General features: G+C 45.5%; 1 protein-coding gene across 2 annotated transcripts; it reads left to right on the top strand.

Moving 5' to 3' along the window:
• The first annotated feature begins 36,719 nt into the window (after positions 1-36,719).
• Positions 36,720-132,955, top strand: LOC122113891 (semaphorin-4D). 2 transcript variants are annotated; one of them, XM_042687048.1, is made up of 17 exons: positions 36,720-36,881; positions 68,855-68,927; positions 99,417-99,467; positions 107,394-107,707; positions 109,345-109,490; positions 112,525-112,587; positions 113,989-114,087; positions 116,675-116,768; positions 117,721-117,834; positions 118,647-118,798; positions 121,795-121,970; positions 122,053-122,209; positions 123,170-123,392; positions 124,618-124,733; positions 129,214-129,386; positions 129,458-129,501; positions 130,647-132,955. In XM_042687048.1, exons 4-17 carry the CDS (start codon positions 107,608-107,610, stop codon positions 131,567-131,569), a joined length of 2,580 nt encoding a protein of 859 aa, XP_042542982.1. In that variant the 5' UTR covers positions 36,720-36,881; positions 68,855-68,927; positions 99,417-99,467; positions 107,394-107,607; the 3' UTR covers positions 131,570-132,955. The 2 variants fall into 2 exon arrangements, with proteins under 2 accessions (XP_042542982.1, XP_042542983.1); XM_042687049.1 differs by lacking the exons at positions 36,720-36,881; positions 68,855-68,927 and adding an exon at positions 99,242-99,301.
• Positions 132,956-144,179: the final 11,224 nt, after the last annotated feature.

Here is a 144,179-nt window from a genome sequence, read left to right as displayed (position 1 = left end):
GGGGGCTGATAACAGAAGGATCGTAGTTCCAAGTCAGCCCTGATAAAAGTTCACAAGACACCACCTGAACAATAAAAAAAAAAAAAAAAAGTTAGATGTGGTGGTGGATGCCAATTATCCTAGTTCTAGCAAAAAGCATCAAATGGGAGGATTATGGTCCAGGCCAGTTTGGGCAAAAAGTGAGACTCTATCTCAAAACAAAACAAAAAAATAGAGCAGAAAGGGCTAGAGGCATGGCTCAAGCAATATAGCACCTACCTAGCTACTATAGAAGGCTCTGAGTTCAGACCTTAGTATCACCTTGACCACCACACATGTGCACGTGTGCTATAATTTACAATAACACTATCATTTTTAATAACACTATGATTATAATTTAAAACATCTCCCAGAACTATAACTTGGATTTCTTTTAGGCACTTAAACTCAGAGCTTTGTACTAGCCAGGCACAAGACCTATGTTTGCAGACATGACTCAAGCCCCAACCTCTGGATCTTGATGTTCCTCAAAGTCCCATGAGTTAAAAGCATAATCATCAACCTGCGGTGGTATGTACTAAAGATGGAGGAAACTTTAAGATAGAGACTAGTAGAAGGAACTTAAGTCATTAAGAGTATGCCCTTCAAGGGGATATTGGAATTTTGGCCCCATTCTTTCCCCCCCCCCCTTTATTTCCTGGCCATCATAAGTGAACTTTCTCACCAATATGTACTTGCTACCAGCCCCAAAGCATAGAACCAACTGACCAAAAGCTGACTGAAATCTCTAAAATCCTGAGCCAAAATAAATCTCTCCTTCTTTCTTTCTTTCTTTCTTTCTATCTTTCTTCCTTCCTTCCTTCCTTTCTTTCTTTCTTTCTTTCTTTCTTTCTTTCTTTCTTTCTTTCTTTCTTTCTTTCTTTCTTTCTTTCTTTCTTTCTTTCTTTCTTTTCTTCTTTCTTTTTTTCCTGTCATGAGGCTTGAACTCAGGGCCTGTCCCTGATCTTTTGTGCTCAAGACTAGCACTTTGCTACTTGAGCCACAGCTCTACTTCTGTTTTTTTGTTGGTTGATTAGAGAAAAGACGCTCACAGATTTTCCTGCTCAGCCTGGCTTCAAACCACAATCCTCAGATCTTAGCTTCCTGAGCAGCTAGGATTATAGGTGTGAGCCACTGATGCCAGGCAACCTTTCCTCATTTTAAATTTATTAAGTATTTGTTATAGCAATGAAAAACTGACTTACGCAGCTAGAGGTAATAAAGGTATTAACTTTTTTTTTCCAAGAAAAGAAGACGAAGTTCTGCATGACTTATAAAAGCCTTTCTACAAATTCCCAAGCCTATCCACAGGAACTCTGGGCATAGAGCACATATATCTCTCTAATCAGCCAACTGTCCTCAGGAAAATTAACTCTAATATCTGTAGTTACAACCTTCCTGTCTGCTATGTCTGCCTGCCTGAGAAATGGCTGCTCCAGAAACAGTGACTGAAGACAGTCACCTAATGAAAGGAACTCTTTATGCTCATGTCTGATCTTCCAGTCAGGTGAAAAAATAATCTATGGAGGAGGATTGGCACAGGATGAACAATTCAGTTCTACACAATGGAAAAACACAGTGTTTTCAAGGACACTGCAGCCAAGTAAGCTTATGGAGCTGAGCAGAAGCCGAGAAGCACATGAGAACTGTAAATGACTGGACTTGTGGGCCTGTCAGACATTCTGTGTCTCCGCATGGAGAGCAGGCTCTGGCTCCCGGTGAGAGACTGGCTGTTGGAGACAGCCAGATGCCTCCAGAGTGAGGCACTCACTCAACTTCTAAAGCGAAGGTAAAGGTCACAAAGAAATGTACTCAAAAAGCAAAAACATAACTGTAACCCCTCTGGACATCACCTTTATAATAACAATTTTAAAAATCAAGGAAAAAGAAAAAGAAGAAGAATTCCATAAACAATTAACATGGAGAAAAGCCTTGCTCAGTTCATATCCAAAATTACATAGTGAGCTTTAAGAGTCAGCAGAGTGTTCTGCATCATCATCATCTCCAAAACCCAAACAAATGAGTAACCACAAGACACAAAGGATAAAACCGGAATTCACTTGGCTCTGAGTTCAATTTACCTTTCAGGCACTGGACAGGAAATGGAAAAACCAATCATTGAATTGTCCTTTATGTTTTGTGGGAAATATATTTTCATGGAAATGACTAAAATAAGAGATAAGAACACATTAAGAAAGGAAGAAGATGATTAGATTTCCCTTGCTCAAAAAGGAATTGAAATCATGGTTACTTTTAAACTATAATCCTAAGATGAACTGGCATCTCTACAATTTAAAATATTAAAACAGAAACAGCTGCAATTGAAAAAAAGTTACAAAAAGCAATTGTTGGTAAGGACGAAGAGCAATTAGAACTCTCATGCATCAAGATGGCTATAAAAAGCAGATTTTTTAAAAGTTAAATACAAACTTACTATATGAACCATGATTTTCTTCTAGGAATCTACCCCAGAGACAAAAGCATATTCATCCATGCAAAGATATGTATGTGAATGTTCAGAGCAGCAATGTTTATAATATTAGTCTTCATAGTGAAACAGTAGAAATGTCTACCAATAGTAGAATAAAGAAATCTGTTAGATTCGTACAATGGGATGTTATTCAACAATGATAAAGGAACAAAACAATCTGAAGATTACAAAGCAGATGAACCTCAAACATTAAAATAAGAGAAAAGCGCTAGGTATAAAAAAAAATCATACATATGGTGAATGCACTGATAGAAAGGGCAGGTCCATAGTAGTGACAGACCAGTGTTTCTCTGAAATGTTGCTATAGGGGTTGGGGCAGGGCAAGTATCAAGGTTTTATAGCAAATGTGCATAGAGTATGATACAAAAAATAGAAATGTTCTAAAACTAGATTGTGATGATGACTGCATAATCTCTGTTGGCTAAAATTTCCTGAATGTGACACTTAAATTGGGTCAATTTTATGGTGTGTGAATTATAACTTAAAAAAATGCTGTCTTTACCAAAAAAGAGAAGCAGAATATACAAATAAAGAAGGAATCAATATTTCAGCAAATAGTGTTGGGGATATTCACTACATATTTAGGAGAAAGAAAGCTGTCTGCTTAAATTCAGACTTATTTTACAGACACCAAAATAAAACTAATTTTATATTTAGCCAAACCCTACAACTATCAGATGAGGGGGGAAAATAGTTAATAGGTAACTAAGTCTAATATAGGGGAAGGTTAAGTGTAAAAGCCAATAGGTGGGAAAAAATGAAGAAAAAGATTTTGGGAAAACATTTTTATTTATCTGTTTACAAAAATATCAAATAAAGACGAAAGATAAGCCAACAATCTGTACTTGCTACAAATATGACAGGGTTCATTTCTTTCATGTTTAAATATAGGATTGAAGAAAAATATAAACATTGGCAATTCTCAGAAGAAAGTGCCCCAGCGCAGACTAAGTTAAAACCACAAGGGAAGTTCACATCCTCAGCCCAGCATCTCACTTCTTATGGGGGGGGTCTGCTTTTGTTTATATATGCTTCCTATGCAAACATTCAGTCAAAGTGAATATGCACATCTTGGTTTCTCAGGGTCCCTGTCCACAATGATGCTGGGATGGGAATCAGCTGGCAATTCTGGCCCCCCCTCTCTTTGAAGAGCTCTCTTCCTGGAGGAATGGCTAACTCACAAATGTACAGAAACCACTTCTTGTATATATGTATCATATATACATAACACACATCAACCTACACACACCCACACCACACCAAATCAAATGCACCATACAATTCCATAGAAATACGTACTGCATAAAAGTGACCGCTGGCTTAAGTAGTCCCTGTTTTCCTCCATGCAAAAGATGGCAAGCAATCATAAAGATGGTGTTTCACTTGAAGTAAGAGTGAGGGAAAGTCAGAGGGAAGGAATCAAAATCTGTGTCTGATCGGCTCCTGGGCTGATACTGCTTTGTCTAGTATAGGATTGCCATCTTGGAGCCATCTTCTACTCCTAAGCAGTGTTGGCTTAGCTCATCCCAGACTATAGAAGGAAAGGCCAGAAGAGAATGAAGCAGTTGGTCCAAAGACCAGAGGAGAACAAAGCAGTTACTTCATTATGTTTTGTACACTGAGAAAAATGTCTAAGCTGGATGCTTTATTTTTTTTTTTGGGTCTGGTCGTGGGGCCTGAACTCGGGGCCTGGATGCTGTCCCTCAGCTCTTCAGCTCAAGGCTAGCGCACTATCACTTGAGCCACAGCGCCACTTCCGGCTTTTTTCTTTTTGCTTATGTGGTGCTGAGGAATCGAACCCAGGGCCTCGAGCATGCAAGGCAAGCGCTCTACCACTGAGCCACCTTCCCAGCCCTGGATGCTTTATTTTTAATATATATTTTTATTGTAAAGATACTGTACAGAGGGGTTACAGTTCCATGAGTAAGGTAATGAGTACATTTCCTATCATGCATTTTTACCTCCTCCTTTGTTTTTCCCCTACCATCCCTTCCTTCCCACCTCTTCACTTCCTCTCCCCCACCAAGTTGTAAAGTTCATTTTCAACATAGTGTATTGTACATCTCATTGTTACAATAGGTCAACCTCTATCCTTATTTCAGCATTTTGTTATTTCCCTTCCCCTCCCCGTATACATTAGAAAAATGCATATATGAGATGTAGGATACTGGAATCTACTACAGTGAAAACAGGGGTTATACCATAGAAGAACATACAAAAGAAACAAAAAAATCACATAGTACATTATAAGTACATTAAGAACAACAGCAACAAAGATTAAACCTCTTGTGTCCCTATCTTGGGGTTCATTTCACTTAGCATCATCTTATATGGTCATATGTACATAGCTTTTGACTTTTTCAGCTTGTCCTAGACATATACTAGTTATTGCAGATAAGGGAAACCATGGGACCTATGTTTCTTTGGGCCTGGCTTCCTTCACTTAATACAATTTTTTCCAAGTCTTTCCATTTCCTAACCAATGGGGCAGTGTCATTCTTTCTGATGGAGGAAATAAGAATGGCCAATAGACATATGAAGAAATGCAACTTCTCTAGCCATAAAAGAAATGCAAATCAAAACAACATTGAGATTCTACCTCACCCCAGTTAGAATGGCTATGATCAAGAATTCTAAAAACAGCAGATGCTGGAGGGGATGTGGCCAAAGGAAATCCTATTGCATTGTTGGTGGTAATATAAACTTGTTCAACCACTTTGGAAAGCAGTATGGAGGTTCCTCAAAAGACTATACCTAGAGCTCCCCTATGACCCAGCAATCCCACTTTTGGGCACTTACCCAAACTATCACAAACAAGGCCATACTAAAGCTGCCAGCTCATCTATGTTTATCACAGTATTATTCACCATAGCTAAGATATGGAACCAACCCAGATGCCCCTCAGTAGATGAATGGATCAAGAAAATGTTTTAAATAGGGATACAGGTGGACCCACTGCAACAATGAGATGTATAAGTCATTATGTCAAAAAAGGAACTTTACAACTTTGGGAACTTTACAACTTTGGTGGGGGGGGGGGGGAACAAAGGAGGAGGCAACAATGCTTGATAAGAAATGTATTCATTATCTTGCCCATGTAATTGTAACCCTCTGTATGGTATTTTCACAATAAAAAAAATAAGAAGTAAACTATTGTTTATTGTAATAAAAAGAGATGGTGCAAACAATGTAAAAAAAAGAAAATGTGATACACACACACACACACACACAATGAAATTCTTTGGACGCTTTATCTAATATCCAATTTACCCATTCTCTAACCCCAGCTTCCTTGAAAATTTTGCTCCACTCCCACTCTACTCAGGGTGACTCAGTAGTCAGGGAAACCTAAGAAGGTTCATTTCCCCACAGAGACCCTCACCTTGGGGGTCTATGGGGGAGACTTCTGTGACTGATCTGGTAACCCTACAGAAAGTGGCTCCAAGTCCCTAAAATAGGATACATAACTCAAGACATAACTCAAAACACTTCTAAACATCTCATTTAAATGACAAAAGTGATCTATCAGATGATCTTGAATGTTTTAAATACTTTAAACAGCAGGTAAAACCCTTATGGGATAGCATTATAATGAGGATATAATGAGGACAGCTACCATAAACACATGTAAATATTTACAGAAATGTGAACACCTGGGGTCCTAATTGGCTTTTCTGGATCTCTTTCAGTGTGTGTGTGTGTGTGTGTGTGTGTGTGTGTGAGAGAGAGAGAGAGAGAGAGAGAGAGAGAGAGAGAGAGAGAGAGACAGAGAGAGAGAGAGAGAGAGAGAGAGAGAGTAAGCACTGGGGTTTGAACTCAGGGCTTTGTGCGTGTTAGGTAGGTGCTCTGTCCCTTGAGCCACACTCCCAGTTGTTTTTGCTTTAATTTTTCAGATAGTGTCTTGCACTTTCACCTGAGCTAGCCGGGTTCATACTTTCCATCAGATGGTATGTGCCATCACATCTGTTATTCTCTATTTCAACTTTTAAAACTTAGTCTTACTTCTCCCAGAGGTAGTGTTGTACTTCCATGACTACTGATGCACAGCTGCAGGAGTTGCAGTCACTGCCTACAGTTCAGTAATCCAGACAGGTGGCACACCCCTTGGCCCATGTTTTTGAGTTGCCAGATTGACAGCACCTTTTTATAACTGAACTAGTATGTTGCAGCAGAATCCATCCGATCTGTAAATATTGAACCATTAAGTTGTTGTAGAATCACAATTTTTCTCCTGCTATGTTTTTTGAGCATCTTGTTTCACAACACACTAAAGCTAGACTCATACTGGGTTATAAAATTGAATTCTTAGGATTCTTAGGAATCTCACAGTTGATTATTAAACACAAGCATTATTAAAAATTAAATCATGTTAACTTAGAACTAAGTAACATACAAATAGTAAATGTAGAGCCAGGCACAGTGGCTAGTCAAAAGGCAGACATGGGAGAGGATTGTGGTTCAAGGCCAGCCTGAGCAAAAAGTTAGCAAGGCTTCCAACTCACTCAATAAATTGGGTGGGATGGTATGTAAAATGTCATCCATGCCATACTGGAAATGTTAATAGTAGCATTGCAGCCTAGGCTGGCTTGAGCGTAAATGAAAGACTCTGAAACATAAAGTAAAATGGGCTGTGAGTATGGTTTAAATGGTAGATCACTGCCTAGCAAAGACAAGACTTTGAGTTCACTCATCAGTATCACAAAAGAAAGAAAGAAAAAGAAAGAGAGAGAGAGGAGAAAGAAAGAAAGAGAGAGAGAGAGAGAAAGCTTTTTAAAGAAAGAGGAAGAGAGGAAGAAAGAGAGGAAGGAAGAAAAGAAAGGAAGGAAGGAAGGAAGGAAGGAAGGAAGGAAGGAAGGAAGGAAGGAAGGAAGGAAGGAAGGACGCATAATGGTCCATGCCTATTGTACCAGCACTCTAGAGGCTGAGGCTGGAAGATCATGAGTCACAAGGCCCAACTGAGACTGGCAAAACCCTGTCTTAAAAATAAGCAAAACCACAAAAGTACAAAGGCAATAATGTTCATAATTCAATGCTGCCTAGCTTCCTATTTATTTACTAACATCTATGCTCTTCATAATGTTTATTTTTATTTCTTTTATATCTGTATGGTAGAAATGCAATATGTTGGTGAGCTCTTGTGCCTATTTTTCTAACTCCAGCAGTGTTCAGTGGCATTATGTTATATAACGTTGAAATCTGACACCATGGTTTTAAACTCTTCATAGATGAAGAGTTTATAAACTGCTTCATAGATGAATTCTCCTACCAGGCAATTATGAGACCATTGCCAGTATAACAATCATCCTTGCTCCACAAAAGAATGTGGTGATAAGTCTGCTTTCTTTTTCTGCTTCTTTTATTCTTTTAAATAAATCTACTTTAAAATTTCATGTCCTGCAAGATGTACTAATCCCAAAGAAAAAATACTCCAAGAAAGAAACTTTTGATTGATGGGCCATCATCAAACAATACTTATGGTTTCAAAGTCAGCGTATAAAATCTACAGGAGGCAAATGCTTTTCAGGAGAAATAAGATCTTATCCTAATCATTGTGGAGTTATATCTTTGAACTAGAGGAGACTTGAAACCAGAAACTGAGTTTAACTAAATCTGTGATCTGTTCTATTGTATCTAATCTAAGGATCCAAAGTCTAGTAACAACTGAAATCACAGCGTCACAGTGAGAGATAAAGATAAGACAGTGACTAGCCTTGATAGCTGATATTAGACTCTGCTGTTTATCAGATCTGGAATTACAGGATTAGAGGTTGCCTGCAAAATTGGTGGAGTCTAGTGGACTTTGCTAATAAGAAGGTACTCTTCCAAGAAATTACAATTATAATAAAGAGGTCTTAGCTTATAGAAAGCAACAACTGGCAACAAGACCTCTGGGAGTCTTTGTTAAAAATGTGGACCAGTACCTGGCTCTGAATGGGCACTGAGCTTGTTGTAGGAAGACCCATTAGAGTTAAAGCATGGCATTTCATGAAATTCGAACTTTTCTTCCTCATCAACCATAAAGGCCAAAAGACAGACAAAGGTCATATGACCTAGCTCCCTGTTCCACCCACTTCTACTGCCAAGCAGCAGGATCTCTTTATATGTTCAACCTGAACATTACTATTAGTTTTGTTTTTGGTACTGGAATTTGAACTCAGGGTGCTATGTTTGCTCTGCATGCTTGCTTCACTGGTACTCTACCACTTGAGGCATGCCTCCAGCACAGCTTTTTGCTGATTATTTAGAGATGAAGTCTCACTGACTTTTCTGCTTGAGCTGGCTTCAAACCTTGATCCTCTAGAGCTCAGCCTCCTGAGTAGCTAGGATTATAGGCATAAATCATGGGTGCCTACACAATTTGAACATTGTTACCTGTAATGTTAAAGTTATGCTTATCTCCCACTTTGCCTGGAAAATCCAATGAGAAAAGGAATGTGAAAATTGTAAAACAAACTAAAGTAATTATTAGCATTTAAAATCTATGTTTCAGCAAGGATATGGATAGCAAAGAGGAACACACCCATTGATTCAAACTGGAATGATGTTAAAGTTAGAGACACCTTGTAAACACAGACAGCAAAATCATACTCAGGAATCCTGAGATCAGACTGACAAAGTCAAGTAGGAAATGTGCTAGAGAAAAATTAATGCAGATAAACAGCAACATTTCAGGAAATAAATAACCTGGAAGCTATAAATCTTAGCTGAAATTTACTAAGAAGGAAGAAGAAGAAAACAGACTAACATAGTAGGAAGAAGGCAGGAAGGAGAAAAAATAATAGAAAAGGAAGGCTTACAAAGAGAAATAAATGAAAAGGTGAGGGGAAAAAAGAAAAGAAACTTAGCAAGGTTTGTGGTAGCTGAGCAGCAGTGGTTCACATCTACAATCCTAGCTACTCCCCCCCCCCACCCCCCGAGGGGGCTGGGAAGGTGGCTCAGTGGTAGAGTGCTTGGCCAGCATGCATGAAGCCCTGGGTTCGATTCCTCAGTACCACATAAACAGAAAAAGCCAGACATAGTGCTGTGGCTCAAGTGCTAGCCTTGAGCAAAAGGAGCACAGGGACAGTATCCAGGCCCTGAGTTCAAGCCCCAGGACTGGCAAAATAAAATAATAAGCAAAAAAATAAAACCTGGAAGATTGTAATCCAAAGCCAGCCCAGACAGAAAAGTCCAAAGGACTTTATCTCTAACCAATGAACAAAACCTGGGCTGGAGGTAGGACTCAAATGGTAGAGTAACAGCTGTGAGCCAACAAGCTAGCTGGCATGTAAACTCAAAAGCCCCTGAGTTCAAGACCCAGCACCCATAAAAAAAAAAGGGAAAAAATGTTGCAGAAAAATATGGTTGCAGTCGCACAAAAGACATAGGGAAATATTTAAGGAAGCATGGTACGCTCTGTTTATGCTGTCCTTCTAGACTACTTTGTATGTACCAAATACCTGGCTAAAGTCAAGGAAGTGTGTTTGGTCTGCATAATCCTTGCAGATGATAGGACCAGGACTACGGGCATAGAGGGGTCCTTCCACTTCTCAGGATGAACCTTTTACAGTTCTTTGCTATGCCTCTGCCTCTGATCTGGGTGCTGTCAGGGCTGAGGGAATCTCAAAGGCCTGGAGAACAAATAGATTCCTAACCTTACTTGAATTTCGTGGGTTTCTCTTCTGAAAGTAACCTTCTTCTGACATTTGCCTACTTCTGCAGCAGCCCACCAACTCTCTGATGCCTTAGAGTTTTGCATTTTGTCAGTGTTTCTAGTTCTCCTCTCTGTGACAGTTACAGTTAACATAAACAACCCCATCTACCACTACAGAGCCAAAGGCTAATGTGTTTTAATGAAATATTTTCAAGCAATACAACATGAACATTGTCCCCTAAGCTCTCTATCAACTTACTTCTCCAGGTAAAGGCTGTGGAAAGTGGTGTGTAGGATTTCTGGACCTGGCTACGCACACACACACACACACACACACACACACACACTAAAGAGCTGAGGTCTGCCCTCTAATTTGTGCAACAGTAGCTATCCTGACCGGAAGTTGCCTGTCCCTGATGACCACATGCACTTCAAGTGGCCTCTTACAGGAATGTACTTTGTGTTTCCCCATTCCCACTTCTCTGCAGTACCTTTGCTCTGAGTCACTTGCCTAGAAATGTGTTGTCATCTGACCTTGGAAGGGGACAGAACAGGCTGGTCCCTGGTGCACCCATGCCCTCTTCTGTTTCTCATTTTTGTTACTAAAATCATGCTGCCCTTTCAACAACTTAGTGCAGTGAAGGTGAAGGGAAGCCCCCTTGCTTGGTTGAAGAACACACCTTTTCTAGTAGAAGTGTTTTCCGGTGTGCTTGAGCTTGAGCAAGAACTGCCAGAAGGGCCAGCCTCTTCTGCACTGGGCATCTTGCCTCTTATATGTCTCCATTTTAATAAGCACACATGTTAGCAGCTTGGCCCACTGAGCCAGAGCAGTGTGGCCTGCCTACCACCTTGGCTTAGCAGTTGTGATACAGAATGGGAGCTTGGTGGAGTACAGTTTAGCAATTAGAACCCCCAAAGCAAGGTTCACAACAGCAATAGAATTGTCTTTTCATTTGGATGGCTTTGTCCATTTCTCTCCTGATCCTCAAACAGGCTGAAGCATCTACAGCATACGGGGCCAATCACGTCTTCCATCCATCCTAATTATAGAAAAAGCTTAAACTGTTTAATTCTGCACAGTAACATATACACACTTTCATACACATAGTGGGGATGCAATGGTCCTAGGTAGCTATAATTCCAGAAGATACAAAACACAAACCAAAGAAGGGTTCTGGTGGCTCACACCTGTAATCCTAGCTACTTGTGAAGCTGAGATCTCAGGATCACAGTGTAAAAGTCCATGAGACTCTAATATCCAAATAACCAGCAAAAGGCCAGAAGTGGAGCTGTGAATGAAGTGATAGAGCACCAATTCTAAGCGAAAAAGCCCAGGGACAGCACTCACTCCTGAGTTCAAGCCCCAGTACCCACTAATATAAAACAAACAAACCCAGGGAGTGTACCATATTGTTTCACAATTAATCACATGCCTTCCATATTTTGTAAACTACCTTAAACCCTTCCTGGAATGAAGAAATGTCTCAGTTCTGGTTCCTCCCAAAGCAGAACTGCTTCATTCCTTGTGAAGTGAGACAGGGAAACCTGAGAGATGCTTCTGAGGATCATGCAGAAGGAAAAATGAAGGTCTTAAGAAGCTACTACATACCCGCGCCATAGCCCAAGGCCTGGCTGAGAATTTTCCCTTCCTGTGATCATGACCTAACACATGTGCAGCACAGGCAGGTGCTGCTCCTGTCCAGGTCTCTGTGACTATTTGCATAAGGATACATTCAAGAACTCATATTTTACTGAATGATCCAAGAAAGGCTTAACTGTGTTCCAAATGGCCCCATTCTGTGTGTGTGTGTGTGTGTGTGTGTGTGTGTGTGTCCTGGACATTGTCCCTGAGCTTCTTTTACTCAAGGCTACTGCAATACCACTTAAGCTATTGAGCCATTTCCAGCTTTTTCTGAGTAATTTGTTAGAGAGAAAAGTCTCATGGCCTTTTCTGTCCAGGCTGGTTTCAAACTGCAACCTCAGATCTCAGCCTCCTGAGTACCTAGGATTACAGGTGTGAGCCACCAGCACCCAGCTTTTTAATGTCCACTCTGAGGGCTGTTAACTATGGTATTTATGATTCCAGGGTAAAAATAAGCATCTGTGGAATGCCCTAAGCAGAGGATCCTGAGCCCATTCTCATCATGGAAATGGCCCACTACTGTGTTAAGTACTAAGTAAAAATATAGCCTAAATTCTCTTTCCTCCCATAGATTATAAATGATATTGGGTCATAGAAACAAACATATTTGTGTGAATTTGTTTGTTTGGTGCCTGTTGTAGGGCTTGAACTCAGGGCCCTGGTTTTTTTTCTTCTCAAGGCTGATACTTTATCACCTGAATTGCATCTTCACTTCTGGCTTTTTGCTGGTTAATTAACAGTAAGAGTCTCATGGTCTTAACAGTAAGAGTCTCATGGTCTTTCTTCCTCTTCCTTTCTTCCTTTCTTCCTTTCTTCCTTTCTTCCTTTCTTCCTTTCTTTCTTTCTTTCTTTCTTTCTTTCTTTCTTTCTTTCTTTCTTTCTTTCTTTCTTTCTTTTTCTTTCTTTCTTTCTTTCTCTCTCTTCCTTCCTTCCTTCCTTGCTTCCTTCCTTGCTTCCTTCTTTTCTTTCTTTCCTTATTTCTTTTTCTTTCTTTCTTTTTTTGTTGGATGTGGGGCTTGAACTCAAGGCCTGAGCTCTTTGGCTGACTGCTAACATTCTACCACTTTGATCCAGTGACACTTCCAGTTTTTGAGTGGCTAATTGGAGACGAGAGTCTCATGAGGACTTTTCTGCCCAGGCTGGCTTCAAACCTCGATCCTCAGATCTCAGCCTCCTGAGTAGCTAAGATTAGAGGTGTGAGCCACTGGCACCTGGCTCTCATGGTCTTTTCTACCTGGGCTAGCTTTGAATTGCTTAGCCTCCTGAGTAGCTAGCATTACAACAGTGAGCCACCAGTACCTGCCAACTTGTGTGCTTTTAGAAAGAGCCAGCACTACTTTTTCCCCCTCTTCTTGTGATGAATGCCATTACAAATTAAATCCAGCCCAGAGTAACTGCCCAGAGGAATATGTATCTCTTTGGTCTTGATCACACATGTTATAAATTTTTTTTAAAAAATGTGAGCTTTTCTTTTGTTGTGAGGACAGGAAGCAAAGGTCTAGTTCTAGCCCTACACTCTGCAGAGTGGGCATTGCTTTCTGCAAGGCCATATCCTGAGTTTGTTCCTGATTGGGGACAACACACATAACAGTCCCCAGACATGCCTTATGGAAGAAGGCTGACAGTCAGGACCAACCAATGCCTGCAGCTAACCCTCTCAAGTGGCATCATGCCAGTCACAGCTGGGTTTCTCTACAGCTGAAGCTTACTGGGGAAGCACAGCCTGCAGGGTGCTGGGATTCCTCCTTATCCAAGTCTTGAGCAGACCTAGGGCTCAGAAATGACCATGGGCTGAGATGTTCCAAGGACATCGAACATATTCTGCTTTCATAGTGGGGGGGTGGGCATCAAGAGCAGTGTAAGGAGGCATACCAGGACAGGATGGCTGCTGCTTTCCAGCCCACTGTGTTGATACACTGTTCACTGAAAAGAATGGGTACCAATATTCCTAAAAGCTGTTGTGTAAATGAAACAAGATGGCAGGTAGGACCTCAGGAGTGTGTCCCTCTCTGCCAGGATGCAGGAGACATTGCTCCAACTTCACTTAAATTCCTTTCCTTATTCCAAACCTATGTATACAGCTATATAGGTGGTTATGCACATACGTATTCATTGCGAAATCAAAAGATATAGCTAAGGAAGAAGGCTGTTGCTGTTGTTATTTGTTTGCTTGAAGTGCTCATAGTTCAGCTCACGGCTTTGTACTTGCTAGGCAAGTGCCATATCACTTGAACAACCCCCCCCCCCAATCCTCTTTGATTTAGTTATTTTTTGGAATAGGGTCTCATGCTTATGCCAAACTGGCCTGGACTTTGATCCTCCTATTTTTATTTCCTGTATAACTAGGATGACAGGTACATACCATCACACTCAGCTTTTAATTGGTTGGGATAGTCTCATTAACTTTTTGCCCAAGCAGGAATTTTACACACAATCTTTCTGATCTTTACCTCTCAAGTAGTTGGAATTACACCTGTGAGCTACCACACCCAGCTCAAATGAGCAAACATTTTTGTTTTTTTATTTATTTTTTATTTTTATTTTTGCCAGTCATGGGGTCTGAACTCTGGGCCTGGGTGCTGTCCCTCAGCTCTTCAGCTCAAGGCTAGCGCTCTACCACTTGTGCCACAGTGCCACTTCCGGCTTTTTTCTTTTTGCTTATGTGGTGCTGAGGAATTGAACCCAGGGCCTCATGCATGCAAGGCAAGCACTCTACCACTGAGCCACCTTCCCAGCCCCTGAGGAAACATTTTTAAAAGAGAAAGTAAAGAAAGCCAGTGTGTTCTCACATTTAATCATCTCTTACCAATGTCATTTCTTCTTGTCTTCTCTCCAAGAATGACTTTCTTTTCTTCTCTTTTTTTCAATGCTTTATTTTTATTATCTTTAGTTTACAAAGGAGTTTCAAAATTAAATATGTCAGATTATGAGTACAATTTATCTTGAACAATGTCATTTACCCCTCCCATCATTCTCCCCCATATCTCTGGGGTAAGGTGAATTTCACCTCCTGAAATTTCACATAATATTGAGCCTTGGGGATCTCTTAAGGACACTGTGTTTCATTTTCCAATGTCGTTTGAAATGCCTCTGTAGCTCCACTTGATATGGTCAAACTGTGATTTATGAGCTAATTTCTAATTCTGGAATCTGTCTTCTTGTCTCAAGGTCATTCTGAGAACCATATGGTAAAGCCATCTTCTGATGACATCTCTGTGACCACACAGATTCACCCAAATAACTGAGTTGTTAGCTTTGTTTTGCTCCTTTTTGTTCTTTTTTTTTTTTTTTTTTTATAGTAGTAACATTACAATAGAAAAAATGATAGAGCCTTGAAGTCTTCATTTCTCCATCAGCTGAGATCCTCCTCTGTACCTCACCCCCACTGAAGGCCTTCCTGGCATCTCTCAGTATCCCTTCCCATCAACCCTCTCAGCTCGCTTCAGGTCTCAATATTTCCTAGAAGCTGGCATTTATCAATCAGCTCTTTGAAGTCAACCCCCTATGACACCCTCTGCCCCAGGAGCTCACAATGCCCTTTAAAAGATTTTCTCTCTCATATGCAGAGGAACAACTGGTGTTTTCTCTGACCTTTTGGCTCTTCCCACTTGCAGGTGATTTGAAGGTTCCTTGGCAAAGGGACGTGGGGTTTCTGAAGGGCCAGAAGAGCACAGGACCTCTGGGAACCACTTGCTGCAGCCCAGGTGTGAGCTCCTCACTGCCAAGGGGAATTAAGAACATTTCTTCTACCCACAAGCTTCACTCAGAGTGGGACAGAGACAGAACTCCCACTCAACTCCCCAAAACAAATATGTGCTGTCAACAACACAGCACATCCAATAGAAGTTGAGACATTTATCACATTCCCATCTGCAAAGGAAAATTAAAACTTTCATTATCTTCAATAAGTGTTCTGCACTTGTATCTATGATTTCAACCAGTTCAGACACACAGAGGATACTATGCACAAATACTCACACAGCACTTTACTCACATATAAATAAAATCCTAAATACAGAAACTATCAACATTATACACTGAACATTCATACACAAGCATGCCCATTACACAGATGTACACACTGCCTTACATATAAATGTATAGACTCACAATCACATCTCATATGTATATATATATATATATATATATATATATATATACACCCACACATACATACATTCATACAGTCAGCCCTGCACTATTTAGACACATACACTCCTGCTCACACATAGCTCCACATAGTAACCTATCTGTTCCTAGGCCATGTGGAAAATATATGCAATGTCTGGGTAACAGTTGTTCAGGTACTTTATTTTGGAAGTAGCCACAATACTCAGGAACTCAGTGCTCCTGTGGCCAAACATCAGACATCACTCCAATGCCTTGATACCTGGACTTTTGGAGATGATAGAGTTGGCCCAGCATTCCTGGAAGTGAGGGCTAGGAGGGGAAGATAAAATCACTTATCATTACTCAGAAGACAGAACTGGGAGCTGAACCACACAGGAGTCCACCCTAGATAGGGTAGAGCTAGGGCCAACCTGGAAAACACAGGCTCAATACAACAGGGACCCCAAGCATCATCTTCATGCCATGATGAAGGACATAGTCACCTCCTTGTGTTGATAAAGGAGCTCTGGTTCAACAATAACATTGACTAAATGGCATCCACAGGGAGAAAACATGGCCCTAGAGATAAGCTCTGATAAACTGCCTGTCCATAGTTATAGAATTATGTCTCCATGTCCTTGAGAGATTGATTCCAGAACTCCACGAACTGAAAAATCTGCAGGTGCTCAATCATTGTATCTAACTTACACACATACTCTTGTATGCTGTAAACTATCTACATGACTAGCAATGCTAACTACAATGCACGTGCCATGTAAATAGTAGTCATACCATACAGTTTATCTTGACAAGAGAGTGTGTACATCTTCAGTAAGGATGCCTAACTTCATGAGACTCTATCCTCAATATTTAAAATTGCAGATGTGCAGCCCATTCATGTTAAGGACTGTCTACCTATTTTTGCCTTTCAAGCCCTGGCAATAGAAGCAGCCTGGACTCCTGGGAGAACAATGGCTCCCAGCCAGCATCAGAGACCTGTGCTGGAGCTCCTGCATCTACTTCTGGGATTCCTGGCCCAGCTCCATTCCCTGCAGGGGAAAGTTTTTAAGAGCTGGTTATTACAGGACATTGTACATAGTTCTCCTTGCCAATGAAGAATCTCCATTCCACAAAGAAACCAAGTAAAGAGAAGAAAAGAACAAAATTAAGTTTTCACCAGGCACCAGTGGCTCCTACCGGTAATCTTTGCTACTCAAGAGGATGAGATCTGAGGAACAAGATTCAAAGCCAGCCTGGACAGAAAAGTCCATGAGACCTTTAGCTTCAATTAATCAGCAAAAGGATGGAAGTGATGCTGTGGCTCAAGTGGCAGAACACCAGCCTTGAACAAAAAGCTAAGGGATAGCACCCAGGCTGTGAGTTCAAGCCCCAGTATTGGATCTCTAGGTCAACCTAGCCAACATGTGATCTGTAGAGATCATAGAGTTTTCCTGGACAATTATTCATCTGGATGCTGGATACTGCACAGTATAATTACCTCAATAAAGCATTTTAAATGAACCTCTATTGTGAAAGACTTTTAGCATACATTTATTTCTGCGTGTGTATAAACATACTTCACATTTTCTTTAAAAAATTTTGGTGCCAGTACTGGGGCTTAAATTCAGTGCCCAGGTACTGTTCCTTATTTAGCTTGTGCTCTACCACTTGAGCACAGCTCCACTTCTGGCTTTTTTGGTGTTGTAATTGGAGATAACTGTCTCACAGACTTTCCTGCCAAGGCTGGCTTTGATCTTCAGTCCTCAGACCTGAGCCTTCTAAGTAGCTAGGATTATAGGCATGAGCACCTGGCTATTTTGGATCTTATAATTGGGTTATAGTCCCATGAAAACATTGTAAATTGAAAATGAATTTATTGATGTGTTATAATGATGCAGAAGTGACATTGATAAAGATACATCATACTTATAAACTTATTTACTGAATTGCAACCCCTTTGTACAGCTAAAGATAATTTTAAAAATTAAAAAAAAGAAAATGAATTCATTACACCCATCCTAATGCACATAATAGCATAGATAGCAGCACACTCAGGACATTTACATTAAGCTACACTGGGGCAAAATTACCACACAAAATCATCTACTGGGCTGGGAAGGTGGCTCAGTGGTAGACCGCTTGCTTTGCATGCATGAGGCCCTGGGTTCGATTCCTCAGCACCACATAAGCAAAAAGAAAAAAGCCAGAAGTGGTGCTGTGGCTCAAGTGGTAGAGCGCTAGCCTTGAGCTGAAGAGCTGAGGGACAGCGCCCAGGCCCAGAGTTCAGGCCCCATGACCTGAACCAAAAAACAAAAACCATCTACTATATAATAAGTTAATGACTATCTTATGTAATTTATTGACTATTGAATATGACATAATGATTGTATGAGTATACCTTTGCATTATAAAGAAAAATCATGGCATTGCACTTTAGTAAGCCAAGGACTGCCTGCATTCTATATAGTTAACCACTGGATTTATCTAACATATATATATTAGGAAACACAGGAAAATTCTCAAAGGATGAGATAAAGCTGAAAAGAATATTGTTAAATCTGCTAACCATGCTGACTTCCACCACCCTAGTTCGTACAAAACAGACAGGGTGTACATAGGGCAAGGTTCATACTAGTGGTCCTCTTTCGAAGTTTTCTTGCTCCTGACATTTGCAGAGTTCCTATGAGATCCAGTCAACGGTAGCTATTTCATCCTGTCAGCTCTGCTGCCTTCTGCTTGCCTGAGAAATGGCTAATATAAGCCTTATTCTACTGTGTCTTGGTTCAAAGTCCTGTTAAGCCATCTGTCCTAGATTGGAGAGTGAGTATAGTTAGAGTAAGACACTAAAGGATATGGGAAGCAAAAGGAGTTGCTCAAGAGTAAGCACACACAGCATTAGCACAGGAGAAGTTTTGAATTTTCAGAAGAAAAATGCGAATACTGATGCATTCTCCCATTACCTCCTTTACCAGGCGTGAGCTCTCTGCTTTGAGAATCCTTGGACAAACAGTTGAAGTCTGAGAGATGACTACCCTATAACAAGGGTAAAAGTCAAAAGAGGGGGCATCTCTTTTTTTCCCCTCATTTCCTATCACACTTAACACAGAGAAACCCAGTCCCACCACAGACATGCTACTAGTTGATTTCCGGCTCCTTTGAGAAGCAGAGATGATCAATCCATGAATCCCTCAGTGGTTGTGTGTTTGTTCTGTGCATCTCTGCGCAGCTACAGTCTTCACTGAGCAACCATGAAGCTTACCCTATTGCTCCATCTACTGAATGTCCCTCTGCAGTATGTCTTCCTGTCCCTTTATGGTTTCTTGTCCCATTAGGACTCCATTGTACCAAAGTCCACATCACTGCTCCATCCAGGGCAGCCAAGAATCTTCTTTTGCTTTGTGTGTTCATTTGGTCATCAATTTTCTTCAAGCCTCTTCTACTTCCAGGCCTCACTTTGAGACTGTTACCAGAGTATTTCCCAATGCTTCCCTTCTCATGGGAACCTAGCACTAGAGTTTGGATCTTGAATGCCCCCCAAGGTCTATATGCTAAAGGCTTGTTCATCAGCATGTGGCTGATGGTAGTGAAGGAGCCTATAAGATATGTAGCCACATGGAAAGAAGTTAGATAATATTGGGGGTGTAACCTTGAAGCATATATTGGGGCTCTGCTCCTTTGATACCATGAGGTAAGCTCCTTCCTTTGCCACATACTCTTGCCACACACTCTTGTGTGAAACTATTTTTTTTTTTTTTGGTTGTGGGGCCTGAACTCTGGGCCTAGGAACTGTCCCTGAGCTCCTCAGCTCAAGGTTAGTGCTATACCACTTGAGCCACAGCACCACTTCTGGCTTTTTCTGCTTATGTGGTGCTGAGGAATTGAACCCAGTGCCTCATGCATGCAAGGCAAGTGCTCTACCACTGAGCTACCTTCCCAGCCCAGAAACTTTTTATCTCTAATTAACCAGCAAAATACCAGAAGCAGAGCTGTGGTTCAAGTGGTAAAGCACCAACACAAACAAACAAAATAAAATCTAAGGGACAGTATCCAGGCCCTGAGTTTAAGCCCCTATACCATCACAAAATTAATTAATTCATTCATTAATAGCCTGTGATGTAACTTGGTACTCTCTATGGAGAGATGATCTGGGTGGATGAAAATAAGATAAAATCATTGTGTGGGAATGTATATGAAATTCATGTAGTACATCCACAAAAGGACCCAAGGAATTTTGCAGAAGAACAAAATGCCAGGTTTTCTTCTTGGTTAAATAGTCCAGATAATATAAAAGTGAAGTCATCCATGTTGGAGTTGAGGATTTGAAAGCTCATGGCAAGCAAAATGGAAGCCAGACTCTCGCCATTCGGGTGGGCTGCAGTGAAGAGCTGTTTTGTCCCCTGCCCATGTTAGGCTCAGCCTCCCTTACCCTGTTGGGCCCTCCAGCTCCACTGATCACAGCACTGCTTTCACTACCCCACTGTGTTTGCTTCCTCTCCTTTGAGAAATGTCCTTAGGAACACCTCTGTCTTCCAGTGGCCTGGAGAGCACAGCCGATGAGTTACTAAGGAATGTCAATTGGTCCATAAACCCATGGGGGACCTTGAATGAAATAAACAGCTAAGGAACTTTCCAGAGACCATGTTCACACTTCAGTTTCAGAGTTAGCATTCATGGGACAAATGGGAAAACAGAACTCTGAACAACCTATGGTCAGATTTCAGGGGTGTTTGTAGTACAGGCCAATCCAGGTCTTCTAAGGATGAAATCACAGAAGGGGCCATTTTCTAAAGGCATAGAAGTAACCAAATGTGCCTCCAGTAGCCTCCTCTCTTTCACATCTCTGTATCTCTCATCTCTTCTCTCTGCTTTTCCTTCCTTCTGTCCTTGACCTTCTCATGTCTCCCTAAGCTAGGTGAATTTATTCCTGGCAGTGCAGAACTCAGGACACTAGTCACATCTGCGAGCCCTGGGGTAGGGGAAGGAGGAATAATGCATCCCCATCAGTGAAAAGAGTCTACTCATCTCCATCAGGCAAGAGTCAGCTTCCTGGATGCACCTGGCCTCTTTTTGCTGATGTTAATCAGCTGCTTAACTGCATTAGGATATTAGGAGCTTGTACAGAAGCTTCAGACATGTGAGGTACCCGTGGTTACACAAATGCCACTATATGTGCATGGCTTCCATGGTTCCTGGAGTTTCTCCCCATCCTCTCACCTAAACTGACCACAAATACCAGAAAATCCAACTGGTCAGAGATCCAGAGGGGTGCAGAGTTCTGCCTTTCCTAGAATGGAGACCCACTTCCCCAGGTTTCTGCTTGTAAGGCAGGACCAAGATGGACTGAGCCATGCCATCATATGAATCCATATCTATGGTGCTGGAGTGAGTCCCAGGGAGATTGTCATAGCCACGTGGTACCCAGGCTCAAAGGTGTACAGAGAAATGTTCAAGAATTTGCAGGCATATTTTAAAACCACCATGACTCACCACCTTAAACTGGGGTCCCTAGAGCTCATGCTGCTGATAATGAGCTAAAGATCTTCCTCTAGGCACTACCTCTTAAAGGCTTCATCACTATTCACATCTGTTGAGAATCAAATTTACAACACATGAACCCTTGAGTGACAAACCACATGTTAATATAGCAGCTTCTGAAGACCAATGCTTTGGATCCGGAAGGCACAGCCACTTCTCCGTTCTCCTAGTATGACAGGCAGGTGGCTATAGGTCTTTCTCTCACAGAAGCCATGTCTTTCCTTCCCCTTCAGCATTACCCTGCCCAGGGCTTTAGGGTTTTAGTTTTGTTGTTGTTGTTTTAGGGATTTGCTGGCAGGCTGGTATGATTCATAGCCTTTGATAAACTTCAGCATACCTTTAGCATGTCTCTTTAGACTGTCTCTTACCATGGTGATGTGTCTGCATCCACACAGGGAAGAGGTATGCAAACAAAGGCATGGTTGCCAGATCCCTTCCAGCCATCAGTGCATGGAGAATACACATACAATCTTGTTTGAAGGGGGAAAAAAGACTAGTTGAGAAAGAGATGAAAATATACCCCAGATAGCAAGCATGTTAAGTAGTGTCATCTGGGTGGCACAATTCCATGCAATGACAACAAGGCTTTAGCTTTCTAGTGCTAGGAGATCCTCCTAAATGGGGAGAGAATTCAGATGAAGAGCCATGGCTGCTACCCAGCTGGCTCTGAGCTCTTTCTCTCAAGAAGCATTGCTATACCACAACAACCTTGCCTTCCACTGTCATCCCAGAAATTGTCAAAGACTCTTAACAGTTTTAGTCCAGAGGAGCTGAAAGCAGCCAGACATCTGGGATAAAGGTCAAGCTGAAATCCAAAGCTGAGTGGTGAGTCTAACTGCTTCCTGTATTCCTCATGGGTTCTCATATAGCTAAGAAGAGATGACTTGACCATTAGAAGCTGGGAGCCTCAAGGCTTCACATCCTTCATGTCCAGACATCCTCTTTTCTTAGGGCCCCTATAATAGGCTATTATCTCTACCCTTGCTATAGCTGGATCTCAAATGTCCCGAAAACCCCATCAGTTAAAGGCTTATGCTAGGGCCTTCTAAGTGGTCCTTAGGTCACTGGCATATGCCTTTGTGGAAAACTCTGGGACCTCGATATCTCTCTCCCCATCCCCATCTTCCTCTACCACATGTTCCCACCACAATGCACTGTTTCACCCACTGCCCCCAAAACAATGGAACCATGGAATCAAATAACGAAACTTTCAAACCTGGAAACCAAAATAACCCTTTTTCTTGTGTTAAGTGGATTATCTCTCATATTTTGTTGCACTAGTGGAAGACTGACTAATGGTCTTCCTTGACTTCCTTTTCAGCTTTGGTCACCATCTATATCCAAGGACAGAGAGATGTCATTGTGCATCCTTAATCTGAAAATCCCAAATTGAAAGTACCCCAGAACTCAAAACTTTTTGAGGGCAACAAGATGCCACAGATGGAAGGTTATATCCTATGAAACAGTTTCATGCACAAAATTGTTCAAAATGTTGACTACAATTACCTTCAAGTATAGGAGGTATATGAAGCATAAATGAATTTTTAGGTTTAGACTTGAGCCTGCCCCATCCCCAAGTTATCTCATGTGTATGCTGATAGTTCAAAACCCTGCCCTCAAATCCAAAATCCAAATCTGGTCCTAGACCTTTTGGATTAGGGATCATTAGTGAGCTTGAAGTGCAAGCCTTCTTCCAAGTGTCAACAGTATTTAGTCTGAACCCAAAAGAAATGAGTTTCTCATGTTGAGTGTCAGGCTCTACAGAAAGAGGAGGTTTTCTTGGCATTCCTGAAATTGCTGCAACCCTACTATTGACACAGATGGCTTCTTTGTGGGCCCCGTGAACCCCAAACTATCTGGGGAAAACATCCATTGGCAGATGTTTGTCAAGATTTTTCAGTGTTGATAGAAGGAAGGGATGAAGGGGTAATTTTTTTTTCAGAGAAAAGATTTGGGATGCAATATGAACAACTTAAGTCTATCAGCAACAAACTATTCAAGAGAGAGTTCTGTTTTGTATCAGCATGGGGGTCTATGTCAGTCAGCTTACTGTTACTGTGACAAATACCTAGAATAATCAACTTAAAGGAAGGAAGTATAATTTGGCTCTTGGTTTCAGCCCAGGGCTGTGTGGCCCCGTTGCTTTTAGCCCTATGATGAGACATAATATCACAGTGGGAGCCTGGTGGTAAAGGCGAAGCTGTAGAAGCCAGGAAGTAAAGAGAGACAGAAAGAGGTGGGGCCCTAATGTTCCCTTCAAGGTCATGCCCCATAATACCTAACTTCCTTCCACTAGGTCCCAGCCTCCTAAAGCTTCCATCACTTCACAACAGTGCCACAAGCTGGAGCCAAGCTTTTGATATGTGGGCATATCAAAAGGCATTCAAGAGATAAGCCATAAGAGATCCTTCAGTCATTTAGTCATTTTATGAACAGTACATGTCCTTGGATATCTACAGGGAAAAGAATAGAAAGGAAAGAGAGATGTAATCCTAATTTGGGCTAGCAGCAGTTTCACACAACTAAATGTAATACTTGCATAATGAAAATAAAAATGAAAAACATCTGAATAAGTTAGCCCCCAGAATGCTACTTTGAAAAAATCACCAATGAGGCTGGGCACCGGTGGCTCACGCCTGTAATCCTAGCTGTTCAGGAGGCTGAGATCTAGGATTGCAGTTCAGAGCCAGCCGGGGCAGGAAAGTCCATGAGACTTTTATCTCCAATAAACCACTAGAAAACCAGAAATGGCACTATGGCTCAAGAGGTAGAGCACTCGCCTTGAGCTGAAGAGCGCAGGGACAGCGCCCAGGCCCAGAGTTCAAGCCCCACAACCGACCAAAACAACAACAACAAAAAAACCCAATGAATCTGTCTTCAACTCGGAAGGTTAAAGCAATAAATTACTTCAAGTGGCCTTACAATGGGAGGCCAATCTTCTTGGCCTCCAGATGACGGGAGTGGGGTGAGTGGGGATGGGCCATCGTCCGGATAGGAGCAGTAGGCGCGCCAGGCCACAATGGAGGCCCTCCCTCTGTCTTTCCTGGAAAAAGCATTTAGACCAAGAGCTTCTGTCTGCTCCCTCAGCTGGATTTGTCCCAGAACAGCCTTTTACTACATTCAGCTTCTGCCATAGTGATCAGAGATGCGATCATATCCACAGTAAAATCTACCAGTTAGATATGTTCTGGAATTCTATTACACAGGAGGGTGACCCTAACCAACAATAATGCATTATACATTTCTAAATAGAAGAGAGGATTCTTGAGTGATCCAAGTATAATGAAAGCATACTTGTGAAGTGATGAATAGATGAATCACTGATCAAATATTGTACCCCGTAAAATTATGTGTCCATCAAAAGCAAATAAACAAAATAAAGCAAAGTAAAAAGATAAATTTTTTTTTAATGAGCTTTATCAGGATTTCCTTTCTCCAGAATTTACTCCACTTTCCTGGCCTCCTGCTAAGCAGCTCCTTGGCTGGCAGCTTCTCAGCCTTGAAGCCATTAGTATGACATTGGGCTTTGCAAACCACTTTGCCTAATGAAGAAGGAACCACAGCTTTCTGCATAATGGTTGTAGCTCAGCAAGAAGCATGCTTGCTCTGTCCACATGAAATGCCTTCAAGATAAAACCTTTTTCTTCAAATTCAAGTGTGTGGTATTTACAGCTTTTGAAAATTAATATAAATGTTGGACTTCCATTTTCCCTCTGACCTAAGATGAAAGGAAATACAAAAAAAGAAGAAGAAAATAATATCAGGAATTGGCAACATGTTTGGGGGAGGGGGCACATAGAGAGGGGGAGGGGAGGCACATGAAAGGAGGGAAGAAGGATGAGCAAATGCAGTCATTATTTTCAATGTATTTTATGTAAAAATTGAACTATGTAACTTAAGGGTAGAGATGGGAGAGAGAATGGAGGAGAATGATGGAAGAGGTGGCATTGGTCAAGATGAATTGTACACATAACCTGATTAATCTAACTACTTAATAAATTAAAAAAAGAAAAGCCTGGGGTGGAGACCTTTTCTAGTAAATATAGTTATGCTACAGAGAAAGAATATTTGGAGGATGTCAGAATTTCACCCTACGTGTCTCTCAGCATTACTTTTCTGGTATTCATGATGGGCTCTGAGATAAATAGCAATTTTTCTTCACTTGACATTCTATAAGAACAGTCCCAAAGCAGAATTGCAGATCAAAACCCTGCTTTTATTGAGTCTGGCTAAAGCACATTCATTCCTGCCTTTGGACGATACAATTTCCTGCAAGCTCTCTGAATGTGATGGATTGAACAGATTGTGGCAACAGATGGGGAAAAATAACCATCTGATTTTGACATAATGCTGAGAAATATATGATGAACAATAATTAGAAGAAGCCATACACAGGCAGAGAGGACAATAATCAGAACAGCCCACATTGCTGTAGGTCAGAAGAGGTTCAACACAGAATGGGGGTGGGGAAAAGATACACTCCTGTGAAAGGGTAGAAAATGAATTGGAAATTGAAAGGACACCTATTTTTAAAGGCTGTGCTGCCTGTCAGGGAAGTATGCTCCTTTGAAACCTTGAGCCACCAGAGAATCTATGAGTTGGACATATCAGCCAAGCCTGTTACATTTAAGACCTAAAAAATACTGCAGGAGAGTGGCTCAGGTACACATATGTGTAGATAAAGTGACATTAAGATGTGTGGACCAATAAATTTCCTGATGTGTATTGTCATTATGGAGATGGGTGGAAGCTAGAGCAGCAGAAGCTATATAGCAAATCTCTTGCCCTTCAGAGGGTATTTGCTGTATTAAAATTTAAGTATCTAAGCCAGGCACTGGTGGCTCAGACCTGTAATCCTAGCTACTCAGGAGGCTGAGAGCTAAGGACTGCAGTTTGAAACCTAGCCCAGATAGAAAACTCTATAGGACTCTTATCTCCAATTAACCATCAAAAAGAAGCTAGAAGGAGAGCTGTGGTTCAAGTGGTAAAGCACTGGAGTTAAATGAAAAAAAGCTAAGGGACACCACCCAAGCTCTGAGTTCAAACCCCAGACTGGTATGAAAATAAAAATAAATAAATAAGATTTAAATACAATGTTTGACCTGGAACATGGGCATCATAATTGCTCTGTGGTCATCATAAAGTGGCTTCAGGAAGGTAGTTACCATGGTAATCTATAAATGAGTGGATACATGGAGCCTCCTGCTACTGGAGTATTCCCTAAAGAATATGTGTTGAAGATTTATTCTCTAGTCTCCTACAGGAGGTAGTGAAAACTTTAGGGGGCGGAGACTAGTGGGAGGAAGTTAGGTCATTAGGGGTATGCCCTGGTAGCCTTGGCTTGTCTCTGCTTCCTGGCCATCATGAAGTAAGCAGACTCCTCAGTTATACCTGCCCTCCATGATGTACTATGCTGGCATAGTACACCAAAGCAACAGGGCCAAGCAGCTATGGACTGAAATTCTGAAACTAGGAGCGAAAATTAGCCTTTCCTCCTTATCAGTTGATTGTCTTAAGTGTTTTGTCCCAATCACAGAAAGCTAACACGCACCTCCCAAACTCTCAAAGATCCTAGGAAAACCTTGTGTGGAGATTCTTGTGGTTCAGGATGTTAGACTGAGCCTGGATGTAGACAGGAGGAGGAAGGAGCTGTACACACCCACCTAGCTGTGACAGAGCAAGGGAGGAACGTGAAACCAACAGGGGGTGCCTCTCTTGACCTGTGTAAGCTTAGAGACTCAGACTCACCCTTTTAAATCATGATGGAGGCTTACAACTGAATAAACAGATCTCTGGTTTCACTTGGCAGTAAATACCTTGAGTCATTAAATAGCATTAGTGCATTTAGTTTAATTATAAACAAAACACGAATAAGACCATCTTCCATCTAAAGAAGCACACATAGAAACCAAGAAAATAAGCAGAAGCAGCTCTACTAGGAAAACTCTGACCCTTCAGAAGTCCAGCTGCCTCAGTGGGTCCCATCAGGAACACAGAGCCGTTTGTGTAGTGTCCTCCATGGTTTCTAGCTGACCATATACCTGGAAGCCTGGTCACTGGCTCACTCCAACCATGCTCTCTTGTAAAATCATCTCCCATGAGAAAAATAGACCTACTAGCTCAAAGGCAGAGGTAGGTAGGTTGTCTTAGTATATTTGTGCTACTGCAGCAAAATACCTACAACTGGGCAATTCATAAATAATAAAAAGCTATCATATAGCTCTGGAGGCAGCTTTGGTATCTGGTAAAGTTTTCCTGTTTCCAAGGTGGTACCTTCCACTTTGTCTCCACATGGCAGAACAAATAGAAAGTTTGAGTCCACACTCTCAAGCTTTAATCCCATTCACAAAAGTTCTGCTCCCAGGATTTCACCACCCACTCAGAATCCTCTTAATGCTTTCATCACATGGGCTACGATATGGAAATATACAAATTTGAAGAACACATTCAAGCTATGGCATAGGCCAAGCCAGCTACCTAGATCAGCTAAGTAAAGATGATCACTCCTCCTTAAAAATGAACAATGAAGGATCACTGGACACTTGGGAAAACTCACAATGAAAGATGAACCAGATGAGTGACAGGACAGCTGACCATAGAACAAACTTCTTTGGCTCCAAAAACAGAAAAAAATATCACAGCTAGGTGCTGGTGGCTCACGCCTGTAATCCTAGCTACTCAGGAGGCTGAGATCTGAGGATCACAGTTCAAAGCCAGCCCGGGCAGGAAAGTCCAGTAAATACCAGAAAACTGGAAAAGGGGCTGTGGCTCAAATGGTAGAGTACTCACCTTGAACTGAAGAGCTCAGGGACAGCGCCCAGGCCCAGAGTTCAAGCCCCATGATCAAAAAAAAAAAAAGAATGTCAAGAAATTTTCAACTATTTTTCTTAGACATTGGACAAAGCATTAAAATCTTTCAAATTACTATTTTGAAAAGTAACTGACTATTTATGGGACATGTAATGATGTCTGTGATTCAGAGCATTTTTTAAAGAAATGAATTAAATTATGGATGCTTGATTATCCAGATAGAGTGAGGTATGGTAATACAGTTATGGTAGAATTAGTGATAGGTAGCCACAGGTTTATTATACAATTCTCCCATTTCCATATAGCTCACAATTTCCACAACAAAATGTTGTAGGAGTGGGTATTAGCAAACAGTAAACTGAAAGAGAGCAGTTGAAAGAGGTCCACATAGTCAGGAAGTTAGTGAATTTGTGCCTTATGATACTTAGATAATGGTCCAGTGTAAACACACCTTTCTTTCCCCTAGTACCAGAGGTTTTATCAGAGGACCTCTTGTTAAGCTGGTTATCTACCAATTGAGACATGCCTCTAGCCAGAATTTGTGCTGGCTAATTGGGGATAGATTTTCTGGTATATTGCTACTTCGAACTTTGATCCTTTAAGTCTCATCCTCCAGATTATGCCACTGATACCTGAAGTGAAATACATGTGTGTGTGTGTGTGTGTGTGTGTCTGTCTGTCTGTCTGTGTTGGCCTGGGGCTTGAACTCAGGGCTTGGATGCTGTTCCTGAGCTTTTGTGATCAAGCCTAGTACTCTAGCACTTGAATCACAGCTCCACTTCTGGCTTTTTGGTGTTTCTTTGGAGATAAAAGGCTCACAGTCTTTTCTGCTTGGTCTGGCTTCTAACTGTGATCCTTAGATCTCAGCCTCCTGAATAGCTAAGATTACAGGTATAAGCCCCCAGTGCCCAGCATGAACATGCTTTTTAATCTCTGCTACTAACCTCAGTTCTTAGAGAAGAATCTTTTACTAGGATAGTTTTTCAAAACTTGATCTTAACCAAGCAGGAGCTATTGTCACTTGTGGGTATATGTTTAACTCAAATCCTCTACCCCCATCAGGAAACTAGGCAGAAGTTGGTTTTTTTTGTTGTTGTTTTTCCTCTTCCTCACTTCCTTCCTTCTCACCTCTTACCAGTACTGGGGGTTGAACTCAGGCCTTGGGTTTACTTAGCTTGCTTGCTCTGCTGGTACTCTACCACTTAAACTATACCTCCACCCTGGTATTTTGCTGGGTCATTGGAAATGGAGTCTTAAAAAGTTTTCTGCTCAGCATTAAGCCAATCCTCCAGATCTGTCTCTGGACTAGCTAGGATTATAGGTATGAGAAGCTGGTGCCAATATAAGCACTTTCTTCACTGAAGGAAAGGTGGGTGCAGAGGTTGGCTGGGACAGAAAGTCAAGGCTGGAGATTTGATGAGAGGAAGGCTGATTGCCAAGCACCTGCATGAATCACAGAGAGAAGAGATGATCACGAGGCACTCTACCCATTCTCTTCAAAGAATATAATATTTTAATGTCCAGTGATGACATCATCAATGAGCAGATAGAATACTTGAGTTTCCTGTCCCCAGGTCCCAAACATCTTTCTTGCCAGCAAGCCCACAGGTGGCCAAGTTCACCTGACTAGGGGGCCATCTTGTGTTCAGAGAAAGTCCCTACCCTGCTGTGCTTAGTATTGTTGCCAGAATCTGTGCAGAAGCTTCTGTGCATACACACTCTGTGTCAGTTGTAGCCTGATATATATGCTGGAAGTTATGAGAAACATTAAAATGGAAATAAAATGGCAAATTCAAATGTTGGAGTCCAAGCAGTGATGAGTAAGTCTCAAAGACTTGTCAATCAAGGCAACACAATCTGCTCTACACAATGCAAGGGACTGCAAGACTTAGTGTTGTCAGGGGCAGATATCAGCTTGCAAGCAGCATCTACCCATCAGGAATGTGTCAGTAGGATTTTTGATATATTTGCTGTAATATATCAAAATATGGAGTAGGTATAACCCAGAACATGGCCTCATATCATTTAAAATTATATATATTTACCTTTCCTCCCTTTCGTGTGTGTGTGTGTGTGTGTGTGTGTGTGTGTGTGTGTGTGTGTGTGTGTGTGTGTGTAGGTGTAACTTACAAGCACTAAAGTGCAGAGCTCAATGCGTTTTTGAAATGCGTAGGCATTTAGGAAATGATGACTCAGATCAAGATAACTCCTCATGTACCTCCTCTTCATCAGGACCTACCAAGAGTAAATGCTATTTTGACATCAATCCCTTGGTTATATTTGCCTGTTCCAGAACTTTATATAAATATATATATATATATCATTATATGATATATATACATCATTTCTACTCCTATAGCAATATATGATATTCCTACTTGCTCCATGTTCTCTAACACTAGATATTTCCAATTTTAGATATTCCAACAGGAGGGTAGTTTTTTATTTCCATTTATAATATCACCAAATGTATTACAGTGTGTTTGGCAACCTCCTAATTGCCCACCGACATCCATTTTTCCTTCCAACATAAAATAGATTTTTAGTTGGCTACATATTCACCCAGCTAGTAACTGTACCAGCCATCTTCCTTAAGCTAAATGTAAGTACATGAGTAGGTTCTAGTCAACGATACATAACTGAAGTGATGTATGTCACTTTCCTGGTACTGCTCTTTAATCCATTGATCACATTTCTCCCAATCTATTGAACCTATGGAGCACATTGTTTCTGGTCTATCAAATCTACTGAGTAAAACCTTCTTGTAATATAAAACCTATTGCCCATGTCCTTCATAGTCTAAGAGATGCATGACAGTCTTCCTAGTCTATAGGATTCACAGCTCACAGTCTTCCTGGCCTGTTGGATCTACTGCTCATTTTTCCTAATCTTTGGGACCCACTGCTCATAGTCTTCCTAGTCTAGAAATCTACTATTTACAATCTTCCTGGTCTACAAGATCTATTGTTCATAACTTTCCTTGTCTATGGCATCTACTGTTTGTAGCCTTCCTGGTCTATGGGATCGACTGTTCATGGCCTTCTTGGTTTATGGGATCTATTGCTCTTGCCTTTCTAATCTATAGGATCTATACATTACATTGTTCTTCTTTCTCACTTTGTAGATGGGAGTATCTAGATGAAGAACAACAAAATTTCCTCTCAGTCCTGGTCTACCAGTGTGCCTCTGGCAATGTTGTACAAGAATTCATGTCTACATTGGTCAACTCACTGTATTTCAGGTTATTAAATTAGAGCAGGGAATTCCATGCTGCCATTCCTCCTTTTCCTTCAGCACACTGTCCTGGGCATGTGTTTGGGCTGCTCAGCCCTCACCTACCCTCTATGAACCAGCTCTGTGGTTCTCTGGGCTCTGTACCACACATTGATACAGGCATAGGCTTGTGTCCCAGCTGCTCCTCAGAGCCATGGGTCCATAGAATAAGCAGAGATTCAACAGAGCCAAAGTCGTTTTTTTGTAGGACTTGGAACATGGAGAGAGTCTTTGTCACCATCATTTTATAAGTGGGCTGCCAGTGGCTTGTGACAGAAAAGAATGAAGTGGACATCTTAGCAGAACCACATCTAACTAGAGAGAAAGAAGGAGGAAGCGAATCTGAGAGAAGAAGGAAGAGAAGAACCTAGCAAGGTTCTTAGCCTTGCATCTAACTGTACCTGTGATACTTTTTGATGCCAGTGAGCTTACAATCTGGCCAAAATTCTGTCGGGTGTGACAAAATGCTACCTCTTTTGTGAGCTTAGTAAAAATGTCTGAGGGCAATTGTCCACAGTGTTGTTTGAGAGACTCTGGATAAAGGTGCCTATCTCTTAAAGAAGGTAATTCTTAAGGCTGGAGATATAACTTGGTGGCAAAGTAGCTGGGTAGAGAGCATAATGCCCTGGTTTAATCCTCAAGTATTTAATGTATTTTGTGCCAGTGTTGGAGCCTGAACTCAGGACCTGGACATTGTCCCTCAGCTTCTTTGCTCAAAGCTGGTGCTCTACCACTTGAACTATACTTTGACTTCTGGCTTTTTTTTTTTTTTTTTTTTTTTTTTTTTTTGAGGGGGGTGGTGTGTGGTTAATTTGGAGAAAGGAAGTCTCACAGACTTTCCTGCCTGGGCTGGCTTGAAACCTTGATCCTCGGATCTTAGCCTCCTGCATATGTAGGTTTATTCCCATGGGAAGGATGAGAAATTTTTTTCCCCCACTGACCTTTAACTAAGATGAGTATTTCCTTCAAATATCCACACAGACAACACAATGTAGTCACACTTGCAGTCCAGTCACTCTGGCTCTCAGTTGAAATCACAGCAATTTCCATAACATATGTCAATTATCACAGAGCTTTAAAATACCAGTAGTTTAGCTCTCCCTGAAAACTATTTGTTGTTAGGCCTTCTCAAGAGCATATTATTCAATGTGCAAATAAAAGAGCAAATGGGTCACATTTTAAAGCATTTTGATAATGGGATTTCAGAATAATTGGCTTCCTCCCTAATCCTGAATTTGACTTTATACCATTAAAAAGCATCATTAGGATGGAAGGTCTTGCAGAGTTCACCAGACTTAGAACATAAAATTTTAAAACCCAAAATAGTACATCAGAGAAGAAAGAAAAACACCTAGAGGCAATTTGAGTGGAAGCTAGTGCAGGCTCCAGCTGTGGATGAGAGGTATGCGAGAAGGTAACATCACTGTCACTGGGTGGAGTGAGGACACAGAGCTCTGCTGGGGGTGGGTGGGCAGGTGGTGGAGGGTGGTGATGCTGGTACCTGACAGTAGGCGTGGGGGGGGGGGACACCCATGGTTCAGGAAGCTAGTAGCAGCTGGAGGTCAAGGGGAAAAGGGTCAGACAACAGTGAGACACTGCCACAGCTTTCAATTCTCGCCTGGCTGGGTAGAGCAATGTTCAGTCTCTTCAGAATATTTACACACATCAGCTTGACAGATGATGGCTCCCTAACCCAAGCAGTGTACTTAGGGATGTGGGAAGGGCTGTGCTCGAAGAGTACTGAAGGCTAGATTATAGCCTTAACCAGATTTAGTTAGTACTCCCTGCTTTGACAGCTCAGCACAAAGAACAGGAAACAAGGGGAACATTTCAGCAGCCAAGCAGGCTCTCATTTATATCTTACTGCCAGTGTGGCACCCAGTTTCCCAGGGTAGGTTTTAGGAAAAGTCTTCTAAAGCCTGTGAGGTTCGTGGCAATAATGAGGACACAGGAGAAGTCTAGGATTTCCCGAATGCTGGGGAATCAGCATTTCCAGGATTCTGGAAATCAGTTTCCCTGTTCCTTCCTCTGAGAGAGCCTGGGGATCATGGGTCAGGACTCCTCATTTTGGAGAAGCTGTCCAAGAAAGGTTTATTCTGGGTAAGGGAGGAGACAGGGACAAGATGGGTATTAATTGCAGTACCAGAAGCTGCTGTGTGGGTAACAGGCAGTACTGTCCCATGCTATAGAATATAGTCAAGCCACTGCTGGTGGCTCTTTCCTGTAATCCTAGCTATTCAGGAGGCTGAGATCTGAGGATGCTGGTTTGAAGCCAGTCTGGATAGGAAATGCTATGAGACTCTTATCTCCAACAAACTACAGAAAACCTGAAGTGGCACTGTGGCTCAAGTGGTAGAAGCACTAGTCTTGAGCTAAAGAAGGTCAAGGACAGTACTCAGACCCCTGAGTTCAAGTCCCAGGACTAGAATATCAACAAAAGATATTTCTCAGACTTTCTGAGACATCAAATTCTTCAGGAGGCCCTATTTTTTTTGCTTACTGTACGATCAATCCCAGAAACCGCAGATGAATGCAACCAGCCAGTTCTACCAGCTTGGAAGTACTCCCCACTACATGGCCCAGCCTTGACTCCCAGACAGCCAGGTGTACCTGAAGTTACACACTGCAAAGAATCACAGAACGTCTCTTGCACAACTACTGAAATGATGCTTGAAGCCAAGTAACATTATTTGTGCCATTTAACCTACCACACCTGAATTTCTTTCTCATATGGGATTTAAATATTATCTCTTCGGTTTTCTTACTCATCTTCAGTTTCTTGCTCATCTATCTGTATATGTGAGGTCCATGTTCTGACAGGGACATGTAGGAAAACTTTATAAAATGTAAATATCCAAACTCAGAATTTCTGGGGAAACTCAATGAAAAATTGGCTACTATGTCTTTGATGTGCTTGAAATTAATATTGGAGGGAAAGGTAAATTAGTCAGAGGAGAAGAGAGGTTTGGGCTCATTTTGTTATCTTATGTGTCTGAAATGAGCTGTGACAAAATGTTAAATAATAACAAACACATGGACTGGGATGTTCTGGGGAGCCTGGGCCACTATCCTTGAGTGAAGGGAACAAGGAAGGCAGCCTTCACATTGGTAAGATATGCTGGAGAGATGCTTGGATGTTTCTTTTCTTTTATTTTTTTCTCCCATCCCTCAGGAAACAGGCTGGATTTAAGATTCCCCATGTTTACAAGGCCAGAAATGTGAGCTCCAGGACCATCTGAACAATGGCTCTTCTCTGAACTGGGCTGCCCTTTATCAGGGATAGAGTTGGTAACCTATAAACCAGGAAGTGGTTTCTGTGGTTATTGAGAAGCTGCTCCAACACATTCCCAGGTGGTGGCAGACCTGTCTAGACGCTGCCCCTGGAGGGTCGGCTCATGCAGAGGCAGCTGGCTCCTCTGGCAGAGAGATCTGTCAGAAAACACTCACAGTGAGCAGAAACTCACTTTCTCATCTAATTACCTATCTGTCCTCATTCTGCCCTTCATAACCCTACAGGGCACTCTTCTCTGAACAATTTGTGAATTGATGTCTTGTACTCCATTATGAATTTTCCAGGTGGAAGCTCCTATGTGTCACCTACTTCCTCTCAGCATGCCAGTGGCTGTCTAGACACCACGAGAGACACAGTGTTCTAGATGTGCCCCAACCTATGAAGAATAAAGGAGTCTCTCCTTCCATCTTGGCTGCACTTGCATTGACTTAATGCTAAGTGTGTGTCCATCCCTTCCTGGGCATGGGTACTGTTTAATCAGCCCTGGTATAATTCATTCCTGTTAGATTGTAATCCAAAGAGAATGGACATCTGGATTCATGAACTTCTACAGTTGGAAGAAAGCTTGGAAAAAAATATCCCTCTACTTCCCCACAGTGGTCTCCGGCACTGAACCTGGGGCACATAATATTATAGACTTACCATTTTCTGCTTGTGTTCCTACAACCTCCTCTACCCTCCACCCCTGACTGCCACCCTATTCTTAAGCTGGGCAGGACAGAGAGCTGAGGTCCAAGGTTACCTTGGAAGTAATGAAGCCAAAAGTTGAGAACTGTGAGATTCAGAGGGGAGGGTCATGACCGTTCCGGGGCAAAAAAGGGTAAGCTCCTACCAATTCCCCTAATTCTGCCATCTTAACCTTTGCTAGGATTGATTGATCCTACTCTTTCAGCCTGGGCACAGAAAGGCAGGTTTGGGAATGGAGGTTTTCTGGTACTTGGTTTGTGAACATCTAGGAACTACTTAGTTCTGCTCTGAGCATTTTGTGATCTGAGCAACTTTAGTCCTATCTTCTGGTCCCTAAAAACCATGGTAAACTAGGGTGTTATAGCTGGGACTTATGAGCAGCCCCCTGACCCCACTCATTCAGAGAAACCTGTCCAGTTCACTTGAGAATTAGGTTCTCTTTTCAGGAGGACTGTGTCTTGGGGCAGCAAGGGCCACTCTGGTTACTTCTCCCTCTGGGGCAGAAAGGATGATTACCTGTCATGGTACTAACTTTTGAGGGTTTTGTGGGATAGTTACAAACCTGTTTCATCCGGGCTATAAGGAGGAAACCTTTGCTCCATGCCATGAGGAACATTTAGTCAACCAAGAGCTCAGGAGGGCCTGCCCACCTCATACTAGGAAATAGGAAGGGCCTGGCTTGGAAAGTTCAACAAAAGCCCAGCAGGTCAGGTCTTTGGCCTTGCATTCTAGAAAATGAGATGCAGGAATATCTGGAGATTGGGAGAACCTTAAAGGGTCAGTCCCAGTTCCCAGAGTTAGTCCTTACAGACATGGTGAGAAAGGAGGTGAAAAAGAGCCCCTCTTCTTGGTAAGCTGGGTCTTACCTAGCAAAGATCAAGCCAAGGAAGGAGGCTAGCCTTGGGCCTAGCCCCGGGGCCTGGCGTGGGGAAGCTGGAGGAAAGGGGAGATGAGCAGGAGTGGGGGGGGAGGAGAGGCGTGTAGGGAAGGTGAAGTAGGGGAAGGGAGGCCAAGCGAAGTTGGGGGAGAGAGGGGGAGGGAGGAGGAGGGGGGAAGGGGAGGGATCAGAGGAGGGAAGGCGGGAGGGGGAAAAGGGAGGAGGCGGGAGGGGGAAGGGGAGGAAGCGGGAAGGGAGGGGAGCGGGGGAGGGGCCTGCGCGCCCGCCCCGCGCCCTCGGTCCCCCCGCGCCGGCCTCCGCGCCCTCGCGCCGCAGCATCCCCGCGTCGCCGGGCCTCCTCGCCGCCCCCTCCCGGAGCTAGTTCGCTTTGGCTGTCGCCGCCGCCGCCGCCGCCGCCGCCGCCGCCACCACCACCGCCGCCGCCGCCGCCATTCTTGGCGCGGAGCTCGCCGAGCCGGGCCCTGCATGGAGCGCGCCGGACGCGCGCCCCAGGTGAGCGGTGGGGCGGGCGCGGGGGAGGGCGCGCGCGCTGGGCAGGTGTGCGGAGCCCCCTGGCTGCACCCCGGGACCCGCTCTGGGGACCCCTCCAGCAGCCCCCTTCCCGGATCTCTCCCGTTCCCCTCCCCCGCAGATTCCCCACGTCCCTCTCCCAACGCCTCTCGGAACGCCACCTGAACCTCCCACCCAGCGCCTTCCCGGGACCCCCCCGGAGTCGTCCCTCACCTCTCCCCGCCCCTCCCCGCCCCTCTCCTCCCCGCTTCGGGCCGGGCACCCGCGGGCAGGTGGCTCCAGGCGCGCGGGGCCGCGGAGCGCGTCGCCGATCGAGACTGGGGAGGGGGGCGGCGCGCTGGGCCAGGCCCCGCAGCCACCGGCGGGGTCGGGTCCCTGGGGTCGCGCCTGCTGGACCGGGCTCCGCCGCAGCCCAGAGGGCTCCCGGGCCCCCGCGGGCTTCTATTTCGGTCCTGGAGGCCGAGGCCTCCCTGCACCGGATGCGGCGCCGCGCACTCAGACAGGTGGGGCAGGTCGGGCCTCCGCGGTTAGGTCGCTGGCGTGGTGGCCAAGTGGGCGCTGCAGGCCTCAGCCTCCTCTGGGCTTTGGCTGAACCACGAAGCCTGAGAGCCATTGAGCCTTTGGCTCAGGCTGCACCTGTTGCAGCAGCCCGGTGAGCTGCTAGGTGCTGGGGCTTAAAATGGGTTTTTCTAGTTAAAAAAAAAAAGAAAAAGAAAAAAAGTACAGACGGAGAAAGGAGGGCTGAGCATCCATGGGCGTTTTAATTTTAATTTTGATGTTGTCTTTGGGGAGGGTGAGTCAGGTTGCTTCGAATGAGGCCTGCTGGAGGTGGGGAGAGGAGGGGAGGAGGGTGGCGTCCCTACCTTCCTGGAGTGTTTACCACATGAACTTGCTTCTGCTTTTGTTTTGAAACTCTCACTCTGTTGGCACATCCCAAGCGCTTGGGTGGCCAGGCCCTCCCTGGACCTGAGGCCTGCTGGACCTAGGGCCTCCTGCCAAGCATCTGACCCTGCTGTTCTGAGTATTTTCAAGTCCACCAGGCGCCACCAAAAGGAAGTATCCCTTTCCAAGGGGGTGTAGTGACACCACTGGTCTGTCTCTTCGTATGTGCCCCAGGCCTAAGGCTTGCCTTCTGGCTGCTCAAGCAAGCCTATTTGGGAATGTTTACTGTGTTCCAGAAACAAGCAGCCTTTGCCAGCAGCCATGGAAGATCGTACTAGAGACCATAATGCCCCAATTGTCACTTTGGCCGTTAGTATCTGTGTACATCATGCTTGGGTAGACATCAGTTGAGAAGAAGAAAGCAGGCCTGCCTCCAGGACCCCACTACAGGGGAGAGGGTGGTAAGGGGATGATTCTGTGGGTAAGGACTGTCTTTTCTGAAGGCCAGATGTTCAGACTGGTACCAGTGTCAATGACCTATGTGGCAAGTAAAACTAGCAAAGAAATACATTGCTGGTACCAAAGTGGCTATTCCCAGGGTCTAGACCTGTAGCTGGCATGGGATTGGGGAGTCTGCCTTCCAGTGATGGTTTGTCTGTTTGCATTCTGAAATAGAGCCAGTGAACAGACTCTGAAGTCTACTCCTGACTGGCACACAGGGTGTTGAAAACATTTTGCAGAGACCTCTCTTTGAGGTGGCTCTCCCTCAATGGGTTCTAGGGGTCCATGGCATGGACTATGCTTCCTTATCTGGCTGGTGGGGCTTGGGCCCAAGAGATGTATTTGATGACATCATACACTTGTGGACAGTCGCCTGTGGATGCTGTGGATTGTCTTGGGTGGATGTTACTCAGAGCTGCCTGGTGGGTTCCTCGCCAGTGCTGGGGAATGCATGCTAATGGCTGGCTGAGGAAGGAAGGGAGGAAACGTCCATTTTGCCAGCAGCAGCAGCATAATCAATAATGCATTGCAAAGATCAATAAATTTTTTTCTCCATCCCTCCTCTGTGCTTCTGGAGGGAGTCTACTCAGGAAGGGTTGGGCTAAGAGCCAACCCCTTGTGGGGTGGACCTGGATTCTGAACTCCTGGGTCCTAGTGGAGACCATGGACTCCTTTTAGAGAATTCCTATTGCTCCTGGGTTAGCCTTGCCCTGGAAGAGAATTTACTGTCTGTTTTGTATTTTTTGCAGCCTTTCCCTTTGCATTAAGAATTCCTTGTAAAACTAACAAGGAAACGTTACTCTAAGTCTCCCTGCTCAGGTTTCTTCTGTTCCAAGTCCCTCATCTCCTGCAGTTTTCCCTGATTGACACTGTGCAGACAGATGACTGTCCAGGACAATCACTGTGAGCAAGACTACAGTTCCTAGCTAGGGTCAGTTCTCTCTGCCTCTGCCTCTGTCTCTCTGTCCCTCTCATTCTCTTCCCTTTCTCTGTTGTTTTGAGATAGTCTTGATGTGTAGCCCAGGCTGGCTTTGAACTCAGGATGCTCCTGATTCAGCCTCCCAAGTGCTAGGATTAAGGGCATCATGCCTGGCTAATTTTCATGTATGGCAACAATTTCAGGAAGGAAGATAAGAAGGAAGAAGGAGACAGAAGCACTGGGGGAGGAGAGACCTCTTTCCCCCTTGGCCTTGGTCCACCCTGAGTTTGTCAGGTTCCATTTGGGCAGCTCTACCCACGTAGCTTGTGGTTGGTCCTGACTGTCACTACATTACTTGGGGTTCTGTCCCTGGATTACTTAGGGTGCCACGCAAGAGGGAGCTGGTCAGGTAAGCTCTTCTGCACGTGGCAAGAGATGTTGTTTGGGGCCTCTTTGCCATTCAGCTGTCAAGAGATGACCCAGGAAAATGTGGAGATTTATTAATAGGCGTATCTGCTGACTTCCCTGACTCTTGAGAGGTGTGTCTCCCTTGAAGCTGGGGTGGTACCCTCTGCCATGCCAATTAAGGTGATCTTCCAGAGGATCAGATTGGCTGCTTTGCTGAGATGGCTCAGTTTGCATGTCCCTCCCTGAGTACATTTATATGCCGTGGGAGTGCTACATGACAGGGACTGCTTCCTGCTGACCCGCTGTTGACCCTGGGTCTGGACAGCACCCCACAATCACTTTTACATAAGACTCATTTGAGCTTTGAAGGACCAGGGTCCTGTCCTTCCTTAGATGCTGCCTATGAGAGTCACTCCATCCTTCCCTAGGTTGCTTCTAAGCAGCATCTTTGGAAGAGTCTGACCTAGAGCTCCCAGTCAGATCCACATTTGGTTCCAAGAGTCTCTGTTTATGACACAGTTGGACATTGGTTGAGTGAATGTTGGCTTTTAGGAATTCCTCACTGACTGCTGCCTGGCTAAGGTAAAATGATCATTCTCTTAGAATTTTATAAAGTGTTTGGGATCAGCCCCAGGTCAGTAGGCAGGAAGGGATGGGGTTGTCTGCTGCGGACAACTTGGATTTAATGTTTTGCCACTTGAATGCACTATGGAGACACTCGATATTTAAAAGTATTTAATAGCCAGGCACCAGTGGTTCATTCCTGTAATCCTAGCTACTCATGAGGCTGAGATCTGAGGATTGAGGTTTGTAGCCAGCCAGGGCAGGAAAGTCCATAAGACTCTTATTTCCAAAAATAAACCAGAAGTGGAGGTGTGGCAAAAGTGGTAGAAAAAGCCAAGCAAGAGCCTGAGGCCCTGAGTTCAAACTCCAGTACTAGCACACAAAATAATGGAAAAGTATATTTAATAATAATTTAGGAACCCCAGTCCCTCCCTCCCAAATATAGCATTGGCTTCTTTACTTACAGAAGCGTTTAAGGGTTTACATTAAACATCACTCATTGGTTTAAAACCTACTGAGTGGTGCCATTTGTATGCACACACGTAGGGACTCAGGCATGGTAGCTCTTACTGAATACCATGGCACATGCATGTGGTGAAGCAGCTTCTTGGCCACTGCCAAGCTAAGTCACTTCCCCAGCCAGGGACACAACCAGGAGCAGAGGCAGCCAGGCTCCACAAGCAGGGAGAGCATAGTGTGTGCAGACATATGCGCAGACACATGCATGCAACTATGCAATTGTGCCTGTAGTAAAAGTGTGTGAATATGCATATAGCATTGACAAAATAAGCACATACAAGTGTGTGAGTGTGCATAGGAGGACGAACAGGTAGGAGAATATAAATTCAAGAGTGTGGTTATGGGACTGTAATTGAGTGTGTATATGCATGTGTGAAGAGAGGAGAGTGTGAACATGTGTGTGAAGTGTGCGAGTGCCTGTGAGAATGTGTGGGCATGTGTAACTTAGTAAAGGTTGATAATAGCAATTTCTGTCCTCCCTAAGCTCATAATGAGAATTTGTCTTACACCAAAGTGGTCAGCAGCCAGTGATGATTGGCCCTCACACCGAAGTGGTCAGCAGCTGGTGATTATTGGCCCTCTCAGCATGGGCATTGTGGGCCCCATAAAGGTAGTAGCTGCTATGTATACTCAGCAGCAGGGAGCTGAGACAGAGACCCTGAAGGCTAGCAAGTGTCACCTAAAATGGGAACAGTGACCTTGAGGTGGCAGAGTCTGGTCTGAACCTGGTCTGTGCCCCTGCCTGGGCCCTCCACACCTGGGTCAGGTTCCTCCCTAGTTGTTATTCTTTCTTCCTCCTTCTTTTCTTCTTTGTGTGCAGGCCCTGGGTGCTGTCCTTTAGCCTTTTCACCCAAGGCTAGTGCTCTACCATACAGCTGTACTTTTAGCATTTTGGTAGTTAATTGGAGATAAGAGTCTCACAGCCTTTTCTGCCTGGCCTGGTTTTGAACTGAGATCTTCAGATCTCAGCTTCCCGAGTAGCTAGGATTACTGATGTGAGCCAGTAGTGCCTGGCCTAATTTTTAGTGGGAGCCTGTGCTTTCTTCTTCCATTGATCCTTCATGGATCTGCCAAGTTACCCAAGCTAGGACTACAAAGAGAGCATAAACTGATACATCCAATGTGGATGTCTACAAAATAAAAAAATACAAGGTTGCCTCAAAATCTAATTTTTTTAGTTTTTAAATTCTTCTGTCCTTTTGCAAGTAATTGATGTTGCCTGGACAGCCACAATATGATTTGCTGTGATCTAGAATCTGGGCCTTTGATTGGGGTTTCTGTTTTGATTTTGATGGGAAGTATGGGAAGTTCCTGGTTAGGTCTGCATTTGGCTGAGTATTATTCTGGCTATGTGTTTGGGAGCTTTTGATGTTGTCTTTGTCGTTGTCATTATTGTTGACCTATGCTTTATAGAGTCCTGGGAGAACCCAACAGGGTGCTACAGTGACATGGATGGCCTGGAGCTTGGTCAGTTCTGCAAGGCTTGAGTTTATCAAGTGTCTGTATGGCCACTGTGTGACACCTGCCTCTCCACTTAGCTTGGCATCTTTTTGTACCATTCATAACCTTCTACACATGTCCCTGCTTCCTCAAGGCCTCAGGGATCTTGATCACAGGACCTAGCATCTTAGGCCATAGTAGGTAACATTTACATCTTGAGGATGTTTTTTGTTTGTTTGTTTTGGTATGTGCAGGTACTGGGGCTTGAACTCAAGGTCTAGTGCTCTTACTTAGCTTTTTCACTCAAACCTGGTATACTTGAGCCTTTGATGCACTTCAGTCTTTTTGCTTTTTACTGGTTCGTTAGAGATAAGAGTCTCAGGGACTTTCCTGCCTGGTTAGCTTTGAACCTCAGATCTCAGTCTCCTGAGTAGTCAAGATTATAGATGTGAGCATCCATTGTTATCTTGTTATTGTTGTTGTTTTTTAAATTGTTATTATAACGATCATGTACAGAGGGGTTACAGTTACATAAGTCATATAATGAGTACGTTTCTTTGTGAACAATATCTCCCCTTCCTTTCCTTTCTCCCAATTTCCCTCCTGTCCCTACCCACAAGTTGGATAGTTAATTTTCAATACAATATCCAGTGAATACCACTGCTGTATTTGTTCATCCTTTGTCCCTCCATTTCTGTGACCTTCCCCTTACCCACCAAAGACAGAAAATGAACAAACAAGACAAAAAGAAAAAAGAAAACAAAATCAACAACAAAGGGAAAAACTCCTGTTTTCATTTCCTGGAATTTTTTTTGATGAATATTACTTTATATTGGGTTTTTGATGGGAAAAACCTAAGAACTTTGTGGTGGAATACCCTCTGAGACCCCCATGGATTCCTGACACCCGATAGTACTGAGCTCTGTGTGTATTGTGTGTTTCCCATGCCTAGCAATCTGTGGTAGGATTTGACTTAGAAATTAGGTCCAGCAAGAGATGAACAACAATGACTAACAATAAGACAGAACCATCGTAACCATGTATTATGATTATATAAAGCATCTGAATTCTTCATGGAGTTTTCCTTTTTTTTTTTTTAAATTTTAACCATGGTTGACTGGGAGTAACTGAAACAGTGGTTAAAGGGGCCTGCTTACCTTAAAGGGCCCTTCCCGTCTCAGGGTCCACTTCCTCCAGTTGGTGATTGTTTGGAGCCAGTGACAGGAGCTAGGAGACAGAGGGCCCTACCCTTGACCTCACAGCCAGGTAGAGGGAGGTGAAAAATCTGTGAGGAGAGGAAACACAGGACATTCCATCTTGAACTGGGGGAGAGAGTAATGAGGTTCAGTGGCCAGAGATGTTTGCAACTTGTAATCAGATGGCTGTGTGCTCTCTGGTGGGGGAGTCCAGGAGTGAGGCTGGAGATTCCAGATACACAGGATGTGGGGGGAGGAGCTCTGGCATCCCAGGGTTAGGAGGTACGATGGGGTCAGCCTATGTGCAAATGGTGTTGAGTTAGTTGGGTAGATGGGCCTGGATTTTGGTTAAGTTGAGTGAGAGGCAGTGTTTAGTCCTGAAGTTATCAGTGAGGTAGGGTGAGAAGAAAAGGGAGCAGATACGATGATTGAGCTGGGGTCAAGGAAGCAGGAAGGAAAAAAGTCATGGGGTGGAGTGATGATAAAATGTACATCAGGAGGACATAGGCAGACAAGGCTGAGATGATCTTGGGCTTAGTAGCATGGAGGTCACAGAGCAGGTAGTCTGAGAGTGGAGGCTGAAGTATTAGGGTGAGTTTAGGAGGAGGGGAGGAGCACACTTGGGGACAATCAGAATTGATAACTTCTTTGAGAACTTTGTTCCTTTGAAGGAAAGGGTGCTGAGAAATGAGAAGGTTGAGAGCCGGTTTGGTTTTACAGTTTGTAAGGAGGGACAAAGAGGTGGAATGGAAGAGGAATCCATAGAAAAAATATGACACTGAAAGTGATGTGCATTTGCTTTCTTTCTCTCCTTTTCCCACCCCTCCCCTCTCTGATACTTACTGTACCTAATTAGCAACCTCAGCATGTAACTTTTCATCTTAACTCTAGGATTCTTAACTTTTTAATGAAGGAAGCATTTTAGATTTCTCCTTGGCAGCATTCTTATTCTTGCACTTATGGGCCATTATTAAATAAAATAAGGGCTATTCAAGTACAAGCAAGCCCTGTGAGATTGTGAGTCCATCTAAGAACGGTCCTGGCTCCCAGGAGACTTAAAGGCAGAGACAATTAATGCTGTCCAGGTGAGACAGAGTGTGATGTCTGAGATTTCATCATGACGGTCATAATCTTGAGCAATTTAAATTTTACTGATTGTTAATTTCTGGAATTTTCCATTTACCGTGTCTGAGCCATAATTGATTGTGGGTAATTGAAACTTCTGTAGGAAAACTACAGGAGGGGTAAGAGGGACTATAGGCGGTATCTTTGATACTTCTTGATGTCTATCTTCTTTCACTGTACATGATGTTTTTGAGATTCTTTTTTTGTTGTAGCAATATTGATAAGATTCTCAATGGCTTTGTGCATATCAGTACTAAATGTCTTTATTGCTGAATAGTATGTCATCATATTGTTGTAGTAGTACAGTTTATTTGTTCACCTGCTTGTGGGAGTGTGGGTTGCTTCCTTTTGAAAGGTTATAAGGTAGGATCTCACAAGAAAAGGCGAATAATCAGCAAAGCATGTATCAACACAGAAGCAGAGAAGATAGTCATGAAGCATGAAAACATGCTCAACATCATTAGTCACTAGGAAGATGCAAATCAGGTTCATATGAGAGGAAATATCCCATTCACACCCCATTAGAATGGCTTTGATTAAAAAAGACAGGGGTGGGGGGAGTCGGGGGGCGGAGAGATCCTAGTCACTTGGGAGGGTAATGGTTCAAGGCCAGCCCAGGCATCCATGCATGATCCCCTTCTCATCCAATAGATGAGTACAGTGATTTTCATCTATCATCCTAGCTGTGTGAGAGGCTTTGATTAGTCAAATTGAAGTTCTAGGCCAGGTTGGGCAGAAAAACTAGAGGCTCTGTCTCAACAGGAAGCTCAGTGTGGTGATGTACTTCTCATCTCAGCTATGATGAGAAAATGAGAAGCCTAAAAGGTCCAGACAGGAAGTGGGATCTTAAAAATAACCTTTGCAAAAAGGGGCTGGAGGTATAGCACAGTTGTAGAATGTTTGCCTAACAATCATGAGGCTCTGTGTTCAAACCTCAGTACTGCCCCAGACAAACAAATACATAAAATAGATGAACAAAAGGGGAATAATGTATTGGTGAAGATATAGAGAAGATTGTTAGTGGGAATGTAAAATAGTGAGATAGTTTGGAAGACCCCATTTTTGTGTGTGCTGGTACTAGGGCTTGAACTCAGGGACTCATGCTCTTACTTGGCTTTTTTCACTTAAGGCTGGCACTCTACCCCTTGAGCCACACTTACGCTTCTGACTTCCTGCTGGCTAAGTGGAGTCTTATGGACTTTTTGCTTTGAATCTTGATTCTCAGATCTCAGCCTCCTGTGTAGCCATGTTTACAGGTATGAACTACCAGTGAGTGCCCTGCTTGAGAACCCTCCTTTTTTTTTTTAGTTTTTTAAAAATATAAATAAAATATGGTTATTATTAAGGTGTTATACAGAGTGGTTATCATTTCATAGGTCAGATAATGAGTACATTTCTTTTTGTTGGACAATGTCATTTCATTTCCCTCTGTTTCCCCTTCTCAGACCTGTCCACAAATTGCATAGGTCATTTTTTTACATAGAATATACTGAATAGCATGATTACATTTGTTCACCCTTAATCTCTTCCTTTCTGTGCCTCCTCTATGCCCCTCTCAGAAACGGAAAAAAAAAAATCCCAAAGCAAAAACAAAATAACCACTACCATCACCAAAACTCATAGTTCTGTTTCCTGGAATTTGTTTTGATAAATAGTATTTTAAATGTTTTAAATTTTGGGTATTCTCCTCTAGTCTGTGTGAATTGCTGGAGACTTATATAGGTTATCATGTTTTAGATCTAGATTCCACCTATGAGGGAAAACACTTTTGAAGCCCCTGAAAAAGCTACACATAGAATTACTCCATTAGCTCAGCAATTCCATTTTTACAGAGGTTGTGGTAATGACTATAGAGTATTGTGAAGGACCTGAATGCATTGTGGACTTCAAAATGTTAAATTCTACCTTATGTGTAGCTTACCACAGCAAAAAGTGATAGATAAATATACTATGAATCTTACTGCAGACTGTGTATTTATTTCTCCTGGGGTAGCTGCCTAGGAATGGAATTGCAAGGTTTTGAGGTGTGTGTTTAACTTTGCAGAACCCGGCAAAGTGTTTTCCAGGGCAGTCCGTTGTTGTACATTCCATCTCTTAAGCAGGAGAGTTGCAGAGGATTCACATTGGCTCACCTCCTTGCCAGCATTTGTGGTTGTCAGTCTTTTGACTTTATCTGTCCTGGCGGGAATGTTGGAATGCAGTATTCTGGACATTTCAGTGTACAACTCTTATGTACTTAACTAACTCTTGAACATAATTTTGGGGACATTAAGTATCTGTTCAGATATGTTGCTTACTTCTTAATTGGGTTGTTTATCTTACATTGGAGTTGTAAGAGTTCTTTTATGTGTTTTGAATTCAAATCTGTCAAATAGTTGTGCTGCAGATAATTTCAACCTGTATCTTGCCCTCTTGTTTTTATTAATAACATCTTTGAAAGGGAAGATTTTAGTATTTAGTTTAATGTTTTATATTTTTTATGCTGTATCTATGCCAGATCCCTTGTCATATTTTCTTCCATATTTTACCCCAAAAATGTTGTATTTTTTTTTAGCTTATTTATAATGTTGGTACTGGGGCTTGAACTTAGAGCCTCTCATTCTTGCTTAGCCTTTTCTGTTTAAGGCTGGTACTCTACCATTTGTGCCATACCTTCCCTTCTGACTTTTTTGCTGGTTAATTGAAGATAAGAACCTCATAGACTTTTTCTACCTGGGCTTACTTCAAACCTTGATCCTCAAATTTCAGCCTCCTTAGTGGTTTCAAATTAGATGTTTACTATAAAGAGTTTAGGGTTGAGCTCTTTTTTTTTTTTTCTTTTCTGTTTTTCCTTTTTATTTTCCATGCTGGGGATGGAATCCAGAATTTCATGCATGCTAGGCAAACAACATACCACTGAGCTATACTCCTAGACTGAGGCTTATTTTGTTCACAGATATCCCATAGTTCCAGAACAGTTGGTTAAAATAAATATATACTTTCCCTGTTGAGTTAGCTTAGCATCACGATTGGTGAGTAGCTGGCTGTATCTCCTGTCTTGGCTGATTCCTATGGGCCCCAGTACAGGGCTCTCTAGTGGCTTCTACTAGTGTGATGGTCTTACTTCATTTTCAGCCAACTCTAAATCCTTTTCACCCTATCTACTTGAAAGCAGTTTGCCAGTTTCTGCAAAAGTCCTTCTTGCATCTTGGCTGTGATTGCTTTAACTCCTTAGGTCCACTTGGAGAAAAATGACCTTGCAGTAATTTCAGGTTTCTTGATCAGTGATCATGGAATGTCTGGTGTGCTCCCTTAGTTTCTTTTACATGGGTTTGCAAGTTGTATGTCTTAAGCATGTCTTATCACATATACTCATAAACACTTCATGCTTTTGAGTGTTATAAATGATAACTGGATGTGTAATTTTTTCATTTGTTCATTGCTAGTGTTATATGAATATACTAACTGTTTACCCTGTGGTCTTTCTAAATTTACTTGTGTAGCCTTTTAGTATTTCCTTAAAATATATCCACCACACCACACACAGATATTGCCACACACATCTAGAACTGTAACACATGTACACATAGTAGACTACATATATGCACACTGTGTACAACATACAGTGTGCATAGGTAAAATCCACATATGCACAGAAATACACATATTCTCACATATACCAAAATAAACAATATACACATATGTATACGTATACCCAGACAGAGCACATATACACATATGGATTGTATATTCCATGAACTACTACAGCATGTGCACACACATACACACACACACTGTGTTTTGACATCCCTGCCATGCTTTCGCTCCACTTGTCATGCATGCCTGTTCACAGAGCAAGAGGCATCTCTCATGTGCTGTCCTTTTAAATGCACTGAGCCAGCTATCCACCCTGGCCTCTTCCCCACGCAGTGAGGCAGTAGAGCAGAGTATGTGGTTGTAGGGTGTCATGAAGATGAGAGGAGGTAGCTGCAGGATGTGGGTGGCTGTGGGAAGCCCCTTGTGTGTTCTGGACTCTTGGTGGAGGGGTGAGGCCTGGGACTGGCAAGTGGTTCCTGGGAAGATGGGGGAGGCAGGAAGGAGATGAAAGATGTGACTCCTTCTGTTGTATCCCCTGGCACAGTTGGAGCTGGGATGCGCATGGAAATGAGTGTCATATCTGAAACCAAACCTTATAACCATGAGAAGGCCAGCTGTGCAGGTAGCTTGCACCTGGCAGCTTTTGGATTCTATTGGATTCTATTGTCCAGGAATGTCTTCCATTGTGAAGCATTGCCTTGTAAAGCACCCACACACCTACGCAATCAGCTCACACCACTAAACCAGTTGTGCTTGACTGTTTAGACGTAGGATGTACTAAGGCCTTTTTTTTTTTTTTTTTTTAAAAAAAAGCAAACTCCATTTAATTTATGTATCATGCATTCATTTGTGTATATGTGTGTGTGTGTGTGTGTGTGTGTGTGTGTGTGTGCGTGCATGTGTGCTGGTACTGGGGCTTGATCTCAGCCCAGGTAACGGTCCCTTAGCTTCTTTGCACAAGGCTGTTACTCTACCACTTGAGTCACAGCTCCACTTCTGTTTGCTGATTAATTAGAGAAAAGAATTTCATGGACTTTTCTACCCAGGCTGGCTTCTAACTGTGATCCTCAGATCTCAGCCTTGTAAGTAGTGAAGATGATAGGCATGTGCCACCAGTGCCAGGCTTCAATTGCATTTTATTTTAAAAGTGCGTTTGTACTCCCCACATTGAAAATTCTGATCCCCACATGGCATCTGGTGTCCTGTGAGTGACTGTGGACATTTTAACAGCATTGGGTCAGTGTGTGCAGGCTGGGTATGGTTCTCTTGTTTCTATGCTGGCTCTCTTTTCACCCTTTGGTTCTCTCCACATCCGGCTCATCCTCTGGATTTCTGGGCAGAGCATACGCTGTGCTGCCCAGGCTGCAGGCCTGGAGTTGACCACACACTCAGGAACACTGGGCAGGGAAACTAGGTCAAAGCAAAGCTCTTGAGCAGGCGGAATTAGATATCTGATTTGTGTTTGAAACCTGAGGGCAGCCAGTGGCTTGGGTTTCAAGTGTGGAATCCTGAGAGACTGCCAGCTTCCTCTGGGTGCCTGTGTCAACAGCAGGCATCTCCTGTTAGAGTTGGTGAGGAGGGGGTATCTGGGTGGGGACCCACATCTTTATGTTGCATCCACAAGAACTCTCTGGCTACAGCTTGTTTTTCACCAGTTCTGCAAAACCAGAGAAGCAGAGGGAATTTGGTGTTTAAAAGAGATACCAATTGCAGAAAGACCTGGAAGACAAGCCTTTGGGGAGCTATTGATCCTCATTTATTTACAAGCAACCACTCTGTGACTTGTGAGCTGGCAGGCACAGGTTTTTGTTCAGCCGGACGAGACTGGTATAATGACTACAACCATCACTGCAGGGAGAATGGGCAGCTCAGGGCAGGCATCTTGCTGTGAAGATGGACAGAGCTCAGCCTTCTCCCTCCCCCTCTCTCATCTCTGAGGAAACCCATCAAGCCTGCATCATTCCCTAGAACAACTGCTGATGCTACTGGGCCATTTGTGTCTCATGTTTTTGTGTCAGGACTATTTTGAGGCATTTTTCTAGCACTTACATCATTGCAGTCACTAACGATGGAAAGGGATGCTTCCCAAACACAGCCCCATTCATTCACCACAAGGCCATCAGTCCATCTTCACTGTTCTCACCCGGTAGGCTGGGGACCTCTGTTGTTCCAGGAAGCAGAGCAGGGCCCCTGCTTCACAGAGGGTGTTTTCTGCAAAGCGATTTCTGCAAGCTTGGCAAGGGAATTAGCGGCACAGGACTGAGGACAGTATGGATACCTCCATGTGGAATCAAAGCCGTTGGAGTGACCTCTGTTTTTCTCTGCATTTTGATACATCAGAGGGCCTTCCTGGTCAGCTGACATGAAGGGCAGGCTCCATGGTTGTCAAGCCCCCTGGCAGGGTGACCAGGTATGGTCACTCTTTGGCTTCTCTCTTACTGTTCACTTACTCTGTGTGTCTGTTGTACAAGGGCCTCGGAGACCGGGCACAGCCCCAGACAGTAGCATCTGCAGTGCTGTGCCCAAGTGAACTTGTGGGAGCCTGGGTTCCAGACCTAGAGAGGCGGCACAATGGCTTCTTGCTGCCTGTCTTGCATGCAGCATAGGCTTGTTACTCTTTCCACAGACTTCCATGGCTTTGCAGTATCTCTTCTCAACCTGCTGGTGGGTGGTCCCTCTCCTAGCTTCCTGTGACATCTTGGAGTCCAGGAAAGATCGTTCACTGAGACATTGAACTCTCTTGCTAGTACTTTCAGCCTCCACTTTCTTCTTCCCAATTCCTCCTTCCTCTCACAGGGAGGGGATGTAGAATTTACCCTGGAATTGCACAAATGAGTGTAGTCCAATGTGGGATTGACTTGAGTCTTGGTGAGCACTGCCAGCCTTTGTGTCCTGGTCCCCTGGTCACTGCCCCCCTTAACTCTGGCTGTTGTCACTGGGTACCTCAGCTGAAATGTTTTGTCACTTGGCATCTGTATGTCATTTGGCTCAGCTCTCGAAGGTCTTTTTCTTACCTTGGTTGAATATTCCTAATCCAAAACTTTGAAATACTCCCCAAGTCTGAAACTTTTTAAGTACCAGCCTGATACCACGAGTGGAAAATTCCACACCATGCAACTTTATCTATACCATACAAGATTATCTAAGGTATTGTCTGAAATGGCCTTCAGGCTGTGTGTGTACAAGGTGCCTGTGAAACCTGAATGAGTTTCGTGTTCAGACTTGGGTCTCAGTCCCAAGAGGAAGTCCCACTCCCAAATTAGGGGAAGTTCACAATTTGAAGCACTTCTGGCCCTAACATTTAGGGACAGAATCCTCACCTTTGAACGTCCCCATAGTTTACGCTCATTTATACCTACAACATGTAAACACATACATACGTAAGCATATACATACACAAGCATGCACGTATGCAGTAGGCTGCTTGCTGCTGAATGAGGCCTTTGCACTTACTGTACATTGACTATGTTAGACCATCATCTTCCCTTTGGGACACCAGGGACTCTTGAGATTTGATGGCTTATCTTATGTGGGCCACTACTTGCTGTCATCAGTAGTGATGGCTCCTGTGACTTAGGTCTTGCCTCTGGACTTGGCACCTGCACTGTCTCCAGCTCCTCTGAGCAGGGGCCTCTGAAATGATTCCTTGCTGCCTGTGGACCCCACCCACTGGGCCCTTGCATCTCCCCAGATGCACCCTCTGTCCTCCTTCACCCAGGAAAGCAGAAGGCATGTCCCTGTCATTCCTGTGTGCTTCTCTGCCTCACTGTCCTGTCTCTGCACATGCTCATTGGTTGGCCAGTTGTTGACTCTTCCTTAGCAGCATGCATGTGTGGCTCTGGGTCCATAGAAGCCACAGCCCCGGGGGAGAGCAGACAGGGTATGCCTGTCTGGTGGGAGAAGGTACAGGGGCGCTGCTAGGTAATGTGGGGGCCTGGGTACAACCTTGAGGTTGAGGACCATCCACAAGGATGGGATGGGGTGTTGAAATCAGTAATGCCAGGTGTCAATGCAGAACTCCTGGTAGAACCAGCTGGTAGCTGAGTGGGGAGAAAGCAATGGTGTTCTAAAAATTTGGCAGCAGCTGAAGGCCAATGGTACATGCCTATAGTCCCTATTACTTAGGAGACTAAGATCTAAGGATCACAATTCAAAGCCTAACCTGGCAGGAAAGTTCATCAGACTCCAGTTAATCACCAGAAAGCCCAAAGTGGAGGTTGTGGCTCAAGTGGTATAGCACCAGCCTTGAAGGAAAGCTTAGGTACAGCATTCAGGCCGAGTTCAGGTCCCTGTTCCAGCGCACGCACATATACAAACATATATACAGGAAACAAACTTGGTGTCAAATGTGTTGCCATGGCTCTGGGTGGATGTATGTGTCCTCTCCTCCCCATAATGGGGTCTGCTTGTCCCCTGACTGGACCAGCAGAATGTAGACCTGAGGCTAAGTAAGCTCCAGCATGGTTTCTCTATTCTTTACTAGAGGCTAGGAGGTAGTCTGTAGTAGCCCTGCAATGGATAGCTCAGCTTCATGGAGGCCTAAGAAGATCTAGGGGCAGTCCTGTGGTGAGATCTAGGGACAGTCCTGGGGTGTGGTTCTCTGCTAAGAACCCCTGTGAGAGGTCAGATCTTCCCAGTGACTGCAGCTTGCATTCACCAGGCTCTTACCTTATGTGTTCTTGGATTTTGGAACAGAGATGAGTGACCCTGGCTGTGGCCATTTGACGCTCTTCACTCAGACTCAAATCTAGAACTAGTAGATTGCTGGGAACAGAGCAGTATGGCACACAGAAGCAGAGCCCCAGGAGAGAGAAGGGGCTTGGGTTAAGTGGCATCCCCATAGGACAAAATTATAGGTGGGAGGGTGACATCTACATCTTGTACATTTTTCTTGGTCTATATTTCGATGGACTTCCTTACACGCTAACCTCCAAGTAGTATTCTCTCTTTGCATAGAATCTTGAGGACATCTGTTGGCACCATCTGTGGCTGCCACAAACTGGGGATCCAATGATTTCCCGTTTCGGATGCAGAAATCAAAGTCAAGCTACAGCAGGGCTGCATCTCACAGAGGCCCCAGGGAGGGTTCTAGAAGCGCCAGGCATTCCTTGGCTTGTGGTCGCAGCACTCCAGTAGTCACTTACCATGTCTTCTGTGTCTCTGTCTTTGAGTTTATGTATCTCTTAGATACACTGGACACGGTATTGTTTTCAAGACTATTTTGTATGGTCCATTTGGAGATCCTTTGGTGAAGAACATTTATGAAGACCTTTTTAGGTCATATCTACTGGTTGCAGCAGTCCTGCCCCTTAGGCCTCATAGAGCATGGGAAATGCTGTTGAAACACTTGCTGGGGCTGGACCCCAGGCTGGTACCTGGTGGGTTGGGACCGGTCTGGCATAGGGGCTGTCAGGCAGTCACCTCCCTGGGATGAATTCCAGTGAATTTATCAGCAGGGAAATGGAAAGCATGGCTCACCTCCCCACATGGCAAGCTGTAGAACTGAAGGGCAGAGGAAACCTTCTGCTTTGTTAATAGATGCCGCTGACTCGCTGACTGGGGAGACAGGAAAAGGGCCTTCTATCTACTCAGGCCAGCTCTCCTGTCGGTGGGGCCTGGACTTTTAACTTGTGTCTCTGTAAAGGTACTTGTGGAACCTTCCCATGTGGGCAGGAAGTGAGATGTGCTGACTCACTTTTTCTTTGTTTTCAAGGCATTTTTATTGTTCAAAAAATGGAGAGAGAAAGCATGGAGCTTCCTCCTTGTGCTGGGTCAGTGCCATTTAACAGTTTGCCTTTCTGAAGCTACCCCCCACCCCTGGTTTCAGAGACACACACACACACACACACACACACACACTCTCTCTCTCTCTCTCTCTCTCTCTCTCTCTCTCTCTCTCTCTCTCTCTCTCCTACAAGTACATACAACATGGCAGACTGTGGAAAGGTTACATCTTGCTCTATTTATTTACCTTTGTACTCTAGATTTGAATGTTGTGTATTATGTGAGAGGCTATGCTTGGCCCTCGGACACCATGTGCCCTGTGGTATGGGTCCTATGTCCTTTTTCTCCACTGTGAGAGTCTCTCAATTTTGTCCCAGTCCTTGTTTTTTTTTTTTTTTTTGGGTGTGTTATGCTCTTCTTAAGCAGTAGTCATTTTGGCAATATCAAGCATAACAGAGAGATAGAGATAGAATGACCTTTGTGAGGAGTAGAACCTGACAAACGAAATAGATGGCTTTGCCATGCTGCTGTCTCACGGCTGTAATCCTAGCCCCTCACGAAGCCGAGATCTGAGAATCACCATTTGAAACCAGCCTACGCAGGAAAGTTTGTGAGACTCTCATCTCCAATTAGCCAGCAAAAGCCAGAAGTGGAGGTGTGACTGAAGTGGTAGAACCCCGACCTTGCATTAAAAAAACAACAACAACAACAACAAAACCAACCAAATAAAACAAAATACAAATGAGAATATGAGGCCCTGAGTTCAAGCCCCAGTATTAGCACACACAAAAAGAGACAACAACAAGAAAACCCTGCTGACTTCTGGGGTAGGCAGGTCAGGCCAGGCATGTATATGCTTGTATTCGAGTGTCTGTGTGTGCATATTTTCACGTGAATGTTCATACCATTGAGGGCTTGCAAGTTAAAATGTAAATGTATGTACACACATGTACGCACATGAGTGCCTGCCTGCACATGAGGTTTAGAATAGCAGGGCATAGATAGTTAAAGATCTGCATTCTGGAGACTTTTCTAGACTTGGGAGGTTATGCTCATTGGGAGGCCAACCAGACTTTTTTTTTCCAGAAGTCTTTGTTTTTCTAGCCAAAAGGTAAAGCCTTCCATGCTCATTTCTCATGCCTGTAGCTTGTTTAGAGTGATAGCTAGTGGAGGAGAGTTGAACATAGTGCTGTAGATTGAGTGCTGTGTTTTGTGGGAGTTATCTATATTTAGCTTTCCTGCCCCTGGTCAACTGTGCCAAGTGTCCCAACCAGAGGCTGTGTATGTGGCCAGGTCATTCATAATGGTGGCCTTCTGTGGGGTGCTGTGTGCTCACTGATCACAGGGACTTCCCTGTAAGGGTTCTGCTCTAATGTGGGACAGGGAGGTAGGCATGGGCCTCTTGGAGTCTTAAGGAGCCTGGGAAGTGGGGGAGGGGGGCTTTGCCATGTCCCTGACAAATTGTACTAGTTAGTACCCGCCAGAGAAACAAACAAATTGTGTGTGTGTGTGTGTGTGTGTGTGTGTGTGTGTGTGTACAAAGACAGAGTTTATTACAGGGAACTGGCTCAGGATGTGGAGGAATAAGCTCAAATCTGCAGGCCAAGCCAGCAAGCTGGTGACTCAGAGAAGTCCAAAGTAGTTGAGGCAGAATTTCTCTTCTCAGTGGAAGTCATTCTTTTAGTATTCAGGTCTTCAACTTTTTAGATAAGGCCCACCCACATTGTGGAGGGCTATCTGCTCTGTGGTTTAATCTCATTAAAAAAAAAAATACTGTCCTAGAAGCATGCAGAATAATGTTTGACCAAATATTTTTGTACTAAAATCTGGCTAAGTTGACATTAGCTGTCATACTGGTCAGTACTTCCAAGAGAGGACCAGCTGTGTTTCATTAATAAGTTTGAGCTGCAGGTAATGTAGAGTGGTTGCACAGAGTGTTTAATAAGGAAAAAGGGGAGCAAGTAGGGTTTGGTGTTTGTCTCCAGAAGTCACCAAGCCAGCATTAGCACAGATAAAGTTGATTTGTTATTTATTATTATTATTATTTTAATGGAGTCAGTAGTGTGGCTTGAATTGAGGGACTGGGAGCTGTCCCTTAGCTTTTTCACTCAAGGCTAGCTCTCTGCCCCTTGAGCCTCATCTCCACTTCCAGCTTTTTGGTGGTTACTTGGAGATGAGAGTCTCAGACTTTTCTGCCCAGGCTGGTGGACTGTTATCCTCAAATCTCAGTTTCCTGAGTAGCTGGATCACAAGTGTGAGCCACTGACTAAAGACTGACATTTCTTGCTCTCTGGTGTGGGGTTCCTGCAAGTTGGGCCTCACATTTCAGCTGGCCTTTAGCTTAATTGAGGCTTTTGCTTCTTGTCTGTCACTCTGGCCCTAGGTTTATGCACAGATAACTCCGTTGGTATCTCTGGATGTGATTTGTGTCACTCTCCACTGGAAATGGCTTTGTCTTCCTGACTGATGTGACATGTTAAAGGTACTTATTAGCAGAAGGCTGTGGAGTGCTGCCTCCCCTCTCCTGATATTTCCCTTTTCTGGAAAAATATTTATGCTACTTACAATCTTACTATCATTTTCCTTCCTTTGTGAGCTTCTGAATTTGGCCTCCTTTTATCTGGAGTGCTCTTATTTGACTTCTGTGAGATTGTTAATTTGACAATAAGTCATTCCCTTACACAAGAGAAATCTGGCCTAGCATTCTGGGGCGTTCTAGGTTTGAAAAGGAGCTGGTGGGTAAATAGACAGGCAAGGTCCCCAGGATGGCTGGAGGTGAGTGAGTATGTGATGGGTGAGTGAGTAAGGAAGTGGTGCTAGGCACAGGGTGTAGTAAGCTGTGTGGTTGCATATATGTGTGTGTGTGTGTGTGTCTGTGTGTCGTGTCTGTCTGTGTCTGTGTCGGCAATGTAGGAGGGCCTACACTGGAGCTCTGACCCATGTTAAAGCAGGCACATTAAAGCCAAACTTCTGCTAGTGATCTGATAGTTAGTGCGTGCCACATGCTCTGCCTAAGGTGCAGAGAGGCAACATGATGTGGACCTGGAGGTTCTTGGGAGGCCTGACCTTACCCCAGACGAGTGTGGGCACAGGCCGCATCACTGCCCACTCTCTGGTCTCTGGGGCTTCCTGCCATGCCTCTGTCAGTTGGTTTCTCAGAAAGCCAAGTCTTTCTTGGTAGCCCAGGACCTGCTTGGGTTTATGGGTAGCCTGTTGTCTGGCTTCAAGTTCTTCTGTGGTACTGGCAGGGCTGCTGGGGATGACCTAACCCCAACTCAAGAGCTGGTTCAGGGAGCTGCCCAGGAACAGCATACTATCGGTGGGGCAGCTTTGCCTGCAGTGAGGGCTACTGTTCTTAGAAGTGTTGGCTGGTACTTTCCAAGTCAGACCTGTGACTGAACCTGGAAGTTCCCATCTGCGCCCAGCCCTGTGCTCTCTGCAGGAGGATTTGGTGGCAAGGTGAAGGTCCTGTCTGGCCTGTCTTTCTTCTTTGAGGAGAGGCCTGGAGAGTTGGCTTGACACTTTGCCATGCTTCAGCTTTTGCCCTCAGGGTACTTATGTATCATGAGATTTGAAAAAGCTATTGAACTGAACCATTTAAAAGATGATTCATAGGTTCTGATGCTTGCTGGGTTTGCTGCTTCTAACTGTAGAGGAAGGAAAAAAAAAAGTACATTTTATGGAGACTGTTTCTTGGGTTCTTTCATTTGTATATACACAGGAAGATGGCTAGAAATCAGGAGCATGGAGACATGTGGATCTGTTTATATTTATTTGTCCAGTATAATCTCTGGGATGCTCTTATTTGGATTAAAATGCTAGTGATTTCATAACTCAACCTCAGACATGCAACTCAAGCAAAGGCTAATCTCTGCTGACATGCCTGTTCTGCAGAGAGCCGTCAGTATGTTGATCCTCAGGGTTTATTGTTACCAGGTGTCTAGAAGCTGTAATTTGTGCCTGGGCATCACTGGAGTGTGATTTCTTGGCAACATTGGGGCTGGCAAGAGACTTGTGCATGGAACCAGGGTACCCATCTGTCTGTAGAGTGACTGGGAATGGGGAGGGGGCCGTACCCCAACCCTGTAGAAACCAAGTATTCTCTGTGCCTCACTTCTGTTATGGATCCCCAGGGCAGACTTGAGGAAGAAGGTCCCAGCTTTTATAACTCAATTAGCCATGAGTCTCTGTAGCTCTCTTTTCAGCATTCACTTCTTTTAAGGTGGCGGTTACCCCTAAAGACCAGTCCCCACTGTGCTGTCTCTCTCTGAACTGTAGATCTTAGCAAAGTCTTTTTTTCTTTCCTTAAGTCTAGAATTTTCACTTATAACACTATATATGGCTTCTCAAATTGCCAAAATTACTATTTGTAGGCACGGTGGTGCTGCAGTAGCCCATCTGATAGCCTAGAGGTGACTAAATGACTGACAAAAGAGTAGTTTATACACTATAGATACATCTAGTTACCAAGAGACTGACTGAGGGTAGGATATACCTTGAGGATACATTGAACAAAAGGGTGCCTCTCATTGTCTCAGGATGGAGCAGGATGGAGTAAGATCTCATCATAATACTAAGAATGGAGCACAACTTAAAATTTATGAATTGTTTATTCTGGAATATTTTTGGAGCATGAGTATAGGTAACTAAGTGGAGAAAGTGAAGCTTCAGATGATTAAAAATGCACACTTGCTTGAGCAAGCCTGGGATCCATTTTTATTATTTGTTGGTCATCTCTGTCTCTGTGGAAAGCAAAAGACGATTGATTCTTTCAAGCATAATGGGAAAAAATTGTCTTGAGGTCTATTTCTTGTGTCATTAACAGAGTAATAGCCTCTTGTCTTTGTAAGGCATATTAAATAGGTAGGTTTCATTAGGTAGCCGATGAAGAGAACACCACACTATATTCAGGCAGGAAAAGAAGTTTATTTACCAAACTACTGCCCACACCATGCATGGTGGAGAGGCGTGGCTGAAAAGGAAGGGGTGACCCACTCCTGGGTCAGGACTTACCTAGGCCAGGGATAGGAAGAGGTGTGGCCAGGGAGGGGAAAGGTGTGGCCACACTGGATCCAGATGTGACCTCAGGGTCTGGGACCCTCCTAAGGTCAGATGGGAGGCATGTGACCAAAGGTGGCCCAGCATGTGACCTAGCAGGAGGGGAAAGGTGACTGCTTCCAGGTCAAGGGTTACCTAGGTAACAGATACTGGGTGGAAACTTAGCCAAGAGGTAGGGAGGTGTCCCTGTGAAGACCTTACAGTCTTGAGTATACCTGAGCCGCGTGCACAGAACAAAGTTTGGATGGATGAACACAAGTATCTGGTCTTGAGATCTGGAAGAGGGCAAAGGGGATGGGCCTTCGCTTTTTTCTTTTCTTTTCTTTTTTTGTCAGTTGTGGGGCTTGAACTCTGGGCTTGGGTGCTATCCCTGCACTCTTCAGCTCAAGGCGAGTGCTCTACAGCTTGAGCTAGAGCGCCACTTCCGGTTTCTAGTGGTTTATTAGAGATAAGAATCTCACAGACTTTCCTGCCCGCGCTGGCTTTGAACTGTGATCTTGAGTAGCTAGGATTACAGGCGTGAGCCAACAGCTCCCGGCTAGCTTTTTTCTTTCTAGTAGGTGGTAGTGGGGATTGAATTCAGGGCCTCATACTTGCTAGGCAGGTGTGCTCTAGCATTTCAGCTACTCCTCCAGCCCCTTGGTTATTTCCAACATAGGGTCTTGATTTATGCCCAGGCCAGCCTGGACTGTAATCTTCCTACTTGTGTTTGCTTTGTTGTTGATATTGACAGGTACATACTATCGCACACTGTCCTTGCTTGAATGGCTATTCATAAGCTTTTTTTTGTTGTTGTTTTTATTGATTTATTTTATTTTATTTTTTTATTGTGAAAATACTGGATTCATGAGCTTTCGTGTTCCAGTTGGCCTTGAAATCATGATCCCTCAATGTCTACCTGAGAAGTAGCTAGGATTATAGGCAGGCTTGAGCCACTGCACCCCCATAGGCTTTAGCTTTTTGAACTTCTTTTATTTCTTTATTTTCATGCATATACAACATTGTAAATTAATTTTCTGATGAAGAAATATGCTCTTTTTTGTTTTCTCATTCTCTTTGTCTATCTTTTTCTTTTTTGCTTCTGAACTCTCAAGCTTGTGATTCTTGCTTCAGGCTTCCAAATGCTGGGTTCAAGATGTTTACCACTCATGTCCAGCTCTTAGGTTGTGTTGTTATTTGCAGTAAAATAGATACACGGCAAAATTTACTATACTAATTGAATGTAAGTATGCAGTTCCGTGGCACTAAATATGTTCATGAATCTGTGACCATCACTACTGTTCATCTCCAGAGCTTTTAAAACTTTTACTTTAGACCTAGTGTAGCACCACTTGCCAAATTTCCTGCAATGCTTTACTGTTCTTTGGGGAGTAGCAGAAGAGACGGCTTAGGAGGAGCACTGAGGCTCCAAAGCCTCAGTACGTATGGTACAGGACTGGTGGATTTAACACTACTTACCCCTCAGTGGCCTGCATGCCTTCAGTGTCTCTAGAAGGACCAGTTGCTGCCTGGGAGCAGTCACACTCAGGGAAAGTCCGTCTGGCTTTATCCCAGTGTGAGAAGAAACCGGAAGCCTCTCCCTGGCAGGTAGATGAGATTTTTACCTCTTGATTCTGGTGTTCATTCAAGCTGTTTGTTCTGAGTGGTTTGTTACTAGGTACAGATTTATTTATGTCTGTTTCCAATAAAAAGCCCCATATTAGCCTGTTTGGAAAACCCAGGTAAACAAGGCCAGGTGGAGGAGCGTGTTGGAGTGGATACTTAGGCAGAGATTTCTCTGTCGATTTTTATTTGATGGGTTGAGATGGCTGACAATAAGTTCTTCTATGTGATGTGTTTTCTTTGTTCTTAAGGTGTAAAGCAGAAACTATTTGAATGACTGACAGAGGCTGCTGATTTTAAGATCCTGACTGTAGCCTCTTTCCATGTGAGAGGAAAGGTCACCGTTCTTGAGTAATTCTTCTAGAAAGATTAATTTTAGTCACTTTAATTAAGTATCTGTGACATCCTGTGCTTTAAATAGGAGAGTGATTTATGAACAATGAGGAAAATGTTCATTTTTTTTTTTTTTTTAACGCAGAGGGTTTGGCAATCCTGGTTACAAAGGAAGTAGGGTCAGTTGGGGACCCTGAGCTATGGTGAATAGGCTGTGAGTTGCATTGACAGAGGTTGTAGCCAAGCAGGCTGGACCAGGTGACCTTCCTGCAAATGGTCCTTGATGGCTGTTGTCCTACTCTGTTCTGTCTTGGGCAATGCTTGATCTTCTAATGCTCATGTGTAGCAGATGTGCATCCTGAAAGGTGAGTTCCAGATGATAAGAGCTTCAGCTCTGACCACAAGTGCTTCCATAGCTCTTGACACCTGGGAAGGAACATGCAAGAAGCTATCCTCCTGCCACTTTTCTTACAGACCCGGGCAATTGGGCTCCAGTGGCTCACACCTGTAAGCCTAGATACTCAGGAGGCTGAGATCTGAGGATCCTAGTTTGAAGACAGCCTAGACAGGAAAGTCTCTGAGACTCTTATTTCCATTGAACCAGTGAAGAGCCAGAAGTGGAGCTGTGGCTCAAGTGGTAGAGTGCCAGCCATGAGCAAAATAGCTAAGGGACAGTGCCAGACCCTGAGTTTAAACCCCAGTACCAACACACACGCGTGTGCGGGCACGAGCACACACACACACACACACACACACATACACAGAGTAAGGTTTTTTTCCCTTGGTGTGATTTTCCCCTTTATTATAAAAATAAGCTATGTTTACTGTAGGAAGTACAAGTAAGCCACAGGATAAAAATTAAAATCTGCTTATCCACCAAGAGGGCTGCATGGGTGAGTGTACCTTGTTCTTCTATATCTTCAAGGATATTGATTTAGGACCCTGCAGACACCAAATCCACAGTTGCCCAAGTCCTATAAATCATTGCTAAATTACCTACAGTACCTAAGGCTATGTACATGCCATATAAACATTTTACATTCTGAATTCTTTAGGGAATGAGGACAAGAAAATAGTCTATGTTTTTAGCACAGATACAGATTTTCTTTCTTTCTGAATATTTTGACCATAGATATAGAATAAAACCCTTGTGTTCAGAGGTCTGGCTTTATGTCCTGTTAGAACTCCCAGTCTAGGTCTTCATGGGTCTTCTGGGGACAGAGTGGCTGGGACCACTGACGGTGCTGGGGGTTTCTGGTAGGTATAAGACATGAATGTTTTTTCTTCTCCAACTTTGTGATGAGCTCACTGGCTTGTCCTGGTGCTGAAGTATGAGAAGACATACACAGGATGAGGTGAGTGAGACTAGGTTCTTGTGTTCATGCATGGCTGCCAGGAAGGGGGCAGGTGCAACAAGCAAGTTGGAGCTGTGGTGGAAGGGGACTGCTCATGGAAACTCCACAGCCTCAACAACAAGGCGAAACCAGTTAATCTTCACATGGAGGCTTGTGAGTTCTGAAGATTATGATTCACTTCCTTTCCAGGAGGCAGTAGCATTTTCCTTTCCACTGTGATTGCTTGGTAAACGAGTAACATAGCCCTCTTAGAGGCTCTGCTTTCTGAAATATGTATCCAAACTTTCTGGTTGTGTACTACACTAAGAGTGGTGTGGAAATGGAGCAACAGCCTGAAAGAAGGTTCCCGTAACTAGGGTTGAATTCACATGTGAGGTCACATGAGCCCAGCTATGAATGCACGTGACCTGGCTGCACATGAGGTCATTGCTCATCAGGATAGCAGAGCCATAGCCCTCATTCCTACCCCTGTGGTAGGCAGTTATTGCATGGTAGGCACTCATTGCATGGAGAAAGTGGTTAGCTCGGTCTTGAGAGTTAGATACTTATACGTGACTGATATGTCTGGAGCAGGCCTGGCATAGACAGTCTGGATGCTTTTGGCTGTCACACTGTGTGTGTTCTGGACAGTATGGACCCTTGCCAAGGACTTGAGTGGTCTCCTAAGTACATTTATCTCCTGTGGAGACAGCCACATGTGCTTACATGGTCTGTAAGTATTGGTGTGTCCCAGTGTGTGCATGCATACTGGAAGAGGTATTACAGGTATGGCAGCCTGCCTTGGATGCTCCTGACTCTTAGACATATGCTAGGAACCCTAGCAGGAATCAAGATGGGAAAAAATAAAGGCATTTCTTAAAGAATGAATCTATGCCACTGCCGTGTGAGCTCAGATCTAAGCATTGTCCATTTGTTGTTGTTGTTAATATTTTAAAGTTTTAAACACCTCCTTTGCTTTAGATGTCTGGCCTGTTGGTGCATGCCTTGGCAGCTATGGAGTATTGTTGAAAGTGAGACAACCATGAAGGGTCTTTGTTGCCTACTCTGTCATGGCACACCAGCACTGGATTCCCCAGCTTTCCAATGTACCTGGCTTTCCCTTGAAATGCAAAAGTCACTCCTGACTCCTTTTCCTACTTATTTGTGGTGGTGGTCTCATTCCAGACTTGGTCTTCCTGAATCCCAGATCCCATTCCCTCCTCTGTACAAACTTGGGGCTTTTGTATAAACAGCCTTTGAACAGAGTGTCAGGCTGTGGGACTCACAGAGCTCTGTAAGTTGGAAACAACTAATAACACAAATTGTCCTCCATAGGTGTACGAGTTGCTTCTGATAGCAGAGAGGTAACTAGATCCTCCCATAGGAAAAGTGAGTTTTGTGTCCAATGGAAATTCCCTTAGAAGTCCCTTTACTTCCTTTGGGTTTATTTATTTATTTCTGTTGAAGTGAAATTCACATAACACCGTACTACGGCTGTTTGTCATTTCCTCACCAAAGGTTATATGTTGGAAATGTAATTCTCAAGTTTATGTTACACAGTATGCTCTTTGGGAGGTAGTTAAGGTTAGATGAGGTCATGAGGGTGGGGTCCTGTCATGTCATTGATGGCTTTATGGGAAGAGGAAGATAGACCCAACTTAGGTTGCTTGCTTTCTAGACATCTCACCACGTGCGGTCCTCTGCCAGATAGCTATATTTATATGTCTATATATCTATATATCTCTATCTCTATATCTGAAGCACACTTCACCAGCACCAAGCTCTTGATCTTCCCCAGCCTCTAGAACCATGAGCAAATGAAACTATTCTTTATAATTTACCCAGCCTCATGTTTCGTCATGACATTGGAAAATGGAGTTAGGTGCATAAAATTAACCATATTAGAACCTTCAGCACTTTGCACTACTACTGCTATCTAGTTATGTTCCTGGAACATTTTACTATCCAAAGGCGTCCTTTGGTCCATTAAGGAGCTGCTGCTCCTCAGTCCTTGTTCCCCAGGCCTATTCCATGTCATTTGTGATCCTTTGACTTTTCCTTTGAGAGAATTATAACATCTCATTGGTTCCCTTAAGAATAGTGGCTTAAATAACGTGTGTGTGTGTGTGTGTGTGTGTGTGTGTGTGTGTGTGTGTGTGTGTGTGTGTGTGTGTGTGTGTGTGTGTGTGTGTGTGTGTGTGTGTGTGTGTGTTGGTCCTGGGGCTTGAACTTAGAGCCTGGATGCTGTCTTTGAGGTTTCTTTTTGTCTCTCAAGGCTAGCACTCTACTACTTGAGTCAAAGCTCTATTTTCAGCCTTTTTTAGTTAACTGGAGATAAGAGTCTTATGGACTTTCCTGTCTGGGCTGATTTTGAACCACAATCCTTCTAGGATCTCAACCTTCTGAGTAGCTGGGTTGACAGGGTGTGGACCACTGGGATTTTGTTCTGTTGTGACCCATTTACCCTTGGCCAGCTCACAGTGTTGGCTGATGGTGCTGGCTTGCAGGAATTGTATGCTTCCTCCTATCTCTTCTCCACAGGATGTGGTAGAACAAGGGTTATTTTAAAAGTGAGAATCCAGACCTGGGAAGCAGGAGGAACACTGCATGAGTGGTTTTCCCAGTCCTGGCTATTGTGTCAGGTTGCGGGGAGGACACTCAGTGATATAATAAAAGGACCTTCTTCCTGGGCTGCTTCTTCCCTGGGCCCAGCAAATTTCTGTGTATTTATTATCATGTATGTAGGGGTGAGGTTAGCATGCGTGATTTGTACAGCTGTTAGGAGGGCCTGTTGCCAAAAGCAGAGATGCATCCAAACAAGGCAAGAAACTCAGTAGAATTCGAAGGCAGCTTGTGTCAGAGTTGTCAGCGTGAACTGAGCCAAGAGAGCAGGACCTTCCTTCTCGGAATGCAAATATGACTAGACTTGGCTTCTGGAAACAAACGTACCCTGCAGACCTAAAGGTGGATGCAGGCACCCTAACAGACCCTAACTGAACAACATCCCTAAAAGACAGGAAAATGAAGTAGACTCCACATCCACTTGAGTCTGTTTGCTTGTGGTTGTTGCCTGCTGTGGGACCTCTGTCTTCCTGGCTTCCCCTTGTGGGGGAAAGACCTTCTCTGCTCTCTCCTAGCTGGAGTGTTCTCCGTGTGAAGGTGTCTCCTTATTGGTAAGTTGGTCATCTTTTCTGGGCACATGTGGGGAAGAGAAGAGAGTAGGCACACACAGTGATCCTGACCACTGTTAGCCACGTAGCCTCATTGACTGACATCAGCAAGACTCTCCCACATCTGTGCTTGGAGTCAGTAAATTCCAAGGATTTGCAGTGCAGTGATATGGAGAGATTTCTCAGCATTTCTTTTGGAGTTTGTAGAGAGAAACTTCAGCCCTGTGCTCTCCTGTCTGGGAAGCAGAAAGCCCCAGAATTTCCCTTCCAGACCTAAACCAGGTTAATCAGCTACTAGGAAAAGATAGTTAATAAAACTCAACCCCCAGCCTTTTGGATTCTGCCCATTAACTCATTTATTATTCGTGATGTCCTTTGGCGGGTAGGACCCAGGCTTTTCTTGGGTTTATGCTATCTGTGACAAGGTGGCTTCTCTCTATCTCCACTCTCTTGGTGTTGAGAAAAACTACATGCTGTCCTCAGGGGGTATTGGGGTTCCTTTGCTACCCAGTTAGTAGAAGCCAGTACAACATGGACGACTGTGATTTGTATGATAATTGTGTGGGTGTGTGATATGTCCTAGGGCTCCAGTGGTTTGTAATTTGTGCACAGTTCAAATAAAAAGCAAGTTCAGACTTGGGAAGGAAAGACTTTATTGGGAAAGCTGTGGCAAAGAGAGAAGGGACTGCCCCTATATGCATGCGGATGTGTGTTGCACATCTGCTCTGACTATTGGATCCTTATGCCCCCAGGGTTAGATGGAAGGGTTTTGTTTTGTAGGGTTGTAGAACAATTTGAGATTTGGGTCAACATGGAGTGATCACAGGGTATTCACAGGGCCAGTGAGTTCTCAGGAGGGCTCCAGGAGGTCCAGGGAAAGGAGAAGCTAACCCAAGGGAGATTCTGAGCATCTCCTAACTGTGCAATAGGAGGCCCTGAGTGGGACCTGCAGGGTTTCTGTGCCTCTATAGATGGGGCTTCAAGAGTCCTGGCCAGGCAAAGTGGAACGATGGGATTCCTTCTTGTGATGTTTCCAGACACAGCTTGTGTGCTCTCTCTCTCTCTCTCTCTCTCTCTCTCTGCTTTTTAACTTGTCACTGTTCTCTAGGATCTCGGGACTGGCATGAAGTCAGCACAGTCCCAGGTGTTAACCAGAGTTTTGCACAGAGTGGCATGCATCCTAGTAGCAGGCCCTATTGGCCTAGGCTCCCTGGTTCAGCCAGATGGCCCTGGCATACCCTTCCCAGGCTCCCTGCCAATGCCTCCTTCTCTGCTGCCAGGAGATGGTGTCTGTGCCTGCATATGGCGGTTCCCAGACTGCATGGAAGGGCCTGGGTTCTCCAAGCAGGCCCCTGTTCCCTCTAGGATGAGGCCCTGTGGGAGTTAGTGACAGTGTGGTCAAACCCCACTGGCAGGCATCTTCTCAGGTGGGTGGCACTCTCCAGTTTGTTCAGCTGTGTCTCCTTCCCTGGAATTCCCCTTTTCAGTTAGTTTCCTTGCATCCTTTTGATAGGGGTAAGGTGGGGCTTTTGACGCAGCCTGGCACATGCTCCTTGCATTGATTCTCGGACTCCCCAACATACTCCTTGTCACCACATGGTGTTCCCTGGAACACCCTGGTGGCACTGTCACCCTGGAGTCATTAGTTAGGCTCCTTTCTGTGTCTAGTCACATCTCTGCAGTGTCACACTCCACTGGGGCCCATAGATGTGCTTTTAGCTCACCCCTGTTGCTTCTGCTGTAGGTATTCTGTGTGACACTCACTCACCTGAGGCTCTTGAGCTCCAGAACCAAATGTAGCTCAGAGTCTGTATATCTAATAATTAATGAGGGAGTGGAGTGGGGGCCTGCTGGAAAAGGGGTCCAGTTGTGGTTATATGTGTCTATATATTTGTGTATATGAGTATGCATGTGTATGTGACATATGTGTATATGTAGCATGTGCATGTGTACATGCATTTGTGTGTATAGGCATGCATGGATATACATGTATATATCATGTATATTGTGGCATGGATATATATTGCATATGCATATGCAGCTGCATATGTGTGTATATCCATGTGTGGCATAAATGTGACATGGAGTCCTCTCAGTGTGCTCAGGAGGGCAATTGTGAGTCAATTTTTCTCTGTGTGTTGAAGTGGAATTTCCCCAAAAGGAAAGTGAGTGGCTGCTAAGAGGAAATGTGGCATACCTTTTGCAGAATGTGCAAGGTAAACTCATCACTATCACCAAAGCATGTATGTGCAGTGACCACATTGCGTTCGGACCCCCCAGGCCCCTTTCCTTCCACCGTGGGCAGCTGTCTCCAGAAAAGGAAACCCAGTTAGTTCTTTGTAACAGCTGCCTAGGACATGCCATGTATTTACTTTGTGGTCAAGCTGGTGGTGGACTTTGAAGGTGTTCTTGTGGCTTTGCTATGAGGTGAAGATCTTCTTTTTAGCGCATCTCTGTGTCTAAGAATATCTTATTCCATTCTGTCTTGCATTAACTGGGTAGTTTATAAAGAGTAGAGGTTTATTTGGCTCATGGTTCTCGAAGCTGGAGGACCAGGAGCTTGGCACTGGTATCTGGTAAGAACTTCTTGATGCATTGTAATATGGTGGAGGCTATCTCCCATTGAGACTGAGCTATGCCAGCTCCATTCTCTTTCTCTTCTTATAAATCACCAAGGCCATCATGGAGGCCCCACTTCAGGATCCTACCTAATCCTAATTACCTCCTAAGACCCTGTCTCCAGATATACATACAGTCTCAGGATTTAGTTCCTACCCTCTTTAATACCAGCAGAATAATAACTAAATTTCAGCTGATGAAGTTGGGGGCAAACTTTCAAAGCAGAGCAAAATGTAACTACAGAAAACGTGAATGTTGGGGTGAGGAGGTTGCTGCTTCTCTCTCCGTGTGTTGGAGGTCCTCCTGTCCCTCTCCACACCGCTAGCCCTGATGTCAGTCCAGGTCACTGCCCACATCATTGCCTATCTTCAAGAGGAAAAGGACCACTTCGCTGTACTTCAGTAAATGACAAAGCCTCACCTGTAACTTGACTTCTGCAGTTTTGGGCTTTGGCTAGGGGACTTCGGGAGGCCCTGGATGGTCAGAAAGGAACCTTGTATTCTCTTGGTTTGCTGCTTCATATTTCTCCTGTATGTGTGATGCATAGTAAGCCCTCTCTTACTTTAGTATTATTTTCTCTCTTCTGGCCTTACCCTCTTTCTTTGCTTCCTCCTATTCTTATGATTTTGTTTTATTTTATTTTATTTTATTTTTTGGCTGGTCTTGGGGCTTGAACTCTGGGTTTGGGCACTGTCCTTGTGCCCTTCAGCTCAAGGCGAGTGCTCTTCCGCTTGAGCCACAGTGCCACTTCCAGTTTTCTAGTGATTTATTGGAGATAAGAGTTTCACAGACTTTTCTGCCCGGGCTGGCTTTGAACTGTGATCCTCAGATCTCAGCCTCCTGAGTAGCTAGGATTACAGGCGTGAGCCACTGGCGCCCGGTTCTGGTGAACATTTTTAGCACAAGAGTTTGTGTGGTTATTATAAAGGATCTGATGCCAAGTTGGTCCTGCTAATATGTATCCCCCTTTTTCTAACTGCTCCAGGTTCCACTAACACCAGAAAGTGGGAAGAAGCCCAGTCCTGATTGCTGAAATGGTTGACGACATCAGTCCTGAGGTAAGGGATGAAGCACAGTTGGGAGGGGTGCCTGCCTTTAGAACCCGCCCCTCAGGAGGTCTTATCAGTTGATATCTGCTCTCAGTCAGTCACTGCTAAGTCTGTTCTATGCGTGGCTTGTGAGGGGATTGGGCACCAAGAAATACAGTCTCAGAAAGTTCAGGCTTTTCTGCCCAGGGCAGTCATGGTCTGACTCATGTGTCGATGTGGGTGGTGAGGGCTGCCATTGGGGCACTGCTGAGTGAGGCTCATTTGGGTAGTGAGTCCAGCACTGGTCAGCACTAGCTTTTTCAGGCAGGACAGGAAAGGGCTGTCTGTAAGGTTGTATCCTTGTCTGGGATCCTCCAATGTTTCCCCTGGAAACTGTGAGTTCAGGAACTATTGTGTCTTGGAAAACACATGTCTTGTACCCTCAGGAGTCACAAGGACTGGTGGTCCCTGCTTATCTTCTGTTTTACTGGTTCATAGCCTCTGCCTGACAGGGAAGACAGCCTCTCAGGCCAGGATAGAGGAGGCAAAGAGGAGTCTGGGGTGGCCGGCATCTTGTACTGCCGTTTACAGTATGGAGGATGGCAGATGGCCTGTGCCGAAGGCTCAGGAACACTGGTGTGCATGAGCCCTGTCACACACAGGCATGTGGCATGTGTGCCACTATGTCCTGGCAGCCCCCCTAGGAATTCTGAGCCTTTCCATTACAAATGAGAACACAGACCAAGTGATAAGGAGAGATTCCCACTACTTGTACAGTGGGGAGTCTCTGACCCCCTTTGCTACCTGCTCCTAACCATTGTGACCGGGTCTCCTACCATGCTGATGCTGCCTGGCCTCTGGCTGGCTTTTACTTCCAGTATGCCAGTATCTTCATCTATGAGCTTGGAGGGCAGTGCCACCTGGGCCTGCTAGGGGGATGTGTATGCAGGGCTCCCCTTTGCCCTCTCAGTCTTGAGGTTACTCACAGCCAGCTGGGGCATAGCCCTGCCACAGGTGAATGGGGTGGGTGGCCAGTAAAAGGGGTGTGCTGATCCGCAGCTCCACCACTGGAGGGGCCAGCAGTCTTCAAGGGGCTGCAGGCTCTGTCCTCAGCCTTACACCTGTTATCAGTAAAAGTGGGGTGCAAGTTGTCTCTGCTGTCCCCACGCAGCAGAGGAAGGGACTGTGAGGCTTAGGCCTATCTGGGAAATTCTCACTTTTCTGGCTTGCCTAGGAGCTCAGGAAGGAGGGAGTCTTCCTTTGACTTAGTTGAGGTGAGACACCCACAGAAGCAGAAGCCTGGATTGATGGGTTGGGTTGTGGAAACAGAAAAGGTAGGCTGGTCCCAGAGGTTTGGACTGAAAGTTTTTGCAGACATGTCTGTTTTAGATGAAGTTTGCAGCTGTGACTTATGTTGTAATATTCGGGACATTTAGGTCTCTGAGTCCTGTCCAAAAACACCCAGCTGTGCTGGTAGGTTGTTCCCATGGCCTCCAGCCCCACCATCTCCCACCCAGGGATAGTTCAGCTCCCTATTCTACTTGGGCTCTGGGATCCCCCTGGCTTCTACTTTCAAGTCACAAATATAGTAAGCTCCCCACCCCCATTTGTGGTTTCACCTTGCACAGTTTTAGTTACCTATAAGCAACTAGAAGAAAGAGTGTAATTAGATATCAAGAGAGAGAGAACACCATATTTCCATACTTATATCACAGAGTTGTATCTTGTATATAGTTGTATACTTGTATCTTGTTACAGTTACTCTGATTTGTTGCTAGTCACTGATAATGTGTTACTGTGTCTAATTTCAGATATAGACTGTGTCTTAAGTGTGTATGTGCAGGTAAAAGCAGAGTATGGTCAGTATTATCTACTGTTCAGTACCCATGGAGACACTTGGAACTGTAGCTCACCTATGAAAGGCCATTTAGAGAGGAAATCCTTAGAAAGTTTAAGATATACATTCTAGAGTGAGTGTGGAAGTGGAAGCAAAAAATACTTCCGAGGGACCTTTTCTAGTGTGAAGAAATAGTCCATACAGACAGTTTTGCATTTGGCAGGAACAAAGCAGGCATTATCCTTCCATGTGTCCCCATGGACCTATCTCTGTGATGTTGCTCCTGGAACTTTAGCATGCAATTGAAGGGTGGCTCCACAGGAAGTTGGTGTGTCTACCCAGGGAAGTAGTAGCTAAGTGGCTTGGGAGCCTGGGCATCAAGATTGTTCTGGGGGTACTGGGTGACTGCAGGTCTACTAGTAGGTACCAAGAACTCAGTATATGAGGGCATGGGATACAGAGAGCTTGAAGGCTTCAGGATGGGGACAGACTTCACTTGGGCATTATTTTGGGGAACCAAGAGTGCCAGAACCTAAGGCTGGACCTTGCCTGTGATTTCTTCTCTTACACCTAGATTCTTCACCCCTGATGTGCTTCTTTTGGAGTTGCTAAGGGCAGAAAGTGAAGTGCTTTGAATTTCGTTGCTGTTCAACAGTGTGTATGCACACTGCCATGCAGTTGGAGTATGCCCAGCCAGCTTCTAGAAGGTGTGCTTTATTTTTAGCTAGTGTTGAAAACACTCAGAGCCAGTTTGAGAGTCGGACAATAATGATTTTAATTAAATGACAACCAAATGGGAAGTAATTACTTCTGTGCATTTCCCAAGGCCTGGGAAGGTCTCTCTGGTCCTGTTCGCAGTCCTTTGAGGCTGTTACCTGGAGAAAGATACTCAGGACCCTCCCGCTTTGGCATCTGGGATTCTGTAGGTGCTGGTCTGAAAGCTCATGCATTCATTAGTATATAAAAAAAAAAAAAAGTAAGCAAATCTGAATGCTTGCCTGGGTGCTGGTAGCTCATGCCTATAATCCTAGCTACTCAACAGGCTGCGATTTGAGAATTACAGTTCAAAGTTAGCCTGGATAGACAAATCCAAGATAACTCCTGTCTCCAATTAATCAGCAATAAGCTAGAAGTGGAGCTGTGGCTGAAGTGGTAGAGCCACCAGCCTTGAGCAAAACAGCTAAGGGAGGGTGCCCTGGCCCTGTGTTCATGCCCAAGTTTTTCTTTTTTTTGTAAATCAAAATGTTATTTGGTGTTCTGTAAGCCAAAAGCATAAAGTTTTAATTTAGTGCTGTGGGTTATTGCAGGAAGCTTGTAAAACATCCGGTCGTACAGTGGCTCTCGATGGTCAGGTTGCAAGCATAGATGCCCACACAGGCACAGAGTCCATTTTCAGTGACTGGAAACTTCCCCACCTTCATTCAACACACTGGGCCTGATCCAGCTCCTTACAGCAGCAGCTATTCTTAGCTGGAGCTACTTATCTGTGTTTCAGATATTCACTTGCTAGTCCTTTAGCCAGACATGATACCCAGCCTGGGGTGCCTAAAGTATACGGCTGGTCAGAGTTCAGGCTGGTCTCCAGTGTCAAATCTATAGCCTGCTGTGAAGACTTAGCACCCTAAAGAGAAAATGCTGCACCTTTCATAATGCCTATATCAGTTTTGTGTGGAAGTGTTCTGTTTTGGGTAAATGAAACTAGAAATTTGTGTTGACTTCTGGAAAATTCTGCAGTCACTTGTGCCATTCACCTGGTGTATGCTGCGCAGTGTAGATCTACATTGTTCTGTCTGCCTGGGGTCTGACTTCCCCTCCATTCCAGGCTGGCTTTGGAGGTGCCTGGGGCTTGTCAGCCCCAGTGCCATTATTCTGTACTTTTGCAGGCAGTTAACAAAGCAAACTGCTGGGGCTCATCAGAGAATGGGGTTACCACACTGATGGCATTTCTTCCCAGGGCACTCTGTCTAGATGTGCTCTCAGAGTGCTACAACCCCTCAGCCACTTACTGCCCATCTGACTCTTGTTTTCTGTGAGTGTGCTCATTGGTTTGTGGCTGATTTTCCATGGCATGGTTCTGTCCTGAATGCAGAGGCAATCACAGCTTGCATGTCATGTTTGTGATGAACCTGGTGCTGTATTCTGTACCCCCCACCTTCCCTACCTCTGTACACTTGCTTTGGCAGCCTCTGGGGCCTGAGCAGAGGTACTCTGCCTGTGCAGCTGTGGGGCACCCAGTGGAGCCCTGGGAAAAGACCCCAGGCGGTCCCACATCTGGCTGGGCTATTAATATCCCACAAAGGGTCCATTTTTCCTTGCAGAGTGGGCATGTGGTGGTGCTGTGATGCGCACAAGGGGAGCCTATGAAATGAGCCTTTCAGTGAGAGCCCAGCATGTTCCTATTCATGTGCTCAGGCCTCATGGTTTCCCGCCTGTAGTTCTGTAGCTTGTGGATGGTGGCTCTGGAGCCCAGGAAGAGCTCCAGCTCTCAGGAGACCATCTGGAGATCAATGGGTTATCTGCAGCCTATCAAGCTAGGAAAGCAGGACACTCTTCAGTAGAGAAGCAAGCATTAAAAGATACCAAGATAGGTGTGAGTGGGTTATAAGGTGACAGGTACCCAGGAGAGAAAAGTGGCAATGGGGCAGGACACAGTTTTAGAAGGGGGAGCTGAGAGCTGGGCTAGAGCCAGATGGTGATTGATAACCTGTGGATGAGGAGCCGTATTCCCCACACAGGAGGAAGCCAACACAAAGGTCCTAAGGCAGATGGGAGTAAGACAGGGTTTTTCAGGGGGCACTGCAGGCAGGGGCAGTAACCCGAGGCATAGTTGGGGTAAGGGACATGGGCAAGAAGAGATAGCGTGCTGTGGATGCTGAGGTGGGGCTGAGGAGAGAGGGTTTGTAGCAGGTGTGGGGTCCTTGAGTTTTGCCTGGGCAGTTGGAAAGATGGGGTCTGCCTGGGCTCTGCAGGAGGCATCCAGTTTTGGGGAGGTAAGATCTGGTGTTTGGGGCTAGTGAAGCAGAAGATTCTTCCTCAGTGGGAGGGAACTCCTGGGTGCCTAGGCTGGTGTACAGGGGAACGATGTCAGGACTAGTCAGGGTTGAGGACTCCTGTATAGGGCCTCCTTCATCCGTACCTTGGACATCAGTTTGTGCCTGCTCCTTTTTCATGTTAGCCTGTTGAAAGCTCTTAGGCGTCTCCATCACAGACAATGAATGATGTGTATGTACAGAAGTAGGAGGGTTTGGTTCAGAGTGGCAGCCCGAGGTAGATGAGGGGCTAGGGGATACTTGCCCATGTCCAGAGAAGGCTCTAGGCTATGTGAGCCACGTCCCATCTTGTTTCTTGCAGTCTTGTGTTGCAGGTTGCTAGTTGAGCTATGCCAGTCTACTGAGCTGGCTGCTGTGAGGATGGAGAGTGTGTGTGGGCCACCCACTGTCAGCTGTAGCTGGACATCAGAACTGGGTGTGGTGAAAGTGTGAGGGATGCCAGGTTGGCTTAGATGAGGCGCTTGGCCCCAGGCACCTTCATTCTGCCATCCCTGTGTTCCCCCATCTTGCTCCTCCCAAGGGTCCTGGATGGTCTGCCTTGACCAGGTCAGAGAGTGTTCATTGGTATATGAGCCCAAAGCCCTGAAAACATCGCAGGAATCCCCTGCCTGTTTGCTCCTGTGTGAGCCAGAGACATTTGTCAGCATACCCCACTCAAAGGCATTCACTTCGCCTTAGGGTTTTGCTTTTGTCCTTATGACAGGCTGAGTTCTAATCCTACGACACTGTGAAGGTGGGCTTGTATAAACCGGGTCTCTCAGATATAAGTAAGCATCTTGAGATGAGATCGTTCTGGATTAGCTGGTGCCTGAAGTCATGAGTGCTTTGTTGCTGGGGGGAAGGGGGCAGAGGAGGTGAGACATGGAGAAAGTGTGCTGAAGTAGAGGCTGAAGCAGTGGCTGTGAGGCTGGGTTATATTGTCCATCTGTGTGGGCCATGGAGTTCTCTGATGTGTGGTTAGCCATTTCTCTGGGGGTTTCTGGAAGAGATGAGTATTTGAATTAATGGAGAGTAAGGCAGGTGGCCTTCCTGATGTTGGTAAGCCTTACCTGGTCCATTCTAGGTCTGACCTAATTGTGCTCCCATATGGTGAGGCCTGCCCATCTCAGGTAGCACAGGAAGCTTTTGGGGATGACTTCTTGGGAATGAACAGACCCCAGGAGCCATGAAGCCATGGCAAGAGCCCCAAATGGGATTCTCTAGGCACCTTCAGAGGGCCTAGGTTCTGCTGGTACCTTGACTTTTGTCCAGTGACACTAACTCTAGCTTTATTGCCTCTAGAATTGTGAAAGAATGAATTCCTGTGCAGTTTGTAGTCCTTGGATAGAGCTATTTCAGAAAAACAGTCAATATAAACAGCACTACTGTAAATACCCTGACCACACCTCAGACCTGTCATCTGTGGCTTGGACCGCCGGGTCTGGTTTAGCCGGGTCACAGTTTATGTCTCTTTACTTTGGTAGATCTTGCCAGGTTTGTTTCTGAAGAGATCTAACAGTTGATCTTCATGGAGGGCTCTGCCCCCAGTATCCTCCCTCAGTGGCAGTTACTGTCTTTTTTCTTCCTTAGTCTGCAAGCAGAATGATTGCCTTGCTGCACTGATTGGTGCTCTTGAGACATTGGTGTTCCTGGTGTTTTTGCTCCACATTCTCCCTCCAATGTTTGGGCCCTTCTCTGCCATGTTTTAGGGCAGGGGCATTCCTCCCTCTTGTCCAACCACCCTCAGGGGCTGTGTTGTCATAGATACTGAGCCTTGGCCTCACTTCTATTGTGCAAACATTATTCTCAGTTCTACCATTTGTCAGCAAGATGAAGCTACTCTGTGGTTCAATAAGCCTTTGTTTTCATTTAAGGCTATAGGTACTAGTGTTACATGACTGCCCTTTGATTTTTATAGTTTTATAGTTCTGTGTGTTTGAATTCAACTTTTGATTGTGTCTATAATGCTTCTTTATAATAACATGAATTAAAGTGCTCACTGCTGGGCTGAAGCTTAGTGGTACAGTACTTATCTAGCATGCACATGGTCCTGGGTTCCAACCCCAGCACTGCTTTAAAAAAAAAAATGTCAAAGGAGGGAGAGTCCAATCCCCTATGCATCCAGTGTGCCCACACTACTGAGTCATCTGCCCTTTGACCCATGGATGGAACTTAACACTGTGGTTTGTTATATTCGCATGTCATCTACCCATTCCACAGGCTGCCTTTTCACATGTCTGAGTCACCTTGGTGGCAGTCTTACAGTGGGTTGACAGCTGCTGAAGGAATCCCCTTGCTGTGCTGTGCATTTGTGGGGTGGTGCCATCTTCACACAGTGAGTAGAGGAGACCTCCGTGTACATGACAAACCCGTGTTTCCTCCAGTTGCAGACAGAGGGGCAGAGGGTGGACCAGAGGAGCTGTGCTGAAGTGGGCCTCCAGGGAGGAGGCTGCAGAGGTGGAGAAGGGAGCCATGGGAAAAGCGGAAGTACTCACATGTGCGCAGAAGTACCTGTGTCACGGGTAGTGAAACAAGTGGAGTGAGTGGCCCAGGAGGTTGGTCACTCCCAGGGAAGCCAGTCTGTGGAGGAAGTACAGAGAACCGGTGACAGCTGTGTGGGACGCCTACACTCAGCAATCCTGCCCAGGCTAGGTGGTGACTTGTGTGGAGTGTACGCCTGCAGGGGGCATGAGGTCACATGTCCTCATGGTGGGGTGTCTGTGTCACTGCCACTAGTACAGGTGTCTGATCCTGGGTTGCCTGGTCCTGGTCTACCTCAGGACATTGCACCCTTCTGTTGGCTGATGCTGGTCTCCAAAAGTTTCCTGTGCTGCCTGAGATGCAGGCCTCACCATATGGGAGCATAGTCAGATCAGAGCTGCTTTTGCCCCTGTGTGACTCTGACCCTGCCCCAGCTTTAGGTCTAGAGGTAGGAGTTTTAGGTATCTGACCCCACACAGGACTAACAACTGGGACCAAAGGAGGTTGTGCCTCAACCATTGCTTCAGAAGTGAGTGAACCAGTGCCATCTAGCTGCTTGCCTGCCTTGGGCAGCTCCTTCTTAGGTGGTAGCTCCTGGCTCATCCTGTTTCATGGGTGGCAGTTACAGGTGGATGAGTCCTGATACACTTCACAAGGAGAGACCATTGTCTCTGAGATACCTGCTGGTTCCTCAGGAACAACTGGTCTGTGCCGTCTGCTGTGAGGTCAGCAAGAGGGAAGACTCGTAGCCAGTCTGAGGCCCATGGGAAGGTGGACAGAGTGGCCAGGCTTATGGATGGAAACCTGGATTCATGGGCATGGGATGTTTTACTTAAATTCTCCTTTCAGGTGCCCCACAGCCTATGGTGCACAGGTGTCTATTTTCCAGGGTTCCTATGTTCTGGGTTCCTTCCATCTGGCAGTTGGGTGGCCATACTCCTGCTGTCACCCAGCAAGTCTCATTGTGACACCATGAAGTCTTTCAGGGTGCCATATGGGGTGGGACAAGGCCTCTTTACAGGTGGGCCAAGAGGGCTGTGAGTCATATCCTGGGTGAGAAGTGGCGTCCTCCAGGTACGGCTGAGTGTCATGTCAGGAAGAGGTCATGCTGGTGAGGGTAGAGGTACTGTACCCACTGGCTGTGGGAAATGGTCCTTGTGGGCAGTGTGTGTGGTTCCAGACCCAGTGCAGAGGGTCTGGGCTTTTCAGTCAAATCATTGGGTCCTGTGTTTTCTCACCAGGGAAGGGCAAAAATGACTGAAAGATGGCTTTCTAGGATGGATGCAGGGGTGAGCCCGCCAGAACCTCTGCTTTGCCTTTTCCTTCCTTTTACGTTTGGTTTAGTTCTGTATGCTAGGGCAGATTCTCCCTCAGCTGGGAGAGAATCTCCTGGGCAATAGGGTGATGTTTTTCCAGACTTACCTTGAACAGCAGGTGCGGGAGGCAGACCTCTCCTTGATGTATGCCTTGCTTTTGTGTACAGCACAAAAAGGCCAAATCAGCCTTGCTTTGCCTCCCCTCTTTACTGCTGATTTTGCCACTGCCTAGTCTTCTCTTAGTTCTTCTCCTGTTCCTGGGACTTAAGGAACAAGGTCCATGCTGTCCTTGCACAGCTGGAGACTCCTGGAGACCTACCAACTTGTAGAGACTGTGAGCTTCTAGAACTCTTCAATCAGAGGATCCGCAGGGCAGGGTTGGGGGCTTGGGCAGTTCCTACAGCCTTCGCGGAACCATTTATCCCAGCCTTTTCCATTCTTACTGTGGGCAGTCTAGTGTCTTGGGTCTGGTGTCCTGGGCCCTCACATAGGGAAGGAAATGCAGTCTCAGTTCACTGTTTTCTCAGGGTTCGGAGGGGTCAGTAACATTCTGAGCTCCATGCCTAACTGGGTAGTCTACACACCTATGCTCTGTGCAAGAGGCTGACAGGTTAAGTAACAGGGCCTCATACTGCGTTACATAACAGAGGTTTAAATGCAGGTAGGGGAGGGACCCATGAAGGAGAATCATTGCCTGCTCAGCTGCTGTGATCTGGCCATCTCCAGGAAGGGCAGGCAGATAGATGTACATTCTCTCTCCTCTTCAGTCTTTTGTTCACCATGCTGAAATCCCTTTTTACGTCAGAGCTCAGGAGTGAATTTAATGGGATTTAGTCTGAGAGCAAAGTGGTTGCGTTGGTGTTGAGGGCTGGACTAACAAGAAGAGAATTGGGGACAAAGCAGTCCCAGTCCCAAGGGGATTGATGGAGGTTAAGTGCTTGGGATCCTGGAGCTCTGAGGCAGACCTCTAGGGCAGAGTCTCTTTGCCTGCTGTCTGATTGTTGGCAGCAGTTAGCCATCTGGCCGGAAGGAAAGCCTTACCCAGCGGGGTCCTGCATGTGTGTGGAGGGGAAGTCAAGGGAGGCAGAGCTCTCGGGTATGGTGGCAGTTGGGATTCGGTTGGCCTATGTTCATGAGGTAAGGGTATGCTGGGTAGGTTCATCAGGAGTGTGAAGCCAGCCAGCAGCTTGTGCTGAGGAAGCAGCTTGCCCGGGGAGGTGGTTGTTATTCTTAGATGGCTTCACTGCCCTGAGCGACTAAGGAAGCAGGCTGCAGTTAAGTGAGACAATTTTCAGGAGCTCATAGCAAAGCTATTTGCTTTGTCTTCTTAAACAATCATTTGTGAGAATAATCAAGTCGATGTATACTTATGGATAATGCTGACTTCTGGTTCCGGTTACCACTCAGAGCTGCCTTTTGCCGTCTGACCAGTCCAACTTAACACTGTGGTTCCCTACCAAGGATTGAACACAGCATGTGACCCCACGCATGCACACTTGCTCATGTGTGTGGGTGTCTCACCCCAGAGGTAACTTCTATAAGGGAAGGTCCAGGCCCACTTTTCTCTGCTCATGTTTGGCACTGTGCCTGGCAGTAGCAGGTATTTAGGAAATATCTGCAGATGGATGGGAATAACATTTGTGCAAAGTGCCAAGGGATTTGGCCTTCTTTTTTCCAGCTCAGGGAATGCTTTCCCCCAGAAAGTCTGGCTGCTTTGCAAGCCAAGTGCCAGGACTGGGAGGGGTCAAGGTTGAAGAAAAATAGGGAATGGGGTGGGCAATGAGGCAATGACCTGCATTATTTTGAGCAAAGGCAGCAGAGAGCCATGGAAGAGTTTCTGCCGACACATTGGAGCGGATTTCAATTTTAGACACTCATGTCGCTGCACCGCGGAAGACTTGGTTGAAGTATAGGTGGAAAGAAGGATACAGAAGGTAGTAAGGAATGCAGGGGAAGGTGGTGTGGACACTGCCTGCCATCCAGGAGCACAGAGAGAGTAACAGCTTTCTGGGGTCTTTTTGCTTTACTCAGATAGAAATCATGAACATGCAAGTAGTAGCTCCTCTAGTGCTGGCAGACCTGGACTCTTGAGGGCTGAAGGCATAGAGCATGGGCTGACAGACTAGAGACTTACAGTTCCCTGTTCTGAGAACTATTGGTTCTAGAGACCAGGGACTTAGGGCTTAGTCACTCAGTTTGGAGACCTATTGCTCTGGGCTTTGCCAATGTCTGTGTACTCAGCAGTCAATGTAATCTTCCTCTTAGCAGTAGTCAGTGCCAAGTGATGTTTCAGTTTTCACATTTTGGGTGTCAGGACCTAGTGCTCCTAACAGCTACCCAAGTCACAGCTTTCTAATCTTGGGTGATGGCGTTTGGGGCTTGACAGTGTCCTAGAAGTTTTGCAGAGACCAGGGCCTGCATTCCTGCATTTTCAGCTCTTCACAGCCTTCTTTATACCTCCATGTTGTGTCCACCACATCTGCCTCTGACACTGAAACTATAGCCACTGCAACTGCCACTACAGCTGGTGTTGTTACTTCTCCTCTATCTCTTCTTCATTCTACTAACTCAGCCTAGTCTACTTAGGATAAAATAAAAAGTAGAAGCCAGGCACTGGTGGCTAGCTACACAGGAGGCTAAGATCAGAGGATCAAGGTTTGAAGTCAGCCTGGAAATTTCATGAGACTCATCCCCAATTAACTGCACCAACCAACCAACATTCACTACCAACAAACAAACAAGAAAAACAAGCCAGAAATGGAGCTGTGGCTCAAGTAGTAGAACACTGGCCTTGAGCAAAAAAGCTCAGGGACAGTGCCCAGGCCCTGAGTTCAAGCCCCAGAACCAGTGCCAAAAAAAAAAAAATAAATAAAAAATAAATTTAAAAAGTCGGCAGAGAAAAGATCATTTAGAAGAAGACTTTTGGACTTAGCATCACATTACCAGAGGAAGTGGGAAGCACTAAGAGAGTAGTGTTTCCTGGTTGTCTGGAAAAGTGAGCTGAGCAACTTGGTTATATAGCCAGAGGGGAGTGCGGTAAGGGTAGGTGTACTGATCATGAAAGAGTTATACAAATGAAGGTCTATATTTGTAGCAACCACAGGCCTTTTGCTGGGCCATGATGGGAAGTGATCTCCCTTGCCCCAACCTGAGTGAGAATAGCTCTATCCAGAGTTCACTAAGGTTGTATTTTGCATAGAGTGCTTCTTTAAACCTTGTTCAGGCTGTGCAGAGTGGTTGTGACTGGAACATGTCTTCAGCCATGATTGTGATCCTCTATAGTTGTAAAGTATCCAGACCAGCCAGACTGCCTGCCATGAGTGTAAACCAGCCAGCTGCCAGTGAAGGAAGGGACTGCTTGGCTGATGGTTCCTGGCTCACAGCTGCTGGGCATAAGGGAAAAGTCTGTCAAATGGCCAACTCTTGACAGATTTAATCATTGACAGAAAGCATTAAAGAGTGTTCACAATTAAAGTATAATTAAAGCCCAACATAATACTAAAAATTCTAAAAGCATTTAACAGCTTGTAATATTTAACAGTGCTTTACCATGCTTAACTCTTGCACTAGAGAGAGGTGAATCTTTGTCACTATGACCATGACCTGGTCTGAGACGTGAAACTCTTACATGATTGTAGTTTGTTCTGGGTGGCACAGGTATGGAGGTGCCACAATCTGAGTGGCTCCCTGAACGTGGTGATTCTAAAGGAGAATGCATATCCACTGGTCATGGCCTTTGTTCCATGTGTACTGTTCTTGGTGAGCAAGCTGGGCTCTGATGTTCTTCAGCTGCCTCTCCTGCAGCTTATATGTGCACTTTGCGGATCTCAGTAAGGTGTCCAAGGGCTGTGCACAGGTGCAGATTACAATGTGACATTTTCTTAGGTTAATAGAGTGAATAAATGTTTATAATTGATGCTGGAATATGGTGAACTTGATGGTCAGCCAGCTGATTTTTCACTCAGCCAAACCATGGGTAGTGAATTCTTCAACAGCCTTTCTTTCATTTTCTTTTCTTTTTAAATCTAGAGAACACACAGTACTTTTAAATAGATTTTAAAAACAAACACTTGCTTTTTATCATGAGAGAATTGACAATTTGTACTCTGGGATATGGGTTGGTCATGATGATATCTGGATTGCCCATTTGTTAAGCTAGTTCTTTTTAAACAAGGGAAATTGAACTTTGTGTCACATTATATATGTGGATGGTGCATATTGGTGTTTGAAACTATTACCCTTTTTTGACCAGTTAGAAAGATATATATATATATATGTATATATATATATATATATATATATATATATATATATATATATGTTTTACTTTATTATTATTATTTTTTTTTGGTCAGTCAAGGGGCCTGAACTCTGGGCCCAGGTGCTGTCCCTCAGCTCTTCAGCTCAAGGCCAGCACTCTACTACTTGAGTCATAGCTCCACTTCCAGCTTTTTCTGCTTATGTGGTGCTGAGGAATTGAACCCAGGTCTCATGCATGCAAGGCAAGCACTCTACCACCGAGCCACCTTCCCAGCCCCTTATTTTTATTTTTCTGGTGTTAAATCTCTAATGACAGAAGAGATACATTGTCTCATGTGTAGTGTTTCTCTTAACATTAGTGTTGTCTCTGCTTGGTCTCAGGCGCCTGGGTCATCCCTCTGTTCAGAGTTGTACCCTGCACAGCCTTTGTACCTCTGCTGCATAGAGTAGCTAAGGGCTTGGCCCAGGGCTTCACAGGAGCTAGTGGGATCCCAACATGTCTGCCTTTGGGATGTGTCTACAGTCTGTGCTCCAGTGACTCCAATGTGGAATGAGCTGAGAGGCAGGAGCAGCTCTCTTTTCCTTCCCCTTGGAGCCCCCAAGTGCTCTGTGAAGCTATGGCCTTATGTGCCATTGCTTGGTAGGCACTGCCTGGTGGACAGTGGTCTGTATGGCTTGGGTGCCGGGCTAAGTGTCCTCCTTCCCTGGGTCTGACTCTCTAGCCTCCAAGGCAGCCTTTCTCCTTCCTCAGCCCCAGCCTGCCCTGCCCCACACTCTTGAATTGGTCCGCTTGGGAAAACAATCAGGGCCCACATCACCGAACAGCTCTGCTATTTACAGGGTAGAGAATGGAGACAGGCTTGTTCCATGACCTGCGGGGAAAACTCACCACAGGGCCTTGTTCCACTGCTGAAGGGTGCCTTGTTGTGGCCACAGTGGATCCAGCTGCCTGTGGGCATATGCCCCACACCCTATCCTGGGTGTACCCGGACTGATAACACAGCCCTTGGACCCCTGTGGTCAGGACAGTTGTCCTAGGAAACCTTCCAGGAAACAAGCCCTGAGCACTTGCTCTTCAGGCAGCCAGGGACCACTTGCCAGAGCAGGACAGGAGCCCGGCCTGGAAAGGTGAGCAGCTTGGGCAAGTGGGTGGACAGGCAGTGGGGCTGGCTGTTTGTCTAGTCTGTAAAGGTGGTCTGGTTATCATTTCTTCCCATAAGGGCTCTGTTAGGAGCCTTTTTCTAAGGGGGCCAGAGCTGGATTCCCACCACCTATCCCATTGAGCACCTGATGATTCACCCAGGTGCTTGACTTTGAAGGTAGGGGGTCTGGTTTAGCTGTAGACTCTGGGGTAACAACCCTGTGTTCCCTCATCACAGGGCTGACACTGAATGCATCTACTGTAACATTATCCCACCAGATATGCCCACTGGGCAGCTTTATTGTTTGAGTTCATTTGTCTCATGGATTTCTGTTTCTTATGTGTTCTGTAGGGAAGAGAAGGTATCCCTAAGTGTGGTGACTTGTGGGCATAATCCTGGCAGAGCCGTACCCAGCTCAGTAGTCCGTGGGCTGGGACTGCTGTGCTGATGGAATCTTAGGCTCCAGTGTAGGATCCAGTGCTGAGGTGACCCCAAGGGTGGCCTCAGGAAGCAAGAGTAAGTGGAGGTATTTCAGGCACCCTCTTGTTGATGATTCATTCATGAAAGTGAGAACTGAGGGTTGCAAAATCCTTAGGAAAGGCAATAGGGGACAGAAGGGAGGGGCTAGAAACAAACTTGGGCCTGCCCTGGAAACTGCTGGAAAGAAACCTGGGAGCCTAGAAGAAAGCTGGGAACTGCTGGGGCCCAAAATTTACATAGGAATGGTGTCTCTCAATGGGGAGCTGTAATCCCTCCAAAATTGGGATCAGATTTGCATCTGAATGACTCTTTAGTCCGGATTCCCTTGGAATGTGCGGCCCTGTGTAGTTCCCCGGTGCCATCTGGGGCCCTGTGCTTTTTACTCAGCCTGCATTTTTGACATCTCAGGACCCCCTCCTCCTCCACTGACTTTCATGCTGTGCCCAGCTCCACAGGACCCCCAGAAGCTGGGATTCTCTGTACCTACTGTGCTCTCCCTTGGAGCGCACTGCCCCAGTTCTCCAGGGAGCCAGGGGAACTGGGAGTATTTAGGAGACCAACTCGTCAGGTTTGATGTGAACTTTTTGGTTATTAAAAAAAATGTCCTCTCAGTTCATAGCATGAAGGATTCCACCTCAGTTAAAGTGACTTTTCTAGGAAAAAAAAAACAACAAAACAAGCCAGGAGTTATGCCCACACTGAGTTGGCAGGTGCCAGCCTGGCTGCCTTCCTGTCACTTTCCCTGACTGGACCCCAGAGACTTGAGATCGAACTGTTTACCGTAGCATTAGTCCAGGGTCTGCTGGAGAATGAATAATGGCCTCACTCCTGAAGCTGTCTTGTGTTAGGTAACAGGGGTGGGGCTTTGCACAGGTGATTAAGTTCAGGGCTTGAGATGGGAGATGATCTTGAATAACTCAGGGGTCCTTAAGTATAATCACTAGAATCCTGTCACTGGATGGAGGTGAAGTTTAGTGAAGCTCTCCCACTTTGATCACAGAATAAGAATTTCCTCACAAGTCACAATGGTAAGAAAACTTGGCAGAACTTTATTGAGTAAGTAAACAAGCAGGCAAGCAGACAAACAGACAAAGAAAAGGAGACAAACAGAAGGATAGGGACGCACCTAGCAGAGTATGGGCGCACTCATAGGGAGATAGAGACATAGACACAGACAGACAGACAGACAGACACACAGATACACAAGGAGACATCTAGAGAAACACCCAGCTCCTTGGGCTGTTGGGGGTATTTATAGGATAAAGGCAGGAGTCTAGTTTCAAAGCTAGGTGCTCTAACCACACCGGTGTTATTCTCTGCGTTTCCAGGTAAGAATGCATCTTGCCATAAAACAGATCCTTATCCTTGAAACAAGGATGCCCTGCTATGTGCATTTTGGGGAATCCTATCAGCCAGTTGTTAATCCTTGGGTGAGAAATGTATCCCTCAGGAAAGAATGCATGCAGTTGTCTCTCTTTGAAAGATAGCATTTCTAAGTTTCTAAATACCATATTTCTTTTTTTTTTTTTTGGTTTGTCGGTCATAGGGCTTGAACTCTGAGCCTGGGCGCTGTCCCTCAGCTCGTCAGCTCAAGGCTAGCACTCTACCACTTGAGCCACAGAGCCACTTCTGGTTTTCTGGTGGTTTATGGGAGATAAGAGTTTCACGGCTTTTTTTTGCTTGGGCTGGCTTTGAACCGTGATCCTCAGATCTCAGCCTCTGAGTAGCTAGGATTACAGGTGTGAGCCACCGGCACCTGGCTCTAAATACCATATTTCTGAGTTGCCTACACCAGGCCTCATTTTCCTTAAGTTATCCTCCTTCATTTCCCCTAACATGACTTTGGTTCTCTTAATCTTAAGGGAAGTACATGAAAGAATATCTCCTGTATTTGCTGTAACCTGACCATTCCTCATTTTCCCTTTATCCACCTGCTTCATTTCCCCTAAAATAACTTTGTTCCCTTAATCTTAAGGAAAATATATGAAGGAATATCTCCTGTATTTGCTGTTACCTGGCCCATTTTTCCCTAGCCTATCTGGCTCCAGTCCTATGGAAGGATGGAAAGGCAGAGAGGAGATTCATTACTGTTAATCAGTTGTTAACAAGCTATAGGTAACCTCTATCTCATTGATCTCCTTGTTGCTTTAATTGGAAATAAAAAGGACTTTTCTAACAAAGACTCCTTTTGCCACAGTTCAAAGCCATCCCAGGCACAAAGAATCCCTCTAAAACTCCATCTCCCAGCTAATCAACACAGAACCAGGCTGGAGTCATCCCTCTAAAACTCCATCTCCCAGCTAATCAGCACAGAACCAGGCTGGAGTCATGGCTCGAAAGTCACCTCTAAGTATCCAGCCTAAGGCTAGAAGTGGTGCTGTAGCTCAAGTGAGTAGAAGTGCTCAGGGACAGTGCCCAGGCCTTGAAGCCAAACCCAGTAAATGCCAATTGGGACAAGCTATCCTAGCAATGGACACTGAGACACCCACCAGGACAAAGTCAGTCCTGACAATGGAAAACCATGGAGAGGAGTAAGAGGAGATGACCTCCTAAATGGAGTCACTTTACGCTCGCCCTTTCAAAATTAATCAGAGCTGGGAGATCAAGAGAAATAGTTGTTTGCCCACCTAATATCCATACCTGTCTACCTTCTAACTGGACAGAAAGTTAACAGTCTTGCCTTTGTTACCTGACTGGTACTCCCAACCAGTCCATTCTGCTCTCCCCTACCCAGTTACCCAAAAGACCCTGCTGCTACCTAGATATTGGAGGCTGCCATGTGCTCTCTCTGGGAGAAATATGGCTCCTCTAAGAAACCTTGTAATAATCTTTCTCCTGTGCCTGTGTGCCTCCATGTGGCCCCCTGGGATGGATGTGACAGATCTTTTCAAGTATGTCTCTTGGAGGGAGGAGAGACTCTGTCTCAACTAGTTTAGTTCCAATTGTAAGTAAATTCAACTAACAAAAGACAGATTAACAGAGGGAAAGGAAGGCAGGTTTTAATATTTGCATGTGTTGGTACTTAACAGAACTGAAATGAGAATCCAAAGAGCAGTTAAAGTCAAGCTGATGTCTTGTTTAACAAAAAGTAATAAATGGCAGAGAAGTTACTAGACAAGGTTAGAACAGTGGTAGGTTGTGTGGGGTAACTAGGAAGCATGTGGATGAGGGTTGTTTAGGAGGGTTTGTGCACAGATTGATGTTGGAGTGGTCTCCAGTCTTCTTATATCCTTTGAGGAATTTCAGCAAAATGGGAAACATACTGGGAGTAATAACACATTTTATTAAGAAAAAGAAGGTCATTAGAATAGAAAGATGCTTTCAGGTATGAAAGTGAGTTGTCTCAGAAAAAGATTGAGAATAACCTTTGTGTCTACCCTAGCATAAACTTATTGAAGTTCAGGGCTGTGAGTGTCAAGGCCTTCTACAGGACCAGCCTACAGGGAGTGATTAACAATAAAAATTTGAAAGAATTTATACACAACTCAAGAATCCACTACACATATGTGATTACCTATGACCACCTAAGAAGACTCCAGAGGAGAAAATTTAAAAGTACATTGAGAGTAGCCTACCTTTACCTGATTAGACCTGAACCTGTTTTCCACTTGGAATGAGGGCATAATGATGACCAACATTCCCAAGCAGAGTTTCTATCACACCTCCTTCCTTTCCAAAAAACTTACATGTAGGCAAACAGGTGGGGGAAAATGGCAGGGGCAGGGAGAAAGAACAGGGATTTTGTCATGTCCATATGCACTGAACCAAAGATTCTACATTTCAGGCTTACTTTGCCTATTCCCATGGCTGATGCCTAACTGCTATCACTTTTATAAAGAGAAACTTAATGCCTTGCTTTTAGGCAGAAAAGAGGAGAGCAGACAGTCCTGTGTTTTCTGTTTCTCACTTGTCTCAGCTCTCAGAAGTTCTCATGATAAAGCCGCCTACCTGGAATAGTATATTCAGAATCTACCCTCTGCTGTGAAGCTGGAGGAAGGGACCAGGTATCAAGGAAGCTGAAACAGGAGAGGCTGGAGCAGGCAAGGAAAGACTTTCTTTTCCCCTGACCTCCAGGAAGCACACGGTCAACTCCTGGATTTTAAATAGTCCTCTGTCAAGGTCTGACCATTATAGCCCTGAGGTACATAAAGCACTTGTCGTTTGAAGCCACTGAGTTTGTGCTCTGCTCCTTCCCCTCCCCTCCCTTCCCCTCCCCTTTCTTCCCCTCCCCTCCCCTTTCTTCCCCTCCCCTCCCCTGCCCTCCCCTCCTCTCCCTTCTCCTGCCCTCCCCTGCCTTCCCCTCCCCTCCCTATTCTGGCTGCTGAGGAAGTAGACTTACATCTCTAGAGAAGCAAGAACACTCTTCTGGGAATTGAAGGCCATTTCCCCTTCTTTATGGGGCACCTGAAACCATGACCATCAAAAGAGAGTAGAAGGAAGTTGCAATCATTGAAAAACCATAATTGGTTCTAAGGAAAATAGTGAAAAATACCTGTGCAGATTGCATGTCCCATAACTGAATACTGGTTGGTTTTGGTCCCTCTTCCTAGTTGTTGGTTCATGGGATGGTATCAGGCCAGCCCTATGTGCCCCTAGCTGAGACCCAAGTGTACCTTGTTGGCCTGACTGCAAAAGCGGAGACCTCCTTCCTCCAGATGAGCAGTCTGTGTAGCTGTATGCAGGTTAGGCCCTGCCCGATTAGATTCATGACTGTGTTTTTACATGGAGAAGCCTACACTTAAGGGATCATTTATCATCTCCTCTCTGCATTTAATAATATACTCTGTTCTTCTGTACTTGCCAAGAAACACTGACTTGCCTGATTTGTGCTGTGTGCATATTTTCTTAACTCCTTCCTGATGTGCACACATTTGGTTGATGAGGTTTTGCTATGAAGGCATCTTGAGATAAACATCCCTGAGCTGGCATCCTCTTGAACTTTGGGATTCCCTCAGGCTGAGGAAGCAGTAACACACTCCTGGAGATTCAAGGCCAGATCCCTGTAAGGGATCTGAGGTGCAGGACCATCAATGGGAAGAATGAGGACAGCTTCTGTTGTTGAAAAATTCTAATTCTAAGGACAGTAGTGAATAATGTTCCTACCACTCCAAGTAACCTAGTACTGGTGGGTTTTGTTTCTTCCTCATGGAGGTCCATTTACTTGTCTACATCTATGTTAAACCAGGCCAAGCTGGTCAGGCTCCCTTGCAGCAGAGGCTAGTTTCTGCCCTCACGGGTGAGCCTTGAGCCTTGCTGGTTTTCTTCTATGCTTAGGAAGATGTGGCCTATTTGCCCAGCAGGCCAGCCACCCCAGGGCAACAGTCACAGTAAGTTGTCTCCCACTGAGGACTGGGGTCCCTGGAATGCCCCTGTGTGGGGTGCACATGGTGGGCAGTACAGAGGGAGCTGATGTGGACTTGTGGATGGAGCATGATGTGGTGTATTGTGGCGTGAAGTTGTGTGATGCCATTTGGCATGGTGGGATGGTGTGGCAGGCCATAGGGAGTTTTCTCTGTTTCCCACCTGCTAATTGCTAAGAACTTCCTTTAGTTCTGACATTTTATGATGTTAATTCTTGACCTATGAGTAATCCCCCTCCTTGTGTTTGAAATGGTTCCAAAATCTTCTGTCTCCAGCCATCTCTTTTCCAGTGTTTTGCTACCCCTTCTGTCAGCCTGTCCTCATGAGGTCAGGCAGAGCAGCTACTTTGGTAACTTGCATACAGGTTTTATGGCTAGAGTTTGTATGAAGGTTTTATGATGTGTTTTCATACCAGTTTGGCATAGGGCAGACTTTCAGCACCCATTCCGAGTGTGTCACTGGTCACCCGGTGTACTTTAGTACGTGCATGGATTGATTTCTTCATTATTCCTTTCAAAAGCTAGCAAGAAAAAGGAGAAGTGCCAGTGAGCATTATTGAAGAGCATAATAAGCAGTGGGCACTGATTTGGAAAAGCTTGTTTTCTGGGCTTCCTGGGTACATGAAGACCTTCTCTCCGTGGTGGGTTCACATTCCTTAGCCAAGCAACGTGTGTGCCACCATTGTCCATTGTCCCTTTGTGGTCCAAGAATCTGCTCTTTATAAAGTGTATGGACTCTGAACTTGTAGGAATCTTGCAATCTTGATTTAAAGGAGCTTGCAATCTTGGTTTAAAGAAGCCTGCAATCTTGATTTAAAGGAGCCCCATTCAGCCCAAGCATATTTATCAATTCCTATCTAGGCCTTGTCTTGACAGGGGTGGGAGCCTGCCTGCAGTGTCTGGGTCTGTAGTAGTGTTGGGGACAGGTCCTGGATCAGATACAGAGGATCAGAGGATGACTTGCCCACCTACTACTTAACACCAACTAGGGTTCTAGCTCTATATCATGATTTTCCTTCTCTCAAAATAGGGGTGATCCTGTCACTTAGAGTAATTAGCAAGGTCCATGTAAAAACTTGAATGTATTTGGCAGCAGGTTTAAGCCACTCCACAGATGTTGGTGTGGATATCCCCTGTTACTGGTGGCCTGAACTGCTCTTCTTCCTGTCCTGAGAAGGCTCTTGATGTGGCAAGAAGTTGGTGCCACCTCACTGGAGAGTTGGTGGCCTGTGGTGGCTAGGGATGCTCTTGGATATGCTAGTATGGGGCCAGTGACTCTTGGCTACAAGGTGTGGATGGGTCCCACAGTCAGTAACTTAATGCCTTTGGATTTCTGGGCCAGGCCTTGAGAGTCTACAGGTAATCAGAAGCACCCAGTGGACAGAGCCCCAGGGAGGTACTATGGTGGCTGCTTACAAAGTGTACATAAGAAGGACCAGAGCACTCTATTTTGCTGTATACAGTTGTCTGTTAGTATCCACAAGTTGATCTTGCAATTCCTACAGATCTGTGTGCCATAAAATAACATGTTTGCATACATCCCTGTATACTTTAAATCATCTCTAGATGGATTAAGGTAACTGATACAATGTAATGTAATTTGAGTAGTTGTTCCTACGGTATGTGTAGGGTATGATGACAAAAAAAAAAAGACAGGTTTAGTATAGATCCAGTTTTCAGTATTTCCCATCAGTAGTTGGTGAATCTATAGATAAAGGTAGCCAGCCAGGGTGTGGAAGCTTTTTTGCTTTCTGGTGGCATTTCATGGTGAACTGGCTTTGCTGCGCCCGTGTGTGTGTGTGTGTGTATGTGTGTGTGTGTGTGTGTGTGTGTGTGTGTGTGTTGTGTGTGTGTCAGTCTGTCTGTCTGTCTGTCTGTCTGTCTGTGTGTCTGTCTGTGTGCTCTACATAGAGGAAGTTGCTTTTTTGGTGACCCATGCTGTGTGACCCTAAGCTTCATGTCTCTGTCTGTTGCCCCTGTCTGTGACAGAGAAGGCTACCTCTTACGTGGTTCTTGGGATCCATTGAATGAATATCTGTATAGCACTGAAAACTGCACCTGGCTCACAGTGGAGGCCTCCACCTCCTCCAAGGTCTGCCTGGCACCCTCCCAACAGCTTAGGTGGAGTTGCTACTTGAGCTTGTATTGGCAGGGTCTATAACCTGTCAAGTGCTAGCAGGTATTATGTTCCTCAGGCTTAGGTACCTGCTGCAGGGACTGTGGGGGGAAGGGGAGCTGGGGGAGGGTGATGGCTGTGATTGTGAGATCTGGAAAGAAATAGTGTAGGATGTAGTAGGCCTAGCAAGAGCCAAGGAGACCAGGTAGCATCCTACACTTGTGCCCATAGTGATTGTCAGGAAGAGGCTGCCCAAAGAACTGCATAATATTCAGCCATGCCTGTCCAGGAGTCCTTCCAAAGCAGGGTGGCTGTCAGTACTGCCACAGTGACCCTTGACTATGGAAGGGCTGGCTGGGCCCTCCTCACCCACAGGACCAGCTGAGTCCCCCTTCAGATGACCACCTCTCTCTAAGGCAGCACAAAGAGAGGGTGGCTATGAAACCAGCTGGACCTGGAAGCATGAACGTTCCTTGGGGTGCACATTTCCCATGGCACCTCCTGCTCCCAGGAGGGTCTGGCTACTTCTTGTGAGCCTCAGTTTGGCATTGACAGGGGATCTTGAGAGGTGATAGCTGCATGTTTCTGTCACTGTGACATATCTGTGATGTGATGAGCTGCAGGCCTGGTGTCAATTCATGAGTTCAAGCCTGTGTAGGTGGCTGAGTGCAAACCCAGGGGGCCAGGAGGCCCAGCACCATTCATGCACCTTACATAGAGGAAAGCATGCTCTCTCTCCACGGTGAATAAACATATGAGCAGGGCAGATTAGTTAACACAAAATACATTGACTTCTCAAATCCCGTAGTCACGTGTGCAGTGTCCACTGTTGACCCTGCTCCTCGTTTGCAGTACTGCCCCATTCAAGGCCCTGTTAGGGCCCTCACCTTCTGGTTTGGCACTATCTGATGTGACTTCTTTTTAGTGGGACATATGGCCACAGTCTCTGCAGAGCATCCTGGACTTTAGGAGTAGGTTGCTGAGCATATTCAGGACCATGCCATTGTCCTGAGGTAGTGTCCAGGCAGCAGAATCATCTGTCCAGCTGTTGGTGCAGCCTTGCTACTCTTGATGTAACAACGTTCTAGAATATCTGGATTTTTTTCATTAGGGTATGGATCCTTATGAATTCCAAGACTTGATGCTCTTTACTTGAGATAACTCTGCTTTGTCCACATGTCTTTCTTACCCTGACCCTAGTAGTAGGTCCTGCTCCTTCCTGTTTGAAAGAAGACAGAGCAATGGCCAGGTGACCCTGAGGGTGGTATAGGATCTAAAAGATGATTGTGCATTGGTGTCTAGTGACAGTGACTCAACCAGCTCCTCTCTCCCCCATGCTGATTGACCATGCTTCACACATGGTGAATCATGTGGAAGGTGACACATGGCTCACAAAATTAGGAATCTCACCCACTATCGCATTCCTGACCTGCCATGGGCTGGCTAGATCACACACCCAGGGCTTCTGAACTCAGCCCACAGAGTTCCAGATCAGGTACCATTGTTGAGGGATCTGGTTTGCCAGGACAGGAGGGCACAGGGAGACAAAGGAGGTGCCTCTCCTGTTTAAAGTGTGCAAAGGTATCCCTGGGATGGTGGACCCCATGATTACAGCAGTGGGTGATTCCTCAGTGGCTCTGTTTTCTGTAGGGAGGTCAGCAGAGCTCACTCGTTGTATCTTTCCTGTCACTTTGGGGTCACATGAATGTATCTGCTAGAGCAATTTGCCTGGGCCATACTCCTACTCTTCCCCCGCCTCCCCTCTCCAACTTTTCATAACATCTACAGCAGTATGGAGTCAGGCAAACTTGAGACTTGAGTGCCCCTTCAGGTTGTGGCTTTATTATCTTAGCTTGTCTTTTGCCTTTCTGCCTCTTGGGAAGATGTGGAGGAGAGGATAGACCAGTTTCACGTGCTGCAATGAGAATGGGTGGTAAAGGATTGGTTCACTAGATTACAGTTCTTCAGAGTTGGATACAATATTGGTCTTGCCATGTGGTCATTTAGCTATTTGGAAACAAGAAACTGATGGGAAATCTGGCTACAAACATGGCAAAGGTTGCGGAGAAATTTCCTCATGAGCCAAGGGAACACTGGAGCTCCTGTCTGGGGAAGAACTTAGGCCTTCCAAGGTCAGGCATGTTCAGGGCAGGAAGTTGTCTCCTCCTGGTTTATAATGCCTTGATGATACTGGTCTGCTCAGTGAACACTGGCCTACTCACCCTCAGTGACCAGGTGGTGAGCTGGTGGACCTGTTGTCCTCCATACGTAGGAGGCTAAGGCAGGAAGACCGTTTGAACTTGGAAGATTGAGGCCAGTTAGAAATATAATGGGCCTCTTGATCACTTCCCCCAAAAGAAAAGATGTTGCAAAGTGTCAAATAACCAGTTGGGCTGAAGCTGCTTGCCTGATACCAAGGACAAAGGTATATTTATTGGGGGCTCTGCAGGCTGGTAGGTACCAGTGAATCAAGGTGACATACATACAGCATGTGCATAAATACAGTGGCAATTGAATTGACAGTTGGTAGTAAGAGAGGACCAGGTGGTCCCAGTGATGAACTCTTTTCTCCTAATGGGAGAGAAGTGAACCTAGGCCTTCACAGAGCACATCCTGGAGCAGGTGACTCCCCTCACAGGCATGCCACGTCCTTGGGAGGGATTGTAAGACAGAACCTCCTGTTGGCTCAGGACCCTGCCCCACTGGTTATAACCTGTGGTCATGCTGGCCTGAATTTTGCTGTGTATTTCCAAGACATTGCACAAGATGAAAGCAGTTCTTGAAGAATAGCATTTTGTGGATTTGAGACCTTAAAAAAGAAATCACAGTGTGTACTTGTCTGTTCTTTCTTGCTGTAACTGTGCATGTTGTGTGCAGCTAGGCTCAGTCATTGTGACAAGGCAGGAGAATCCCAGCCTGAATGAGGGTTTGGTGTCCTATAGTGGCATGATCTCTCCTACCCACCCCCTCCTGGGGGCCCATACAGGGATCCAGGGGCTGCATTGGGTGGGTGTACCAGGTGTCACTGGAAGAGAGGATTAGAACCACTGACTCAGAGACATGAGGCATCAACTCAGAACACATCAGGAGAGAAAATGCTCCAAAGTTTGCGGTGGCCGGAGTCTGTACTGGCCATTCCTTTCCTATGCTGTGTCGCGCCCCATGGTCTGTGTGATGGATCTCTCAGAGCCTGGGGGTGCTGAAGTAGCCCACAGTCACTGTAGGGCCACCAGGGCTCTGGGCTACTGGTGGGGTTTTAGAAACTAGGTTTTCCTCCGCACGGGAATGCCATCAAATGTGGCTCATCTGAGCCCAGCCCAGAATCATTGAGGTGAAGGGCTGGGCAGAGCAATGGGAATAGAAGTGCTGCTGCTGCTCTGGAAGCAGCTAGTAGGCTGCACAGTGGAGATGTCACAACTCTAGGCCACACCACTGGTGCAGCAGGTCTCTGGCCTTCTGTGACTGAATTGTGGGAGCAATTTGTTCCAGTGTGGAATGCTGGGGTCATTCACATGCATACCCAAGGATGGGTAAATGCTTGGTCCGTCCTTGGAAAATGGTGCCCAGGTGACTGACAGCTTAAGGCTGTCAGGAGGCCTGCCTCGTTTTCCTCAAAGGTCACTGGTAACTTGCTCACTTTCCCTCAGTTAATATCCTTCCTGGTTAGGTTTTCCCCAATATCCAGTATGTGAGGATTCGCTGAGTAGAAACTGAGCAGGCAGGTCTGTAGTGGCCCTAGCTTGGATGCTGAGCCACTGGTGGCCTGGGTGAGGTGAGGGCAGGTACAGTGGGGGAAAGGCAGTTGTCTGGGGCGCACAGGTGGTAGTCTGAAGGTACAATCTGGCTGTCAGATATGGCTACCCACAGGCTGCTCATGCAGACCCTGAGTGAGTCAGGAACTGCTCAGTCTGCTTCCATGTATTCTCAGAGTTTATTGTATAGGGAAAGTGGAGGAGCATGTGCTTGACAAGTTGTAGGTTACCTTTCAGAGGTAACCTTACTCCAGGGGAGGCTGGGCCCGTCTTCTGCAAGCCTTGGAGAAAAGTAGAAGGATTTGAGGCCAATAGTCATGTGATGCCAGCTGCCATTTAGAAAGAATGACACATGGCTGGGGATTTCAGTGTGCTCTTAGAAAGTGACATTCATTCCTCTCTCAAATTGGCCCCCCTGAGGTGAGCACTGCATAAAGGAGGCAGAGTTGGTTAGAATGAGGTATTCCTACAAAACTTGAACCACTCGAGTGCTTATCCAGTCTCTCTCCTGTTTGTGGGACTTCCATTTCAGCGAAAGCCATTTAGTAAAGTAGTTTTACTTTGAGAAATGCAAGGAATGGGACCTCAGTGGTCATTATGATGTGTTCTTAAGATTGTCAGAAGGTTTACTCCTTCTACCTTGACCTTTTCTGAGTTTTAAGTTTCCACAATGACAATATCTTACTTTGGATATCAGATTAAACACATTCTAATCAGACCAGGTGTGGTGGGATATGCCTTTAATTCCCAGCTCTTGGCAGGCTCAGTAGGAAGATCATGAATTCCTGGTCAGCTTGGGCTACATAGTAAACTACTGTCATAAAATAAAATATTCTAATTTGAAAACTGTATACTTAAGAGTTCAGGTAGTAGTAAAGAATCCAAATTGTAGCAGAACGTGATGATAGTCACCTGAAATCCTGTTACTTAGGAGGCTGAGTTAAGAGGTCGTTTGGGCTACACAGAGACCATGTGTCTCCCTCCCCCCCCCCCCCAAATTCTAATTGTGAATGACAGGTGTTTCCTATTGCAGGTCAGACCCAGTCTCTAGTCACTTCTGCCAGCCAGCTTGTCCTCCATTAAGTGTTTGTGGATTTTGTTGTTGTTGTTGTTTTGTGCCAGTACTGGGGCTTGAATTTAGGGTTTTGTGTCTCAGCTTTCTTGCTCACAGCTGACCCTCTACCTGAGCCATATCTCCAGTGTACATTTTGCTGATTGATTGGAGAGGGAGCCTCTTGGACATTCCTGCCTGGGCTGGTTTGCAACCCCAGTCCTGCAGGCCTCAGCATACTGAGCAGCTAGGATTCCAGATGTGAGCCACCAGACTTGGCTCTTAATTAAGTTTTGTCCTAAGTGAATTGTCCATTTGATTAAATTATACACACATGGGTCACATCCCATATGCCTTCAAGAGGGGGAATTATATTGTACCCTCTGTTGGGAATCTGTTTTGAGCAATAGGTCTGAGTACCCTTTCATATCAATTTATCTTTGTTGTTGTTGTTATTTTTGTTTTTTACTTTGTCTTTTTAAATGATAGTGGGTATTGAACTAAGGGCTTCACACAGCAAGCTTTCTACCACTTAAGCAACACCCCTAACCCTTTTGTTTTTATTTTTATCTTCGAGACAGGGTCTCTCTGCTATCTTTGCCCCCACCCCAGCTTTAAACTGCCTCCCGAGTAGCCAAGATTACAGGTGTGCACCACCAGGTCTGACTGCTTTACTCTTTTTTTGTTTGTTTGTTTGTTAACAGTTGCATAGTATTCTACCCAATGGCTGGCTGTGCTATAATTTGTGTAGAAAGACATTTACACATACAAATAAATATATGTACAGATTCTGCTGGACTTCAGATAGTGTTGTCTACCAGTTGGTGAGAAGCTTCACCATGTTCAAATGCGTTGACCTCCAAGTTGGAGCCGGTGCTGGAGTTTGGGACCCTCCGTGCCTAGTGCCCTGGCTTGCTAAGCCTTGCCCACAAGGCATCTTGTGAACATGGATATGGGCAGCTGGTGGCAGCCAACTACTGAGGGCAGGTCAGGTATTGGACAGTAACCCATCCTTTTCTTGTATTTCATAGCGTCATCTTAGAGAGATGTGCCAGCTAGCAAGATTCACTGCAAACACTTGTTGGTGTTTTCTTAGGTGTGCCCAGTGTGGTGGTGTAAGCTCATCACATAAGTTAAGCTTAGATCCTCACAACAGTCTAGAGAGGCAGGCTGTATTGATCTGTCCACTTTCTGAGAAAGAAGCACAGAGAGACCCAGTAACTTTCCTGAGAATGCCCAGTTTGGAAACGCCAAGCTTGGAGCCCAGATGGTTTTGATCTCAGGGTACTAGTCTACCCCACCTGTGTTTCCTGCAGGTGCTGAGGAGCACCGGGCTGCATCTGCTGGAAATGTCAGGGCACGCTGACTCCAGGGAGGCTCAAGGAAGGCCTGCTTCCACGCCTGGGCTGGTACCTTTCTTGAGGGGTTTAGCCAGGCTTCTCTAAGGGAGGGAAGTACTACTCTTCCCCTGAGTGCCCTTCCTCCATTCTGGGGGCCTTTTTGCCTTTGTTGGAAGGCACAGGGTTGGAACTGTATGAAAGGTAATTATACAAGGAAACTGCATTCTTTGGTAGGGTGAAAACTAATTATAACTTGTGGGATTTTGTGTTGAGGAAGCAGAAGAAAATAGCCTGAGTGAAGGTTGAAACAGGCCAGCACCCTGGGGCCTGGGTAGATCTGAGACCGGAAATGTGTTGTAACTCAGAAGACTGTGTGTCATATGGACTTGAACAAGTTCGGAATCAAGCACATATAGACATCATTGAGCCTGGCTGTTGAAGGTAATTAAGAATTGGAAGTGTTTGGAGACTTCTTGTCCATCTACAGTTTGAGCATTTCTGGACTTTTAATTGTCAACGTGACAGAAGTATATTTAATTTCATGAAAAGAGGTTTTCAGTTTCAGAATTCTTGACCTTCTTTACCTGACCCTCTTTGAATGGATGATTCCCTCCATTGTTCTCACTGAAGTGTTTTGGGCCCTGTGCAGGCAGCTGCCCTGTCAAGGGGGAGCCAGCATTTGTAGGTCACTCTGCAGCACCTGCACTCTTGCAGTGTGGATTTGCTGTACTGCTGCCTGGGTGGGGCTGCAGTGCCTTCCTAGTGAATCCATACGGAGCACCAATGCCAAGGCCTGGTGTGTGGCATTCCCAGGACCCTCTGGGTGCTCAAGGGAAGGCCCTTTGGTTGATGAAGGTGTGATCATTTCCACATAGTGCACTAGTGGCCCATCTGGATGGGCCCATGATGGATGTCTGTTTGGCATTCACATGCTTGAGAGGCTGGATTGAGAGCTTGGGTGGGAGAATCAGGTGTTGCCTTCACCACCGGGAGATCTGGCTACTTGACTGGCTTTGAGAAAATTGGGAGTGGTCACCATTACTTGGTAAGTAAGAGGCAGATAACAGAAGTCCTGCCCCCACAGACATGCGGGGAGCTGAACCTCTGAAGTGGAGCAAATAGGAGATGGTTTCTGATCCAAGAACATTGTTGTCACCTCTGAGCCCACCCATACCTGCCAATGGCCTCCAATTGTGCAAAGCAAGTTAGAGCCATGCTCTGGATTGGATTGTCTGTGAGATCACTGGTCTCAGAGACTCTGGCTTGGGAAGGGTCAGTCCTTTCTGTACAGAGGGACAATTACGTTCCAAGAGCTTTGCCCCATTCTGCAGTGGACCTTTTTCTGTTTGACTTAATCACCACCATGGAAACAAAGGAAGGGCTGGTGGTATGGTTCAGGAGGCCTCTGATCTATTTCCAGTAACTCTTCCCCTGCCCCCCTCCAAAAAAAAAAATGCTACCCAAACAATGAAAATCAAAAAGATGAACATTAATTTGAGTCTTTAAATGTGTTCTCTGTTTTTCCCTTGGTCCTCTTACCAAAATAAGGAAACATTTATAAAATTAGTAGACAATTAGGCGATAACTTTTTTTTTTAATTTTTAATTTTTTTTTATTGTGAAAATACTGTACAGAGGGGTTACAATTACATGGGCAAGCTAGTGAGTATATTTCTTATCAAGCATTGTAGCCTCCTCCTTTGTTTACCCTTCCCATCCCTTCCCATCCTTCCTCCCCCCTCATCCCCCCCATTGTAAAGTTCGTTCATGACAACTTGTACTTCTCATTGTTGCAACAGGTCCACCTGACTCCTTATTTAAACGACTTGTTTTTCCCCTTCCCCTCCACAAATTATACCGACATCAAATACAGTGAAAGCAGGGGTTATACTGTGGGGGAGGGAATTAGGCGATAACTTTACTGATACATGAACTCAGATGTATCAGAATGGATTGTGTTGCACGAACATGTACCTGTGATGGCCAGGCATTGTGGTACATGCTGGTAATCCCAGCACTTGGCAGGCTAAGGCAAGAGACGGGTGAGTTTTAAGCCAGTCTGATCTATATGGCAAGATCTTGTCTAAAAAAAAAGAAAAGAAAAGAGGAAGTGGCTGTGGTTGAGGGCTCTGTTCTACACTTCCTCTTTGCTGGTGGGTGTGGCTAACTGGCCTCACTTCCCTTTCAGCCATGGCACCAGCTACACTGGCCCTGACAAGGTCATCTGCCCAGAGTCCACAGGTTAAAAATGTGGCAGGAATCTTTATTTATTTATTTTCTTTCTAGTACTGATGCTGAGTTTCTGAGAATGAAGAATTAAGAGCTTAACTATATCCTTGTTTCTCATTACTTTCAGAGCTAAAGTTTCTAGAAGCGCCTGGAAAAACCCTAGAGGCACACGGTACAGGTAAACCATGTTGTTTTCGTGATCTTTATTTCCAGGTTGGTGAAGCTGACAGCTTCTAGAAGCCTCCATCAGAAATGGCAAGCAGGAGCAAACTTGGCCCCTGGATAGTCTCTTTAGTACCAAGGTTGAGACGTAGTTTCCATCCCTCGGTGTGGCCCTGAGCACCGGAGCTGCTACCTGTTCTTTACTCTTCCTTTCTCCCACATGGCTCTCCTGGCTCTCCTTCCTGGTTCTCCCTGGTGGCTTCCTTTCCTGCTGTGTACTGGGCAGTGGCACAGAAGCTCATCCTTTCCTTGGTGGGATATGGTGTCCCCCTGTCTGGGGTATGGTCCTTTTTGTGTTTTTGTTTTTTTTTTAAATTTTGATCATTTCCAAGCCAAGCCTAGTGTTAGAGCAAAGAGAAATAACCAGGTAACTTGAGAAAGCAGAAGGAAAACCCCATCTTTCATTCCTGCTGAGATTCTTGTGCAGTAGGGCATGAGTATTACATTATTTCTGTCTGCTTTTTAAAAAGCCTGCCATGCTCCCTATGTGTTTGTGTGTGACCCTTTACAGAGACTTTACCAGTTGGGTAGGGCTGGTGTGTGTGTGTGTGTGTGTGTGTGTGTGTGTGTGTGTGTGTGTGTGTGTGTGTGTGTGTGTGTGTGTGTGTGTGTGTGTGTGTGTGTGTGTGTGTGTGTGTGTGTGTGTGTGTGTGTGTGATAAAAGGTGATGTACAGAGGAGTTACAGTTACACAAGTTAAAGAGTATATTTCTTTTTAGACAGTGTCACATTCCCCCCTCCCCTTCTCTCTGTCTCAGTTTTTCCCTCCTATCCCCACCCACAAGTTGCTATAGTTTATTTTCAGCACTATGTCTAGTGATTTCCACTGCTACGTTTATTCACCCTTTATCCCTCTCTTTCTGTGCTCCCCCTACCTTGCCAAAGACATACAAATGAACGAATAAGACAGGAAGAAAACCAATACACAACAAAGAAAACACTTCTTGTTGAATAGGGCTGTTTTACTTATTATTTTGGTGTTACAAGGATTTGAATTAAGGGTCTTGTGCTTGCTAGGCAGATGTTCTACCTCTTGAGCCACCCTCAGTTCTCTGGTATTTTTGCATTTTGTCTAGATCTGTCAGACTGTCATCCTTCTCCCTAAACCTACCCTGTAGCTGGGGTGATAGGTAAAAACCACTACCCTTGAGTTATCTGTTGATATAGAGGTCTTGCTGACTTTTTTTTTTTTTTTGCCCAAGCAGACCTTGAACTGGTATCTTCCCAGTCCCCACCTCTGGAGTAGCAAGGACTACAGGCATGAACCACTCACTGTTCCTTGATGGTTGGATTGTTTTTTGTGCTGGTACCAGGGCTTGACTCAGGGTTTGGATACTGTCCCTTAGCTTTTTCAGCTCAAGGCTGTCATTCTTCGTCTTGCGTCACAGCTCCACTTCTAGCTTTTTGCTATGTAATTGGAAATAAAAATCTCACAGACTTTCCGACTGGACTGAGTTTGGACTGTGATCTTCAGCTCTCAACTTTCTGAGTAGCCAGGATTGCAGGTGTAAGCTACGTATGCACACACAGCTTGGTAATTTAATCAGCACAGCACTACGTTTACCTTTTTATTGTATATTGACTGGATGTGTACATTTATGTGTAATTTTACAAACTGCCGGTTACAAGGTCTGTTTTTCTACTGGTTTGTGAGGCTGCTTTATTTCTGAGCCATTCTGAGTGTTGAAGTTTGAGTTTCAAGTACCTTTTTTCTATTCCCCTCTCCTCCTCCCACCTCCTTCAGGCCATTTTTCTTTGACCTTTGTGGGTCTCTTCAAAGAAATGTTTAAGGATATTTAACAGTGTTCTGAACCACATACCCGTATACATAGCAAGGTAATTCCTTGCGTGAGACTAAGAAAAACAGCCCTTCCCACATTTTCTGCACTGATGTCATGGAAACCCTGAAGTTCCTTCAGAGAAAAGTAGCGCTTCTCATTCTTATATACTGCAAGTCACAAAAATGGCAAGAAAGTCATCCATACCAAGAAATGTGCTGGCATGTAGGAAATGGCACTGAGTGCTTCTAGCTCCATGTAGATGTGTTACATATCAATTTTTAGACTCAGGTATAGCATTGTTGATACATTAGGGTTTTTATTGGTCAGTTGTGGAGCTTGAACTCAGGGCCTTGGCACTGTCCCTGTGCTTTTGTGCCCAGAGCTAGCGCTCTACCACTTGAGCTATAGCACCACTTTTGGTGATTAATTGGAGATAAGACTGTCACAGATTCTCCTGCCTGGGCTGGCTTTAAACCATGATACTCAGGTTTTAGCCTTCTGAGTAGCTAGGATTACAGGTGTGGGTCATGGGTACCTGGCTCAGGATTTTGTTTTTGGTACTTGGACTGGGGCTTGAACTCATGCTCGTATTCATTTTTCTTTTTTTTTTTTTCTTCCTTTTTTTCTTTTTGTTGGTCGTGGGACTTGAACTCTGGCCTGAGCCACAGTGCCACTTCTGGTTTTCTGGTGGTTTATTGGAGATAAGAGTCTCACAGATTTTTCCTGCCTGGGCTGGCTTTGAACCACCATCCTCAGCTCGAAGCCTTCTGAGTAGCTAGGATTACAGGCATAAGCCACCAGCGCCCAGCTTACTCATTTTTCTGAATGAGCATATGTATCGAGTGTGTGTGTGTGTGTGTGTGTGTGTGTGTGTGTTTTGTTTTGTTTTGTTTTTTGTCGGTCGTGGGATCTGAACTCTGGGCCTGGGCACTGTCTCTGAGCTTTTCAGCTCAAGGCTAGTGCTGTACCACTTGAGCCATGGTGCCACTTCCGGCTTTTTCTATTTATGTGGTGCTGAGGGCCTCATGCATACAAGGCAAACATTCTACCACTGAGCCACCTTCCCAGCCCCTATCTGAGTGATTTTATAGCCAGAACATGATGCTGGCGAGCCCTGAAGGGTCATGAGCCTGACAATCACCTCTGTGGAGCTGGCTGACCATCTCCCAGTCAAATTCACACTGCTGGAGAGCCAGCCTAGGCCTGAAGTCCCTGTGGGAATGCTAAAAGTATAGAAGGAACCTTAGACCAGGGGAAGAGGGTTATTTTATTTCTCTTAAGTTCTAGTCTGTTGGGGTCACAGCATGCATCTGTGTTCCATGCACACATGTTACAGCATTGTCATGAACCAGCCAAAACACTTCCCAGTTGTCAGATCTGCAGAACAGGCATGTACACCACAGTTGGTGTTGCCTCTCCCTCCTCACCCCCCCAGCGCTGTCTCGTACCCTGGCTTCCCACCTATCACAGCACTGTGGCACCAGTCAGTTTGGTGCATGAATGAGGTGAGAACATGTCTGAGGCAGCCTGCTGAGTCTTGCTTGCCTTTGAGAGGTAGTATAAGACCAAGCCTGCATCCTTGGGAACTCTGTGCAGGCAATCACCCTTGCTGGGTGTGTTCTTTCAATGCAGAGGCAGTACTCTGAGTCTCTTCTATGCACAGTGCCAGGGATCCATTCTGAGTCCTGGGAAAATTGAGATGGGAATAGTGTTTGCTCGGCGCATGACTCAGGCATTCCTAAACCTGCTCCCAATTCCTAGGGTGACAAAGCCCTTTTTACCCTTAGCATGCAAGGTGGTAACATGTGCTGAGGAGGCCAGGCCCCATCACTGGCAAGGTATGGCTAGGGAGGACCATGGTGATCCTTTCTCCCGACTACCTGGCCAGTGGTCCTAACTCAGAGGGAAGCCATAGGAACACCTACTGTCCCAGCCCCAGGGCTAGAAGCAGTGTGAATGTTGAACCACTCCACCTGGGCAAATCTGTGCAGATAAGAAATAAGCAGAACAATGTCTGACAAGAAATGTACTTATTACCTTACTGATGTAACTGTAACCTCTTTGTACAGCATCTTTATAAGAAAATAAAATTGGAAAAAAAAAGAAAGAAGCAGGTTTGGTAAACTCCCACATACTGGCATCTGCAGGAAGAATGGTTGGGATCCAGGGGATGATCAGCTTTGTCAGGTATCTACCCACAGTTCATCTGAGGCACATATCAGGTTCCCTGGGTGCCAGTGAAGAAGATGCTTTCAGGTCAGTGTGCTGTCCTGATCCCAGCAGGCACTTCAGCATTCCAGGGAGGAGGACCCACAGGTAAGATGTGACACTAGGTTGCAGTTCATGCACTATAGTAAAGTGACACCTACACATGCATTCATGACAGAGTCTCTGTATACACAGGCCTACAGAGATGCACATAGGCATGTACATACATGTGTGGGCACACACACAGGTGCATACATGCACACGCAATTCCTGATACAGGCGTATGCAGACACACATGTATATTCTTATAGACACATGTGCATGCAGATGTTTGCACACATGCACGGATGTGTCTGTGTGAACTCAGGCATTGACAGTGCATGTATGCCTACATGTGTATGTTTATACATGTGTGTATACAAATATGCATGCCCACGGCTTTTTTTTTCTCCAGCCCCTGCTCCTGCAGTTGCTGGTACTCCTGTTTTCTCTCCTCAACCCCTGTTCTGATGTCCAGGTGCTTGAGATGGAGAGCTGCTATGTGACAGGGAGTCCCTCCCAATCTGGTCTCCTGCCATTTGAAGAGCACAAGTCCCTCCCTGTGAGCAGCACAATTATGTGTGTGTAATGGCAGTGACATTCATAACCCTGTCTCTAATGGGCTCCTCTGTCAGATCCTTCTTTCTGAGGGCAAGGTGGCAGCTTCCCACTGTCACTGTAGAGCATGCATTCATCAGCCTCAGCTGCCCGCAGGAGACCATCCCTTCTCAGACTTGCTGGGGAGAGCAGTGAGCACTCCTTCCTTTGTTCCGTGTTGTTGGTTTAATTTAGACCTTAAAAGGTCCCCTCAGTGACTGGGGAGGCCATCATTGCTGGAAAGCATCATGGGCAGCTAGAGGCTTGTATGGATGTGGTGTGTGCTTCACTCATAGCACTTTTAAATTGTACCAAACAGCGTGTGCTGGTGGAAAAGGGAAACAAAGCATCAGGGCTTCATAGTGTCATGAAGCAAACAGTGCAGCAGTCCCTTTCCCCTTCCCCCCACCTTCATGCAGCTCCACCTCTTGGGACATTTGACCCTTCATGTGGCTTGTTTTATAAGCCACTGGAGAAGAGTGGTGGGGTCTGAGCTAGGCTGTCACAATCTGTGTCCACTGATGGCATAAATGGGCTTCAGACCTAGGCAGGGGTATGTCAGGCAGGGCTTGTGGAGCAGCTGGGAGAGGCCACATTTGGCCCAACACGCACTGCTCCTAAAGGAAATTTTGGGGTTACTTTAAGGAAGAACAATTTTCAGCGTGTCCATTTGAAGTTTTGTTTTGTGATGCTTTCTGCTGTTAGGGTCTTAAATCCTGCCTAGTCTCCACCTTGGTGTTTTAGCTGTGATGTTGGGCTTCCCCCGGTTTTGCTCTGCCTTTGAAGGACTAAATCTGGAGACACTGTTAAACCCTTATACCACAGACAACAGCAGGAAGGGAGAAAGACTATGGGAGTGGGGAGGAGTCAGGGGAAGCACTGAGGAGATGACCTTGAAGTAAAGGGTCATTGCAAGGAGGAGAGAGCCACTGGAGCACCTGGGAATGTTCTGGAAGAGGGAACGGCATGTGCAAAGGCTTGAGGAGGGTCTACGTGCCTCTGTGTTGAGGAAGGGTTGGGAGAGAGGCAGTGGTAGCTCCAGACCTGGCATTTCAGTCATGTACTTGGTGCTTGGTAAATCTTCCTACTTCCAGGAAGGTGTTTGACCTCTCCCCTCTAGCAGCTATTAGGCTCCAGGCTCCCTACAGGCCCTGCTCAATCTTCCCTGTCCCTGGGATCATGCGGCAGAGATTGCATGAACTGAGTTGAGATCTGCTGAGCTGCTCTGCTCCAGGTGACAGGAACCAGGGCACTATAATTTATTTTAAATTCGTTTTACCAAAACAGTTAATGCACTTGGTATGGCTTATGGGAGAAAGAAACCCTTGCCAGTCTTGGGGCTTTCAAACCCCCATTCCTGCTGCTCTGAGCTGATTTCAGCTATGCTAGCCATTTTCTTTTATTTCCTGGTATTTTCATTGTAGAAGATGGAGTGAGCTGTTAGGAGTGAGCTGTAGGGGACTCTGATGTGAGCTGCAGGTTAGTCTGTTGTCATGAAGTGTCACAGGCTGCAGCTGGTGAGGCACCAGAACCCCCTCTCCCTTCCCTCTCCCTCCAGGATCCCCTCTTCATGTCTGAGGCCAAAAATCAGTGGTGCTGGTTCAAGGATTGAGGAGTCACAGGTCTTGCCCCTTCACTTCACTTGAAGAGTTCACCTTGTTCCCACACATCCTGGTGTTTTCTTCCTAATGCAAGGCAGACCTCGTCCATAGCTTCACAGGCTGGCATACGTTGGTGGCTCCAGTGGGGAAAGTGCTGTTCTCCTTGTGCCTTGCTACCCTAAAATGGGGCCTGCATCTGGGCCACAACTACAGTGTGGGGGTTTTGCAGGCTGGTGGGTTTAAGGAACATTGTGGTATTACTAATTGTAGAAGAGTTGGAAAGGAGGCAGCAGCTAGAACACACTCACCGTCAGGCTGACTGTATTTGTTGCTCAGGCTGTTCCTCTTCTCTGGGAAATGCATGGAAGATATTCATGGGGAAGAGGCTGTACTGAGATGTTGTTTCATAAATGCCCTCATAGCATTGTTGCTAGATTGTAGCACCTTAGGCCCACATGGAGATGTGACTCCCTCTCTGGCCATTGCCCCCTGAAGGTACTGGGGGGGGGCGGGCGTTGTGAGCAGGGCCTGTTGTGTGTGTGGCCAAGGCCCTCAACTCAGTGAATGGTCAGCAGTGTCAGTATTCTGGCCACCAGCCCTTTGGCAGCAGCATGAACACTTGGTCTTAGAGGAAGCAGTTACTGGGATCAAGACAATTCTGTGGCTGTATGCAAGGTACCTCCTCCCCCCCCCCCCCCCCCCAATTTTTATTTATTTTTTTTTTTGGGTCCGGTCATGGGGCCTGAACTCTGGGCCTGGGCGCTGTCCCTCAGCTCTTCAGCTCAAGGCTAGCGCTCTACCACTTGAGCCACAGCGCCACTTCCGGCTTTTTTCTTTTTGCTTATGTGGTGCTGAGGAATCGAACCCAGGGCCTCAGGCATGCAAGGCAAGTGCTCTACCACTGAGCCACCTTCCCAGCCCATCCACCTCATTTTTTTAAGATGGCTGGAGAACAGGGTCCTACCCAGTGAATGAATATGTAAACTTGCGCAGCCATCCAGCTTTCTCCACGTTTAGTCCTTGGCTTTCCTGCCATGTCTGGTATCAGGATTGGCATCATCCCTTCGTCTTGGACCTATGTTGTTGATGAGTCCCAGGTCCAGACTAGTAAACAGTTGTTGGGACAGAGATGGAAAGCTGAGAATAATGACCATGTGGCCCTTCATGGCAAAGATTGGCCAGCCCCTAGCCTGTAGTATTCTAGTCCCAGAAAGAAGCAAGGAATTTCAGACCAAAGGGGGCTTACCACCTGTTGGAATAGACTGGGCAGTCAGTTGCTGTTTCTTTCCCTCAGCAGCCTGGACTAGGAGGAAAAGATGGAGAGAGGAAGCCCCAGGCAGGAAGGAAGGCTTTGAAGGAAGGTAGCTAGGCAGTTGGCTGGCCATTCCCATCTGGCCCAGGTCAGGTCCATCTTGGAGTCTGATCTGTATGTGTGTGGTGTGTGTAGAGGGTGGTGAGTCCTGGGGCTCTAGTGTTGTCCTCTGTACCCAGCACTCCCACAACCAGCACCTTTTGATCTTCAGCAGTTAAATTGCTAGCAACAGAGGTATTGGAGGTAAAGGGAAGGAGCTGAGGGGACATTGAGAAGCAGGAGTAGCCTGAGACCTAATGTCCTGACATGTGACCTTGTTTGTTCCTCCCTGTGTTTCCTCTACAGGCCTGAAGGACACATCAGTGGCCTTCAACATCCAGGAGGTGAACGTGGCCACTTCTTACCTGGCCAGCAGGAAGATGTGTGTTCTTGGGGACCCGAACGCTCATCGTCTTGGAGCAGAGCTGCTGGCTTGGTGAACATCATTCCCACTGCTACCTCCTGCTGCCCATGAGCCTGCTCTGCTAACGCCTGTAGCTCAGGGCCCCACCCAACGAGGATGTGTGGCCCAGTCGAAGGGCTGCTCACAGCCCTAGTGGTGGCATTTGGGACAGCAGTGGCGTTTGCACCAATACCCCGGATCACCTGGGAACACAGAGGTGAGAGCCAAGCTGTCCAGATGCTGACAGTGCAGGGAGGGGACCAGGTACTCTGAAGTTCTGAGATAGACCCACTGAGCACCTGGCATTTGATCTGCCAGGTTGTCTGTCCTGGCTTTGTGGTCTATTCTGCTGCATAGAGGGGGTGCTTTTGTGACTAGAAACAGTCCATTAGGCTTGCTCAGACCTCTCATGGGGTCTGAATTAAGGGATCCTTGAAGGGTGGCTTCTTACCTAGTACCCGATAGTGGCTGAGGGGCTGTCCAACATAGGCATGTGTCTGCCCCTTGCACTTGAGAGGAGAGTGAGGTGGGGACAGCTTGAGAACGCATCTTTCCTGCTCACTGGTATCAGCTGTGGTTATTTCCTCTTCTGCTCTGTGTCTGGGCCTGCAGGTCTCTGAGTGTAAATACTGGGCATTGAGCAATGGAGATGCTTCCTCACAGGACTCAGAGTCTCAGACATGTCCAGGCCATCATGCCCCACAGAACCGGGACCTATGTCCTATCTGTCATTCTCCTCTTTCTGCATTGGAACATTAAAGCAGCAGGCCTTTGCACCTGTCTTGTTTTGCATTTTCATACGTCTTGCCCACCTACTATGTTCTACTATGTGACCGCGCTGAGAGATTTCAGCTATATGTTGTATATGCCCTCAAGAAATTTCAGCTATATGTTGTATATGCCCTCATAGCTTAATGAGAACAATTATAGGACAGTCGATTGAACGACAGCAGAACATCAGCTATGTGGAACGTAGTCACAGCTTTGGAGAACAGTGGGTAGGGCTTTCAGGATTAGTGCGACACGGGTCATAGTGACATTGCAGGCAAAGTAAACAGCTTGTGAGAGGAAGGAACCATACTATAAGGAACTAAAGACAAATCCAGAATTCCTGACTCTTCAACCCCATGGGCACTTGGTAATAAATATGTGGAAATCCAAGTTGAAAACTCTCAGATTGATATCAGAACAGCCATAAAGATGAAACAACTTCTTAAAAAAAATAAACACTTAACTGGGTGTGGTGCTGCACACCTGTGATCTTAGCTCTCTAAAAGAAGAGTAGGAAGAAGAGAAGCGCTGGAGGCCAGCATGAGCCATGACAGTTACGTATCACAGGCAACAAAGCTTGACACTCATGTGGGAGTTGAGACTCCATCAAAAAATTGTGTGTGTGTGTGTGTGTGTGTGTGTGTGTGTGTGTGTGTGTGTGTGTGCGTACGTACACACACACACACAATCTACTGTGTTTTTTTCCAGACCTAATCTGTGCTTGACTAAAGACACATGGATGAGTTAGATGGGCAAGTAAAGTTATCTGGTTTAGGATCCCCTGGGAAGCCACTGAGTAGGGGACTTGGAATTGAGCCAGACTTAGAAAGAAGGGTGGTTAAGTGTGCTTCCTTGGGTCCCACACGTGAGCTGCAAAGCATGGCCCCTAACATACCCTTGATGGTGACCTTGCAGGTCTGTCTTGGAGGTTCTGCATTTTCCTCATTGGCTCTCACAGTTGGTACTTCGTCATGCTCACTATAGCCAAGTGAACAGGTGCTCAGGATCTATCCAGATCTCAAAAATGACCTTTTGGCTCTGTCCTTCCTTCCTTCCTCTGACAGTTTCCCTTGTCTCTTACAGAGGTAGGACTGGTGCAATTTCATGAGCCAGATATCTTCAACTACTCAGCCTTGCTGCTGAGTGAGGACGAGGACACACTGTACGTGGGTGCTCGAGAGGCCATCTTCGCAGTAAACGCAAGCAACATCTCTCAGAAGCAACATGAGGTGAGTCAGGCACTATAAAGAAAGGCTGGAGTGAGAAGGCCAGAATTCCCTTCCTGGCCATGTAGACTTATCTCAGGATATCCACAAGCAACTCACCCAGCCTCCCCCACCTACTTTCCATCTTTTCCTTTTAAGCTTTTTATTATAGAACAATCTTTACTCTGGTGTTTCCAGTTCTGGATAATTGTAGCTTCCATAGGCTGGGCTCTTGTTCTTGGCTCAAATACTCCCTGCCTCTGGTGGCCTTTAGATGAATCCCAAGTCCTGCCTCCATCTGTGCAATTCTTAGGGGAAGGATTCCTTTTCACTCAGATAAATGAAAAACAGCACCCCCAAATTTTATAGTATCCATTATTCACTCAGTTCACATTTCACCAACTTGATTGATTATGAAATGTTGTTGTTGCTAAAAGATTTGTATTGAACCCAGGGAAAACTAATCAGGCTCCACTGTTACATCCAGACATTCTGTCCGTTTAATCTGTTTCTTGGGCCACTCTTAGTTTCTTTTCTGAGAAAGCCACTCTGCACCATCGGTCTCATGTTCTATCCTTGTCATTGCTCCTTACATCCTTATGGTATCTAAAGTGAGCCTCTGTCTTCTCACATCTTCCTCTAGGGCTTGCCCTGAACAGAGGCCAGGTGAGCAAGGCACTCCCTGAGGACAAGTTCCTTCCTCTCGAGCCTCAGTGGCCCAGGGACATCAAAGCCAGTGTGGGCATCCTCCTCAGAGTCACAAAATGTGATATTTTTGCTTCTCTCTTCCCTTTTCATCTGTCATCCAGGAGTCAACTGGAACAGAAAGTACCCTCACCAGCCTTTTGGTCTTCTAGTTCTAGTGAAAGTGGGGATAGATGCCAGAGGCTCACCTTCATTGACTAGTTTTCAGAAAAAGGAGTTCATGACTTGGTTCTACCCAGAGGGCAGCGGTGAGGCTTGGATGGTTTGAGTTTTAGTGCTACAATGATTGCTGCAAACGTTTATTTTTATGTCCACCCCAATAACTCGGCCCTCTTTTAGTTTTGTGATTCTAGGGATGAAACCAGGCCTTCTGCATGCTGGGCAAGTGTACACCAGGGAGCCCCTCTTTAAGCTCTGGGTCCTTTTTTAGTGATCAGATCCTTTGTCCTAGTGGCAGGCCTTAGGTTAGATGCTGACCCTAAGCAGTCTGGTTTCCCTGCTGTCTGACTCAGGCCGTTTCCAGGCTAGTAAAAAGCATCTTCTGTCCCCGATCTCAATGGCTCTGTTCTATCTCCTTTTTGATCTGTCCTATTCCTAATTTCTGATTGACAGGTCAGTAAGTTTCTGAATCTCTTCTACTTTAGAAATAGTGTTTTTCCAGAAAGTGGCTGAGCAGATGGGTGCTGCAGGCTCATTGCCCACTCAGACCTTCCTCTGTGCATCTGCGTCTATCCCAGCTGTATCTTCTTGGTAACTTGGGCCAGGGCTATGCTTGGCAGAATTTCTTAGTGAAAAGCCCAGAAATATGATTCAGGATTGATTACCATTCACATAGTTGACTGAAGCAGTTTCCACAGGCGGATGAGGAACTTCAGTTGCCTTTTACATTCTGAGGGAAGTTGCCAGGCACTTGGGACCTTATTAAGCTCTTGGACATCCTGATTGGAGATCCACTCGATAACTTCACCGTGGATGGTTGTTTTCTGCCCTAGGAACATTTGGGTGATATAACACTGTTAGTTCTGAATGATAGCTCACCTGGGCTTTCCTTTCCCAAGAAGCTCTGTGTGTTTCCTCACTACTAAGCTCTACACCTATGTGAGTCTCCAGAAATGTCCTAATTTGTAACTTTCGCCAGTTTCAGGGCCTTACAAAGGAATAGATAAAGGTCATTTAGGGAGGACAAAGTAGGAGTCTAGGGCCCTTTGTTTTTCCTTCCATCTTGTGTTGCTTTCTGTCTTGTGGTAGCCTTGGTTCTGATGCTGCTTTGAAGATCCTCCACAGAGTGGCACTGAGTTGACAGTGGTGTTAACACTGTTATCATCAGTTGCTGCCAACACAGGTGTCAGGAACCATGATTCTGCCACCTTCTGAAGGCTCCTGTGTGTGTGTGTGTGTGTGTGTGTGTGTGTGTGTGTGTGTGTGTGTGTGTGTGTGTGTGTGTGTGTGTGTGTGTGTGTGTGTGTGTGTGTGTGCGCGCGCGCGCGCACATGCACGTGCACCAATACTAGGGGCTTGAATTTAGGGTCTAGGAACTGTCCCTTAGTTTGCTAAATCAGAGATAGAGTTCTAACCACTTGAGCTACAACTCCACTCCCAGGTTTTTACTGGCTGCTTGGAAATAGACTTATAGACTTTTCTGCCTGGGATAGTGTCTAACTATGACCCTCAGATCTCATCCTCCTGAGTAGCTAGGATTATAGGCATGAGCTGCCCTCACTTGGCTCCTTCAGTTTTAATGGATATCAAAGTTGGTTTATTTAACATATATTAATTGTACATAATAATAATTCCATACATGTATAAAGTATGCACTGATCAAATCCAGCTATTTCTACTAGCCATATCCTGTCTATTCTCTAGTAATCACTACTCTACTTCCAGGTTGGCTAGTTTTAGCTTCCACACCTGAGAGAGGAAATGTAGTGCTTGTCTGTCTATGTGTGCCTTATTTTACTTAATGTCCTCTCATTATACCCGTGGTGCTGTAACTGATAGGATTCCTGTCTTCTTAATGGTGAATAATACTCCACTCTGTGTGTGTGTGTGTGTGTGTGTGATTATTTAGCTTTTAGAGAAAAGTAATTTTTTCCCACTTCAAATGGTTCAGTTTTATCTTGTTCTTTTGTGGTTAATATTAGGGCTCTTAGACCTCCTGTTTTTGAGATGATAAACATAGAATGTTCAGGAAGGCCCCCAGGCCTCAGTCCTTTTTTACAATTTGCATTTTTTCCTCCAGTTCAGAATCCTCCGTGCTCTGAACCTTCATTATATGCTTTAAAAAAAAAAACCACGCATTTTATCCCACACCTGCATAATATGTACTAGATTTTGAATTGTTTCTCACTCACAGGTACACTGGAAAGTCTCAGAAGACAAAAAAGCAAAATGTGCAGAAAAGGGAAAGTCAAAACAGGTAAGTGCTTTTGCCAGTTACAAAACCTCACATGCATTCCTTTGTTGTTTCATCTGGAGTGCTGTATCTTCTGAATTCAGCTGGGTGTGGTGTGTGTTTGAGTGGCCCTGCTGGTCTCTGTTCAGTCATCACAGAACCTGGGGGAGCTCATTCCTTCTCCTGAGAATGGGGATGCCAGACACAGGAGACACTTGAAAAATGTGTTCTACTTCATGTGAATCATGGGATTCCCTATGTTCACTGACACGCAGTGTAAAATTTAGGATTCCTGATCTTCCTTGCAGCTTGAGGTCTTGGGATGTTGCCAGAATTCAAGGATTCTAGGCAGAAGCCCATTCCTTAGGTTCCTAAGCATAGTGAGACTCAGGAAGAACTAGAGTGTTCCTTCAGGAACACTCTACCTACTGTGTCACTGTACCCCTGCCTGTTGCTAGGTTCCAGACTGTGAGAGCCCATTAGTTCCTGATATTGCTCATGACAGTAGAGTTACAGCAAGAATTTGGCTAATTGCAGAGAAATTTCTTGAGAAACTTGTAGGGTTTTTTTGGTTGTTCAATTCATTTTTTTATTTTTTTAATTTTTTTCTCTAACTATTGTTAGGAAAGTGTCAAAACACTTTTACTGAAGCATGTGTCTCTAAACCAAGTGTTTCCTGAGGAAGCGATAAGAAAGTGGACAGCAGGCACTGATGGATACACATACAACAGGGTCTGCAAAGCAGAGGGAAATAGCCATTGTCACTTTCCCCCTCCTCGTCCCTTGGGTGATGGTGAATTACATCTACCAGTTTGAAAACAGTCACGCCAAAAGAAACTTTTCTGATTTGAGATAATTTCAGACTGTAGTCTATATAATCCAAGTACTGTTCACCCTAAAATAGCATGTGGGTTCCTAAGTGGAGCCTTTGTTTTCCTGCTGGGGCCTTTATGATGCACAGCTGGTGACACTCCCTCTCTGCTTGGCTTCTCTGCTTTGAGATTCTAAGAAACATTTCTTTCCTGTTCTGTGGGCAGCATCACCTGGAAGGTGGAGGTCTTTTGTGCTGGTTTGGTAACCAAGGGAATGGTTTATGTGTTCAGTGAGAGTAAAATACATTTCTTCCTGCCGCGGGAGCTCAAGGACAATTTGAGGTCAATTCCTTCCTATGTTTGGTCTACAGATCTTTACTAAATATCAATTACCTACTGAACTGAAAATATCACCTAAACTGCCTGTGTACACATTAGAGATAAGATGATATAACTCAGCTGATAGTTGAGCAGTACACAAGGTGGAAGGGGTATCAGACTCCTCTGTATGGGAGTGTCAGGAGGGAATGCAGGGCAGCACCAAAGGACTTCACAATGTGGATGTGGAGGTCATTTCAGTGGCTGGCTGTTGATGGTGTTTCTCTTCCCACAGACAGAATGCCTCAACTATATCCGGGTACTTCAGCCCCTCAGTGCCAGCTCTCTCTATGTATGTGGGACTAATGCATTCCAGCCCATCTGTGACCACCTGGTAAGGCCATGGACTTCTTCCCTGATCAGTGTGCTCCCTGAGCAGTGGTTAAGAATGGAATCTTGAGTAGACAGAAAGTGAAGCTTTAACCCAAAAGCACTAGGATTTTTTTTCAGTTCTGCAATGTGAGGGTTAGGGTAGTTCCAGGCCCCTCTGGAAAGCTTCACTAGGCTGTGGGAAAAGTGTACAGTCTTTAATGCTCCGCTGAGCCATGGTGTTGCTGCACAAGGCATGGGTTGAAGCAGGACTCAGATCACTTGTGGTTCTTGGGAATGATGGAGAGACATTCTAGAAAGTGAACTGTTGATAGTTACCTATATACCGTGACCCCAACACCCTGCCCATGGTGGGCTTCAAGTCACACAGATGAAGGTCCTGCAACCTAGATGGTGTGTATTCTTGGCCAGTGTTGGTGGGTCTTGAATACTGTATCACCATTCTGTGTTGGCATGACCCTGCCCACTGCACAGCCCTCCCAGGGCCACCCACTCTTGAGTGGTCTGAGCAGGACACTTTCTGCCTTTCCCTGAGTCACGTCCTCAACTGGTCTAATTGGTTATCTTCTCTATCCTGCTGTGGGAGGGAAGGAGAGGAGGGGCCTTCCTCAAGTTAACAACCAAGCTAACAAACTGTCTCACTTTATCCTTTGGGGAGAAATTCTTTTTATTCAAACCATCCAGTGCTCCAATTAGGCAATCATCAACAGAAGGAGGAGCATATTTTAAGCAAGTACATCGGAGAGTTGGAAATGAGGCACATTTTCTAGTAACCAACCCTGGATTTCATAAGTTCCTGAAAGATGAGAAACATGTTATTTGGTGGTCCCTTATCTGCTAGGAACATGTTTCCAAGGCCTTAGTGGATGCCTGAAAAGCTCAAGTAGTACCAAACTACCTGAGATTTGTGTATTTAGTATCATAAGATGACTTCTGAGTGACGGGTGAGTAGGGCATTCAGCCTGGACACACAGAACAGCAGGATTATTCATGTCCTGTATAGGGTATGGCAGGTAGTCATTGTACTACTCAGAACCCTACGTTACCTGCAGTTGGATACCATGAATAGGTATTGGCTGATGAATTGCAAAGCTTGGTTTTCTATAATCCTTAACTTATTTGATTTTCTCAATATGCTAAGAGATAGAGCTCCTGCTTACTATGCAAGAGACCCTAGGTTTGATAGCCACTGCAAAAATAACAAAACAACAAAACAAGAGTCAGAGAGATGAGATATACAGACCCATTAGAAAATACAAATGTACAAAAAAATAAACATAAGTTGTACTGGAAGTATTTTTCACATCAAAATGTCTAGCATTGCATAGCTCTGTTGTTTATATTTACATATGGTAGAAATGTTGTGGTTGAGGTAAGAAGAGAGTATGCTAGGTGTCAGTCTAGATGTGTAACTTTCCCTAAAACGTGTATGTGTATACATGTGTGCACACATATGCTCCAATCTTGGGTCTTGAACTCAGGGCCAGGGTGCTGTCCCTGAGCTTTTTTTCTCAAGGCTAATGCTCTACTACTTGAACCATAGTGCCATTTCCAGCTTGCTGGCAGTTAATTGGACATGACTCTCACAGACTTTCCTGCCTGGGCTGGCTTTGAACCGTGATTCTCAAAGCTTAGACTCCTGAGTAGTTAGAATTACAGGCATGAGCCACAGATGCCTGGCTAACTTTCCCAAAAACTTTCAATAGAAAATTTGAAACAACAAAAAAGTTGATCACTCATTCATGTGTACTAACTACGTGGATTGCACAATTGGGGATTACGTGCACATGTTGTGTGCACATGTTGTGTGAGTGTGCGAATTCTTGTGGAAGTATGACCCATGATTTTTAAATGCCTTTGAAATGATCTCTTGAAAATAATGACAACTTTCCTGCCTAATTCTGATTCCATTTCTATAGCTAAGAAAATAGATGGCCAACTCCCCAGTATCATGAATCCTTCAGGCCCTTTACACATCACCCCAGTATCTGCCAGGTGTCTTCTGGTGTGATAAATGGCTTATATCACATGGGCTACATTGTCATCCCACTTCACATTTCATAGCCTAACAGGGAGCTGTCTGGCCCCATCGCAGGCAGAACCTGTTTTGTATTCCTGTCAAAGGGCTTTCACCATCATATTTCATGTATGCATATTTAATCAGCTTGATTCCGTGGCTTATTGCCTTTCCTCACCCCCACCCCACACTTCCATCCTTGTCTTTAATGATAGTTAAATTGTAAACATGAGCTTACTTGTTGAACATGTCTCGTATTTGGTTCTTAATAGCCCTGAACAGCTCTAGTAGAGATACCACCATCCAGGTTCCTATTTTCCAGATGAAGATACTGAGATCCTGGGTCACTCATTTAGGGCCCAATGTACTGGTGTGCACTCTAAGCTGAGTGACATACAGCTAGGAATAAAACCCAAGTCTCCAAGAGTAGAAATCATGTGACCCAATTCCCATCTGCTCTTCTCTATTGGTCGTCCGGGAATAAGGAAGCTAAAAAATTAAATGGTACCAAGACCCATTATTGTTTTAGAAAATCAGATGTCTTAAGATCCTCTTTCTCTTTATTCCACTATAGAACTTAGAATCCTTTAAGTTTCTGGGGAAAAATGAAGATGGCAAAGGACGGTGTCCCTTTGACCCTGCGCACAGCTACACATCTGTCATGGTTGGTGAGTCTTTCTCCTGAGGCTCCTCGCTGCTGAAGCTTATGGCCAAGTGTTCCATCCCTGTACAAGACATTTGGCTCTCCTTCCTTCCCAGTCCCATCTTGCCAGGCCTCGTTTTAACATTAGCTGCCCTTACAGAAGGTATATGTCCCTCAGTACAGATGCCTTAGGAATTTTTTAATTCATTGTTCAAAGGGATAACCAGCCACTACAGTGGTAGCACAAATGCTTTCCACACAATATTCAGATATTTCTGTTTGGGAGGGAAGTGGGCCATGGAGCCCCGTGCTGCCTGCTGTGGTTTCAAGACATCTGCAGTGATTGGGCCATGTGCTTTGTAGGTACCCGTTACTGTACAGTCTCCAGCTTACAGTGGTTCCACTAACTTTTTTTTTTTTTTAACCCTGTCATGGTATGAAGTACACCATAATAGCATTCAGTCTTCATTTTCATGTTCAGTGAATTTCATCAGATATTTAGAAACTGATTACAAAATAGACTTTGGGTGAGGTGAGTCTGCCTTCCTCTAAGCTGGTGTGTTTTGAGCACATTTATGGCCTGTGGTCTGTGTTGTCTGGTAAAGAAAGGGGGGAACTTAATGTATTTCTTGTAACCAGTACTTCCGATTTAGGGTGCTATTATGAAAATGTAACCCGTGGTAGATGGAGGAGCCATCTGCTGTTGTTTCACTGAGTGTGAAAAGTTCTTGACGTGTTCACTTATTTCCCTTTAAATCATAAAATACAGCTCAGTGTGGTACCTACAATTACTCCAAAGGAAAGACAGCTATAGGAAGTGGAAGGTCATCTCAAAAGTTGGGGAACTAACTTTTTCCTTCTACACAGGGGCTTAATTCAGTTACAAAGAAATCCTGTTAAACATTCATCCATGTCTATGTGCCACAGCTGGAGGAGCTAATCTTTCTTTTTTCCTCCCTACTCCTGGGCTACCTCAGATCAAGAGCTGTATTCTGGGACGGCATATAATTTTTTGGGAAGCGAGCCCATCATCTCCCGAAACTCTTCCCACAGTCCTCTTCGGACAGAATATACAATCCCATGGCTGAATGGTAAGACATGGTGTGTCTCACCTGGTGTGTGCGGTTCACTTCACTTCCCCTCTGGCTGTTCCTGATCTCCCTCAGCCCTAGGTAGCAGGGACACAACCATCCAGGGCAAACCATCAGATAGCCCTTGACTAAAAGGCTACTTTAACCTTCTACCCTGAGAACAGACTGGAGATACTTTCATAAAAGTGACATTCAGATGGTAAATGAAGAACTCAGATTTGTCACACTGGGATGTGGTCTTATTTTGGCATGACATTAACATTGCAAGCGTGGTATCAAGTCTCCAGAGGAGATCATATGGGATCAGGGTGCCTTGCTACCTCTAGACAGTACCTGGATGATATTTGAAATTAGGGCCTGGGGTTGCTGGCTAGTGGGACCTTGGGCTACATTGAAGCTTCTCAGTGTGGGGCAAATCCTGTGGCCTCCAGGACCATCAATCAGCTCCTCAGGATGGGCCATCTGAAGGTCTTAGTCTTAGTGCACCTGCTTCCATGTTAAAGCACCGGATGCTCTGGCTGCCTGTCAAAGCGGCTCCATTAAACTTCTGGGGTGGACATCAAAAAATACCCTGCATGGCCATTGTTGGGGCCACCTCTCTGAACTGAGGAGGGGGTGAGTTAAGCACAGCCAGACTCAGTAGCATTATCATTCCTGACTCTGGAGTTGTTTTGAGATGTGGCACACATACTGCAGATATCCTTGCAGGGAAGCCCCGAGTCCTAAGGCTACACTGAGTTGCCTGTGACCATGAGGACCGGGGAGTGACACAACTACATGTGCAGGGCCAATCTTGGGTCATCTCTCTGCAGAGCCTAGCTTTGTCTTTGCTGATGTGATCCGAAAAAGCCCAGATGGTGCCGAGGGTGAGGACGACAAGATCTACTTCTTCTTCACGGAAGTGTCTGTGGAATATGAGTTTGTTTTCAAGTTAATGGTCCCTCGTATTGCGAGAGTGTGCAAGGTGAGCACTGCCCTGCCCACCCTGGATTTCTGCTCTCTGGGAACAGGTCTGGAAATATTCCTTTCCCTGGCATAGGACTCCTTCCTGCCACAGATGTCACTGTAAAGGGCCTGGCAGGTGCCAGCCTTCCATTCTTGGAAACCCTGGTGTCCATGAGGACTAAAGGGGCATTGGAAAGCAGCATGAAACCAGTCAGCTTCTGGTTCTGAAGCACTGTCCTCAGACCTCCCAGATATATAAGTTGGGTCTGTTGTGTGTACACATCAGACTCCATGGGAATTAGAATCTTACTTTTGAGGTCTCAGTCAACTGCATTAACTATGAACTGTGTGCCCTACGCTGAAGGTTAAGAGGCAAAATCCACACTAAAATGTCAGGCTTAAAGCTCATAGTACATACTGCAGGATCTTGGATCATGACTTTTAAATTAATCTATTTATTTATTTAGTTAGTTAGTAGGCTTGCCTCTAGCCTGAACTTTTTAACTGGTTAATTGGAGATAGAACCTTATGGAGTTTTCTCCCCAGCCTATTTACTTTGATCCTGTAGGTCTTGGCATCCTGCATCAATAAGATTATAGGCATGATTCTTGGGCACCTGGCTGTGAGGTCACTTTTGTGAGGTAGTGAAGTAGTTGAAATGGTAGAATGATTGCCTACTAAGTACAAAGTCTTGCCTGATGCCAAACCCCAGTGCTGGGGAGGGGAGTTCCCTTGGGTTGAGTTAACAAACTTTAAAGTGGCCTGGCCAGCACTTTGGGGGAATGGACAGGTGTTAGACCATTAGGACCCATAGAACCAGGTCCAGTTGTCAGGCCTCCCCCATGGAAGCTCTTACGGACACCAAGTTACCAAATGACCCTTCAGTGTGGTGATCTCTGTGGGAATCTTTCATGGCAGTGTCAAAAGTCTCATGCCTGTGGTGCCGAGTGGTACTTTGGACATCTTTCTCTTTAACAGCCTACTTTCCAAGATAGGAAGCGTATACTCCAGGTACTTGAATGTCTGCCTAGCATCTTATGAGCTGCCTAGACTTTTTCTAGCCAGGGATCACTTAGTCCCTCAGTTGTCCCCACTCATTGAGGGCCAATTTCTTATCTTTTAGGCCTAGGTACTACCAATATCTAGGCTAGTTTAATGTGAGGCCAAGACTGTAGATTGTGTGGGCACTATAGGGGCTAGAGCTCCCTGTGAGTATTCAAGGTGCCCTTAGAGTAACACTGGCTAGAAGAGCTCTTGCACTGCCACCTTTTACCCCTCTTTCAGTTCTGTGGCCAGGCAGACCCGACTTGACCCTGTCCTTGACATCTTGTCCGGAAGGAGGGAAGTGCAGGAGTATCTGTGAACAGGATCCAACAGTATACCCCCAACAAGTGCTAGTTGCAGGTCTAACGTAGCTTTTGTTGTTCCCATAGAGTCCTTTTCTTATCCTTTTCTTGTTCTCAATGCTGGACTGAGGCCAGTGTAAGCACAGGCTCCTGTTTCTGCTACCCCATGCACTCAGACCCTTCTGCTGATCCTCAGGACCTGAGTGCCCATGAGACACATGGCCCCAGACGTGCTGGACATTTCCTCTGCTGAAACCTCAGAAAGAAAAATGTGGTTCTCTTATGACATTCATCGTTTGTCCTCCTAGATTTCACAGTAGAGATGTGAAATCATTGTGTTCAAAATAAACAAAGCTCTTCTATCTCCTATTCTTCTGCCTGCACATTGCAATGGTTCCCTCCCGACCCATGTGACATTTAGTCTAAGACCTCCACGAACAGTACCAAAACCATATATGCTGTGTTTTTTTCCCTATACATACACATCTGTGGTAAAATGTAAAGTATAAATTAAGTACAACATAACATTAGCCATGAATAGACAGTGATGAAGACATACTGGTTTTTTTTTTTTTTTGGTCCGGTCGTGGGGCCTAAACTCTGGGCCTGGGCGATATCCCTCAGCTCTTCAGCTCAAGGCTAGCACTCTACCACTTGAGCCACAGCGCCACTTCTGGCTTTTTTCTTTTTGCTTATGTGGTGCTGAGAAATCGAACCCAGGGCCTCATGAGTGCAAGGCAAGCACTCTACCACTGAGCCACCTTCCCAGCCCCAGACATACTGTTTTAAGTTTACATGAATGTATTTTCTCTCAAAATTGTGAAAACAAATATTAAAAGTCTAAGATCAGTGGATCACAACTATAAGTTTATCTAATTAGTCTGAGATCTGGGGATCACAGTTCAAAGCCAACTCTGAGGCGTTTATAAAACTCCAATTAATCAGCAAAATCTTGGAAGTAGAGCTGTGGCTCAAGTGGTAGAGCACCAGCCTTGAGCAGAAAAGCTAATATCCAGGGCCCAGACATTGAGTTCAAGACCCAGTATCAGCACACACAGTAAAAAAGCCTGAGACTTTCTGATCTCCATAACTGAAACCATGGGAAGGTAACCATGGATAAGGTCAATCAGTTGTATTCTTTCCCAACCACAAAGTCCTGAGAGTTGTTATCTCTCAGTCACTGGCAACTGCACAGTGTTTAAGGACAATCTAGTATGCCCACTGTATTCTAGCTATATGTCAGCAAGTAGAATGGAGGTAGAGACATGGATCTATCAAAGGGAGACATTCACACATTCACCCAAGATAGGTTTCAAGACTAGAGGCCCTTATTATTCATTTACAAGTTGTAGTTTTGAGAACCCTGGAGCCAAGAGTGAGCCTTCTCAGAGCCAGAGTTCAGTGGCATTCAGTGTGCTGTGGACTAGTTGTTTCCGTTGTTATCAGATGAGTTTTAAGGGAGGGGATTTTTTCTTTTGTCTTTTGTATTTATTTTGATCCAGAAAGTCTGATCTAAGCTAGCACAGAACTATCTGTTTTCCTTTCACTCAGCAAAGCTTGTCTAGGCCATGCTGTGAGCTAGTGAGGGTGGACATTGCACCCTGTATGCAGACCACCTGTTTACAGGGCATCTAAGCTCCCCTGTCCTATCCTCTACTCATTGTTCCAGGGGGACCAAGGAGGCCTGAGGACCTTGCAGAGGAAGTGGACCTCTTTCCTGAAGGCCAAACTGATCTGCTCCCAGCAAGACATAGGCCTGATATTCAACATACTGCAAGATGTTTTTGTGCTAAGGGCCCCAGACCTCAAGGAGCCTGTGTTCTATGCGCTCTTCACCCCACAGCTGTAAGTGCCTTTGGCAGGTGTGATATGTGCTCTCCCTGCTGGTCTACTGCTTTCTGTAAGCTCACATAGCCTCCCTTTGCAGGAACAATGTGGGGCTGTCAGCAGTCTGTGCCTACACACTCTCCACAGTGGAAGCAGTTTTCTCTCGTGGCAAGTACATGCAGAGCACCACAGTGGAGCAGTCCCACACTAAGTGGGTGCGATACAATGGACCAGTGCCTACTCCGCGGCCTGGAGCGGTAAGCAGCGGGGTAGCTTGAAAGAAGGGCTGTTGTTAACATCCAAGGGTTGAGTCCAACAAGATGAAACTTGACAAGGGTGCCAGAGCTCTCTGTGGGTCCCCTGGTCAGAAGAGTCTCCACCCAGCCAGGCAGCTGCTGAGCCTGATTGCTAAGGAACCCAGCTCTCCTTCACCGTTTGCTTCTGTGTGTGGAATAATGGGTCTTACAAGACTCTCCCCGACTGAGATATGCTACTGGCGGGGTGTTTTGCAAAAGTAACATTGTATAATACAGTTAGGGACTAGTTCATTTTTAGTTTCCTACTCAGAAAGAATTTCTCCACAAAGTTTTCTGCACTGTCATGAACTACTTTCTCCCCTACAAAAAGTAGTCAATTTTAGGTAAAACAAACTAATCATTCTAGGCTGATCTCATCGTCCAGTCATTGTTTCCCACATGGTAGGTGGGCATTGATATGGCTCTTGGATGGGCCCTGACCCAGTCCTTTCCCAGGACTGTATCTTTTGAGTGTCTGACAGACGCTGTCATCATTCTTCTGGGCTCAGTAAATATATCCTCTGCTGCTTAGGAATTTAGGTTAATGTACATCAGGAGGTTGGTACCCAAAACATTCTTGACATTTTACTTTTTTATGCTATTTAGGATCAGACTGTTCATCAGCAATGCTTTCTGTGCTTCTCTTGTTAGGGGAAAACTATCAAATGATAAAGTGTTTTCACTTAGTAGTCTTTCTTTGATAGATAATTCCTATTCTGATTATGCATCAAAAGCACAGTTTTATCCTGTGAATGTGCTGTGTCCTCTGATTCCTGGGAATCAGATATCCAGGTATCTCCTGTCACTCTTCTTTGGAGACATTCAGTGTCTCTCCCAGTGCTATACCTTACGTGATTCCCAATACTGTGGTTGGTTGATGACAGGCAGGCATGTTAACCAGGAAAACTTTTGCCCTCACAGTGCATCAACAGCGAGGCACGTGCAGCCAACTACACCAGCTCTTTGAATTTACCAGACAAAACACTTCAGTTTGTCAAAGACCACCCTTTGATGGATGATTCAGTAACTCCCATAGACAACAAGCCCAGATTAGTCAAAAAAGATGTGAACTACACCCAGATCGTGGTGGACAGGACCCAGGCCCTGGATGGAACCATCTATGACGTCATGTTTATCAGCACAGGTGGGTTCTGAGGGCTTCACAGTCACAGCATGTCTGTGTCAAGTCCACTTAAAATCCTTAGGGGTGACAAGAGGTTTGTGATACTATGAACTGATTTCTGAGACATTACAATACCTGGGCTTCCAGGTCTTTCTGTCCATTAGCCAATTGGAAAGCTTATAAAAGATTGCAAATCCTGATCTGTGTCTGAACTGGCCATTGCAAAGAAATCCCTATTGTGAGGAACCTGAATGATGCTGTAAGTGGTGGTTATGAGCTCTGATCAGCCTGGCATTTCCTAAGTGCTGATGGGCCTGTCACTGCAACCTTGAAGGACCTAGACAGGTCCTGACCTGTTGGAGGCACACCTCCTCATCTGTCTTCTAGAACCAGTATTTCTGGACCATGGCCTGTAGCCTCTGCAGGTGGCAGGGCTCTGAGCCCACCCCTGTCGCTTCCCAGCTGACATATGCCCTTTCCTCACCTGCCTGTAGCCCTGTTGGGATGAATCTCTGGAGAGTCCGTGGAGCCCAGGAGCTGCCTCAAGTGGAATCAGCCTCCACTCTCTCAGAGTCAACTTGATTGATGAAAAGTGTTTGATTTCACATGTTATAGGGCCTTATACTTCATGAGAAAATAAGAATACTTTGCAAATGGCTTTTTAATCTTTTTTTTTGTGGGGGAGGGGCTGGGGGTGAAGGGATTAGTAGTAGCCTTGAACTCAAGGCCTCATACTTGCTAGACTGGGATCTGTTGTTGAGGTTGTTCATTGCAGTCACCATCTGCCTACTTCAGGCTTTCTATACTGCCTGCATAACTGCTGTGCACTACCACATGCATCTTCATTCTTTGGAGATAGACTCACAGACTTTTTTGCTGGAGTTGGACTAGACTGACATTCTCCACCTCCCACACCGCTTAGCATGATACACATGCTCCGTTTTATCCAGATATGGATTGAGAAGAGCGTCTACCAACCTTTTTCTCCCTGATGTGGTATCAAACCATGGTCCTCCTGGTCTTAATCTCTCAAGTAGCTAGGAATACAGGAGTGAACCACTGGCACCTGGCTTTCTTTCATGTCCATGCAACACTGTCCTCTTAGTCTCAGCATTTCATTGAGACAGTATTTTGGATATGCCCAATGGGGAGCATTTGCCTCTGAGTGACCTTGGTGACCTTCGTTTGCTGACCTAGGTGTGTCCTTCTGGGGCTATCTCATTTACCTGGGGATTTGATCTTGCAGATCGGGGCACCCTCCACAAAGCTGTCAGCCTTGACAACGATGTCCACATCATTGAGGAAACACGACTCTTCCAGAACTCTGAGCCAGTCCAAACCCTACTACTGTCTTTGAAGAAGGTAAAGTGGCCAAGGTAGTAGGGCTGGTGGCCCGTTTACTGAGGTCTGTGATGTAAACTGATCTGCCTGAGTATGGCTGCTCAGGTGAGCTGGCCTTTGGGTCTATATAGAATGCTGTTTTATAAACATCAGAAGGAGGCAGACAGAGATGGGGGAGGGGGGCGGAACAAAACTTCACTGAGCCCTTGGTGCGGATGGCAGATGCCAAGTTGAGACAGGTCCTGTCCCATGAAAACATGTCCTTGTGTCCTTACCCTTTAAGATTGCAGACTTGTAGGTGAATGTCACCGTGTACAGAGACTCATCAATGAAGAACTTGTAAGAGAAATGGCAAGTCACTCTACAGTTCTCACCTATGTCAACACCACACTTCCTTCCTAACTAAGGGAAGCAAATGTTTCCTAGGAAGAAACTGACAATACGTTCTGGAGGCTGGAACCTTGACTGCCTGAGCTCAGCTTAGAGTAAACCAGTCTGTGGACACCAAGCTAGTTTAATAGGAAGCAAAAGACTATTTTTATTCACCCTTAAAAAAGAAATGCAAATCTCTTCACTGGGGGGCAGGATAGAAACATCCAAGGGGGGTAGAGGTTGGATTTGACTCACTGGCTGTCCTCTGTCATGTTGAGTGTGGGAAGTGTTACAACAGCTGGGCTACAACAGTGAGGAGCAGAACACAGGCAAGTTCAGATCCTGACTGCTGTGGCAGGCAAGTTCAGATCCTGACTGCTGTGGCCCTCAAGTGTCAGTTTGTGTGCTTCTGTTTCCTCTTCTTAAAATGGTCTTAAATCACCCCTCATATAACACACACACAGACATACACACACAGAGACATACACACACACACAGACATACACACACACAGACACACAGACACAGACACACACACACAGGCACACACACACACACACACACACACACACACACACACACACACACACACACACACACACACACACACACACACACACACACACACACACACACACACAGTTGCTGTGAGGGTTCCATGAATCTCATGAGGTTCAGGATCCAGGAAGAATCTGTGAACTGGGCTGCTACCTGCCTGCATTGAAAGGTCATGTTCCTGTCATCCAGGATGTTCCTCTCCTTGTCAGGGTCTCCTGAGGGCCTCATGCAGGCCCCTATGCTGTGACCTGGGCCATACTTGTAATGTCCATTGCTGGTCCTGTCCTGTTTTCTTCCTCCTTTCCAAGGCCTTGCTCTGACTTTTGGCCCACATAATGTCTGTAGCTGAGAATCTCAAGGTTACTGCTCGAGCAGCCTGTGGCAGGGATGAACATTCACACTGGCCCTGCAGTGCACTGTCTTCCTGAGTTGGTGCCTGCCCAAGACCCAGAGTACCCAGGGCCTCTGCCCACATTACACAGACATCATTCCATGTAGAGAAAATAAAGCTGGCCTCTCAGCAGCTGCATGTTTGCAAACATCCCTCCAAAGTCTTCCCACCCTCTTCCCCAGCTGTGTCCACAAAGCCCAAGGAGACTGTGGCTGATTTTCAGATTCATTCCTTGATCCTCTTGCAACATGAAAAAAGTACATTTACTTACTAGTTCTGAAAAGGAGAAGAAAGGAAATCTAGTTGGTCTGTGAGCTTCCAGAGACTTAAATATCTGTGTTTGTTTTCCCTTTTGTATCCAGAGACCAATGGGGCCAAGACTTGAAAGTGGCTGTGTAAGCCAGCTCTGACCTTTCCCTAGTAACATCCGGAGCTCCCAGGTTGCACATTTGCTTCATCCAGACTTGCACAAGCACCCAGGAGGCATCTATAGTACAGTGTTCTTTGGAAGGAACTGGGGACCTAGTGCGCACTGTTCTTTGGAAGAAACTGGAGAGCTAGTGTGAGTTTCTATTGAGAAGGAGGTGCTGCAGGAGGTCCTGTGGAGATAGGCAAATTAGTGACCCAGCAGGACCCCCCTCCATCAGCTCTTCATCATAGGTATGAAGTACTCTGTCTGGCCAGCATCCCCAGCATACCTGTGTGACTGAGTTCTGCCTGATGGCAGGTGCACACAGCACCAAACTGTAACAACGTATATGTGGAATCCTCCCTATTCTGTTTTCAGGGGTTTATACCTTTGTGCCCTGGGAGCCCCTGCCTGCTGGGGTCCTTGAGCCTCCGCTACACGGGGTTGTGACTCGTTTGCTTAGGGCAGGTGAGAAAGATTGCATAGGCCCTTAGTGTCCCATGCCTTCTTTTTTTTTTTTTTTTGGCTGGTCGTGGGGCCTGAACTCTGGGCCTGGGAGCTGTCCTTCAGCTGAAGGCTAGTGCTCTACCACTTGAGCCACAGCACCACTTCCAGCTTTCTCTGCTTATGTGGTGCTGAGGAATCGAACCCAGGGCCTCTGGCATGCAAGGCAAGCACTCTACCACTGAGCCACCTTCCGAGCCCCCCATGCCTTCTTCTTAAGTCAGTTAGCTTTGGTGGATTTGCATGCATGGTTGTATCACCATGGCTACAGGGAGCAGCTATTTTCTGCCTGTCAGATGTTCTCCTTCCTCTGCTCACAGAGGAAAGTAGGGAAGCAGCATTATAGCAGCTCCTGTGAAGGCTCAGAAGGGGCTAGTAGCACAGCTCTTCTGTTGTACAACTAGGGTGGAGGCAGGCTCTCATCATGAACTGTCTCCTCCGATTATCATGGCAGGATTTGGTTTTAATTATGGTAAAGACACATGTAGATGAGGATGGGGCTCCCTGGTGTATCATGTGCCTGGTGTATCCAATTCCCTGGGCTCCATTCCAATCATAGGAAAAAAAATACAGACTTGAAGTATACTATCCCATTTTGTTTGTTCATTGTTTTGTTTATTTTTATTTTTTTGTGCTGGTACTAAGGCTTAAACTCAGAGCCTGGGCACTTACTGTTCCTTAGCTATTTCACCCAGGCCTGGTGTTCTCCCATAGCTCCACATCCAGCCTTTTTGCTAGTTAATTGGAAATAAGAATCTTAAGTGCCTTTTCAAACTGTGATCCTTAGATCTCAGCCTCTGAGTAGCTTGGATTACAGACACCAGTCACTAGTGCAGCCTCTATCCCACGTGTGTGTGTGTGTGTGTGTGTGTGTGTGTGTGTGTGTGTGTGTGTGTGTGTGTGTGTGTGTGTGTGTGTGTGTGTGTGTGTGTGTGTGTGTGTGTGTGTGTATGACAGTCCTAGGGCTTGAACCTAGGGCCTGGGCACTGTCCCTGAGCTTCTTTTGCTCAAGGCTAGCACTCTACCACTAAGTCACATTCCCAGCCCCCACCCACTTTTTAGGTATACAGCTCAGCAGTCTTAAATACATTGCTTGATCTGCAGCCATTGCCACCTTCCATCACCAGAACTTTTCATTTCTCTGAACTAGGACTCTGTCCACATTTTCTCCATCTTGTTCCCCAGCCCTTGAGCAGCCCCTCCCCCCATTCTTTCATCTGTCTCTTTGAGTTTTACTACTGTAGACAATTCCTATAAGTAAAGTTATGCATCTCTCTTGTGACTGGCTTATTCCACTTGGCACAAAGTCTATAGTATATGTTAGACTACCCATCCTTTTTTTTTTTTATTGGTTGTGGGGCCTGAACTCTGGGCCTGGGCACTGCCCCTCAGCTCTTCAGCTCAAGGCTAACGCTCTACCACTTGAGCCACAGCACCACTTTTGGCTTTTTTCTGCTTATGTGGTGCTGAGGAATTGAATCCAGAGACTCATGCATCCAAGGCAAGCGCTCTACCACTGAGCCATCTTCTCAGTCCTACCCATCCTTTTTAAGGCCCAGAAATGTTCCATTGTCTACATAGACCATGTTTGTCCATTCATCTACAGGTAGCCACTTGATCTGTTTCCATCCTTTGATTGCTGTGAACATGGTACACAGATACCTGAGTCCCTTTTTATGTATCTGGATGCATATGACATGTGCACATTACATGGTTTTCTGAGCCAATGTGTCAGTGTTCATGAAGGTGTCTCTTGTTAGTGGGATGAAGGTTGTGTGACAGTGGGGTGGAAAGGAGCTCTAGATGGGCTGGCCAGATAGTTCCATTACGTGTCTGCAGGGCTGTATGCACAGATACTGTAAGAAACAAAAGGGCCGGGTAAGCCCAGGTAGGACCCAAGGCACAGGTATCATGGTGAACCATAAGGAACCAGGAGCTCAAGCAGTGGCCGCAGCACTGCTGGCCAGACTACTTCTTGATACTGGTTTTGAAATGGTTTTGGATTTGCAGAAGAGTGATGATAGCATGTGGGTATTTGTGCCCCAAATCAGACTTACTTTCAATACAGAGTCACAGAGGCATTGTACAGGTCTGGACTGGGCTCTGTCTTCTGTCTGCTGTCATCCCAGTTTTCATCCTGTGGAGGGGTGCTCATTTACCCCTTCATACAGTGCTCAAAAATGCTCTGTCATTCTCACAGAGGCCTGGAGCTCTTGCTGTCTATGATATCTGCCTAATGCCTGTCTGTCTCCGCCTTCTGCACACAGGGCAGGAAGTTTGTCTATGCCAGCTCGAACTCAGGAGTGGTCCAGGTCCCCCTGGCCTTCTGCAGGAAACATAGCAGCTGTGAGGACTGCGTGCTGGCACGTGACCCCTACTGTGCCTGGAGTACATCCACATATGCCTGTGTGGATCTTCATGAGGCCCAGGGCCCCAGCAGGTATGGACAGGGCACTGTGGACCCTTCCCCCGTGAGTGTGCAGTGACTTACAGGAGGCCTTTGCCTTTCAGGGCTTGGATTCAGGAGATGAGCGGTGATGTGTCCTCATGCCCAGGTGAGTGCTCCCCATTGTACCATCCCCTCAGGAACAGCGAGGCTGTCCAACCATTTCCAGTGCTTCAGCTCTGTGGCATTTGTATGTGCGTGAATGTGTGTTTTTCTTTCTCCCCTTTGATCAGAGTTCAGATGTCATGTGCTTGATTTGTGACTTTCTTGATTACAGGAAAAATATTCGTACTTACGTAGGTTATACTACAAATCACTCTCTGACTCCAACTTTTCACTTTTCTGTTCTGCTTAGCTGGAGCTTCTTAAACAAAACAATCACCTACTGAGAATGAGAGGCAGTAGTCCTGAGTGTAGGCTGAGCAGCCCTAACCCAGTATTCACAAAACTGAAAACTTTTTGAGTGCCAATGTGACACCCACAAGTAGAAAATTTCACACCATGAAACTCATGTTTCCTGCACAAAATCATTTTAAATATTCTATAAATTTACCTGTGGGCCCTATGTCTATGATGCACTTGAAATACAAATGAATCCCATGCTCAGGTTTTAGTTCTCCTCCCAAGCTATATCTCATTTCACAAATACAAATATTCCAAAATCTGAACAAATTCGTATTCCAAAAATCCTTCTGGTCCTAAACGCCTCAGACAAGAGACATGCAGCCCATAATTAGTTCATCTAGTGTTCCCTTCCCATCAGGATTCGATTTTTCTGTGGCTGACCATTGGGAGATAGTGATATAGCTAAAGCCAGGGCTGGAATTGACCTAGGATGCCCAGGACCCATCCCTCCTCTGTCTGAGCAGAGGAGAAACAGGAAAGAAATGTAAGACCAACACCAATTTCAGGCCTCCCCAACTGCTAGCATAATCACTTGATATCTAACTCAGTCAGACACATAACTGCCATCCAGATGCATAACTGGTCATTGCTCACTGTCACCAGCCTGATGAGTTTTCTCCTGGGACTTGGGGTGAGATGTGGGATTTCTGCTGCTCAGAGCCCTTATCTGGGGGGCTGCTAGCCAGGGTATATCTTGCTTTGTTCACGCATGTCTTTTATCTTTTCGGTTGGCCTGAAGGTCCATCTTGCTCCTGTGGATGAGACTCTTGTGTCGTCTGTAGGTATTGACCAATATTTGAAAGCAGTTGAGGGTTGTTGATGCTGTACACATTTATCTTGATGTTCCAGATAAAAGTAAAGAAAATTTCCGGCAGCATTTTTTCAAGCATGGTGGCACAGCAGAACTCAAATGCTCCCAAAAGTCCAACCTGGCCCAGGTGGTGTGGAAGTTCCAGAATGGTGTCTTGAAAGCTGAGAGCCCTAAGTACGGTCTTGTGGGCAGGAAAAACCTGCTCATCTTCAACCTGTCTGAGGGAGACAATGGGGTATACCAGTGCCTGTCAGAGGAGAGGGTCAGGAACAAGACAGTGTCACAGCTGCTCACCAAGCATGTCCTGGAGGTAAAAATCATCCCACGGACCCCAGTGACCACTACTTTGTCCGCTTCTCAGACAGAAGGTAGAAGAATAACCCCCAGGATGTCAGCGGCATCCTCCCTGGAGTCATCTGCCCCAACGCCAGTGATCCAGGCCACCACACCAATTGCTGTCACCTCACCTCCCAAGCCCCCGCCCACCAGCACTTCCTGTGAACCAAAGGTCATCAACAAGGTCCCACAGCTCCACTCAGCAAAGACAGTGTATCTCAAGTCAAGTGACAACCGCCTTCTCATGTCCCTCTTCCTCTTCATCTTCATCCTCTTCCTCTGCCTCTTGGTCTACAACTGTTACAAGGGCTACCTGCCCGGACAGTGCTTGAAATTCCGTTCAGCCCTGCTGCTTGGGAAGAAGAAGCCCAAGTCAGATTTTTCTGACCTAGAGCAAAGTGTAAAGGAGACATTAGTAGAGCCCGGGAGCTTCTCCCAGCAGAATGGAGAGCATCCCAAGCCAGCTCTGGACACCGGCTATGAGACAGAGCAGGACACCATCACCAGCAAAGTCCCCACAGACCGCGAGGACTCACAGAGGATCGATGATCTCTCTGCCAGGGAAAAGCCGTTCGACGTCAAGTGTGAACTGAAGTTTGCTGACTCAGATGCCGATGGAGACTGAGGCCCCATTGTGTGCTCCTGCTTGTGTCTTTCAGTCTGTGTGTGGAGAGTTTAGTGTTTAACCAGTGCAGTAGCCGAGTCTCAAGATTGTGCAGCAAACCTCACCCCTTTGTCTCTTCTCTTGAGTTGAAGCTGTGACTTGTTTCTCTTTGTCCGTTTGGAAAATGAAAAACATTGCATCCCAGTCTCAAGTCCTGCAGTCGTTGGAGTACTTTAAGATGTTCCTGTGGGTAGTGGCACCGAGTTACCTAAGCCCTTTTTTTGTCCGGGGGGGGAAAGATGGTGACCTCCACTGGCTGGGAAGAGTGACCCTTCCGCTTCCCCTTCTTGTAGCAGCTACTAAAATATAATTTAATTCCAGATTGGAAATGACATTTTAGTTTATCAGATTGGTAACTTATTTGCCTGTTGTCCAGATTGGCACGATTCTTTTCTTCCATTTAATTATTTTTTAGTATTTTTGCCTTGATTATGTTGATATCTTTGGTCATTTTTTTTTATAATTACAGGAGCAGATGTTTAATATTTAGAAGATGTGCATCTTCTACATTTTGTTATATGATATGCAATGTGGCTTATGTTGCTTAAGGTTCTCAGGGATAGACTCTTTTTGCTGAAGGCATTCTTTCTGCTTTTTAGAAATGTGGACCTAAACCCACCTGTTGAACACACTGATTTCTTTATTCTTTGAGAGAAGCATCATTTTAGACAGTTTTTTTTTTCTCTTCTCTTTCCCCCTCACCCCTTTCGGTCTCTCTCAAAGAACATTGCCCCACATCTACAAGGCAGGTTTTGTGTAACAGAAGGCTATAGAATTGGGCTGTGTAAAGGAGAAGCATTTTACAAGTTCACGGCAATGCTGCCACTCAAAATCTCCTGTCCACATGGACAGAGCCTTTGGAAAGATGATTTTGGTTGTCTGAACACCTCCTGTCTAATCTCATACCCATTGTCCTTGGGCGTCCCCTGTGGCCTTGCTCCTCGGTTTCACAGAGCTGTCCTCCTGGAAGAAAAGTGGGCCGGGTAGATGGGGCTACCGGCTGTGGGCAAGACCACGGCATCCTTGGGCATGCAGCAACATTTCATTCCAGATGACTTCTACGACTGTCCCTAAAGATGTAAACAGGCGGTACGATTTTCACACCCATCTTACACTCCACATCCCCAGTCTGTAAGCACCCATTAGAAGGAGACTTTTATTCCATGGCAAAGAGCAATAAACTGGGTTTCTGTGTGTCTGTGTGGCAGCCTCACCCCAGCATGATGTGATCTGGTCATTTTGGTGGCAACATGTGTGTTTTGATAAGATTTACTTTCTTTTTATTTTTCTACTTTGAATTGTATATATTTGGAAAGTACCCAAATAAATGAGAAGCCTTATCATTGATTTGGGCAGGCTGTTACTTAGTTACTTGTGTGATGGCTCCGGCGGTATAGTCCTGGGCACTTCCTTTTCCTCATCCACCTGTCTGTTTCCTGCTGCATTTTGCATTCCCTAGCATGCGATCTGTTCCTGACTACCTTCTTCCTTAGTGCCCTTTTCTTTTCTGTCCTCTGTCTCGCAGCCTCATCTCCTAAGCCCTTCCCTCCTCCTGGTTCCTCATCCCTGTCCTGTTTGGGCCCCAACTCATCTTCTCCCCGAAGCCCCTGGCCAGCCTTGGGCTCAGGGCCTCACAACAGCATGCAGGTCACCTTGCTGCCACCCTTCCTGGGTGACCAGGCACAGCAGGTGCAGGCGCTGGGAACCTTCCATCTCTTCTGCCAGGCTGTAGGTGAGTCATACCCTGTCTGTCACTGTCTCCCCATTGACTGCCACTGGAATCACAGAGGCATGTGAGGAGGGCCTCTCCATGTCTACTCCATCTTCTAGCTCCTTCCGCCTTCATGGCTGTGCTTCTGGGGTCAAGTTGTAGCTTACTTTCACAGCAGTTTATCCAGAAATGAACTGTAAACAGTCGTCACAAAGCTGTTCCTCAGATAAAGCAGAGGTCAACCACAAAGGTCCAGGTGTTGACTATTTGGAACTTACTGTGACTCCAGCAGAGGGGTCTCCATCACAACTACTCAGCTCGGGCACCGTGCTGTAAAAGCAGTAATGGATGTCGTGTAATGATGGGCAGATACTGACAGAAACCACCCTGGACCAGGTTTGGTACAAATGCCAGTTCTCTAACTTTGACCTGGAAGGTTGCTCCCATTTCTCCAATAAGACAAAATCTTGCACTTCTTTGGGTACTTCCTACCCCCCATGGCTCTGCTGGTGACCTTTATCGCAGGGGCATCTCACCTCCAGTGAGGGCTGATTAGGGGTCAGATGGTCTGGTCAGCCCCTGCTTCCCTGTGGGAGTCTACCTGGAGGGCAGTGCCCTGTACTGTGTGTGACTTAGTTGCCAGGAAAGGATAGCATGGCATGCGATGCAGGTGGGTCAACAGTTCATGAGCCCACAGTGTTCTGGAGAGATGTCCAGGGTACTGGTCACCTGTGACTAGAGTCAATCCCTGCTAGGCCACTGAAAATGGCTCACCACGGTCCCTAATCCACCTCCCCTCCCCCCCCCCCTCCTCCTACCCCCCCCCCCCCCGGTGGTTTAGTGCCAGGCAGGATGGGCAGAACAAGGTAGTGCCCTTCCTCAGGCCTTTGCCCAAATTGTTGAAGGCAGTACCCAGGCTGGCCACAGAGCAGCTCACTGCCTGCACATCCTGGCACATCCTGACCAGCATAGGACGAACAGCAGCTGTGACTGCCCTGATACCTGACAGTGGTACTGTACCATTAGTCCAGGTCTGCCACTGCTCTCTACATATCCTGCCACTGACTAGTAGGATTGAGTTCGTTACGTTTCACTATGTGTTGAGGCAAGATGGCTCAGCAAATACTACACACACCACACAAATAACCACATGCACACTTGTGACACACATACACTGAACACCACACTAAACACCCACCACATACCCCCAAATACCAGGTAACACATCTTACTACATGATTTAACACCTTGTTGCTGTACCCCACACTTAACATATACCTACATTCCCCAAATACTACACTATACACAGACCACATCATATCACACATCCTAATACAACACTACAGATTATACATAATACACCAAATGCCACTACACATTGACAGTATATACCTATCACATGCCATACTGCACAGCATACACATCTAACACCATATACCATAAGTACATACCACACGCATGCCACCACAACACACACATGCTTCTTACCATGCATATACCACAGTGCACACACCATACCACGTGTATGCATCACCCACTCATACATCATTTGTGTATCGCGCCATATGCATACCACATACTATACTACACACACCTCAGTCCCATGTTGTATACCCTTTATGTATATCAAACCACACCTAGACATGCCTTGTGCATTCCACGAACCAACTAGACAACACATAAAACACTCTCGACACTCCATACATGCACAATCCCTACATATACACCCAGGCCCATCCAGATCAAGGTCTATACAGATCCTTCACTAGTCACATCTATAAAGCACTCTTGCCACACAATGTCCTGGGGCAGGTTCTGTATGTGAGGGTCACCATGAGACTTGCCACTATATGACTGCATTGCTGCTGCTGCATGGGCCTGGATCATTTACGAGGACTGCTGAACCCAGCAGAAGCCCTTCCTCTGTAGCTAGGCCTCCTGATTGATGGGCAGCTGCATCCTTTTGAGCCCAACTGCTCAGACCTCTATCTTGCTCTGTCCACAGACCTTCTGGGACCTTTGTGGGAAGCAAAGTGGGGGTTGGGCAGCAAAGTCCTTGATAGCCCTAACCTAGTCACTTGTGCCTTAAAGGAGGGCACACCAGGAGAGTGGCCTCTGTGACATTTCCCGTTCCAGGATTCCCTCTGGCTATTGACAGGTTCCAGCCATCAGGCCTCTCCCAGTTTCTGTCCAGGCTGCCCCCACTTTTGGATGGAAGCCCCACATCCTTTAGGGATGGATTAGGATGCCCAGTGTCAGAGCCAATCCAGTCCTCAGGTGTCTCCAGTTGTAGGTGCAGTCCTGACCATGTGGATGTGTTTTGGGATGTCTTGAGGAGGTGAACTTCAGATCCACCTTACTGCAGTAAGGTGGATAATAGGTCATGAAGAGGAATAACACACTTGGACTTGGGCTCCAGTCGAGGTAGCAAATGCAGCTGCATAGGGATGGGGTTTGGTTCTGTACTTGTATCTCTCAATCCTAGTCTGAGAAGAACAAAATCAAGTGAAGTCTGAGCCAGCAGCTCATATTGCCCAGAACCCAGAGCAAGTTAAAACATCACATGGTTGCTGGGGAATCACATGAGGTCTGGGGCTACCATAAGCAGATTTCTAGAAAATGAGGCTCCTAGAACTGCCCTGTCCTGAGCTTCTCAGAGCAGGCCTGAGTGAAATGGTCAGGGTGAGCATTGATAGATGAGAACCCCAAGCTTGCTGAAGCTTTAAGAGCTTTCTCATAGCTGAGAGCAGAATATTTCCAGAAGTGGCTTTGAGCATGTGAGGACTATGGGACCTAGTAGGACTGACCTTGGGGATGACATCCTCATTCCCAGCTAGAAGACAGTGGACTTCCTTTCAGGGCCATACACTTGATACCAAGAGAGCCAATAGAGGTCCACGTAGGAGGCTACTCTGTAACTACTACCTGCCACCCCCCCCCAAAAAAAAAAAAAACCAACCAGATGAGGAGGCTGTGGGCAGCACCCCAGCCAGGCCATCCTGGCAAGATTGGATGATGGAGTGCCCTGGAGTGGCCCAGGGAAGAAACAAGTGGTCTTTCCAGCAGGGCCTTGGATGGGAGATGGGAAAATGAAACCTCATGAGCTTAGTATACAGGACATGAACAGCTATGTTGTCATAGATTTGGATTTGTAGCCACTGCTGGTGCCCACCAGTGGCATAGCACAGATGGGGGCAGAATGGTTTTTGGTTTGTGCCAGTCCTAGAACTTGAACTCAGGACCTGGGCACTGTCCATGAGACTTTTTGCCCAAGGCTAGTGCTTTACCACTTGAACTACAGCTCCATTTCTGGCCTTTTGATAATTAATTGGAGGTATGAGTTTCACAGACTTTCCTGCCTGGGCTGGCTTTGAACCATGATCCTCAGATCTCAGCCTCCTGAATAGCTAACATTACAGGCTTGTCCCCCTGACACCTATCATGCAGATTGGTTTTAACCCATTTCCCTCTCTCTTCAATCTCTGCATTCAAAAGGAGTTGGATAGCTTAAAAAGAAGGAATGCAATGTAAGTACTTTAAAAAGTTTTTCATGCCTAGTGATGATGCCCATTATTTGACTAGTATGACCTATGTTTAAGATCATCCTCATTACAGTGGAATTTGCAATATGTTCAGGCTATTCCTGCCCACACCCAAAAGTGTACATCTCTGACCTGATCTACCATGATTCTTTATCTGATGGTTTGGTCATGAGAACCTTCCAGATGCCCCTGTCCTCACCATTGTGGGAGCTGGTGGATAGAATGCAAGATTAAGTTTCTTTTAGTTATGACATTCATATTTGATGTTATAGTCATTCTTTGAGTTTTTGATACTGCCAGAGTTTCTTTTACTTTAAGAAGTTTCTTAAAATTAGCTTTAAGAAGCTAACTGCCCATCAGCTGGGGAATAGCTAATCAAACATGATATCATGAAGACATTAAGCAGTTCCAAAGAAAAGAACACTTGCAATTTCCACACCCATGAATCAGTCAACCAGGGGTCAGAAATATTCATAAAAATAGAAAAATTGAGTTGGTACTAAATGTGTTCAGACATTTTTCTTATAACTCTCCCTAAGCAATGCAGTATATCGGCTATTTAATAGCATTAGTGTTAAATTAGGGTTTCTAGGTAATCCAGAGATGATTTAAAGTATACAGTAAATATATGTAGATTATATACTATATTATATATATATATACATATATATATATATATATATATATATGACTTAAATATTGTGTCTTAAAGCCAGTCCTCTGCAGACACTGAGGAAAGCCTGTATCTATAATCCCCAGTTGATGGACTTAGAGATAAATGTGTATACATATATGTTTAGGTACATATTCAGATACACTAGTAGATAGATGGAATAATTTGTGGCTAGAGTTTAAAACACTTGAGTAGAAAGAAACCAATTATATAGACTGGGATTGTGTGTGTGTATGGTGTGCTTTGATTGAAGACAGGAAGCCAGGAGGAAGAGATGGTCCCAAGAATCTTTAGCCCTTTCCTACCCTTTATTGGGTGAGTTCCAGACAAAGTCCAGGAACTAAATCGGAAACTGCTCTAAGTCAATTGTGCTCCAGCTGAAGCAGAACCCTTCATCTGGGGAGACCCCTTTCCCCATCAGGCAGTTCCTGAGTCTTGAGATTCAGGACATGGATGGAGATGGTCCATGTGCCTACAGGTCCTGAGGACATCCGCCTCACCTGGGAGAAAAACAGACATGTCCTGGAGATGTGTGTGCCTGTGCAGGCCCATGCACTGCCTGATGGCAGGACCCATCTGCTCAGCTGGCTGCAGGACAGCATCCAGGAAAATACCGAGTACCGCTGCTCTGTCTTCTCCTCAGCAGGGAACCAGTCCTCCAAAGTGCAAGTATCTGTGCTAAGACGTGGTAAGTGAACGTCCATGCCCCTGAAACCCTGTGGGAAGAGAGTTTTCATGCTTACATTAGCACTTCCGATTTGAGATTAACCTACTGACTTTCCACTAGGAAATAGGAGTATTAATTTTTCATTCTGCACCCCAGGGTGTACAAGCATACCTGGATACCCCATACACATGCCTTTACATACATATATACATGTTTTGTGTATAACTACATGGGCATGTATCACACCAATAGCTGCACACCACATGGGATGCCAGTATAGACACTATACATGCAGTGTTTGCATACATGCATATGCCACACAAAATGCATACATACAGATGCCTGCATACAACATTCACATGCATAATTGTACTTATACCACATACATGCCTGTGTGAGGCACAAAGATTTATTTATACATATATTACATATGCTAATATACACTGCACGCGTACTTGGTATACACACCACATGTGTATACCAACTGCACATGTCAAAAACAACCATCCTTGCCTACATTCCACATACAACCTACACATGCCACACTATGCAGTACATATTTGTACACACAGCACATAGATGTCTGTTCCTTGCACATACCTGTATACATACAACACAATTATATGCAAAACTCACACATGCATACTTATGTGCCTTCACAAGAGACATACATTCCTATACACACCCCACATAGACACAGATACCAGACATGCAGCATACATTTGCATAAATACATTGCCACTTACACGTGTACACATCCATATCACACACCACTTATTGGCATGCACATCAGCTTGCCGCCAGTCTCTCACTTTCCAACCCAGGAGCCTGTGTTTATGTTATTCGGACAGCTGACCCCCTAAGCCTGGCTGGTTTTCCTCACTTGTGCTATTTCCCACATGGAGTTTCTTACTATGCTTATTTCCATTTGCTTAGTTCTCAGTTATCAGGAATTCAACCAGCTTCAATTCTGCCGCTGTCCAACTCACTTGATTATTGTAAGCAAAGCCGTGTCATTGGCCTCCCAGGAGCCTGCAGGCCAGCTCCTATCCTGAACCTGGAGTTAGGTGGTGGTCAGGGCTTGCCTTTCACCTTGAGGCTGGTGATGGTTTCCCTGTTGGATCACCTGTGCTTTTCTTGATTTGCTGTTTTGTGAGAATGTATCTTCTAGCATTCCTTAGTAAAGGCACATGGAAGTGATGTTTTGAACCTATGTATCCTTTACGTGACAGTTTGGCTAGGTATGTAAATTAGACAGTCACTTCCATGCAGTTGTGGGAGGCTCTGCTCCCCACTCTGCTGGTGGTGGGTACTTTACCCATGACCTGTTTTTCTTCTCTTACAGCTTCTGTGGTCTCCCATTGTCTTAAGCACTATGAGATCTCATCGTAGCTTGGTCTTTTCATGCATTGTTGGCTGGAGCTATTAAATGTGAAAGCCCAGCTTTCCAATTCCAGAACATTATTTTAAATATCTGTTCACAGCTCTTCATTGCATCTTCTGTTCTCTTTCCGGAACTCCTTCCGGGTGGGAGGCTACTCAGGATGCTCCTCTACCAGCCATCTATTTATTGTAACTTCCTTAACTGTTCTCTCTACGTCTTTATTTTTTTTAATTGAACCTTAACAGTAGGACAAAGGATGTACTAATTCAGCAGTGATACTCACTAGACATTATGTTGGAAATGAACAATGAACTATACAATTTGGGGGGAGAGGGATTGGGAGAGAAAAGCTGGGAGAAAATGAGGGAGAGGTGACAGAGAATGTACTCATTACCTGGCTTATATAACTGTAGACCCTCTGTACGTGTCTGCCTGGGCTGGCTTCAGAATGCTATCCTCAGATCTCAGCTTCCCAAGTAACTAAGATTGACTAGTATTAGGATTACTAGGATTAACCAAGTAACTAGCATGAGCCATCGGTGCCCAGCTAAATAATTTGTATGGAGAACACACACAGGAAGCCATTGGAGAGTGAGTGGCAAGGTACATAATGTCCCCATAAACCTGGTTATGCAGGTTTCCTGAGATACTATGAGTCTCAGAGAGAACAAGCTGACTTCGGAGGCTCTGTGCTACTCTCACTGGAGGAAGCGAGGAATCTGAGACCTGGGGTCTGTGCCACCTGCGTAGCTGTGGGTAGTCCTCTGCCACAAAGGAATGGGAAGTGGCGATGAGACCATGGTGGCCTTGAGAATAGCTGCCACTGGTGAGAGCAGAGGTGGAAGGGGAAGGGGAAGAGGCTCCAAATGTGCCAGGGGCACTTTGAGCACTGCAAGTAAGGAAAACAAGACCTCTGAATGCCTGGAGTTCTGCTGTGGCCAATCCAGTGAGACAAGGCCACTGGGGCAGGTCAGAGCTGAGGCTCACCCATCCTCTGCAACCTTAGTGGGCAGTAAGCATCATCAACGCCACAGAATCCTACAGAGCTGTGACCTTAGCCTTGCTTGTCTTCCAGAGGCAGCCCAACAGGAAAAGTGGAGCAGAGAGCTCGCTAACTGGCGGGCTGTTGTTGGGGAACATGATCGGCTCATGAAGGACTGGAGGAAGGCGTGGGTATGTATTTTGCCATCCCAGAGATATCTTACCTTGGCCCCACAATTGTCAGTAGGCCTCTCACTTCCTCTCAGCCTGAAGAGTAGTTCTGTTTTTGTATCTATTGTGCCACCATGGGAGAATCCTGGATCAAGCAATCAAGGAATGCCTGAGGTAGGATTAGGAGCCCTGCACAGGCCGGTGACTGGACAGGAACTCTGCAAGTCACCACTTTGAGGCAAGCAGGAAACCTGCAAATATGGGGCTGCCTCCTGGTGGCTCTTAGCTGGGTACTGAGGGGCAGAAATGGCAATATGGGTCCATCCCTCACAGGGTCAGTCACCAGCTCCAAACCTGAAGAAGTCAGCACTGACCCAGTCAAGACTTTCACCTATCTGGGAGACTGTCTAGATCACAGGTGTGTCTGAGTCACTGCTGTGGCCTCTTTGACTGCCATCAGAGACTTGGCCAGAGGTAGATATAGGGGTCTCCATTAGCTCACTGCCTCAAAGTGCTATTGGTCATATGGTTGCCAGGCAACAGGGTTGCCAGCCAGAGGTAAGCATGCATAGTTGGCCTTTCTATTGGAGGACATGCATATTTCCTTTTCCAACTCCTTCTGGAACATCTATTCTGGGTAGCCTGGGATGACCTGAACCCCTGTGTGAAGAAGCAGCACCAAGAGGTGGAACTGGTGATTGCTGCTTTGCTTTCCTGTCCTCTGAGAAAACTTCATCCTTAACACTCCAAGCATTGGTCCCACATGGAGATGTTCAGCTCTGCTACATCTCAGACATCTATGGGACAAACTGAGCAGGTAAAGCCTATGTGTTCTCCCAAGATTTCAAAGATCTTCTTCTTCTTTCAGGAAAGCTGTAGCAAGGACACCTTCTAGGTATCAGGAGACCACCCCCAGCGCAGATCCTGAGCTGATCCTAGCTGCTGACCACAGACACCCACTCCTGCAGAAAGCCCCGTACTCAAAGCAGCAAGCTGTTCTGCTTTGGCTGGCTGTGCACAACCATCAGGCCACCATCTGATTGGCTCCTCCGAGAGGCTGGGCAGTAGACACACTGACTCCCAACTGAGCCTGGGAGTGTAATCAGGACCTTTTGAAAAGTAGGTACTAATGCAAGACAGAAGGGTATGTCTGGCAGACACATGTGACCAGGTGCTTAGGAGGCTACAAACCAAAGCAAGTGTCCTGTGAGAACAGCAGAGTGAAGGCTCCTCCGCTCCAGGTGGCCACCCCTGTCTAATTCCAAGACTTCATGTTAATTCATACATTTGTTCCTCCCCCAGGACAGAAAGTAGGGCTGATGTTGCCCACTCCCCACCTGATTTCACAGAGGCAAGTCCAGCCCACTGCTCTGTCGACCTAAAGTGCTAGCCATTTCACCCCAGCTGTCAATCCTGGGCCAGGAAAAAGACTCTAGGTGAAATCCTTTGCCTATACCTTGACTGAAGATGAGGTGCAGTCTTAGTGTGTACGTGGGGGAGGGGCTCTGCACGGTCTGTGTATCATCTTCACTAATCTCAGAACATTGGCTGTGAGTGTTTTGAAAGCGCCATATGCTCTTCCTGCCTGTGAGTGTTTCCCTGTCAGTCCTCTCCTGCAACAGGACATCAGACACTAGAGGTGGAAAAGCCAAGCAGCTCAATTATGCAAATCTTCTGGTGCCACATTAAACTGTTCTGACAGTGTGTAAATGGTGAGAGTTTTCTTATACTTGCTTCTGTGTTTCTAATTATTAAAGCTGTTTACTGAAGACTCTGTTATTGTGTGTGAACTTGTGAAGGCTTGGCCCGAGAGCTTCCTGGTCTTTAATCTTAGAGACATGTCTGTTCTTGACTGAAAGGAGTTTTCATAGGTATCATTAAACCAAAACCTCTGTTACAAACAAAGCCACCCTCTGTGTGACACAGGGAGACACTGTATATCCCTTCAGTTATGCACCGCTTCCCTTCTTACTGGGGCAGGATGGGTCTAGAAACAGCCTTGTGATGAGTGTACCTGTTGCAACTGGTCACTTTCTAGATCCAGCATGAATGACCATCCTGTACCTGGGTTCCAGGCAGACTCCTGCACTCTGTTTCGCACATAGAGCTGAAAAGGCCAGACAGTACCCAGTCCCCTATTCACCCAGTCCTGCCAAGCTGCCATTGTCAGCTCAACCATCTTGTGGAACTCGCCCTGGGGACAAGTGAGTACGCACAGGTGATGTTCTCTGCTAAGTGTTGTCAGTCCTTTGGATACAACTGGTACCACTCTAACTGCGACACAGAGGGACAGATGTCACACGGTCACTTCCCAGCGGCCGGGCCCAGCTTTCCGTACTAGGATATCTGAAGGGATCTCCCATGCCACCCCAGCCAGCCTCCAACTAGAACCCACAACCTTTCTCATCTTTTCAGTCTCTTAAGCAATCTCTTACACATTCTTCTCACTGGCAATGATTCCAAATGAAATGTATTGTCTTTTGGATGGGATCCCAAATGTACCAACTAATTTATGAAGGCATACGTGTTATCCATATAATCAAACCTGCTGACTCTTAGTAAGTCTGATAATGTATGGATCTCATGTTTGGCTGGGGGCATTTCTAGGTAGTCTACACTTATCACTGCTGTGGGAAATCAGCCCCGCCCAACGCTGGTATTGCTTTCCACACATGTACCTTCTATTGAGCTACCTTAAAAGGCCCTTATACAACTCCAGTAATATTTTTATTTCTCTTCAGGTTTCTGGATATAAGCATGTTTCTCAATCTCAGTATTAACAGCTAGGTGTAATCTTTTCAGGTGACTGATTACTACTGAACATGAACTCCCCTGTCCATCCTACTTCCTATCTTAGTAACTGTTCAGAGAAAAAAATTCCTGTGTCTTTTCCCTACATCATCTTTTCTTCTTGGTTTTGTGCTTTTTGGTGCTGATCCAGGGTCTTGAACTCAGCACGCTGTCCCTGAGCTTTTTTTACTCAAGGCTAGCTTTCTACTACTTGAGCCACAGCTCCACTTCTAGCTGTGTGTGTGTGTGTGTGTGTGTGTGGTGTGTGTGGTGTGTGTGTGTGTGTGTGTGTGTGTGTGTGTGTGTGTGTGTGTGTGTAATTGGAGATAAGAGTCTCGCAGACTTTCCTGCCCCAACTGGCTTCAAACCACAATCCTCAGGTCTCGGCTTCCAGGGTAACTAGGATTATAGGCATGAGCTACTGGCACCTGGATTTTTTCTGTTTTCTTTCTTTTTTTCCCCTTCCACTTTCTGTTTTTGAGACTGGATCTTAGTAAGGAGCTCAACCTAGCCTCAAACTAGTGATTCTCCTGCCTTAGCCTCCCAAGTGCTGGAATTAGAAGCATAGGCTACAATCCCTCTGCTTATTAATTAGGAAAATTTCCAAATGAACATATACCAAAGAAGCCTAACCATACCTGGACTTATTTTT

This window comes from Dipodomys spectabilis, unplaced genomic scaffold, assembly GCF_019054845.1.
Source record: "Dipodomys spectabilis isolate Male_0828 unplaced genomic scaffold, ASM1905484v1 ptg000098l, whole genome shotgun sequence".
In the NCBI taxonomy this organism is placed as follows: Eukaryota; Metazoa; Chordata; class Mammalia; order Rodentia; family Heteromyidae; genus Dipodomys; species Dipodomys spectabilis.
The sequence above is the reverse complement of the archived record's forward strand: the minus strand, read 5'-3'. Positions and strand labels throughout refer to the sequence as shown.

Coding starts and splice junctions, on each gene's coding strand:
- LOC122113891 (XM_042687048.1), top strand. CDS start 107,608: ATGTGTGGCCCAGTCGAAGGGCTGCTCACAGCCCTAGTGGTGGCATTT. Junction 114,088..116,674: donor AGCCCATCTGTGACCACCTG/GTAAGGCCATGG, acceptor ATTCCACTATAG/AACTTAGAATCCTTTAAGTT. Junction 121,971..122,052: donor GCGCTCTTCACCCCACAGCT/GTAAGTGCCTTT, acceptor CTCCCTTTGCAG/GAACAATGTGGGGCTGTCAG.